This window comes from Miniopterus natalensis, chromosome 1 (assembly GCF_054644295.1).
Source record: "Miniopterus natalensis isolate mMinNat1 chromosome 1, mMinNat1.hap1, whole genome shotgun sequence".
NCBI lineage: Eukaryota > Metazoa > Chordata > Mammalia > Chiroptera > Miniopteridae > Miniopterus > Miniopterus natalensis.
In genome coordinates, this window is record NC_142081.1 from 36,410,742 (window position 1) to 36,545,796 (window position 135,055).

Consider the following 135,055-nt stretch of genomic DNA (forward strand, 5'->3'; position numbering starts at 1 on the left):
GACATTCCATTTTTAAGAGCCTTTTGTTTTAGCCTTTTGCTTTAATGCTTCCTCCTGTTTGTATTTGTAATGCTACCTAATCCATGCCATGATGAAATTTCCCATGATTAATATGACTTACAGGACTTCAGCTTGTTTTACGTGGCTATATATTAGCTTTATTTTTCTTGGCATCACTAAAGGAGGCACCCGAATTGCACCAGGAAGGAAGCCCTGCTTGAATCACAGTCCAGGCCGGGGCCCAGCTCATTTCCCCTAAGCTAGGTGGCTTCTTCTCCACTGGCAGGTCCTGGCTTTGTCACTTCATCCCTGACACCAAACTGGGGACCCATTTTCCTCCCAAGCCTATTACCCACCATCTACTTACTACAGTGACTATAAGCAGAAGTGATTTTTTTTCCAGTTTTTGAAAACTAGCCTGTTTCACAGCACAGCTAACAACTAGCTTGATTCAAGAATTCAAACCCTCCCTGTTGGGCTTCTCCTTCTCTTGAGAGGCAAGGGCTAGGGCGGAACAAGCGAGCCTTGTGCTCTGCCCCCGGGGTCGGCAGAGTGAATGTGGCCTTGTGTGCTGCGAATGCGCAGCACATGACATCACGCATATTCCGCGCTTTCCAACCGCCGGCCTCGCTAAGCACCCAAATGGCTCTTTTTAGGCAGGCGCTCCTCTCACTTCTGAGATGGTTTTACTGTCCTGGTGCTTTTACCTTTTTGGTCTGTCTCAGCCACGATTCTTCTTCCTGGCTTGCTCCTTCCTTCTTCTCTCCTCTCCTCTCCTCTCCTCTGCTGGCCTATTTTGTAATCCTTTCCCCTCCTTTCCTTCCCCCTGCTTGCCCTGCTCTCTCCTCCCTTCCCTTTTCCCACCCTCTCTCCCTCTCTCCCTCTCCATTCTCTGGGCGTAAAACTAATCCAAGAGGCCTGACCTCAACTATGAATTATAGGTGGATAAATGGAAACCTTCTCTGTCACTTTCAACAAGTTCCAATCCTGCCTCTCCAACAGACTACTAGACCCTTATATTTGGATACCCCATTATGAAATCTAAAATAAAACTAATAATCACCCAAAGAGATTCTCCCTCCCATTTTCTTTGCCTTTGTGAATGACGCTTCCAGTCTCCAAGCTGCCCAGACTCGGAGCCTCCCAGCCATCTCTTGTTCTTCCCTTACCACTCTATTAAGCCAGGCAATGAATTCTGTTCTTCGCATCGTAGCCCCTCCCTCCTCTCCACGTCCACCATCACCAGGTGGTCTGGGCCTTGCCATGCTGAGTTGTGATAATAGAACCCTTTATGCTGCTCTACCCTCTACTCATTTTTATCCTTGGATGCCTGGACCTGATGCCCACCCCCCCCAGACCATTGTCACTTGAACAGCGCTTGACTCGTGTCACACCTCAAACCCTGCATGAATATCTAACCAAACCTTCTCTGCAGGAACCCGTGTCATCGGCTGGCATTTGACCTTTCATAATCATTTCCACCTGATGTGTCCAACCTTCTCTCCATCCAGATTCTGCATTTACAACGTTCATTTCCTGACCAAACTTTCCTCGCACTTTCATTCTCGTTTAGGCTGCCACGCTGCGTCGTCTCCACCTGTCCGCGATCTGTCCATTCTCCAGGTCCGTACAGAACCCTCTGCCTTCAGGAGGGATTTATGGCTGAAGTGGCTGGATGTCTGGCTTTGCTTTAAAATAATCCCATGGCCAGTGGAGAAGTGTGTGGGAGGTACAAACGAGATGACCGGGCCATGGGTTGATGTGTTCGGTATACAGGGTTCATTTTCCTACTGTGTCTACTTTTGTATATGTTTGAAATCTTCATGAATAAAAAGTTTGACATGAAAAGTGAAATAGAAGCTAGAAGTATGGTTATGAAACATGGTATCCTCTACCAGCAGGGCTTAGCAGTTGGAAGATCCCAGCCGAATGGCAACTTGGTCTTCGGGAGGGTTGGTGGGAAAGAGGTGGCTGAGGGCCACATAATTTCCTATAAAATCAAATACTGCAAGGTTTGTGTTTATTCTGTTTATTGCTATGGTCAGTATATGAAATATTCCTAGCCCTCCATAGTACTTGTTGAATGAATTTATTTGATGAATAGATGATCTATAAATCAAGGTAGGTGTACCAACAGTTTGCAAATCTTTTCTGTAAAAGAAAACGGCCATGCTTCTCTTGGGCCCCAAATCTATTCACAGTGTTCCACAAAACCCCAGATAAAGGCATCAGGCAGCTCATCTATTCTAAAGGTTGTCATTGTATTCTTCTCTTTTGTCACATGCAGATAAAGCAAAGAACAGAGAAGTCTCTGCACTCTGGGGCTTATGTGGTAGAAGAGATAACAGATAAGAAAACACATGGTCCAGAGAGATGAATGCAGGGAGGCACGTAATGTCATGGGTGTGCCGAAGAGGCACTGATGACTCGAGCCTCTGGAAGGCTTCGCAGAGCTGAAACCTGAAAGATAAATAGGAGTTGGCCTTGTGAGAAGGGAAGAAAAAACTGTTTCTAACAGAAAAACGAAACAAAAACGAAAACAGCTTGGAGAAGAGAGGAAGGAATGAAAGAATTTTGCCATGGGTGGGTCAGAGAACAAGAGATGGGGTGGGGTGGGGTGGGGTGGTCCTGGCGTGTCAAGAGATAAACTGGACAGAAAAGGCAGGGACCGGATCTTGTTGTGTCTTGTAGGTCATTTTAGGAATGTGAACTCCATGCAAAGAGCTAAGAAAAGACATTGAAAAGTTTTGGAGCCATCAGGGTGATGAAATCAGATCTTGCATTTTAGACAGTCCCGTCTAACAGTGCAGAGAACAGACAGGAGGGTGGGAGGAGTAGAGCCTGGAGACAGGAAAGAGTCAGATGTTGTAACCATTTTGGAGATTATGTTGTCCTCACCTGTGGGTAGAGTGGGAATGAAGACATTTTAGGATGAATGGTGAAGCCCTTCTTTGAAATAGAAAGCGAGGAAATGACATAGGTATTTATTGGTTTGGAACTTCCTCACTCATGCAGGTTTTTTTCCAAGATAGATTTTATTTGGGAAAATAAGGAAATGTCTCTGTCCTGGCTGGATAGCTCAGCTGGTTAGAGCATCATCCCAATACACCAAGGTTGTGGGTTTGATCCCCAGTTGGGGCACATGCAAGAATCTGCCAATGAATGCATGGAGAAGTGGAACAACAAATTGATGTTTCTCTCTCTCTTCCTTCCTCTCTCTCTCTCTCTAAAATTAATCAATCAATAAAAAGTAAAGGAAGCAGAAATATCTCTAAAATGTCCCTACTCTATAGGGAGTGCCCATTTTAGGAATGGATTGTAACATGAAGAAGGGAAAAGACCGGTAGCCTGAGAATGAGGAAACTGGGCTCTAGTCTTTAAGTGGTGTTTAGATTGTTCCACTGTGTTTTAGCACATGTAAGTTCTTCCATTTCTTTTTTTTATTGTTTTTTAAAATCTTCACCCAAGAATATGTTTTTATTGATTTTAAAGAGAGAGTAAGGGAGAGAAAGAGTGAAATAGCGATAGTTTTTTCCCCATATGCGTCCCTACTGGGGACTGAACCTGCAACTTAGGTGTGTTTCCTGACTGGGAATCGAACCCACAACCTTCTGGTGTATGGGACCACGCTCCAACCAACTGGGCTACCCGGCCAGGGCTCCTCCATTTGTTTTGTTCGCTGTCTCCATTTGTGGAGGTTGATTTTCTTGACTACTTCATGTTTCTTTGTTGTGGGCTTGTCTTTGTGGTTGAGACTCCCTGTTAGATTCTCTGTCACATCTGCCTGCGTGGTCAGCCTGGGGAAGAGGCAAGAGGTGGTCTGGTGACTCACATTCTGGCTTGCTTTCAGTAAGAGGAAGGACAGGCTGTGTCACCTGGCAACACACCTTGCTGCTTGGTCTCACCACTCCCTCCTAAGGTCATGAGCCAGCTGCTGCCCAGGCTCTGACCTGGTGGAGCCTGGAGGTAAACACCATATCATTGCTGCCTGGCTGCTGTTGCTGTGGCGTCTACACCCTGTCTGTCGCCCTGGACCCCTTTCTGCTGCAGGTGTATAGAGCCTCCAGGCACATATTCCCATCGTCTCTCCCACCTTTCTAAGAAGTCTCAGATGAGTCTGGACTACAGATAGTTAATCCAACCTCCTCAACTTTTATTCTTTAAGTTATGTATGAGCAAACTCTTAATCTAGTTTTTAAGCGCAACGATTTCTAGGCATGTGGAGGAAACTGCAACTTGTGCTTGGTTCACCATTTTGAAATGAAAAGTCTTAGTTCTGGTGAAACCATCCAGGTGTCTCAGACCTGCAACGGTCATTGGGATTAGTGTTTATTCATTCATCTCTGCTGAAAGTGGGATAAGAAGGGGAACAACTGGTGGCCTGAGAATGAGGAAACTGGGCTCAGGATGTGATAGTCTAGTTGGGGAGCAGGGACAACTTATTTTCTTAAAGCTGGTTTCTTCTAATTACCTGAGTGGGAAGTTAGAAGTTTGCATCCAAAAGAATATTCTTTGGTTGTTGGGAAATGGGTCCCTCAATGTCAGAAAAAAGATCTCTGTTTGTTTTCTGGAGTTTGGAATTATATAATCCCCAAACGAGTGAATTTCAAGCCCCTGGTTCTGGAAGAGCTGCCTCCTCTGGGCTGAGAAGCACTTCAGTTCCAGGCAGCTGGAGAATTTATGGACCCCTGAGTCCAATCCAGGGAGCAGGAGGAGCCAGCAGGTACACGGCCTGATTCCAGCTGCAGCTGGGAAGAAGGGATTCCAGGAGGGGGAGGTCAGCCCCAGGGGCTGAGTCATCCCTGCAGAGTATTTGAAGGGCTCTGGAATTCTCCTTAGGCCTGGGTGGTGAAATGAAATTGGGCTTTGATCCTCTGCGTAGGGCAGACCTTGTTGAAAGAGATTCCAATCAGAGGCTTACTCTCTTTCATGGGAAAGAACTGCAAAGTCCAGAAAAATAAAAAAGAAACCTTTTAAAGTTCTCCCTCTTTTAGGGGAAGTTTATCAGTCTATTCAGATACAAGGTACATGGGATTTAATAACTGAGTTAAGAAATCATTGCTGTAGTTAAATATATTCGTGGTTATGTGAAAAACATTGATAATTATATTCAAGATGGGAAAGACAACTATAAGAAGCAAAAAGAAACTGAACTTAAGTAATAGCTCAACTAAGTGAAAGTGTGAAACACAAAGAAAAGATAAATAAGGAAATGGGAATCATGAGACAAGATATTGATACACAGAAGATACAAGAAAGATGGCTGCAGGATAACCTTACGTTAAGAAAAAGAAATGAAGAACTAAAAATGTTGAAGAAGAAAGAAAACGACATTTGAAGGAAATGGGTCAAATGCAGGTCTTACAACTGAAAAATGAACATCAGAATTTGGAAGAAAAAATAGAAAATATAAAAAGAAATCACAGTTTGGCAACAGGGCGACAGAAGGGTCATGAGGAAGAAATTATTCACTTTAAGAGAGAACTTCAAGAACCTCTGTTTCGAGATGCCGAGGAAAAGTATAGAGAAATGATGATTGTTATGAGAACAACAGAGCTTGTGAACAAGGATCTGGACATTTATTATAAGACCCTTGACCAAGCAATAATGAAATTTCACAGTATGAAAATGGAAGAAATCAATAAAATCATCCGTGACCTCTGGTGGAGCACCTATCGTGGACAAGATATTGAATATATAGAAATTCGGTCTGATGCTGATGAAAACATTTACCAGCTTCTGATAAACGGAGGAATTACAACTACCGAGTGGTGATGCTGAAGGGAGACACGGCCTTGGATATGCGAGGACAATGCAGTGCTGGACGGAAGGTGTTAGCCTCACTCATCATTCGCCTGGCCCTGGCTGAAACGTTCTGCTTGAACGGTGGCATCCTTGCCCTGGATGAGCCTACAATGAATCTTGACTGAGAAAACATTGAATCTCTTGCACATGCTCTGGTTGAGATAATAAAAAGTCGCTCACAGCAATGTAACTTCCAGCTTCTGATAATCACTTATGATGAAGATTTTGTGGAGCTCCTAGGGCGTTCTGAGTACATGGAGAAGTTCTACAGGATTAAGAAGAACATGGATCAGTGCTCAGAGATTGTGAAATGCAATGTTAGCTCCCTGGGATCTTATGTTCATTCAAAAGACTCAAGATGGCCCGGCCGGGCGTGGCTCAGCGGTTGAGCGTTGACCTGGGATCCAGGCGATCGGGGTTCGATTCCCGGTCAGGGCACTTGCCCTGTTGTGGGCTTGATCGATGACTCTCTCATCATTGATGTTTCTGTCACTCTCCCTCTCCTTTCCTTTCTCTGAAATCAATAAAAATATATTAAAAAAAAAAAGACTCAAGATGTAACTGCCTTAGAAATACAGATCCTCAGGCAACTGCTGATTTCTGGTATCAGCGGAGTCAGTAAGCAAATATATTCTTTAAAAGGAGCTTTGTGTCTAGAATTTTGAATGAGAAGTTCTAAAATGATTAAAATTGTTTCACATGTATTAAAAAAAAAATCATTGCTTTATTTCATTTCAAGAAGCTGTATTAAATATGTGTGGCCCACACAGAGGTGGAGGTGGGGGCTGGTGACTGAGCAGAGGGATTGTCTGAGGTGCTTGAGCTTCAGAGCCCTCCCTTACAGAGTCCCTTTCCAGGGCCCTGCAATGTAACTCCCCCCCCCCCCCCCCCCGTCAGAATAAACAAGAGGAAGCAGGGTTAAAACCAGTGTCTCTTCCATCACCATCACCATCCCTTCATATCATATAACACTCGAGGACATTTTGAGATCTGGCTAAAGGGGTGCTAAATTAAAGATCCATTGAGTCTGAGTTCAGTGTGATATGTTTATATTGTTTGCAGACACTTATGGTACAGTTATTCTAGATGTTGGAATATAGGAATGGCTTTCAAGAATGCTCTTTTTAAAAAATTGATATATAGCTCGTATACCATAAAGTTAACCCTTTAAATCATACAATTCAGTGATCTTAGTATATTCACGAGGTTGTTTGACTATCACAACTATCTAATTCTAGAATATTTTTATCAACCCCCAAAAGAAACCCCATGGGTAGTCACCCCATGCTTCCCTCCCCTGCACACACAAGCCAGCCAGCTCCTAATCTATTAATCCTCTCCTAGTCTGTTTTCTGTATCTATGAATTTGCTTATTCTGGATATTTTATATGAATGAAATCATGTAATATGTGTGCCTTTTGTGTTGGATTTTTTCACTTAGTGTGATGTTTTCAAGGTTCATTCATGTTGCAGCATGAACTGGTACTTGATTCCTTCTGATGGCTGAAATATTCCATTTAATTCTCTGTTCATCATTTGATGGACGTGTGGGTTGTTACCTGGGGTGATCTTCCCAGCCGACGTGCTAAGTCATCCAGCATGAAGGTGCAGGGCCAGTGGCGGTGTCATACTATGAACACTGTGCCGGGTGCCTGGGGAGGGCTGTGGGGAGAAACAGGTTTGAAGTACCCAGAGTCAGACGTTACCAGGCCCAAGGAGTGACTAGACCTGTCTCTTCTCTCTACGGATGATATTATGAACTGTTGTCAAATAAAGAGAATGCCAAAGTATTTGCCGCTGAAAATGTAGAAAAACATATTACTGAGGTGTGTCAGGTAGTTAGTTAATGAAAATATCTTATTTTTCTGGATTTGGGATATTTTTGGTAATTATCAGTTTTTTTCGAAATGTGTGATTTGTGGTTTATTTTCTCATTTAAAATAAACACTCTTTAATCTAATTTTATATTTGTAATTTTGCATTTCTTTTCTTAAAGGAAGCTCCCCAAATCATAAAGACTGTGTGTATGTGTGTGTATGTTTATGTGTGTATATGTGTATATATGTGTGTATGTGTGTGTGTATGTGTGTGTGTATATGCATGTGTGTATGTATGTGTGTGTATGTGTGTGTGTGCCAGAAACTCCTCAAATCCAGGAACCACCCTGCCCTAGGGCAATACTTTCAACCCGCTTTCTCTGTAATGTACTTAGAGCCTGTGTGAAGGATTTCCTCCAAGGAATTATATAGCAAGCTGCTGATTTCATTGTTTTCTGCCTGTTTCTTCTCAGCTCGGGAGCACTTTCAGGAGAAACTAGCTCATGCAACACCTTCATTCAATGTGCAATGCCTTGAAGAGCTGCTGTAGTTTAATATTGTTCAACAAATATCCCCCTCCTGGCTCCCCTCCCCTTTGAGGCAGAGTCTCCTTCCTCTTTTTCAGGCAGTGGACTTGGCAAGTGGACAAAGAAGTCCACCCAACAGTTCCAGAACCAGCTTCAGGAGCTTTGCAGGTTTACCCCCTTAGGTCACGCTCCAGGAGCCCGTGGTCCTTCATCGTGGGTCCCTGAAGAAGTGCAGGAGAGACCTGCGTCCTGAAACCCATACTCAGCCCGAAGAGGAGTCGCTGCTGCTTCCCGGCAGACCATGGGTGAGAAATCAACATTTCTGTTCCGAGCCACTGAGATGGGGAGGAACACAGTGGGACTGCAGCAGGAGTTAATGCAATTGCACATTGCCAGTCTGAACAAAAGAGCTAAGATCGTTTATCCCCCAGGAGGCAGCTGAGCTTAGTCTTGAAGCTCAAACTTCCAAGATCCCTGACACAGTCCAGTACATCACCTTCCCAGGCCCCCACTTCAGCGTGCCTCCACCTTCCAAGGAAATCCATTTCTGGGTTAAGGTCATGTCTCCTCTCCTCCTCCCTTCAGCTGTAATTTTAGGTACAAATTATTTCACCGTTTCCACTCTCTATAATAGTATCTTTGTCACTTCAGTTCAACTCCTTCCAGATGCAGCTCTTTACACTTCCCCAACCCTTCAATTTGGCAACCCAATCAAAAGTCCAAAAACATCTGGGAACTCTTTGATCAAGCAGTTACACTTTCAGAAATTTAGCCAAAAGAGTAATCAGACAAATAGATAAAAATGCATGTACAGGGATGCAAAATATAAGAAACAACTTAAAAACCAACCATAGGGGATTGGTTAAATAAGGTATATCAATATAACGGAATACTCACACTGCAGCTATTAAAAATGATTCAGTAAAAATGTGTTTATTGACATAGAAAGAAGAGGGTTACCAAACAGAATCAACAGTGTAAACTCATTTTGTGAACACAAAATATATATGTCTAAAAAGATGTATACCAAAAATCTTTCACTAGGCCTGGGCGTGGTTATCCACCAGAATGCACCCAGTTAGGAATTTATGATCAGATCCCCCATGAGGTTTACTTTTCACAGAACTTTTTTCACCCACACTATGTAGAACTCAGTGTAGCCAAGTAGTCAAACAATGAATGCCTAGGATAGCTATGCTGTTTCAATACATATCTGCAGATTTTATCTGAAGCCAAGTACTCAAAAAGACACAATTCAATTGCATTAAAATATGTATTTCCTAAAAAGATATATGCCAATCATTTATAATGGTTATGTGTGGTTGTTAGGATTATGGGTGATTTTTATTTCATTTTGCTGATTTTTTTTCTTCCTTTGCTAACTGTATTTCCTAATATTCTGCAAAGAACACGTTTTACTTTTGTAGTAAAAATTAAACAAATGTGTTGTTTTGACTCTCACAACTGTTTTAAATGAGTTGAGAGGACCTCTTTTATTTTTGTCTCTCTTTAGTTTTAAAATTTATTTTAAATAAATAAATACTCAGGGGCTGGGGTAAATGAAAGGGTTTAACACAAAGAAGATGACAAGGATGGCGACAGAAGTGGCTTTGTTCACCAAGGAGACAGCAAAGGTCCAGCCTGCGTGTATAGAGAAAAGGTGCACAATGCAAGGTTACCACGGGTGAAGGTGGACTCCCTCCTGCACCCTTCCTATCAAAGTTAAGCAGTTTCGGATGAGCTTGGGATTTGCATTTCCTGAGGGAGTACATGCAACTCAAGGTGGAAACAATGGCTGCTCCCCACCCTGGGAGGCCCGTAGCTTCTCTTACTATCGAGTCCAGGCTGGGGAGGAAGAAGCAGATCCAATTGAGAGGATTTTCAATGCGTTATATTGTGACCATGTGCGTCAGGAGTGAGCCACCTTTTGTTGCTTGAGAATCAATTTAGGAAAATTAAAGCTCCTGAGAGGTTTATGTGACATGTAGAAGGTCACACAGAAAGCTAGTGGGGAAGTCAGAGTTTGACTTTCAGCCCAATACATAGTCTACCCATGTCATTTTAGTAACTTCTGAGAAGACCTATGATGGTGGCAGCGGTGACAAAGTTAACTCGGAGCGAGAGAAAAAAGCCATCCTCAGCCTAAGCATCTGTGCGAGTCATCTGGAGCCCCCCATAGATAGGTGGTCCCAGGAACACTGTGGGCCGCTTCATGAATTTCCATGTCACCCTCTGACCGGCCCTAGTTCCAGGCCCTGCGCTGCCCGAGCGAGCACAGGCAGGCCGCTGACGGCTGACCATGCACGCGCTCTCTACCCCTTTAGGGAGGGGGTGATTCCAAATTCGGTGTTCCCATCGGAAATAAGCAATGTAAAGAAATAAAGTGAAAATGCTAAAATAAGAGATATAATTAAAATATTTTGAGATAAAATTGTTAAATAATCAGGTGAGCTAAAACAGATCACAGAGTAAGACTGCCTGGACAAGGGAGGCTGAAAGGCAACGGCGAGCACTCTGCACAGCGAGAACTTCTTACGGGCTGAGCAACCCCCTGGGAAGCCCCAGGCCCTTTGGCCTGACTGTCACGGAGCAGGGGAGGTGACCTAATGTTACTCTGGAGGAGCCGGCTGTGTGCATCTCTTCTTGACTGCATTCAGTGAGATCAGCTATGGTGCTAGTATTTACACCATAAAAATCAGCAACTGCTATAATTCAGGAGGGCCCCTGTCCTCACAGAACTGGCTGTTAAACGTTTACCAGCACATCACTGAGACAAACCATATAGTCTTTCAGGGAAAGATCGAGGGACTGTCAAGAAGTCCTGGCAGAAGTTCAAAAGTATACAAACCCTTTCCCAAACTGCTTCACCTCACTCACCCCTGCCCACCACAGTGCCCCAGGACTCTCAGAAAACCCACCTCCCAAACACTGGCTGGTTGTGCCCAGGCAGGAAGTCCCCCAGGGTCAATCAGGCCTGAAAACAGGGTACATTCTCAAGGAGAAGCGAGAGAATGAATGAAAATATGACTCCTGCCATGCACTGGGCATGCCACCTCTAAGCACAAAGTGAAACTTGAACTACCCCTTTGAACTTATAAGGAAAATATAAAGGAAATTAAAAAGATCTTTAATGGCACTTGAACTTGTAGAAGAACAAATCTAACGTCCTTTATGCTTTTTCTCTAACATCTGCAGCTCTGTCTTGAGTAGAATTGCAGATGGTCTTTTGTTACTTTTTTTTTTTTAAATGTCTGGAGAAACAGCTCAGCTTTCAAAGTAGAATTATTAAAATAATTCTGGGTAAGATGTAAAATCTTCCGCTTTTCCCAAGCCATCAATTCTTTCTGCATTATCATAAATTCTCAAGCTTAGCTATTTCCCCCACCCTTTGGCTGGCCTCTTACAATAATGTGGGTTCAAGGGATGAGATTCCTTCTGATTGGGTTTGTGTGGGACGAAAAGGCAAGGAGCTGGGGAAAGAGAGAGAGGGACTCAACAGCTCCATCGAAATGACATCCCATTTTACTTCTACTTTACATGGTTGGCATTTTTATGTTGGTGTCTTAAAGTCTTGTATCTATGTATGATCTGTTGGTGCTGTCTTAGCATCCTCTTAAGAACAATTAAAAGCCTAATTAAATGGCTATAATATATAGAGAGGAATAATAATAATAAAAAAAACCCCTCCAGATCCTGATAATTTTTTTTTAAAAAGGTAAACTGTATTTTCGTGAAAAATAATACTTTAATGTTTTCATTATGAAAGTACCCATGCATATTAAAGAAAATTTAATGGAAGCGTTGTAAATACTAGAAATCACCAGAGTCCCATCGTCCGGCTGCGATGGCTGCTTCCATTCTGGTCACCGTCTCTAATGTCTGTTTATGTGCGTCTGTGTTGATTCAGATACAGAGCAGAAGATGCAAATGGGCAGCCTTTGGGCCGAAAAAATTCTGGCATGTTTTCTTTGGCCTATGCAATATATTTATAATTTAAATTAGATTTTAACATGCAAAAATGAAATCCAGATTTAGGAATTTTCTTGAAAAATTAAAATGGCATTCCCAAATGGCAGCAGCTGAAGACAGGCTGTCACCCTCAGAAGGGCCCGTGCTCGCCAGTTTGAAAGCTGTTCCAATGCCATTTCTTTTATCTGTTTATGCTGCCTGTTTGGATCCTGGAGGTATTTTAAGTTTGATGCCCTTGGTGTAGAGTTTTGGGTCTTTTTTTTAAAATCATTGCACTCATTTTGTGTATGCAATTTTATGCTCAGCTCTTTTCTTTAAGCAACATATAAAGAGGAAAGTATTATTTGGAATATTTCCTTCTGATTTTTTAATGCAAATATCCTTTTTAATAGTGGGAATCATAGTGTACATACAATTTTCTCTCCAGCTTTTCCTCTTTTCCTTGTACTATAAATACCTTCACTACTTATCAGCTGTACGCAGCTTAGTTGACTTAGGGTTGGATATTTAGGTTTCCCTTTTTCTGTCATAACGAATATCTTTGTGCTGAAAGCTTTTTTCTGTATTGAAGATTCTTCTGCTAGGATAATATATTCCTAGAAATGGACTATGCAGTTAAAGGATACAAGCAATTTTAAGGCTCTTGTGTGTTGTCAAATTGTAGCCCAACAGGGCTATCCAGTGTTCTGATTTACACACACACACACACACACACACACACACACACGCACGCACACACACGTGCGCATTAGGTGAGAATATGTTTCCCGACACCTTTCACAGCATTAAATGCAACATCCATTACTGATCTGATACAGAAACATAGTACCTTCTGGTTTTCATTTGCATTCTTTTCCTCCTGGAGAACCCAAGTTTGTCTTTTGAAAGAGCAGAGCGCCAAAGAAAGAGACTCTCTAATTCAAAAGGACAGCCGTGGGGCAGCCACAGCCATGAGCTGGAGGCAAGGGTTAGAGGCAGAAGCCCAGGAATCCCCAGCGGAGGCTGCAGAAGCCAGGAGCGGAGGCAGGACAAGGCGGGATGAGGCAGGGGAGTGGAGGCCCGAGAGCCGGCCCTGGGAAGGCCAGGGGGGTCAGGCAACTGCCTGCCATGCAGCCCTCGGGGCTGACTCTGCAGGGTGCGCACTGTTCTTGTCTTCTAGAGTATAGTGTCCTCTCCTAATGAGGCCAGTAGTAGGGAGGGGGGGCACTTTAGGTTTTCCACCATGGGTAATTTCTCCATTTCTTTATCTTTCTTCCAAATCCATCCTATCCGTTTAAAATCCCTCTTGAAAAAGGATTGGCCCAGAACTTACTGCCCTGAATCCAAATCATTTATTTAACCCACGGAAGCATGTAAGCAAATTAAAGACCAAATACTACCACTGACCTGGACTGTGGAGCCTGAAGGAAAATCACCCAAGACAGAGAGGAGAGGTCAACATGGCCAATCAGACGTCAGAGCCAAGGGCAATGTAGGGAGTGGCTGGCGCTCCCTGCCTGGGGCTATTTATTATTAACACGGAATCAAAAATCTTTCCATATTTTTTCCTGTGAACATTTCATAAAGCCAAAGTTTAAAAGGAAAAGGGAAATATGCAAATCTGAAACCTCATATGAATAAATAAATATACTTCGCCACAGAAATCTGTAGTTGAACTTGAAGGGATCAGTTGTTTCCAGATTTAATTTGAAATTTATTTCATTAAAGGTGTTATTATTAGTTTCCACCTTGAAGCTTTAGGATTTGATTCTAGTGATCTTACTGCCTGGGAAACTGAGAGGGAGGAGCATGAATTATAGCTGTTCCTAGCTCACAGTATGTTAATGTAAGTATTGATTTCTATATGAAGGCTAGCAAACCTGAGTGAGATCATACACTATCTGACTTATCTCACTTAGCATAATTCCTTTACGGTTCATCAATGTTGTCACAAATGGAAGAATTCCCATCTTTTTATGGCTGAATAATATTCCATTTTGTGTGTGTGTGTGTGTGTGTGTGTGTGTATACACACCACACTTTATTTACCTATTCATTCACCGATGGACACTTAGGTTGTTTCCATGTCTTGGCTATTGTAAGTAATGCTGCAATGAACATAGGGGTTCAGTTATCTCTTTGAGACAGTGATTTCAATTCCTTAGGACAAATACTTAGAAGTGGAAGTGCTGGATCATATGGTAGTTCTATTTTTATTTTTATTTTGTTGAGGAACCTCCTTACTGCTTTCCGCAGTGGCTGCACCAATTTACATCCCCACCAACAGTGCAGAGGGTCCCATTTCCTCCATATCCTTGACGATACTTGTTATCTCTTGTATTTTTGATAGTAGCCATTCTGATAGATGTGAAATGGTATTTCATTGTGATTTAGGTTTGCATTTCCCTAACGATTAGTGATGTTGAGCACCTTTTCACATAACTGTTGGCTATTTGTATGTCTTCTTGGGAAAATGTCTATTCAGTTCCTGTGCCCACATTTCCCCCCCGCCCCAGCAACTTGAAAAGCATTTATTTGGGTGGGAGAGAAGAAAGTTTTTCACTTAGGAAAAATAACTGTTATCTTTTTCCTAATCTTCAACACACACCATACAAACCTATAGAGTTGCTATAACACTTCACACAATTCCTGGGCACAGGGACAATAATAAGACAATGATATCTGAACACTTTGTCAAGGCTTTACATTAAAATACCATCCTACTTTCCTCCCAAGTTTGTAAAATGCCAGAAATTGTTCTCCCACATCTGCATCCATTCAGGAATTTTAAGGAAACTTTTGTGCATGATCCTAATTCCTAATCCCTAATCCCTGGTTATCTGGACTCGGCGACAGAAGATCAAAATCTCTAAACATGGTCATTCACTTGAAATCAGACCAGAAATCCTGTCTTGGTCCATCTCCTAGGACGAAGGCTGCACTGTGTCCAGCAGCCATCTGCAGCAGGGAAACACGGAGGCTCTCATCAGCCACTCATCCATGCAGTCCATGCGGTACAGGTGCATCGTGGCAGAGATCAAACCATCCATGAACAAAGTCCGCCTAACAGATCACACACTCCTGCATCTTGTCTTCTGCTCTGTCTCTTCCACGGTCATCATAAACTCCTTTCAGCAGATGCTGTATGAGACTGGTTCTTTGGGCTATCCTGATTTGTTCCTCTTCAGGCAGCTGAATAAGTGGAATTTGCTCCTGATGTGGCAGTGACAGACCTATCCTCTCCCCAGGATGAGCCGGAGCCCAGTGGCTGCAGGACTGAGACTCAGGAACCAAGTGTCATCTGAGGTGGGGGGCTGGAGGCAGTTCCCCATCTTCCCCACCTGGGCATGTGGTCTGTGCACTGTTCTGCCAGTCTTCTCAATAGCACTTCAACTCCCTCTCTTCTACTGGAATCCAAATAGATGGAAGAGACAAGGCAACCAATTCTTTATTGCGGTTGCTGTCTTCATGCTTTGGAGCTCAGAGTTGCTTCTCTCTGCAGATGGCCTGTGCCCACTTTTTAATCAGATTTTTTTTTTTTTTTGCAGTTGAATTGTATGAGTTCTTCATATATTTTGAATATTAACCCATTATCAGATATATAGCTAGCTCATTATATGTTACTATAAGTATTGATATCTACATCAGGGCTAGCAAAACTTGCCAAATCTAGCCTGTTTTTGTATAGTTTATGAGCTAAGAATGGCTTTTAGAAGTTTAAATGATCAGAAAAAAAATTGAAAGGGAAATAATATTTTGCGACATGTAAAATGATATGAAATCAAATTAATCTGTTTTGGAACACGGTCATGCCTGTTTGCTTATGTATTGTCCATGGCTGTGGGGTTTTTTTCTTTTTGTTTTTTTTTTGCCATAACAGCAGAATTGAGTAGTTGCGACAGAGACCATAGGGCTTGCAAAACCTGAAATAATTACTGTCAAGCCCTTTACAGAAAAGTTTGCTGACTCCTGCTCTAATGCATTTACAGGCAGAGCCTTACCCAATGTTACATCAGCACTAAGGGCTTCTGTCAGTAGTAAAAGAGGAGAGAGATGTCCTACAGGACTTGAAATCAAGTATTGCACTTCCTTTGGCCAAATTTGTAGATGCTACTAAATCAGGCAGTATGAGGAGGGAGTTGTTAATTTAGTGTCAGAAAAGGAATTACAGATAATTAAGTTGAGGTGGGCATTCAGGATCCAAAATGAGGAAAGCCTGAGGGAAATATGGCATTAACATTCTGAATAATGTTGTCAAATTGCAGCATGAAATGACATCACTTCCTTAAGACAAGCGAACGGGGACAAGCTTTTGCATGGAAAATGGTCAGATCCGCTGTTGGGTTAAACTGGGGAACAAAGAAGGAGCAGCTCTGATGCTGTGGAGCCAGGATGGCATGTGAAGAAGCTTGGTCTCTACTGCCTGGCCTCTCCGCTTACTAGCAGACTACTATAACCTAGCTAAGGTTCTTTATCTAAGAAATAGAAGTAATATCTCCTTAAGTAATTCTTGAAGGAATTAAATAAGGTAATGTTAAAAGAGCTGTGTAAATTCTAAAACAGACAGATGTAGGGCACTGTTATTGCTAGAAGCCAGGCTGTACCAATGTCTGTTCTCGAGGACTGAAGAAATATCTCATACAGTTGTAGGGTTTGTGCAGGGCAAAGAGTTGCAGCCAAGTAGGCCAGCGGGGGCCTTGCCAAACTGCCCTGGCTCGGGCTGAACTCATCGGGAAGAGGAGCATCTTTTTCTCATATTAAGGCACCCTCTATTTGCCAGACTTGCACCCACCCAGAGGAGGTATCTTCCCACGTTCATTCTCACAAAGGTGCTGTTTTACATATTTACGTATAAATATAGGGTGTCCCCAAAAATGTATACACACACTTTGAATAATTATAAAGGCAATGTTTATTAACAATATATTTCATTTTCAAAACTGAGCTATCAGCTGTTAAAGTGTGTATACATTTGGAGGGACGCCCTGTACACAGCAGCGTTGCATGTTTCAACAGTAGTCAAGGGATGATGCTAGATGGTTGTTTCCCATCTTCCTCAGAGGTGATAGGATATTGGCTGAATTTGCAGCACAGAAGAGCTCAGCCAGGCGAAGAGAAGCTTCCTGTTGATCTAAGAGAGCTCCAGCATTAGACCGCTTGAGGCAAGAACAGAATATCGATCTTTGCAAAATCTAATAAGATAGAAAACCTAAGTGTCTGTCTTCAAAATGTCTCCCTGACACCTCTGGTTCTTTGATTTTCACTTTATTCTGATATTAAAAAGCACGGAGACTGCCAAGTGGCTTCCCTGCGCTTCACTCGCCAGAAAATAAAATGGCTTCTTTTTCTTAATTAGATTTGTATTTATCAAACACCAAACTGTGCTGCATGGCGATGATAACTTAAGAAGAGAAGCATACAGGGAATATTTGAAACTTTTTGGAGTCTTTGCAGATCCTTATATCCTGTGCATATATTTTACTTATATTTTATTGATTAATAAATTCAACTTTTTAACCTACTTTGTAAGAAACGCTTCCCATATGATGACGGTTCCTCTGCATTTGTAAGAAGCTGATCTGACCAGTGAGCAATGTGTGTCTACAGCAATATAGGCCTCAGCAGCAAACACTCTGCCTGCTCTGAGCCAGGAATTGAAAGGAAAGCAAACAGGTAAGCTGGTGGCCTGAGCCAGATGCAACTGTTAACGATCACAGCACGCTGATCTCCCCCTTCTGGAAAGTCTTCAGAAATTGTAGCTGAACAATGGCTTCCCTCTCAGAAATACTTTATTCGGAGGACTCTTTGCTTTGAACATATTTTCCGCAAAGCAATGACCTTGTCACCTGCACAACGGCACCATAGAGAACTATCTGACCTTTTCAGTGATGGCAAAGGTCCCACAACATAAATACTGCTTAAAATGCATTCAGTGACCGAAGGGTGCTTGAAAACTTTTAATACGGGGTTTTGCATTACATATGCCTTTCTATATTATTTAGTCTGTCAGAACAACTCTGCGAGACACAGACAAATGTGGCCCTTGTTTAACAGATGGGGAAATACAGTTGGAAAGATGTTAAATGTTGGAATCAGGATCACACAAGGAGTTAGTAGCTAAATTAGATTCAACCCGTTCCTCTTGGTCAGGTTCGCTCTGGGCTACTCGCGCAGAATAACAAGCGGAAAAAAGAAACATATTTTTGGCTCTTCGGGAAGACAAATAAGCAGAGAGCACCGCCAGCTCACGCGGGACGTTTAGCTATATTGATCCAGTCAATCTCCTTGCTGTTGCATTTTCTTTCTTTTTTTTTCCCAATTAAATTTACTGGGGTGACATTGGTTAATATAATGATACAGGTTTCAAGTATATAATTCTATAATACATGATCTGTATATTGTATCATGCATCTTCTAATATCACACGGTTTAAAAATTATTTTCAGGGGTCTTATGAGTGGAGCAGAGAATAAGATAGAAAGATCTCAACCTCATTTTAATTATACTTCATTTGCAGAGATTTAAACCCCTAAGGGCTATTTTCATTCTATCGCCAGCCAATAAAATCCCCATTCCTACTGAATGCTTGCCCTTGAGACATTTATAATTGAGACGGGGAGGCTGATTACATACATTTAAAATGGAAAATATAAGTGTAATCTCAGTGTTTAAAGCTCGTAAACACAACTGTGGTCCCATTAATACACAGACGCAAGTCTTAATGGCAGTTGACTATAAAAAGTCCAATCTCTTCCAAAGCCTTTTTCCTCAAAATAAATTTTGGAATTTCCAGAGATGCTTACTGTGTCCAAGACCCAGTTTTGGCTATTGAAGCAACAGTGGGTGACAAAGTCGAATTTCTGAGCTCCTGGTTCTGACAACCCCCCAGAGGTGTCTCTACTGATAGTGAAGTACTGCTCACCCTGCATGACCTGTGCCAGGGACGTGCATGTGGCCACCATCAAGAGACAAGCTGACTGTCCCTTCCAAGTGTTAAGACTATTTCTGTACTGTTCTCCATCTGTGCAGGGGAGGGAAGCCTATTTGTTCAACAAATTCTTACTGAACAACTACTACATACCAGACACTACTACCTCCAGGCACTGAGGCGACAGTGACAAACAAGACAAAGTCCCTTTTTCTCATGGAACTTATGTTTCTTGTAAGAGGAGAGAGAAGATAAGCAAGCACACAACTTTGTCAAAACAAACTCCTAAAGAAGCAGTTGATCAGGAGGCCTCGGCCCCTTCTGGAGGCTGTGGCAACAGTAAAGGGCAGATGAAGGCAGGCCCACGAGGATAATTACAAATACCAAAGGACAGTGGAAACTATCTTACGTTCAACTTTAGTCATCCTAAGCCTAATCAGGAGAATAAGTTTCAAAGGATGTTTTAATTAACCAAGTGATTTTTATCCCTTCATTAATTAATTTTTGTCTTTTTTAATGTGTTTACCCAAGTACAGTAAAATGCATTAAATAGTGTTATCAGACTCCACAGTGACTGGCCAGTAAATAGCCTAGGGCATTTTTATTATTTAGGACTATTTTAGTCGACAAATTTATACTAGCTTCTTGAGCAACTCAAGTTAGTGTTGATTTATTTGATATTGGGGCCATTGCCAGAGGTAAATTATAGATTATAATTATAGTTCAGGAATCTTTATGTAAACCAATGAAATTTGCTATGTTGGACAACTCTTTTTTTTTTTAAATATATCTTTATTGATTTCAGAGAGAGGAAAGGGGAGAGAGAGAGAGGGATAGAAACATCAACGACGAGAGAGTCAGTGATCGGCTGCAGCCCACAACCCAGGCATGTGCCCTGACCGGGAATTGAACCCTGATCTCCTGGATCCTAGGTTGACGCTCAACCGCTGAGCCATGCCCGGCCGGGCGGACAACTCTTGGTTGGTGACTTTACAAAGCTCTCAATAAAATGTGAGCAAGTGAGAGAATGACTTTGAATACTAGGAAAGACTAAATTACTATGTCCAAGATCAAATCACGTTTCGGTATGATAAGGACAAGAAGATTGTTTCATTTTTCAAGAAAAATAGACTCAAGGATGTCCATTGAGGTGCTGTCTAATGAGGTGCTTTTTTTTTTGGTCTTCTTTAATTTAATTTAATTTCTATATTTGTTTAAAATATTACAGATGCCCCCTTTTCTCCCCAATGCCTCATTCCACCCCGTCCCATCCCTCTCCCCAGTCCCTCTCCCCAACATTGTCCGTGTCCTTGGGTTGTGCATATATGCATATAAATTCTTTAGTTACTCTTTCCCCCTCCACCCACCTACCCTCCTCCCTCCCTCTGACATTCATCAGTCTCCTCTATGCTTCCATGTCATTGAATCAATTCTGTTCATCAGTTTATTAAGTTCTTTAGATTCCACATATAAGTGAGATCATGTGATGTTTGTCTTCCTCTGCCTGGCTTATTTCACTTAGCATAATATTCTCCAGGTCCATCCATACTGTCCCAAAGGGTACGAGATCCTTCCTCTTTACAGCTGCGTAGTATTCTATGGTGTAAATGTCCCACAGCTTTTTTATCCTCTCATCTACTGGTGGGCACTTGGGCTGTTTCCAGATCTTAACTATTGTAAATTGCACTGCTATGAACACCGGGGTGCATAAATTCTTTCTGATTAGTGTTTCAGGATTCTTAGGACACATTCCTAGGAGTGGAATCACTGGGTCAAAAGGCAGCTCCATTTTAAATTTTTTGAGGAACCTCCATACTGTTTTCCATAGTGGCTGCCCCAGTCTGCATTCCCACCACCAGTGTACTAGGGTCCCCTTTCTCCACACCCTCGCCAGCACATGTCACTTGTTGATTTGTTGATGGAGCCATTCTGACAGGTGTGAAGTGATACCTCATTGTGGTTTTAATTTGCATCTCTCTGATGATTAGCGATGTTGAGCATTTTCTCATATGTCTCTTGGCCATCTGTATGTCCAATGAGGTACTTTTTAATAGGCACTAAAAACAATCTGATCTTCATTGGTTTAATTGTGCAGGAGAAAATCCCAGGGAGAGTTAAAAAAAAAAATCATACAATGATTCCTGCATACCTTTATGAGAAAACAGTTGGACCAATTGGCATAATTAGTCACATGTCTCCTTATTTTCTGATGACCTTGAGTCCCTTTGAGGCTCTAAAAAATATTAGTTGGGGCTTAGAATCCCAAAAAGCATAAAGATGTGTCACAGTTAAAAAAAAAAGTGTGTTTTAGTGAGTGTTGAGGGTGTATATCAAATTTAATCTTTAGAAAGTTTGGTAGTTGCTGATATTCTTTGGGAAAGGCAAATTTAGGACAGAGAATTTTACAGGAAAGTAAACAATTCAGAAGAGAGTAGAAGAGATTAACACAAAAGGAGAGAAGTAAGAAAGAAGAAAGAGACAAACAATAAATCTTAAGTCCAATGACAAGTCCTTTGACCCTATCATAGGTGTCCATCCAAAGGTATTGAAAGGAAACTGTCTACATTTGATGTGACCTTTTCCATCCATACAGGGTGGGAAGAAAGCTGATGACTTCCAGAAGTTGTTGGCTTCTGGAGGCCTTTTGGTGAGCTTTGAGTCAGATATCCAGTGGTCTAGGTCTTGGGATCCAGACGGAGGATCCTAAGTGTGTTTCCTGGCAAGCAGTGTCTATGATGTATGTGTTGGAACTTAAGAACAGTATTTGTGGTTAAGAGTGCCGAAAAAGGCCCCTTGCTGTGTAGTTTTGAGCCTGACTTTCACTGGAGTCTGTTCGAATATATTGGTCTTCTAAATCTATGTCATGTGGTGGTGCATTCATCCATGTACCTTTGGGAATTTCAGCTCACATCTGTTGGACCTATGACTACATGTCCACCTGATCATATCTGACAAGAGCAGGATGTTCCAAGTAGCATCTGTCAGAGGATCAGTCAATTGGAGACACACAGGACTTTATGTAACAATTTTATACAGTGAGAATTTATGAGGGTTTTCACAGGGCCCATTAACATGGAAAATCAGGATAGTTTTGATTATAAAATACCATTAGCTCATTTTATATTCTTAGAGTTTCAGAAATAGTATGTCAGTGACAAATTTCTTTAAGTATTTCCTTAAAGAAAGTGAAACTTTCTTATTTTAACTGTAAAGTGAAATTTTAAAAAAATCATTTGTTTTGCCCGGCTGGGCGTGGCTCAACAGTTGAGCATTGACCTAGGATCCAGGAGATCGAGGTTCGATTCCTGGTCAGGGCACATGCCCAGGTTGCCAGCTCGATCCCCAGTCTGGGGACGTGCAGGAGGCAGCCGAACAATGACTCTCTCATCACTGATGTTTCTATCTCTCTCTCCCCCTCTCCCTTCCTCTCCCTGAAGTCAGTAAAGATATATTAAAAAAAAAAAAAAATCATTCTTTTTTTTCCCCTGGGTTATGATAACTATAAGGAAAGATTTGATCGCCTGTTGGGTCTCTCAGGAAATTTTTTCCCCACCCAAGTTTTGTAAAGTCTGAACCAATCTGGCCCTGCCACTACCACTTGGTTATTTTTTAGTGCATATGTATAGAAGCCTACAGGTGTGGTTTGGAAAGACATCCAAGGATGTGAAAAAACATTTGAAACAGAGCCTTTGTTTCTAGTGGAGTAAATTGCTATGTCTGAGTGAGTCCATTTTATTCAGAAATCAGGTTGAACAACTGTCTTTTAGTAATAACAGCTGTAAGGGTTATTTGTTTTGTATAATAGTTGACTGATATGTTTTCTTTTAGAATGGGCTTCAGTCTTAATTACTGAGATTTTCTTTAGATGTTGGGTTAGTCCAAGAAGCAGACATTAATCTCCTCTTTAAAAATTTGATTGGGATGTCCAAAGAAGTTTGAAAATCTTGTTTTAAAAATACGGTAATATGTCAAAATCATGAACAATATTATAACGTTAACAACATTCTTAGGCCTGTCTTACTAATTGAGGAGTACTCATGTCAGAACTATTTGAGGTGAATGAGCTATTGGTAACAGAAAATTTAGAATATATTATTCATGCAGCACAAAATATACATTGACTATTCTTAATATATGAGTAATTATCAGATAATTTCACATTGAGGTTGTCATCAGGGTTGAGCATCAGTCAAATCATAGCGGGCCATACTTACAGCAGCTCTTATATGTCATGACGTTTGCTTATATTAGGAAGGGAAAGAAGGATTACTGGGTCCAGATCAGAGGAGCACTTAACCAGTGTGGGAAGCAGATAGCACGAAAGGTTCGTAGGTGATTATCAACTGACCTAAAGTGTTAGTTATTGTTGGGCTGCCTCTGGCAGATAAGCAAGGTGAATAAACTTTAGACTAGGAGTTGAGAAAACCATAAGCAATGGGCTTATGGTAAACTCCTAGTGTTGAATAAGTAGCATTAAAATATAGCCTTGTCCTTAATGCCCAAATCGTGAGGAGGGGTTAGCTTAAGTCATAAGGTCCAAAGTAAGATTAATCTAGTTTTGCTTTAGAAAGAAAAAGGCTCAATTAACATCTGGATCCAAAAAGTGGGCATTGACACAAGCATTATTTTAGATTCACTCCTTTCATAAGGTGAGGGACTAAATCTTTTTTGGTTACCCGGGGACCGTCTGAAAAACCTCAAAGATACTTTAGATGTAAAAGAATCTTACATATGAGTTTGGGGTTTAAATTTAGGAAAGACCAGAAATATTTTTATGCATCAGGTGATGCTATAAGATGATTTAGAGTGGAGAAGTCTGCAGCCAAGGAAATTAGGAAAATATTCCAAGTGTACAGGCATGCGGTGAGGGCCTGTCCTTGAGAATGGAAAGGAAGAAACAGATCTGCAGTAGCAAATGAAGTGAGAACTGGCAGGGCTTACGGTTGCCTGAGAGAGAAGGCACGGGAGATGCCAAAGATGATGTCTACCTTTTGATCCTGAGTCATTGGGATTAAGAAGGAAACCCCAGACAGAAATGAGTTGCTAGTATGGTGGAGCTGAAGAAGAAAAAAAAAGGAAGGAAAAAAGGCAAGTGTAACCTTGAAAAAGAAGAGAAGGAAAGATATGTGTGTGTTTTTAATTTCATTCATTCATTCATTCATTCATTCATTCATTCATTCATTCATTCAATACATACTTCATTCCACAAGGATCTGAAATCATTTATAAAACCATATAGAATAAAAGTAGATGAGGGAATTGGTAGATGAGAAAAACAAGCACAGGAAATATCAAATCCAGATGTGATATTAGCACATAGGTTTTGCATACTTTAGACGCTACACTGCATGTTACTAGGGCGATGGTGTAAATCTGGCTGCAAACTCCTTACAGGCCTGTGCGGCGCAGGAGCCTCCCAGCAGAGCAGCGCCCGTATCCATGAAAACGAACCTGCTGTTCAGTGGGAGCACAGCTTGTCCTGATACTGACACCTGAATATTTTCCTGTTGTTCACAAAAAAAGGACACAAGGATGCAACAGGTGACCTGTTTCCCCCCCCCCGCTCCTTAAAGAGTAACTCGGCTTTGCTCGCTCAGGTTCTCCTCCCGCTTCCCCCTTCAAAGGCAGTTTTGCCTTTGCAGACATCACCCCACTCCACCCCACATTTTGTTGCTGACTAAACGAGAGGAAAGGGAGAGGAACGGGCAGCCAAGGCAGGTGTAAGCTTAGGTTGGGGAGGACCCTTGAAAAAATTTTTGGAGGAGAGGTTGGCTCGGAGGAGGCATGAAAGGAGCACAAAAGAGTTTTGAGAAGCATTACTGTGATTGTGTATCTCCTTCATAATGTTTGAAAAGCACTAAGCAGGGACTGTTTTATTTTGAAGCCTTGGCTGACGTTGGAGTTGTTTCCCATGGGTGCTGGTACCGTTCGGAGGCTGCTTCACTGTGGATGACGCGGGGGCTGCCAGGTAGGCTGCGGGCCTGCCCTGCTGCCCTCCGGCTGGGTGCTAGGCGAAACCGCTGCTCGCGCGTGAGCTGAGGGCACAGCTTCCTCTCTGATGGTTGGGCCCAGAGCACAGGGGATCCTGGAACAGTGGAATGGGGGCCACACCTAAGCCCTGATCACTTGGAGTTGCACACTAAGAGATAATGTAATAGAGTTGTTTCATTAGAAACAAAACAAAGCAAGACGTCCCATGAAATGGCCAACTCGAAGTTGGTTTCTATGTCAATATATATGAATACCTACTTTCTTAAGAAAACGCCAAGACGAGGTGTGAACCAGATCCGCGCTCTGCGTGGCTGAGACCGAGATTGTTCTAGTGGCACGTTTAATGGTTAGACATCCCCCTGTGAGGGCTGCAAAGGCAGAGCGCCCCGAGCCTCTGCTCCCCATGCCGCCAGCCTTCAAGGATGACTCTGGCTTTGGCTGATTAGTCTTTTATCTTCTCCCCGGTTTTAAAAGCGGGGTCCTGCTTTTTGGTAGGCCAGGTTTTCATCGTGAGGTTCATGATGAAGAACTGATAGGAAAGGGGGTGGGATGGTGAAGGGCAATGGGTAGGACAAGTCAGGAACTTTCCTAGGGATTTAGGAGTTGAGAAGCTCTGTAGAAACTGTAGGGTATGATGGTGGAACACAGGAGGCATTTAATAATTTAAAAAATATATATATCTTTATTGACTTCCGAGTGAGGACAGGAGAGGGAGAGAGAGAGAGAAACATCGATGATGAGAGAGTCATTGATCGAGCCCACAACCCGGGCATGTGCCCTGACCGGGAATCGAACCCCGATCGCCTGGATCCTAGGTCGACGCTCATCCGCTGAGCCACGCCCGGCCGGGCAGGAGGCATTTTTTCCTAGAAACTTTATTTGTTACTTTTCATAACTTTAGTCAGGTATAACATACCTCATACATACAATAAACTCCACATATTTAAAGTGTACTGTTTCATAAGTTTTGGGATATGTAGACACCCATGAAATTATCACCACAATCAAAATAATAGATGACATTTTAAGAAATATTTCTGTGAACTGTGTATTGGCTTGTTATGTTTAAAAAGTACAAGTTAAGAACTTGTATTATTTTGAAACTACTTTTTGGTTGCTGAACTATGTTTCTTTGCCTAGGATCCCACTCAGATTCTGGGCCAGTGTTTCAGTAGGGTTCCGTATAATACAGAATTTAGATGGTTGTTTCTTTAACATTCTTCAGTTGAAAATGTAACTACAAATGCAACATTATGGCTGATGGGGGACTTGGGAGAGGGAAGAAGGCATAACCGCTCAGCCATGGTTGCTGGACAGCCTCCTCGAGCCAAGGGAAAAGCTTGTCATCTCTAGTAGAATGATGAATTATGTGCCTTTTGGCAAGCTCCATCCTTATAACTGAGCTTTGGATAAATCTTGGACTACAAAGTTAAAAGTTGTAGTATTTAGCAAAAACTTGGAGTGGAGATTTCTGAGTTCCTAATTAAAACAAGATCCAAATGCTTTGGCAATCAATAGCACTGAGAATAAAATTATGATCCTCTTACTGAGATTAAGGAGCCTGGTCAGGACAGTAGTCTGGACAGATGGCTTCCCATTGCTGGATGGCAGAACCAAAATCATCCTCAGGAAACAATTCTCAGTCTATTTTAATTTATAGATGACTCCAGGACTCCGAAGTTCTGTGGCACAGAACAGATCATGTTAGATTGAAAAAATTTTTAAGACCATGTTATTTTCCCACAAAAGTCATTAAAAAATCTGAATAAAATTCCCATAGAACTTCTGATTTTAAACTGTACCTTTCTAGTTTGCTTTCCAGTATAAAAAATATTGTAAAATGTATCCCCAGGAAAACCACTTAATTTGACTTGCTGTAATTAGGAAACTTTCAACTGCAAGTAACAGAGACACTGACTCAAAACAATAAAGGATTTATCCCCTATAAAAAGTGCATAGGTTGGGCAGCTCCAGCGTTGGTTAGTTCAGTGACTAAAAGACATCATCAAGAATGCAGGGTCTTTCTAGCTTTCCACTGCGCCTAATTAGGGCATCAGCCTCATCTTCACGTTGGCTCTTCTGTCCCAGGATGGCTGCAGAAGTGCCCAGCATCCTATTCTAATTCAATAACATGCAGTGGCAATAAAGTCATTCCTCATCATTTATTTTTTTAAGATCAGGTATAATGTTTCCCAAAAACCCCTCAGCTGGATTCCTTTCCTATCGCACTGGCCAGAATGGTAGCATGTATCCACACCTAAATGGGTTACCAGCAAGCTCAATGGGACCATCTTGAGAGACTTAGAAAAATCAGGACCTGAAACTGAGCCACTGTGAGAGGTGGCTCCTGAAACAAAACCAGGATTCTGCTAACAGGGAAGAAGGGAGAGCAACCACATCTGTCCTGCAGAATTATGGATATAATCTGATTGAATATTGGAAACATATGCCAAAGTTACTTATTTTCATTAAGATTCATTTTTAAGCCATTGTTTCTGGCAAAACTTTATTAGCAAGACTAATAGACTATAAAGCTCAGTCTGAGTACATTGCAGTAAAACCATATCCTTTGAGTAGAGAATATGTGTTTCAAATCTTAATCGCAGCCACTTAGTCATTAAAATTCAAGTTCAAAAGAGGGAGGCATAGAACATCTCTCTTTGCAGTGCTGCAAATGGTTATCTGATCAATTAGAAGATCAGTCCTATCAACCCTGACCCTCAGGAGCTATTAAGTTATACGTTTTTTGTGAGCATTATTACCTGGAGGCTCAGTATTCAGGTTCATGACTATAGAACCACAGTCAAAGGAAGGTCAATAATTGTAAATGACTTTTGTCATTTCATGTCTTTATGAGGAAACCGAGAGCAGGTTACATGCCAACAGTAGTTGTATCAGACACCTGCATCAGGTCTCACCTGGTCTTGTTTAAGCCCCCCTGTGGGACCCAGCCAGCATTGGTGTGAGCTCAAACGTTGGACAACTGCGCTCTGACAGGGCCTCACCTTCTCTGCAAGCTATGGCCCTGTCTCCAGCCCATAGCTTCCCTGTCGATGCTGAGGTGTGGGACAGACCCCTATGTGGCACTCACACATGCACACACTTGAAAGTGCAGAAGGCAGCAATGCTCCAGGGGGCAAACTTCTGACAAACAGAAGAAGGGAACTGGCGGATAAATTCTCCCTCCTTTACCCCTGCCTCAGACACAGTTTATGTCATGGCTTTTTAAAAAGGACAACCATCCTATTCTAACTCAACATCAAGGCATCAGTTGAATTTAATGGCAGAAAACTCTATTGAGTATCCTTATACTGGCTCTCTTTCCTTCCCTGCCTCACTCTCTTCCTCTCTCGTGCCTGCTATCTGAGGCTGCACTCTAATAAAATAGCAACGTATAAAGCAGCTTCAGGCTCTGCTTGCTGGGGAGCTCAGGTTAAACCAGGAGAATCCACCTGCTCCTTGTGTAAAACATGGGGTTGAGAAGCCCGGGCTCATAATTAATAATGGAGAAAACTGACAGAGTTTAGAGGAGACAGTTACTTAATACATGTATTTAATACATCTAATAAATCAAAATATAATTTGGCAGGAAGAGAAAACTGCCTTATTTGAAATAGGATAGGCTAAACTCTGGAAGAGATGTAGATTCAGGAGGATGGGTGTGTTCTGTGCATCCTCTTAGCTGTTGCACCTCCCTTATGCTGACTGTATAGATGCTCACTTGACCCTTGTTGAGTGACAGGAGGAGAGGAAATGACAGATATTTGAAAGGGGTGAAGGGGATGTACGGCTACAGAGGCAGGGGTGAAGGGGGAGAGTGCAGTGCTCCAAACTGCCTGGCTGGCTCTGATGTTGAGCAAGTCACACTATGTGTCTGAATCTCTAGTGCCTCACCTCTAACAGGGAGGTGACATTTTAGCTACCTGAAGGAAAGCGTAGACCAGGTAGGTGCCTTGAAGTCCTCATTATTTATGAGCATCAGTGATCTTCTCTGTAGAATGAGAGTGTGGAATGACATAATCTTTAATGAATGTACTCATTCTTAATATGCTGTGATTCAGAAGGTTCTTCAGGCTTTCAGAGAAGTAAGGGGGTGGGGGCAGAGTGACATTCAACAGTCCCAGTGGTGAATGTCAGATGAGGGCACAAGCAGGGTTCTTAGTCACTATTAGGACCCAGCTGAGGTCACACAGCCCAGCCAAGCCTGGCGGCCTGAGGTTGCCAGTGGAAAAGTCAAGGGCTGGAGAGACCCAGACAAAGTCAATAACACCGGGAGACCTAAGAAGCCAAACCTTGGGGCTCCCAGCCTCTGCACGGTGAGAAGTGAATCCAGAGGGAGGTTGGTATTTGTAGAAAATGGAAGGGGAGGGGTATCGCTGTGTGGGAATTTGCTTCAAGCTTAGCCTGGAGAAATGGAATACAGAAAGTCAATTCAGAGGAGACTTGAAGTGCAAGGCCTTGGAGGTGAAAAGTTGCAGTCACTGTGTAGACTGGGAAAATTGCACTTGGAAGGAATTAAAAAAAAACAACAACTCTGAGTTCTAGACACACAGCCAGTCAACGAGCTGAGCAACCTCAGAAAAAGGGTTTCAGCTCTTGGAGTCCCGCGAGTGGAACAAGGTGCAGCTCAGCGGTCCTGCTTGTCTTTCAGATTCCGGGTAGTGGGGCAGTGGCGGGCAGCTCACGGTGCTGTTGCGCCAGGGAAATTCTGCATCAGAATCAAGAGGCAGCTGGCCCTGTAACTCCCGACACCCCGCTGTAGGGCGCAGAGGCGCAGCATGTGCTCCTGACAGTCCCTCCAGAAAAGCAGGAGGCAGAGGGCTGAGGGGGACAGAGAGGAAGTGACTGAACTTCCCCAGGCCATCGGACGACCTGCAAGGAGCCTTATAGTCCACATTCCTCCTGCACCAGCTTACGGGGTGTGGCTTCCAGGGCCCCACCAGTGCCTTTAGTCATGCCTGCACTCTCCTTTTCCAGCCCCACCCCTGCATCCCTGGCAACAGAGTGAAATATGACTGAATGGCCCTTCACCCAACTGCCCATTTGGACGGACTGCCTTGAGCCACCGCAGCGGGTTTCTGCCAAGGGCATCAATAGGAAGGTGACCAGCTACCCCCTTAATAATGAGGGAACTGAGGGCGAGGCTTGGGAGGGGACAGGGAATCCAGCCCTGTGGTTGTCTGGCCATGCCTGCAGCATGGTAAGGGAACCTCAGGGCCAAGCCCTTATCCACATGCCTCCAAACCACAGATTTTTATATTTTGAATATTTCTTTCTCTGGGCTCTGCGCATTTGGATATTTTTAAGTGTTTTACATGCCAAGTTTTGAGCTACTTTTTTTTTTTTAACAAAAACGATGAAACCCTAAGATAGTCTAGGAAGGAAGATCCTCTTGTTGGCATTGTATCAAATTCTTTTCTCTGGGGGAGGCCGGCTGTGGAAGCAGGGCGGGGTGGGTACAGAAAGGTTGTAGCATGTTCTGGTTTGGGGCCCAACATTGTTGAAAAATGCTCAGAGGAGACTCAGAGCACTTAGATTTTTGGCTTGAAAACTGTCTTTGTTTAGATGTTCATATTTGTTTAAGTATTTTCTCAAACAGAAACAATAAAAGAACTTAAATAGAAATTTTTTCCCATAAAACACATTTTTTCCTAACCCAGGCTGACAAGTTCATTCTAAAATCACATTCATGTTTAATATATGAGTATCATGCAAAATAAATGAAATATGTAGAATCCAGCTGAATTTTAAAATACTCCAGACTTTTTACAGTAATAGTAACAACCAATTTCAGCTACTATTTGACGTTAGGTCCCAGGTCCTCTTCTAAGTGTTTCATATACCTTATCTCACTTAATCTTTTCAACAGTCTTTTTGTTTTTAAACATATTTTTATTGATTTTAGAGAGAGAGGAAGGAAGTGAGATAGAGAGATAGAAACACTGATCTGCTGGGAATCAAACCTGACCTCTTGGTTCAAGGGTTGATGCTCAACCACTGACCCAAACCGACCACACTCAACAGTCTATAAATGATGTACTATTATCTCCACCTGAAAGGCAAGGAACCAGAGACTCATGGCTCAAGGAGCTTGCCTAGGGTACACTAGTCTAAGTGTCAGAGATTAAGTTTGTATCCAAACCTAGATTTGTTTGACTTTACAGCCTGTTCACAATCAGTGGTGTGTTGATGGTTCGACAACCAGCTCTCTGGTGGGGAGGGGAAGACGGCTTTATAGCGTTTGCCAGTTTCCTGTAGTGTACATATTCCCACGGTGGCTGGTTTCAAGCTACTGACTTGACTTCAGTGGACAGTGTTGAGAAGAAATACACAAAATACACTCTTGCTGGTATCAGCAGCCTCCAGCTCACCATAGCTTACCTTGCATATTATGTTGTCATTAAATACATTTTAGGACCTGGGGCAAACTTGTGTCACCCACCATTTAGTAGCAAGGTCCACGGCGGTCTTCATATTCTGTATTCACATACACTTATTCTCGCAGGGTTCCTTCTTGGAGCACTGCTCCTGAGCACTTGACCAGCCAGGCAGGCTCCGCATACATTTTCTCACTGGATCTTCCCTACAGCTGTTTTGAGAAGATGCTGGAAAGAAGTAATGTTAGCCAAGTAAGATTGGACATAGATGAAGTTTTATCTATATAATGCCCCCCCCCCCCAAAGGTATCAGTCGCTTGTATCTGAATGATTACGAACATCAGAATGATTAGCTGTGTTTTTAATTTTTAAAATGTGGATAATTAGGAAAATGCAATTGTGGTACAGTGGAAAGACTGTGGAGGAACTGAAGGGTCTGGATTGAGTCCACCCTCAGGCAACGGATAGCTGCATGGTCTTGAACGTGTCCCTTGACCCTTCCTGGCTTTGACTATCTCATCTCTAAAGTGGTTGAGTAGGCATCAGCTGAGACCATTTAAGTGAATGATGTTTAGGGCCTAAATGTTTATATATGACTTTTTGGGGTTGAACAGAATTAGCTCAGTGACTGTGTAATTTGGGGTTTGATGATAAAAAATGATACACAATTAAAAAAAATATGTTTTTATTGATTTCAGAGAGAGGAAGGGAGAGGGAGAGAGAGATAAAAACATCAATGATGAGAGAGTCATTGATCAGCTGCCTCCTGCACGCCCCCTGTTGGGGATGGAGCCTGAAACCCTGGCATGTGCTCTCACCAGGAATCGAACTGTGATCTCCTGGATCCTAGGTTGATGCTCAACCACACTGTCTGGGAGATAAACAATTTTTTAATCTTTAGTTTTATGGAACTAAAAAGTTGTGAATTTATGGATCAATTTTTGGAACCAATCTCCAGGAGGACTTGGTCCAGTTGTTGTATTTGGTTTCTCAGACTTTCTAGTTCTTGCTGATTTTAAGGTTAGGATAGAAAACCACCTGAATCCAGATGGACTGAACTGTTGCTCCCGGATCCTTCTTAGGGCTGTCTCCCTAAACTCAGTCTGTGTGGAAATGGGAGGTGTATCTAGCCCCAGGCTTATGAAAGTTTTCTCATCCATGCAAATCACCAGCAGTGTTAAGGATCGATGCTTAAGGAACTAAATCTTCTACATTCTCCTTTGGCCAGAAGGAATGCTGAGAAAGAAAAGTATGGCTGTTTCCCCACGGATGTGATAAAGTCTGAGACTTGCAAAAGAGCTTAAATAGTACAACTTGTGTAAGAAGAATTCTTTGGGTGCAGTTAGTATAAACAAAGGGTCCTTGGCACGAACAGAGAGCTAAGCAGCTGCAAGAGATTTGCTTAGAAAACCAAAAGATTAAATACTCTTAGGAGAGAGAGGAAATACCCACTAAGTTCTCTGATATTTCCCTTTTTCTTTCCTACTGCTGTACAGCCTTCTAGGATTAAATATGCCTATGTGTGGCTAAAAAGTCCAAGAGAATTTTTTACTTGAAAATGACCACATTGTCAACATTTTCTCTTTATCTCCTTAAATTTAAGCAAACATACGGGTTTAAAGTTAAGTCACAAGAAATAAATTATTTACATTCTCTTGCCAGAGTATCTATTCTCATTGAGATCATCAATAAAGGGACACTGATAATAATTGAATCCCCATGAGAATATTATGAGTTAGCAGGAGTCACTGATGCAGCAAAGAACTGCCTTAAAATGAAACAATTAAAAGTATATACCAGATTCAGTTTGTTTATTATGGAAAAACCCTGGGGAGCAATAGTACAGTGTAATAAATTTCTTTGTAGTCTTGCTATTCCTTGTGATACAGCAGCTACCCATAGGCCAAGTTTCTTAAAACATAAACATGAAATTAACTGGACCCTGTTTCATATTTCTACATCATTCATCTGGTCACATTTTTCTAAAACAGCCCTTATTGCTGCTGCAACATAGTGAGTTCAAAGCTGGGAAATGTGCAACGTATAATTTCATCAGAGAGTTTGTACAAGTTTAAAGTTTTACTCAAGTACTAGAAATACAATTGCTGTTATGTTGAAACATATGGCAATATCATAATGTGACTTTTTACCTAAAAAATGAAATTTCTGTTTTATTAAAAAATATAATAGAGTAGATAATTGAATATAGCATACAACTGAATACCATGATATGGAAGGCTATCCAAGATTACTGTTAAGTGATAAAAGCAAATTTTCAAACAGTATGTATAAAATGCCACCATTTTTGCACTTGTTTAAATGCTACATGTATTAGCATATACATGGGAAATATATGGAGGAATATATACTAAGCTATTAACAGTAGTTATAACTAGAAAGTAAAATTATTAAAGGTAAGTTTTGTATTCAATATAAGATATTTCTGTAACATTTTAATTTTTATAATGAGCATGTATCACATTTGAAATCAGATAAAGACTATTTTAAAATCTGTATATATAGATCACAAATAAAAATATGAAAAGATGCTTAACATCATTAATAATTAGAGAAATACAAATTATTATTATGACTTATTGTTATTATTATTAAACCTAGATCATTTCTATATTGCTGGTAGGAATGTAAAATGGTGCAGCCACTGGGGAAAACAGTTTGGCAGTTACTCAGAAAGTTAAACACACCCTTAGCGCATGACCCAGCAATTCCACTCCTCAGACAACAGAAAGAAAACTTATTTTCACACACACCTGTACGTGAATGTTTGTAGCTGCTTTATTTATAATCATCAACATCTGGAAACAGCTCAGCATCCTTCAACTGGTGAGTGGATAAATATACTGTGGTACACCCATAAAACGGACTACTACTCAGCAGTAAAAAGGAACAAAGCATGATACATACAACCTAGACGAATCTCAAATGCATTCTGCTAAGTCAGCAATTTTCAACCTTTTTCATCTCATGACACACATAAACTAATTACTAAAATGCCAAGGCAAACCAAAATATATATTACATTTTTTGCCAGTCTGACCAAAAAAAGGTATAATTTTGATTCATTCATACTGGACGGCAATTGCTGTGTTGGCTGTTGTCGTTTTTTTAAATTTGACAATCTAAGGGGAAAGAGGTTGGTGCCCCTGAATAAATAGTCAGGTATTGCATGCTTTAAAAATTCTTTTAACACACTGGTTGAAAATCTCTGTGCTAAGTGAAAGAAGTCTGACTCATAGCTGTATGATTCGGTTTATGTGACATTCTGGAAAAGGCACAACTCTAGGGCTGGAGAACAGATTAATGGTATCCAGGGATTCAGGACGGGTGAGGAAAGTGGAGGCAATGTTTTAGGGTGAAGGAACTGTTCTGTGTCTTGATTATGGTGGTTGTTATACACCTCTAAGCATTTATCGAAACTCATAGAACTATACACCAAAAAAGCGAATTTTACTGTATGTAAATTTGAAAGTAACTGTAAAAAATAGCATCGGAAAAAAAATCTAATTAACGTTTTATTAAAAGAAAATCTCTTCACAAGTCTTGATGCATCCTGTAATTTTCTGGGTAGAATTAAGAAAAAGAAACTGCTTTGAAATTGACAACGGTGGTTACCAAGTATAAATTAACCTTGATATTCTTTCTACTTGAGGGAAGATTGGGAGTTCAGGGCCAGAGCTCACAAACCCTCTAAATAAATGCCACTGTCTGAAGTGTGGGCCAACACGTGGTGACTTATGAGAGGACAAACAGACTGTGGGTGATGTCCATTAAGGCTTTCACACCACACAGCTCTCTCTTCACACCTCAGGGCTGCTTTTCCTTACTTATCAATTAATCAGATGCTTTGGATTATGGTTGTCTTAAATTCCTATGCTTCGCTTCCTTTGATTAAAACCATGAGTAAAGAAGGCCCTCGGGGGCCAGAGAAGCAAGGTTCTCCCCCAGCCCCCGGCAGCTTCGTGGACCTGAACGCCGTTTATCTGCTTGGGCTCCCAAATGCAAACGGTAGCACGTAGATGGGCAGCGTGAGACTCATCTCTTTAGCAGTTAGCATGGTATTTGGCAAATAAAAGCGGTTTTTCGATTATATTTTTTTCTCTAAGTTTGCTTGTCTTAGGGAGGGGCAAGTTTTATTTTTATTTATTTATTTTTTATTAAATATATCTTTATTGATTTCAGAGAGAGGAAGGGGAGAGGGAGAGAGAGGGATAGAAACATCAATACTGAGAGAGTCATTGATTGGCTGCGAGCCGGCAACCCGGGCATGTGCCCTGACCAGGAATCGAACCCTGATCTCTTGGATCCTAGGTCGATGCTCAACCGCTGGGCCACACGCAGCAGGGGCGGGAGGGGCAAGTTTTAAAAAGAGGAGAAAGGAGGCGGAAGACAAAACAACAACACAACAAAAACTGGAGCCCGAGGCCAGGAGCCTGGGCTTCTCTTGGTCGTGTCCCTGTTCCAGCGCAGCTTAGAATCGAGGCCTACCCTGTTCATGCGGGTTCCTGATGAGTCAGGCTCGACCAGTTGGGGTTTGTAAATAGAAGAGGCTGAAACATTGTTCTTTGTAAATAAGCCCGTAAAGTGGCACCCTAAGGAATGGTTATGATGGACCAGATGTCCTTAATGAACTCCCCACCTCTCCGTAACAGCATACCCAAGCCTAAACTGCAGGAAGCTCCCCCAGTGGCCTATCGTTTTCTTTCCTTTTTTGCACAGAATACCTTTCTTTCCTGTCAGAAAGTAACATCGAGGGGCTAGCTCGATGCTTATTTGATTCGGTCTGTTATTGTTTACTGTGCTGCCAGATGCTTCAAGTGGGGGCTAAAAGGTCTTCTCAAGACAAACGATCATGCTAATGCTGCCACATCTAAGTCAAGGCAATGAGGGTCTACTAAGCCCCTTCTATGTACTTTGTCTTTGAAGAGATAATACTGTAGCCGGCGAGCTCAGGAGAGAGGGCATCGCTGGTGCTTTGAACTGGTTTGAGAGAGGGGGCTTCCTCTCATCATTTCTGTTTATCCCTGGCAGGATGTGGGACAGAAAGGGCTGGAACTTTGGTCCAGTGATCCTAGCCTGGGAACTTGGAGCCTTCATTCTGGTGCTCTGACTCTTGAACGTGTGACTGAATCTTTCTGAGTTAGGGTTTGTCACACTAAAGCCAGGAGATTAGATTACAGGATTTCTCAGGCCCCTTCCAGTTCTGAAAGGCCATGAGTTTGTAAAGTAAAGGGGGAAAGTGTAGGAAACCCAACCAGATTAAATCAGTAGTGGAGCTCAAGTATACATAACGCTCAGGATTCTTCCTGGATCATCAAACTCACCTGTTTATCAGTACACTGGTCATGCAATATACAGAATAAAAATTTAAGATGTGGCAAGGGGACAAATGACACTATCGAAGGAGGACAATTTAGAAAGATGGGGATGTTTCTAAAGTTTTAGGGCATATAGCATAATGATGTTACATATTCAGGTTTTGTTTTTTTGTTTTTTTAAAATATATCTTTATTGATTTCAGAGAGAGGAAAGGAGAGGGAGACAGAGACAGAAACATCAATGAGGAGAGAGTCATTGATTGAGCCCACAACCGGGCATGTGCCCTGACCGGGAATCGAACCCTGATCGCCTGGATCCTAGGTTGATGCTTAACTGCTGAGCCACCCCTGGCCGGGCCATATTCAGGTTTTTGAGTCAGCCTGCCACATTCGAATTTCAGCCTCACTACTTGGTACCTGTGTATCCTTAGCTGAATTTCTTTCTCTGGGCCTCAGTTCATCAGATGTAAAAAGAGATAATAATATTATTCACCTCAAAGAGTTGCTATGAGGATTTAATGAAATAGTGCATGCCTGTCTGGATCACGAAACATTTGATATATGTTACCACTCCTGCTGCGGCGGCTGCTACTCCTACATGTAGTATAGGGTGAATGATGCAATCCAGAACCACGCAGAACAATGCCTGGTGCTGGGGAGAAGGCACAGCTGTGGTGGAGTGACTAAGGCACCAGGCTTGACATCCAAAGTCTGGGCTTTTAGCTCAAGATAACACCCAGGTGAAGAATGTGCCCACACACATATTCCACAGTGCAAATTATATTAGGCACATACTGCCTCTTAGTAGCTGGGTGACTTTGGGCATGCCACCCAACCTCTCTGAGCTTTGGTCTCCCCGTGAGGATACTAATGCTGCATGAGATAATGCATGTGAAGCCATGCATAGTAAACCACAAATCCTTCTGCAAATGTAAGGACCGTTATGAGCTGGATATTGATTCTTCCGACACCCTGGAACACTTGGCACTTTTCTTGATGACCCAGAGTTATCTTCATGAACATCTATTACTGACAAATAAAACATCCCTGTCTGTGGCGCTTTACCATTTTAACCTGCTTTCACGTACATAACCTCTTTCATTCCCACAACTTAAAAGGCACATAGGCTGTCTGTCCCCATCCTGATCCTGTCCTTAGTTCTAATCAGTGTCTCTCTTCACAGCTGCCAGGCCTGGATTCTTATCCCACTTCTCTTTACTCACAGAGTTATTATTGGAAGCAGACGTAAGAGCAATATCAAACATGCACCTTGAACGCTAGGTCAAGGGAGAATTTGAGCAAGAAAGGAGCATATTCAGCATTTTTAAAAACTTACTTAGCATCAGTTGAACTCTGATAGACTGCAACATGTGGACTGACATGACAGGTTAGAGTATTTAATAACAAGGAGGGTGGTAAGAGCCTGCACTTGAGCAATGGCAGGGAGGGTGGGAAGGAGCCAAAAGATTAAAAAGACTAGGAGGTAAGGAGGCAAATCTTTTGAACTTTTTCATTTGTTCAGTGAATATTCATTGAATATTTGCCATGTGTCAGGTATTGCACTAGGCGCTGGGAGCACTTATCAGTCAGACAAAATCTTAATCTCTGTGTATTTATGGTCCGTGGCATTTGTCCAGCAATTGAATGTCAATGAGATGAGAAAGTGGGACGTCAAATAGAGGTGACTGGGGTTTCCAGCTTGAGTGTCTGGGGAGACGGTGTAATTGAATAGCAATGCGAGGCAAGAGGAGGACTGGGTAGGTGTGAAAAGTGACACATTCAGTGTTCAGCACAGTGAACTTGGAGAATTGATATCTAATGAAAATGCTTTTCTAAAATGAAATGAGCTCTGGATTTAACTCTTGGGCTTTGGGGCTGGCACCAAGTGATCTATGTGGAGTTGCACAGTTTCTTGGTGTCTAATTAAAGATACACCCACATTGGGCTGGAGACATTTCTTCCTGGCCTCAAATTTTAGGAGCCATTTTTCTTGGAATCTTATATTAGAAAACACATTAAAATAGACAATGTCTTTGAATATAGTTTTATGAAAAGATATTGAAATGTATATCAAGTTGACCTATCTCATAAAGACCTATAAAAGTTGAAAGCATAAAATTAAATTTTAACTCAGTCAAGGTATTTTTTGGAGGCAGTAAGATGAAATAATCCAGGTACATTTATTTCTGAGTGTATAACTTAACATAGGTATGGAATATAGAGAATGTGTCCTGTAGGCTGTTTCAAACATAGGAGGTGTCTAGGAAACTATTGCCCAGGGCTGGATTTTGATTAATTCATGATTAAATTCTCTGCCTGATACCTCGCACAATAATATTCAGTGTAGCTCATCAAAGGAAGCTCTATAGGCCATAGATGTACTAACACAGTTGACATGTAGAAGCCTTATTTTTTTATTCTTTCCCAGGCCAGTGATCATTCTGCTTCCTCATAGAAGTGGGCCACAGAGAAGGTAAGATCATTTTTTGCCCTAAAAGTATATTGAATCTCTTCAGACTTTTAAAAAGCTTGTTTAAACCTTACTGTTCTGTACCATAAGCTCTAGAAGAGACCTTTTTATCTTGAACAAAATATTGAGATTAGGTTCAAAAAAATCAATCGCTTATAAACAGGTTTTTCTTAGGTCAATGTGACCAGCATAAGCTACTTAGACGATGTCTGTAGAACAGTGGCTTTTAACTGTGGCTATATTTCGAATCATCTTGAGAACTTTAATATATACTGATACCTGAGTTTGACCCCAGGGGTTGTTTTAATTGGTCTTCAAGAGTTTAAAATTTTCCAGGGTGATTCTGATGGGCAGCTCTTATTGAGAAGACCACAGCTGTAGAGCACCTGATTTGGCGTAAGACCACATCCCAGGGGCCCTTGCCAACATAAACCAGATGAAAGATTAAAGTCCAAAAAAGCTGACCTACTAGAGATACTCATTTGCTGTGATCACATGCTAACTTGGTCCTTTTGCTGGCTATGCTTGCTGTCACCTGTCTTAGGCTCATCCAGAGATGGAGCTGTTTCTGAGGTCTGCTCCAGCTTTTTGCCTATAAAACCATGCCATCATTGTGGAGGAGGGGCTCCTTTTCCTCTTTACTTTGGCGGTTGAAATGCACCCTGGCCAGTTCATGGAGTTTATCAGGTTACATGTCCCTGGTAAGATTGGGGGTGGGGGGGCAGGCATGGGACATAACCCCACAGCCTAATTTACATCATTTAGAATCTGAGAGCTTTTCTTACCCGTGCTAATCTCGGTAGCAGTATTACAATATGAAGAAACACGAGTAGGGTCTGATATGGACTTACTGCTGCTTAGTGATCTATCAATATATTCATGGAATCAAAGACAGAAGATTTTGTAGCCTTTACATTTCTGTCTTTTCTTCATTTATTTGTTGTTGCTTTTGTTGTTAATGCTGATGTTCATGTTTGGAGGATTTCTGGCTCACTTTGGTGCTCACAGTCATTCTGGATGGCTTATGGACCAGGTTCCTGTCAACAGATGGCGTGAAGCACAACTTTATTTATGCTTGATGTGGCCCTTGGGGCCATCAGATCCTATCACAGCTACTAATAGCTGTTGTAGCCTGAACATGTCAGTTAAATTCTCAAAATCTCATTTTCCTTATCTTGTAATGTTGTTGCAGGAATTATAAATAATAAATTACAGTGTCTACTGCATAACACATGTTCAATAAATTATAGCTATTATCTCGAAATCTAGATGGCAAGCTCCTTAAGGGTCGTGTTTTCTCTACCAAGTTTAGATATTTATAATTCTCAAGCATACATGAGATGGTGCTCAAAAAATATAACACAGTTCCAACTTTACAAATGACAGGGAATATTAGAACTAATTACCTTCATCAGGCTTGCAGAATTAGAGGTACAGTCTACAACCATGTTACTGAGCAATGTGGCTGGTCCACCAGAAAATCAGAGCCACAGGAGGTTAAAGCTTGGGTCCTGGAGTCAGATTGCCTGAATCCTTGATCAAGTTGCTTTATCTCTCTCAGCTCAGTTTCTTTATCTACAACCTGGACATGTTCAATGGAATAATGAAATAATACACATACAGTTCTTAACCAGAACCTGGTACATTATTAAGGTTCAATTAAGGCTTGCTATTATTATTGTTGGCTTTATTAGCATTGTCCTGATTCATGCACTAAATTCCAGAGGAAGTGACAGTGGCCAGCAGGTTACATGCAACAGAAACAAGGTGACTCAATGTGGTAAGAAGCACAGGATGTCTAGGAAAGACGTGCAGATGAAGCCAAGGACAACAGCCTTTGGAAACAGCCACAGCCACTGCCCAATGGAGACAGCCCACACTGAGGTCACTCTTGGGCAGTCATTCAATTCAATAGAAGTTGACCAGCCTTTATTTGTTCAGCATTGTGTTAGATAGCTGTGGGAGTCTTGAAGGAAGTGAAAAGTAGAACCTTTGAGGAACTTGGAGTCTGTGTAGGGAGAGAATGCTCTGTGGAGATGGAGATTGATGTTATATAATTAGGTGCTTCAGCCCGTGCTTGCCATGGTAGTTAGAAGAGGAGAGAGAGCAATACTGGCCTGTCTACACCATTCTTTCTAGGGGAAAATAATGCAATTAGTAATAACTCCTTAAAATATAATTAACAGTGAAGGTATCTTATCTACCAATATAAAGCCACACCTTTTAATGTCTCTCCCCACCCCACCCCCCGCCCGAAACAATCCAGAGTATAACAAAAATGTGAAGAATCAGGAAATGGATTATTCAGGAAAAAGTACAGGAGTTGTGAAAGATTTCTTTACAACACTTTCCCCAGTTCAGGTCAACAATGGTGTATTAAACAGCCCAGAAGGCTGTACCAGGTACTGTGCCAGGCCCATGAGACTTAGAATGAAAAGATACTGTCCTGCCCTCAAGGGCTGGTTCACATTCTTGTGGGACTTGTCAATGTCTGTCTCTTCCTGTGCTTGGGCTTGTAATAGAAACAGTCTGAAACAGAGATACTGAGTAGATAAGAATGCATAAGAAAAAAGGAGACAGAAATAATTAGACCGTTTCCATGTATTTGGTGAGGAGCTAAGACGGGGTGTGCCCAGGTGTCACAGCTGCTCGGAGGAGAGGTCCTCTGCCAGAACTCAGGGAGCTGCCGCTTTGATGTGCTGTCTGAAACGAGCACTGAGGGAATGAGAGATCATCAGGGGCTGGGCAGGGTGGTCCAGGCAAGGAGCAGCAGCAGCAGAGGAACACTGGAGTCGGGCTACTTGTGTAGATGGGGAACTACCAACAGTTCAGTACTGCTAAAGGTGTGAGTAGGAAAGGACAGGAAATGACAGACAGGGGCCAACCACCAAGGCCTTTATAGCCCTGCTGGGCAGCTTAAATTTCACCCTAAAGGCGAGGGAGGTCCACCAAAGGGTCTTAGGAACATGTGATGGCCAGGTTTGTGTTTTCGATTCATGTAGAGAAAGGATTTAGCAAAGTATCAGTTAGGATTGAGCACTGCTGCATGCAATAGTGGCTCAAGCCAATAGGGGTTTTTCTCACATATCAAGGAGTCTGGAGGTAGACAGTTACTCACTGGCTCAGACACTCATCTCCACTCATCTCCTTTCTGTCTTTTTGCTCTGCCATGCTCTTGCCTTCACAGTTGTCACCTTGTGGCCGGAAGGTGGCTGTCTGAATTTAGAACATCACATCCATATTCAAGGCAGCAAGGATGTAAAAAAATGTAGCTATTCCCTTTGATCACCACTGTAAAAGCCTCCCAGAAACCACCAGCCTTTCAGCAGGATGCTGGTGGTTAGGTTAGGACTATACTAGATGGCCTCCTCTAGCTGCAAGAGAAGCTGAGAAAGCAATCATTTTATTGCTAGAGTAGATTTCTGTAAGGGAGCAGGAGGTTGGGAATACGTGGTGCTAATAAAGAAGGAGTGGATATTGCTGCCATTAATTGAAACTAAATACAGTGATACCTTGGTTTTTGAACATTTCAGAACTCGAACGGTCTTTGGGAATGGATTACATTCAAAAACTGAGGTACCACTGTACTCAGAAATTCTGCGGAGTGCATGTAGTTCTTCTAGATGTGGGTCTGAGGTATCATCCCAAGGGGATATTCAGCAGGGAGTTGGATAGAAGCTAAAAACTCACCCTGGCCACTGTGGTTCCGTGGTTAGGGCATTGGCCTGCACACTGAAATGTCACAGGTTTGATTCTTGGTCAAAGGCATGTACCTGGGTTGCAGGTTAGATCCCCAGCCCTGGTCAGGGCACGTGTGGGAGACAACCAATCGATATGTCTCTTTTATATTGATATTTCTCTCTCTCTCTTTCTCATCTCCCCTCTCTCCCCATCCCTCTTCCCCTCACTTCCTGTCTTTCACTCTCCTAAAAAAAAAAATTTAATGGGAAAAATATCCTCAGGTGAGAATTAAGAAAAAAATAAAATTAAAAAATAATATAAATAAATAAAAAAACCTCAAGTGAAGGCTTAAGACTTGGGATATATTTGGAGGTCATTAGAATGTAGGTGGTAATGTAGTGGGGAGCCCTACATTCTAATGAGCTCCAAATATACCCCGAGCCCTACTCATAATTTCTGAGGAGTGCATCCTCCTGACAATTTCAGTTTAGCCTAAGTTTGCCAAGACGTGCTAATTTACACAACTATTTTTTCTACATGCTCACACACCCACCCTGGAATTTAAAGGATAGTAAAGTTATGCAAAGAATCATTGTGTGCAACAAGAACCAGAACTGTTTCTGCCAAGCCCACCTCCAACACAAACATGTACACACACCAGTCAGTGCTATACATAGAACTGGCTCTTAGATACCCACATCTATTTGCCACACTGTGGAGCAAATGTGTTTTCATTCTTTTGATTAAAATAACAGGAACTATCATCATACTGGAGGCTTGGCACTTGTAACAGAAATATAACCACACAAAAAATACAACTGTGGAGACTCTCGCCCGAGGTCTACTGGCAAGGTGTCTGGTACCATCCCTAGCTTGGGATAAAAATCCTGCAACTAAATAATCCTAGCTCTCAAGCAATGCTCAGATCTACTCCGAAGACACAGTCCAAGAGGACTATTGAAGAAGTCTTCTGTAACCTGCAGCCTGAAAGGGGCCTCTGCCTCTTTAGCCAGTTGGCCGGTGACAGAAATTCTACTCTGGAACTGTGAATACAAGAGAAGTGTTTCTTCAATATTTACTTTGACCAGTGAAATAGCTATGACAAATTTTTTCTTTTCCCCAAGACACAAGGTGACATTTTAAAGGAGAAACCACTCTTCTGGTGCCATAGAGTCTTTTAAAAATATTAAAGTGAGAGCTCAAAGGAATGTCTGCTCAAGCACAGCTGTCCAAAGACTCACATTTCACGGAGAATTCAGCCACTTTCTGCAGACGGGGATCCAGGACTGTTCATTTCAGTCTCTTCCCTGTGGAACCTACTTCGTACTCAGCATCACATTCAAAATTAGTAACATCTTCTTGGTTCAAGGGCCCCTTTTTCCGCCCCCTTCTGAAGGTTAGGGGTCACATCTTGTACTCAGTTATTTCTTGCAGAGTTCTGTCTGTCCTGGTAAACCTGTAGGCAATAGTTGTTAAATGAATGAATGAAAGAATGGAGAGCAGTGGTAGGTGAGTTGCTAGGAAACCTGGAAAAGAGGTTTAGAAATCTCTGGTCAGGTTAGCAGGAAAGGTGGTGTAGGGGAAAGAATGTTGTACTGAGCCAGCAGACAGAAATCCTAGCCCCGGGTTGGCTTGCTTGCCTTTACTCATTCAACAAACATTTCTTTAAGCTTCTTCCAATGAGCCAAGCAGGCATGTGGCAGACCATGAATAAGACAAAGTCCCTGCCCTCACAGTGCAGCGGTGGGTGGTGGTGAGGGGCACATTCGGTGATCAGGGATTATAGAGATATGTTTGATTGGAGATACGATAATGGTCAGCACAGGGCACATGAAACAGGGAGAAAGGATTTCTAGGTCAGACTGTAGTTTCCAGAAAAGCATCCTGAAGGAGATTTTGATTCAAGTCTTAGGATGAGTGAGTGTTGACTAGATGATATTGATTGGGGAAAACATCATAGGTAGAGGGATTAGCATGTGAGGATGTTCCAAACCATAAAATAGGAGGTTACAATTGAGAACTAAAATCTCAGCTGAAAGATTGGCTATGGCCAGAGCTGAAGTTAGAGAGGTAGGCTAGAGCTACCTTTCAAAGGGCCTTGTGGCGATGTCATCTAGTGCTTAAGAGCACAGGTTTTAGAAATTAGACAACTGAGTTCAAATCTCAGCTCTGGTACTTACCAGCCATGTAACAATAACTGATGTTTTTTGTTTGTTTTCTTACCCCTCTAAGTCTTAGTTACCTTAGCATAGTGTCCAGCTGTTTCATTTATCTTTTGTTGCATAACGAATGATACCAAACCATAACAGCTTGAAACAATATGCATTTATTAAATTCTCAGTTTCTGTGGGTCTGGAATCTGGGCCCTGCTTATCAAAGTCCTCTGCTTCAGGGTCTCATGAGGCTGCAATCAAAGTGTCAGCCAGAGCTAAGGTGCCATCTCAAGACATGACGGGGAAGGATTCACTTCCTACCTCACTTACAGGTCTGCTGGCGGAATACAGTGCCTTCTGGCTGTCGGCCAGAGGCTGCCTCAGTTCCTCGCCATGCTGGCCTTCCCATCATAACAGCTTCCTTCATCAAAGCCAGTGAGAAAGAATCTGTTATCAAGACAGATGTGGCCTAATCATTGAAGTGACTTGTCATCACCATTAGCGCATTGTATGGGTTAGAAGTCACTAGGCCAGCTCTAGTGACTTCCAGGGCAAAGGCTTATACAAGGAAATGACCACCAGGAAATGGGGATCATGTACGCCGTCTTAGGGTCTGCCTGACCCACTAGCCTATAGCTTCTTACCTCTAAATAAATGTTAGCTATTATTATTATGTTTACTTAAGAGCTGGAAAAGCTAGGGAGCCAGTGAAGAATTTCATATTAAGGAGTAACTTTAGGTGACCATGGGCAGGTAAAGTCACCTCATGTCTTTGAGCATTAATACAATGTAAAATACCTAACCCCAAAGAAATGATAACATACATATGCGAGTACAGGTATATTTTGTAACACCAAATATACAACTCTACACAGTCTGTGGAAGCAAACTGTTTCGGGCCAATTTTCCATTTTGTGTTGATTCTGTGACTCTCACAGCCTGATATCTTTAAAGTTTTTAGGGCTTGGCTCTGCGGGCCTAAGAGGATTTGTACAACGGGAATAAACATTCACGAGAAAAAAAATATCTATCTTTTGAGCGCCCCTTACTTAAGGCAATCGCAAAGGTTTGCTTTTTACCTTCTTTTTAAAAACGTTTGCTTCCAAGGACCCCATGGGGGACTGGAGAGAGAAAACAGACTATCTGGGAAATTCCAAGCTCTTGATAATAAAAATGGTAATAAAATCTTGTGCGGCTCCTGATGCTTCGCAGAGGGAATGTTTATGGTGGATGGGGTTCCCCCACACCCTCGCAGCTGGTTTGCGCGGGCTTCCCGTCCCGAGGAGCGGCTCGGGTTCCACCTCCGCGCCCCCGAGCAGCGGGTGAGAGAGCCCGGGTCCCCCTCCGCCGCAGCTCCTTCACCGCGTCTGCTCGGTGCCCAAACGGGATGTCTCAGCGCGCGTCCCGAAGGGCACCGACCACACGCCGGGGGTTTTCCAGCCCTTCCCGGGAGCGCTTTCCCCCGGGGAGGAAAACAGAGCTCTCGACCTGGACGGAACTCAGGAGTCGGCCAGCCCCGCCGGCTTCCTGCGAAGACGCGATTTTGATTTTCGACTGGGCGTCTCCGGGCGGAGAGACGCGCTCGCGGAGGGTGCGACGGCGGCGATTCCCTTGGCTTCTCTGCCCGAGGGGTTGGGCTCGAGGACCCCAGCACACACCCTCGCCCGGGCAGCTGGGTGCGGGGCGTACGCCACCGCGGGGTCCCCGGTCGCGCCGAGGTCACCTCCTGCTCCTGCAGCGCCGCTGCCCTGGGCCGTCGCGGGCCCTTGGGTCCCGGGGGCGGCGCTCGCGGGGGCCGCGGGGCGACCGGACGGGAGGGAGGGAGGGAGGCAGTGCCCCCGGGAGACCTCGGGGAGCGGAGGCGGACGGGGGGAGCAGCTCCGGGCGGCCCCGGCCGGGGGCGCGTACCTCGCCAGGGGTAAAAGCGGGGCCGCTTCCGCGACCCCTGCCTTAGAAAACTTTTAACGAGAAACAGATGTGGCGGCTGCTGTCGAACTTTCTCAGAGCCGGTGATTGGCCCCCGGCGCAGGGCCGCAGCCAGTCAGCGCGCTGGGGGCGGGGAGGCCCACCCCGCGGGCCCGGGAGCCGGCTCGCAGCTCGCCGCCGCCGCCAGTGGGCTAGCGGGGCGCGGGGCTGCCCAGGGGCCGAGCGAGCATGCGGGGCGACCGGGGGCACCGCGCGGCCGGGCTGCGGGCGCTGCTGGCGCCGCCGCGGCTGCTGCTGCTGCTGCTGCTGCTGTCCCAGGCCGCGGGGCTGCACCCCAGCGGGCTCTTCCCTTACGGGCAGTTTCGGGGGGACCAGCTTCTGAAGGAAGGCGACGACGAAAGCTCCGCCGCGGTGAAGCTGGCGAGTCCCCTGCGCTTCTACGACGCCCAGTTCAGCTACCTCTACGTAAGTCCGGCCCCCTCCGGGTGCGGGACCCGGCAGATTTCTCGCAGCTTCTTCCCAGGGGTCCGTGTAGTGTAGCTCTCACCAAGCCCCAGCCTTCGGAGGGGAGGAAATCGTGCGCAAGCTTTGGAGCGCCCCTGGGTGGGACCAGGCTTTGCAGCGATGCTGCTGCGGGACCCGCTGCGTTTCCCCACCTCGGCTGAGCGAGCGAGACTGTTCGCGGCCACAGACGTGACCCGGGCAGAGGAGAAGGTGGGGTTGCCAGGGCAGCCGGCGGGGGTGCAGTTAGGGCAGCCAGAAGGCTGTGCGCTCTGCAGAGCTGGGGGTGCGCCGTCCGCGGACTTGGAGGTTTTCTGCAGGGTTGTGCGGGAAGTGAGAAAATACGCAACGGAGTTTTAGGGCTCCTGGACCTATTGCGTGGAGCGGTAGGGAAGGGGTGCGGGGGCGCGGGCTGAAGTTGCGCTGGTCGCCCTGAACCCGGAGTCAGCCTCCAAGGCTTTGGGGAAAGGGGAGCTCCATGCTCGGGGCGGTTCCCTTCCCTCCGTGGGGGCAGGGTGGGCGCGCACGTCTGGACCTGTGGCGGCCGCCTTGGGGCTTCTTGCAGAGTAAGCGACCGTCACTTTCTGTACCCCTCCTCTGCCAGGTGGGCACCAACGGCATCATCTCCACCAAGGACTTCCCCAGGGAGACCCAGTATGTGGACGATGGTTTCCCTACGGACTTCCCGGCCATTGCTCCCTTTCTGGCCGACATCGACACGAGCCAGGGCAGGGGCAGGATCCTGTACCGCGAGGACACGAGTCCCCAGGTGCTGGGCCTGGCCGCCCGCTACGCGCGCGCAGGCTTCCCCAGCACCGCGGCCGGCTTCGCCCCCACGCACGCCTTCCTGGCCACCTGGGAGCAGGTGGGCGCCTACGAGGAGCCCAGGCTCGGGGCGCCGCCCTCGCGGGAGGTGAGTGACGGGGATGCTGGCTGCTGAGCCAGCTGAGGGATGGGCTTGAATTCTGGGCTGGAACCCAGGGCCTGGCTTGGAGTTTTTTCTGAATCTGCTCTTGAGCTGGACCTGATGTGTCCTTGGATGGCACCAGAACTGCACTGGCTTAGAAGTGAAGGCTTCAGGCTTCCATTGAGGATCTGGTCCCTTCTAGCAAGAAAGCTTGCTTAGGGGATGAGAGGGCCCCAGGGCAGACGGGAAGGCCTTCGAAGCACAAAGCAGTTTACTGTTTGGTTGTTTATTTTAAGAATCACCTCTAAGTATACAAGAATTATTTCTAATTATATGTTCATTGAAAGAAAAACATAAGCAAATACAGGCAGTTTAAAAAAGAACAACCTCTCATTTTCCTACCACTCAAAGATAACCACTGTTAACTGTTAAACATTTTTCCTGTGTATATTCCAGAGGGCTTTTTCCTATCAATATCTATATTTATCTGTCGTTTTCTATTAACAATGATGGGTTCACAGTGCACAGACTGTTTCGTAACCTACTTTCCCCCCACTAAATAGTATATTGTGAATATGTTTCAATGTCAGTAAATCTATTTCTACATTATTTATAAAGTCTGCATAACACTCCATCCACTGGATTTACCACTGTGCCCAGTGGTCATTAAGGTTATTTCTGATTTTTCATCATTATAAATAATTTTGTAAAGCACTTTTTTAAAGCTAAATCTTTGCATGTGTGCTTAGTTGACATTCCAGGATTTGGAATTGGCGGGCCAGAGGGGATGCACTTTTTATAAGGTTCTTGATAGCTTTTGCCAACTTGCCCTCTAGGTTTATATGCCCCCTAGTTTATAGGAAACTGTCCTCAATTTGTTTTATAGCCCCTACCTGAGGAACAACCCAAGCTCCCAGTCTTTAGGCTTGGCAGCAACATTTAAAGTACCCCAAATGGACATCAGGTGGGGCCAGGGTGGCTTGGCAAATGACAAACTGTCTCATTCCTGGAGTAGGTAAGGACTTCCTCCCATAAAATTAGACCTGAATCTAAAGCGTTATACTCCAAGGGCTGAAACTCTTACCATTTATCTTTATTTTAACTCACCAAAGTGTTTCTTAGCTACAGAAAGATGGTACATCTCTTCCCTGAGAGAGTAAGTAGCTTGCCCACTCTCACTGAGTATTTCAAGGTGGTGGCCACTCTTATGTGTTCTGTAAGAGAAATATTTCCTAAAGACTGTACTAAGCAAAGAAGATTTAGAAATAAAAATTATTTGAATTTATGACATTTTACCACTCATTTTTGGTCAGGCAACATCTAGTTTTGTTCATTGACTACTTTAAAAACAAACAAACATGGTTTGATGTTTTAATTATTCAATTGACAGAATACATTGAATTTAAACAGATATATTGAGCACTTCTTTTGTGCAGGGCATTGGACTAGGTGGAGAGTTGGAGAAAGTTTAATAAGGTGAGGCTCCCACCATTATGTTGCATCCATTCATTCATCACTCATTTTTGTTTATAAGTTTAAATATTTAAAATGAAGTAGAACATACCTACAATAGAATATTTAGAAAAGAAAATAGATGTTATTTATAATTTCACTAACCAGAGGTCACCACTGCTAACAGTTTATTTTCTTCCACTCTTTTTCTAAATATACATCTTATATGTGGCATATTCATGTGTGTGTGTAAGTAATTTACATTTAAACATAGTTGAGATTTATTCATCCAACAAACCTTTTTTGTACACGTATTATATGTCAGGACTGATACAGACACCGTGAAAGGACATGCTCTCAAGGATCTCATTGTTTAGTAGGGACATTGATTATATTCAATGTGATAAGTGTCGTAGCATTTTGACTTAAGTAGGCTAACTCTACCACGCCCTGGTTAGGGGGCTGAATCAGGGAAGGTTTCAGTGAAGAAGTGGCTTTGAATCTGAGTTGAGCAGAGTGGAACATTCCCAAAAGAAAGATAGCATATGACATATCAGCCGTGTGCTGTAGAGTGCAGCGTGTTTGGGGCCTATGTGTGGTACATTACTTCTGAAGAGAAAGGGGGTGGGACAGGAGGCTGGGAAGGCCGTGGGGCGGGGACAGACCATGCTGCGCTGAGAGTTTGGACTTGGTTCTTGGGCAACAGGCAGCCTTTGAAGGATTTAGAGCAGAAGATTGCTATTTTTTGTTACGAGAGCTCTTTTTGAGGATTGAGAGGGTGAGGGCAGAAAGGAAAGATGGACTACTTAGACACTTATGACTGAGGTGTTTATTTAAGCTATCTTGTTAATTCTGAAAACAATATTTTATCCTACTCCCTTCCCACACAATCCTCTAAGATAAGTAGCACATGACTTACTGTTTGCATTTCACAGATAATGGCAAATAGAAGTTAAAGGTATTGTCCAAAATTCTGCTCTTAAATAAAATTCAACTACAGAAAGAAAGGAGAAAGAACCTGAGGCAAAGATAGGTTTAGAATACAGATTTCTTGATTCTTAGGCTTTTGTTCCTTTTACCCAGAGATTTTTCACACAACCCATTTCCTTGGCACATAAGATGACGGCAGACACAACAATAGTGGTGCCTTTTCCTAAGACTTCCAATAAATAAGGCTGGAGTTTATTGTGTTGATGTGATCATATATACCAGAAGAGTCCTTGGAACCACATTGCATTCGAAGGAAGAATGAACTCGGAATGAAATCTGCTGCCAACGACACTATTGATACAAATTAGTATTCCAGCACTCTGGAGAGAATCAGCTGTATCTGTCTCACTTTTTCCACACAGAATAGAAAGATAGAGTTGAGTGAGATAAATAGGGGAGATGAGCAGTTGCTCAGAAGCTTTGGGGTGATGAAATCACTCTATAGTTTTAAGTTCCAGTTTTGTCAGGGCTTATTTGAAACTGAAAATGACAATAACAGATATGTGACTTTATTAATTATTTTTCTCAATGTCATCTGTAGCGTGGGAATTATGCGTCTCTTACCCAACTTTCAGGGTGGCTGTGAAGACAGTGACAATAAAGATAAAAGCATTTTGAAAGAAAAAGTGTTTATGAGAGGTTATCCAGTGACTTCAGAAACAATGACTCAGTTTCCTAAGCTGTAGAATGGGGTGGCAATGCCTAACTTCCAGGATTGTGGTGAGAATTAACTAAGGTGACATTGTTACGTAGCTACCGTAGTCCCTTAGACCCAGCTGGTGTGGATGCTCACCCGACCTGTGTTCCCCTTCGTTGCCTTGATAGGATCAGGTGCTGGCTCTTTTATTTCTCTCTCTTGCAAGGATGCTGTGAAGCAAGTCCTTTACGTACGGACTCTTTAAATATAAGTTTTCCAAACTGCAGTTTCCGTCTGGGCTCTTTTGGGTGGGGAGTGCAGGAAGATTTGCAGATTCCATCTCTCTCTCACTGTTCTAATTAAAATCAATCAGACATTGCCATGTGCTGAGTTGGCTTCAGAGTTTGTTTCATTTAGAAAGGAGATGAGGATTCTGTTTAGATAATGTTTTTTCAATTACCCATGTTGAAGGTTCTGAATACTTTAAAGAGCTCTGTGACTTGAGTTCTTGTTTCAATAGTTCTTTGGAGGTAGATTTCGGCAAGTAATGTACTTTGCTTGAAGGAGCTCTACATGGCTTTCTTAAACCTTGGCCTATTATGTTGCAAAGTCACCTGAAATTTGAAGATATCAGAGGAATGGCATCTTTACCATCTAACACAGTTTCAGTTGTTGCCTTTTCTCTCTGTGGATATTCATAGTGAGTGTGACAGGATATTGTAGCTGATATTGCAGGGATATCAAGATGTACCTGCATCTAAAACTATGAACAAGTAGTGTTTGTCAACTCAGTTAATCTGAGACTCCTTGAGCGTCATAGGTGCTTCACAGAGCGAAAAAGTCATGGTATTGACATTCAATGAACTTATTGACATAAAGAGGGCTAGTGTTTACTTTAGCTGCATTTTTTTGGGAGGGGAAGGGGAATATTGTTTTGTCATTGTTTGAGGGATGGAAATGATAGAGAACTGGTTATGGGGAATGTTTTGTTGGCCTGAATTTTCAGGTGGGCTGAAAGAATGGATCTTGAGAATGAGGCAGCAGGACAGATTATTCTGAGGTAGGATGTGGGAGAAGGCTGAAGAGCCACGGCTGGAGAAATAGATGAAGGAGCCATGGGGCAGTGACATAAGATGAGCAGAAAGTTGCCCATTGGAGGCCTCAGTGTAGGGACTGAAGTATGTTGACTTGTTTCAAAGAATGATGGTCATTGATGGGGAGTTTTGGATCCACAGAGAATGAGAGGTAAAAGCAGGACTTTGTTGCAGCTTTTTGAAGAGGGGAGGTCTGCAGGCTACCTGAAAGAATTTAATCTGAGACTGAGGCATAGCTATGAACACATACAGAATGAGACAGGTGAGGAAATTGGTTAAAGAAATGCTGAAGTTTTGCTAAAGACTAAAGGCCAGGAAGGATATGATAGCCCCGAGCATTTATCTTTGAATTTTGGGCAGGATCTGTAGGATTTAGGGCAGAAAATGAATGAGGGAAAATCATGCGTGTGACAGTTATCATATAGGTAATGGGGGATGGAGAATTATACCAGGAATGGGGGTTAGTGTTGACACCCAACACTGGAGGCCAGAAGTCAGTGATGCTGCAACTGTGGAAAGCATGTGCCCCTAAGGAAGAGAGAAAACTTCATGACCCCTTTAGGACTCACCCTACTGACTAATTTTCATTGTAATTTTTGTAAGCCACTCTAGGCAGATCCCTTTGGGACAGGGATGGCACTATTCTGTTAATTAAATGAATTGTAAAAATTAGACACTCACAGATGGGCATGTTTTATATCCATCAGCTTGGCTTTGCTGAGTGTCAAGGCAGTATTGACTGGCGATATCCTATACCTGCGAAGGAGGGTCAGATTCCTGCCTGCTTTCTGCTGAGGGCTCTGGCTTTTCTCTTTCTGATAACAGGATGGCGGAAACCTTGAAGCTCGGCTGCCACCAGCCCTAATCCTGTCTGTGCTCCCCTCTGCCCAGAGAGGCCCCTCTCTCCTCTCTGGCTGGGATCCTGGGGGAGTTGGGAACCTGTGACCCCTTTGTGGGGTTTGGCAGCCCATCTGAGGGTTTCCCTTCAGAGACAGAGTGTGTGGGGTTCTTGCAAAGGCTGGTCTCCAGGAATGTCAAGACCTTTCCAGTCTGGAAACCAGTCAAGGAGTGAGAGCCTTGGGAGGAGGAGAAGCCCTCAGGACTGGTGAAGGCCACTCTTTAGCAAGTAGATGTAGAATTTTATGGAACTGAGCAAGAGCTTTAAGAGTGATCATTTGGTGTGTGGATGGTTTTTAAGTAGCCAAACTTTTGGCATGTACTTTGGGATCCTAAATTCTATTTAAATTTCTTCTTTTATTTGCCTCAGTGGAGACAAGTAGATTAAAGCTTGCCACCTGTAATAAGTACTTGTCTCAGGGACGGCACGTAAAAGACATTGAGTAAATTTTCATTGGGATGAATTTGTTGACTGGCTGACTGAAAGAGTGAATAAAATAAAGTGCCAAATGCCCAGACCCCACAGTGAAAAGCCAGACCCTCCCTGTCCCAGCTCTGTTTACTTTTCCTGTCCCCTCCTCCCCCATCCCCTTCAGCTCCTTCTCAATCTACAGGCCCCCCTTATCTCAGAGAATGTCTCTAAACTTAGAACCAGGATCTCTTCCTATCTCACGTTTATTGTGGGCAATCAATGCCAGGAGCTTTGAAAGCTTAGCTTTTTGAGACAGGTTCTTTCTCCTTTCTTTCTGCAGTTGAATTTTATTTATCCTGATCAAAGTAAAACTTGGAAGTTACTGGAGCCACGTGAATTGATGGTGTAGTATGCTGCAGAACAGCCTTGATTTATATTTGGCGGAAGTTCTGGCTTCCCAGCTTTGAGAAATTCTAGAAAACATCTCTTGCCTTTTGCTTTTGAAAACTCAAGCTTTGCGGATGAAACAGTCGACAGCTACACTGTACGTTTGTGAACTTCGATCAAGGAAAGCAAAGAGCAAAGCCAGGCAAGGTGACCTTTTCAGTGTCAGAGAAGGGAAAGAAAGGTTGTGCATCGTTTTGTTTTTTTCTTAAAAGGAATTTAAAGACCTGTGTGTCTTTGTCCTATAAGCAGAACCTCAAAACTAAACTTTGAAACTGAACACTGAAAGGAAGAATTAACTTTGGGAGAGAGCTTGAGCACTACATGGGGAAGGAACCAGGATGGAACCAAACTCAGGGCGCATTCCTCTTGTTTGCTGTTTTCGTTAGTAAACTGTGATGTTCTCCTTAGTGCCTAATTTTGACAGTCTGGCAAGGTGGGGAAATAAATAACACTACCTACCAGTAAATAATGCTTCTAAGAGTCACATTATTTAGGAAGCAGTAGTATTTATAAATACCTCCCCAGTTCTCTGCTAAATTGTAGAAGGAGGAAGATTTAGTGAGAGAGGTGTTCTCAGAGTCCTAAACATAACATCTTTTTAAGACAATCAAGCACCATCAACAGTTCATTTTGGCGGGGCCGGGGGAGATAGCTGGATGTAGATAAAGGCAAAAAATGTCTTACTGAAAATTTGAGAGTAAATTGAAGTTTAAGGAGTGATTCTGTAAGGACTTGGGTGTTGAGTGTGTGGCCGATTCAGCTCCTGGTCTCCCTGGCCTGCCCTGGCTCCTGCTGTGCTCATGAAGGTTCCCAGGCGTCCTCTGCCGGGCCTCCCTACCCCGCCCCCCGACTCTACCCTGAGGCCTTGGGCACAGGCCCTCCCCTGTAGCCTCTACTCCCTCTTTCAGTGACTCCCCCAGGATTCCTGCTGTGGCTGTCTTCCTCTCCTAAGCTGTGTCCTCTGTCCTCTGCCCCTTTGCTTCCTCAGCACTAAGCACTATGTCTGGTGCCCAGTAGGCACTTGGTGTTTGAATTACTGTACAAATGAATGAATAGATGGAGTTTATAAACACATAAACAGCTAACCAGGCAAAATGAGATGAATGCAAACTAGAAACACTCACAAAGGTGTCATGGAGGGTCAGGGGACAGAAATCCATCTACGGGGTCACGGAATACCCAGAGGGCAGCACTGGAAGGTCAGGAGGGCTTTCAGGCCCAGGGGAACGTGAACAAAACACAGGAGCATCAGGGAACCTGGGACAAATGGGGAATGTTACATAAGCTGAAGGAGATGCAGCAGATCCGAACCGCGGAGGAGAGCTCAGGGCAGGTTGCGCCTCCCCTTGAATGGCGTGCCGCGGAGTAGTGAGGGGGGCCTGGTGTGCAGGACGTGGACCCTGAGCTGGCCGGCCTGCCACCGTGTGCTAACTACCCCACCCTAGGCAGATTCCTTAGCCCCTGTGTCTCTGTTTCCTTATCTGTAACCCTGGCGCTAGTGCAGTAAGATCGATGGCAGAGAAAAGAGAGTGAGGCTGTGAGAACAGTGAGGAGGCCTTGTGATCCCCCAGCGCCTAACGCCGTGCCCGCCCGCAGTGGGCGTTCAGTAAGTAGGTGAATGAATGAGTGATCCAGATGAGTGCCCAGGGCAGGAAACTAGGTCAGCGGCGGTGGGAATGGACAAGGTAAGTTTGCTACTTGCTCTCAGCTGGGCAAGAGGTTTGGATGAGAGAAGCTAGAAACCTTAAAAGGTTATTATGTTTTTAACTGGTGTTTTTTTACCCATGCATATTTCAATTATCAATCTGAGTTGATAAAAGATGATTATAACAACATAGCTTATAAAATTATATTGTAACTTGAAGAAGAAATTTAAAAGAATAGTCTGTATAAAAACAATTTGGAGAAATCCTAAGAAGAGGGAAAACCTTTTGTACTTGATGCTTTGCTTGCCTTGTCTTTTTGTTTGTTTGTTTTATTAAGAATATTTCCTTTTTTTTTTTCCCCCATAGCTGAATACTTTCCAGGCAGTTTTGGCATCTGATGAGTCTGATACCTACGCCTTCTTTCTTTATCCTGCCAATGGCCTTCAGTTCTTTGGAACTCGCCCCAAAGAGTCCTACAACGTCCAGCTTGAGCTTCCAGCCCGGGTGGGCTTCTGCCGAGGGGAGACTGATGACCCGAAGAGAGAGGGTCCATATTTTAGCTTGACCAGCACTGAACAATCTGTGAAAAATCTCTATCAGTAAGTACCATAGGGCTTAAGCTCTTTCCTGTTGGAATGTAAGGACCCTTAGGAGGTCCCCAAACCTGAGTGGCCATATGACCATTAAATGATATCTTGGTGGTTTCTAAGTAAGGCATCAGGTCAAAACCAGAACTAGACTAGACCCTGGGAGGAGCAAGTTCACCAGATATAAAAGGTCCTTTATTTTTCTTGCCCTATTGGCTAAAGATACCTGAAACAGAACTCTCTCTGTGTGTGTGTGTGTGTGTGTGTGTGTGTGTGTGTGTGTGTTTGCATTTTCAGAGCCACTGAGGTTTGCTATGGAAAACATTGCTCTTGGAACCACATAAAAATACTCAGTAATATAACTGCCCAGATTGAAGTTTTTCCAGGTTAATTATTTGACAGAAGGAGATGTTGTGATTTTCGTCTTTTAGGCTGGTAATGTGTTAAAAGTACAAGTAATGTAATTTGGGAAACAAGTAAACAAACAGACTGGTAGATTTTTAGCAGTCTCAGGATTTCGCTATGGCTTTATTACCTGAAATCATACTGATTGGTTTCCGTGGGGCAGCCAGGACTGGGCACATCCCTCAGTCCCATCAGCAGCTTACTCTGCTCCTGCAGTCCTAAACCCTTTCACTTTTGGTCAGTCGGCATCATGCCAGTATAGTAGTTAGCACCTATTGATATTTATTAATTCCAGGGCTTTAAAAAAGTACTCTTGCTTTTATTCCGTTCCTGAATACTGATCTAGAGGCCTCTGGGTTTCACTACACTATTCCTGGGTGTGGGAACCTTACAATTTGCATGCCATCCGCTCAGCTACCCGCGGGCGGGCCCTACAACCACATATGGTTACTGGAGCCAACATTAATGAGAGCTTACTGTTCACCAAACGTTGGGCTAAACACTTTCTAGAAGCTGTCTTAATTAAAACTCACAAGAATCCTAGCAGGTAAGGTATACTCTCGTCTCAGTAGGACAAATGAGCTTAGGGAAGTTAAGTTGCCTATAATCTCAGTTATTAAGCGGCAAAGCCAAAATTCAAGCCCAAGGCTGGAGCGCTGAACTACTTATTTTATGCTGAATCCTGGGCTTCTTTTCTGTTCTTATGGCCCCGTTGGGCATCTGTAGGTCTTCATCCAGGCTGCCTTTTAGTCTAGACTCTGGAAAAAACTTATCTCCGTATTTTTCCTCCCAGGGTTCCACCTGACCCTTTGACCCTGGAGGCCACAGAGTCTGCTCCTCAGATACTGTGGAGAGCTCACAGGGGGCCACACACTTGAAAGACAAAGGTGTCTGAGGGGTAGGCTTTGCCCTAGCAACCTGCCCTCTAGCAGGGTTGACAGACAAAAAGGTCAACAATTCCAGAGCCTTAGAATAAGTGCTAACATCTACACAGGGACAGAGGTGGTGGCAGCCAGTCTGTGGGAAAAACAGTTGTGCTTCCCCACCACAATCATAGAGGCCCCTAAGAATACACACACAGCCCTGGCTGGTGTGGCTCAGTTGGTTGAAGTATCATCCTGTACAACGAAAGGTTGTGGGTTCAATCCCTGAGCACGTGCAGGAGGCGACCGATATTTTTCTCTCACATTGATGTTTTTCTCTCTCTCTAAAATAAATTTTAAAAGTAGAAAAAAAAAATACGTGTGTGTGCATACACACACACACACACACACACACTTACTTCCATTTACCTCCTTTCATGCCTTCCCTCATTTTTATCTTTGATGCTTCCCAGAAACTCCTGTGATGCTTGATGAAAGCGGAATAGTTATGGGGTCAAAATGACTAACAGAGGAATTGCTCTTTAAGTGTAACCTATGCTTAATATTAAAAAAACAAAATAAATTATAATCAAGAATAATGTGAAATAAAAGTAAAAATTACCAGTATCACTACTTCAAGTGATAACCAGTGTTAATAGTCCTTCCAGAATTTTAGATACCTACGTAAAAAGTTTTAAAAGCCAAAATGGTATTTTCCCATTTATCATTGTCTTATAGGCCTCTTTCAGTACAATATCTGTTTATGTTATCATTCTAAGGCTATTAAAACGTGGCACTATATATATATATATATATATGTATATATATATATATATATGTTATATATATATTAATGAATGTTTAAATTGTTTCTGGTTTTTCTTTTGTAAATATCATTGCAGTAAACAGCATAATATACAGAGTGGAGCAAAAGTAGGTTTACAGTTGTGACCATACACAACACAGAGTTTATTCTTATATTATTATTTATTAATGATTGTATTATTTTCCATATGAACAACTGTAAATCTACTTTTACCCCACCCTGTACATTGCTCATATTCTCATCTCCCTTAAAGGTAGAATTGCTAAGAAAGAGTATATTAAGTTTAACATTTCAGTGTTTTTTAACAAATTGCCCTTCAGAAACATTGCACCAACTTACACCCTCACCAATAATGCAGGGCAGTGATTGATAGTGTCTGTTCCCCACAAGCTTCCCTCCTTTTCAATATTTGTGAATCTGATAGGTATAACATGTTCATATTTTTGCTCTAATTTCTTTGATTACTAATAAATCTGAACATCTTTCCATATGCTTACTAGCCGTTTATCTATCTTTTTTGTGACTTCTCTGTTCACATCCTTTGCTATTTTCTGTTGGGTGTATACAAAGAACTCTTAAAAATAAGAAAAAAATATGGTAAAGATCTCAGCTCTCTTGTATGCTGTGAATATTTTAATCCAGATGGTCATCTTTAAAGTTACTTATGATCCAGAAGGTAGAAGTTGAGGGTTGTCAAAGTTATTGGTCTTTTCCTTTATGATTTCAGGTCTTGGTGTAATTCTCAGAAGGTCTTTTCTACCTCCAAATTATAGAAACATTTCTCAATTAAATCTTCTTTTTTTACTTTTCATTATTTAAATTTTCAAAAACAGAGAAAAGTGGAGAGAGTAGCTAAACTAACAGCCATTTGCTCATGATTTAGAGTCCAGTTGTTGATGTTGCCACATGCATCAATATTTTTCTTTTCTGCTTAAGTATTATAAAGCAAGTCACACACATCATGCCATCCACTCCTAAATACTTCAGTATACATCTCTAAAGAATTAAGTTACTTTCCTACTCAGTGGGATCTTTGTCTTCCTCAAGCTTGTTTCATCGTTATAAGCTCAAAAGTCATAAATTATATAATTCATAGTGTGTTTGTCATAAGTCTTCTGAAAATTTGAATTTTTGAGATTATACTTTTCTATCCCCTGGAAGACAGTAGTTGCCAAGTACTTGTTATGTGCAGGGCTCTGTGTGGGCATTTTCTGTGATTTCCTAATTTAACCCTCCTAACAACCCAGGGAAGATGACAGTGTCATCCCATTTTGTAGCCTTGTTTTCCTTTCTAGGAAATAAATTCTTTCCATCACTAAGCTTTCCAAATGACCTTGGATTTTAGCATAAACTCAAATTGGTTCCTTTCCCATCATGCACAACGACAAAACCAAGATCGTGATTTATATTTAATTAGAACTTTATTTTATTTAGCTTTTATCTGCCATAATTTGTATTTTCCTACTCTTTGAAGCTTTTATAGTTTTCTGTTTCTAACATCAAGAAGAAATTTCACAGCTGCAACACCTCTGATGTGATAATAAAGTCAGTATCCTCAGATCTTCAGGGGTCTCTCTTCTTTCGTGTTCCTTATTTGCTTGCCAACAAACACCAACATGAATTCTCAGAACTTACCAACAATCCATAGCATGTTGCACAAAGGATCGCAGTTGTGCTTTCTCTATTCATTCCCCTAAGTTAATTAAAATAGCAGCAGCAGCAACAACCACAATAACAATAATTATAACACACACACACACACACACACACACACACATGGGGAGAGACAGAGATAGAGACAGAGAGATATGGAGAGATTCCTTGTCAGAATTGTATGAAAAATATTGTGGCTATAGAAACCCATATGACTATGAATGGTACCTACCCAGTGAGTGAAGTTCTCTTGTCATTATAGGATTCAATGAATTTCTTATTAACTTATTAGTTCGCTAACTCTTGTCCCTCATTGACTGACTTTTGAGGAAACCCCACAGCACGGGAGACTGAGCCTGGTGTTTTGTCATATACCAGAGGAATACATGAGCCAGTGTACTCAAGCTAGCCAGACCCTTGTTGGAGATTTTCCTTACTTTTAGGCATCTTATATGTGGTTGTTTTCTTCAGAATGTGTCATTGGCTCTAAAATAATGGATTATTGGGATATTTAGGAGAGTGAATAGTCCACGTTCTTTTCTAATGGAGAAAACAAATGAGCTCTTGGTTTCTAGATATTTCTGAACACTTCTCACCTATGACCCATGGCACTTGGATTAAACTGCTTTCTTATTTTCCCCTTAACTTTGTTCCGCATTTGCTCAACATTTTAGACTTGCACACTTTTATTTCTTTGAATTTTTTACATTGACTCATAATTCTCTGTGAATTAGTTAATTGATTAATCCATGTGACTTAGCAGTGAAATGTTCTTAACATTCTGTAGAGTTATGATAATTCACATGCTGATTGATTATAGGGTATCAGCTTTCTGACATAAAATGATAATTATTTTATAATAATATAAAGCCCAAGTGTAGAGCAGAGCATGGGTTCTGGTGGTAGTGCTGAATCCAAGCTCTGTGAATTATTAAGAAGATCAGTTAGCCTCTCGAAACCTATTTTCTCCTCTGTAAAATTGGGCATGGCCCCTGCCCCTGCCTTGCAGATTGTATTGAAGGTTAAGCACTTGGCACATAACTAACTCTTAAAAGCAGGTAGTAGTCATTATTATTTAAGTGTCTGGCAAAAGTTTTTCAGCATAGGTTTTCTTAAAAGTAGAAGAAAGATAAAATATTCCCGCATTCCCTTTTTGTTTTCAATCAGCCAGATTTTAGATAAAATGTGGACTGTTGAGCAGATTATAACTTGATAGTCTAGCAGTCTGTGAAACACAGCCTTTGAAAGTGAATTTTAAATAAGAGATTGTTTGTATCAAAATTCCAGTATCATCCTTTTACTTAACATGTAAGTCTCATTTTATTTGGTTTCTCTACACCAATGAAAACTCTGAATCTAATCTTAATGGTCTTTTAGTTTTAAAGTAAATTGCTCACCTTTGTAGGAAGGTGGGTGAATGGCTGATTTTATTACAATGCACTGTTCCTTTTTATTTAGACACAGCAACCTGGGGATCCCCGGAGTGTGGGCTTTTCATGTCGGCAGCACCTCCCCACTGGACAACGTCAAGCCAGCAACAGTTGGGGGATTCCTTCCCCAAGCCCACCCTTCAGCTTCTCAGGAACATGGCTTCAGCCGTGCTGTAGCCCTGGAAGGAAACTACAGCGAGGATGATTTGGATTATTACGATGAGGCGGAGGGCGAAGCTGAGCACCCACTGACTGAACCAGAAGACGTGTCAAGAGGCCACAGCGATATCAGTGTTTCCTTCCACTCAAAAGCTGACCCAAGGCCAGTAGGAGGGGGCCTCTCTCCTCCAGATTCCCACCCAACCTCCCCTTTGCATCCAACACCTAGAAATAGGCCATTCTACCCCGAAACAGAATCTGTCACCTTGGACCCTCAAACCAAAGAGGGGAGGCTTGTGAAGGAGATAGATACCCTAGATGTAAGAGGCCCGGCTGAGTCTTCTGAATGGACCAGAGGCCCTGCTCCATCAGAGATACAAGAAAATTCACCCGATCCTTCCCAGGGATCCCCAACTCCCTCCCTTGAAAACAGAAGCATCAGACCCGACCCAGATGGAGGGGCACTGCCTTCAGAAGGGGGTGCTTCTCGGGCCCATCACGAAGGAGATGTGGTTCTGCCCAGGTCCTCCCTGCCAGGTCACACAACGCCACAGGATCCCGGGAGGCACGTGCAAGGGGCGGAAGACGGCAACAGTCCCAATACGGGGGGTAAGTGGATTAGAAAACCGGGTGCTGAGATTCCATTTAAAAAATGCTGGTTTTGCAGGGAGTCCTGATTTTTCTCTCAGGCGAGTACGTGGAAAGTTTAGCCAAAAGAAGATTGGAACCGATTTTTAAACGCATGTTTCAGGAGATAGAGTATCTTTCCTTTGCCAAATACATCTTGGCAGGCAAATTCTGTTTGGACTCTCTTGACAATTAATAATGTTTTTAAAAAATGGGCCTCACGAAGCGAGTGGGAAGAACTGGCTTACGCGTGCCAGCTGTGCTCTCAAGTGTAATGAAGTATTTCGGTTTGAAAGTTCAGTGAAGGTAAAACATCCAGGGCTGCTTCATACACGGTCCAGGGATGGGGGCAGAAGACTCATTTTAAGTGGCTGCCATTGCAGATTCTTACCCTGTGGGGGGCCGGCCCTCGGTGAGTGCTGCGGGGCGGTGCGTGGGAGAGGAGGCCCGCGGGGAGGGTTGCCAACCACCTGTGTCCTGTCACTGCGGCTTCATGGCTGTGCAGCTGTGGTAGTCGCCTCCCTGGAGCCTTGTCCTCATTTCATGACTCACTGACCGGAGCGAGGGGCCAGGGGAGAGGGGCCGGGAGGCGGCAGCGGGTAATTCATGCAGCGCGGGGCCCGCGGCGCCTGCCCTTCTGGTGGAGACTTGTCATGCGGGTCCCTTCCTCCCAGCCCGGGGTGGAAACGGGATGGGAAACCCACCCTAGAGCCACCCCGCTTGGTCCCGGGGCTGCTCATCTGACCTCTGCTGGGAGGAAGGAAGTCAGGGGTGAAGCCTTCTTCAGACCTCCTATTTTTTTCTTCACTTTTTCTGTTTCCCATCCCTTCTGGGATAAAAACATGCTGACCTGGCAGACAGGGCCTTCTGGGTCCCCCTGCTGTGGTATTGCATTTGCCTGAAGGAGTGCGTCTTTCAGGAGGGAAGAAACTATTTTGCTACTAAAGCGACACAGTGTAGTAGTGACTAGAGGGAGAGTGTCGGTGTCAGACTCAGGTTTGAATCCCGGCTGCCACGTTCCTTGCCAGGTCACGTGAGGCAACTTATGTCACCCCCCCCAAGCCTCTGATTTCTCCTCAATCTGTTGCGAGGATTAAATGAGATAATGACGTTCTTAGATTGGCGTCTGCACCAGTTGGCTCTTCATAAATGGTGGCTGCTGTTACTAATTATAGAAAATTTATAGCAGTGGCGAGGAGATGGGGAATGAGTAGAGAATAAAGAATGAGCTTGTTAAGCGGTTGTGCCTTAATTTAGGCCCGAGGGCTGCGTTTCCGCCAGTTGGAGATGTGAGTTTTGGTGGAAGGCTTCAGGACCTTCTGACCTTCTTGACAATTTCCTGGCTTTTCAGCATAAGTTCCATATGTCTAAAGAAAATTGAAAGCTACGTATCAAAGATTTTCAGCAAAGGAATTCTGAGGTAAAGATGTCTTTCTAAATGGTGTTTTCACTTGTGATTTCCTGCCCTGGGAAGAGGTTGGAATATTAAAAGGCAGACGCATGGTGCCCAGCTGGGCGTACGTAGCTCAGCTGTTGAGCATCGACCTAGGATCCAGAAGGTTCGATTCCCAGTCAGGGTACATGCCCGGGTGGCGGGCTCGATCCCCGGTGCGGGGGGAGGTGGGGTGCAGGAGGCAGCCGATCAATGACTCTCTCATCATTGATGTTTCTGTCTCTCTCTCCCTCTTCCTCGCTCTGAGATCAATAAAGATATATTTTAAAAAATCTTAAAAATCAGCCCGCTGGGCTTGGCTCAGCGGTTGAGCATCGACCTAGGATCCAGGCGATCGGCGTTCGATTCCCGGTCAGGGCACCTGCCCGGGTTGCGGGCTGCAGCTGATCAATGACTCTCTCATCATTGATGTTTCTATCTTTCTCTCTCCCTCCTTTCCTCTCTCTGAAATCAATAAAGATATATTAAAAAAAAAAAAATCTTAAAAGTCAGATGCATGGAGTGATTTATTAGAGTGAAGGGGGGGCTGCACTCCCCTGCTTTGAGCTGTGAGAGGTTGAGATCGCTTGAGCAAGTGAAGGAGGTTGAGGGAGCTGGCCATGGAGAATGGAAGCAGCAGCCGTAACCCTTCTGGGGCATGAAGTATGGTATCTATCAGCTGCTGGCATCTACTACTGACATCTAAGAAATGGCAAGATGCATACGAAAAAGCTGGTTAATACACTGAGACATTTAGGGAAAAAATCTAAAGAGAAGGTTTTTAACTTTGCAGAAAAAAATCAGCAACCACTATGTTAGAGAGCAGAGAGGGAAAACTTTTAAAACTTGGAAGCAGAGAAGGAAAATAAGTGAGCCTCTGCACCTCAGGTTTTAGGAAGACTGTGAAATCTAGAACCATGCAGTTGTTAAATACTTTTTTTGGTCAGTGAACTTTTTTTTTCCAAATGAAACATTGGCACCCCAGAGGTCTAGCAGGCAAAAGAGGACTTCCCCTGGGAAAGCTGGTGGTAGAGGTGGCAGAGCCACAGAACATTGCCTACTGACTGCCCAGCCATGACCCATCCCGCTTGGCTTTTTCTACCGATGGAGTGAGAGTGTGGATTTTGGTGTTAAGTGGACTTGAGCTTGATTCCCAGCCTTACTGCCTTACTGTGTGGTTTGGGGTAAGACATATGCTCTGTTATTCTGCCATTTTCCTCAGTTCTAAAATGAAAACTTGTAGACCCCATTAAGTCATTGTGAGCATTAAAATTGGACATCAGAAATACCTTGCCCAATGAATTTTAGTTTCCCTTCAAGCTTCATAGTAGTCATCTTGCTAAAACAAGAAATTAAGATTTAGGTAAAGCCCCCCCCTCCAATATCTCTCCCTTCTCTCCTTTTTTACCCCCTCCTAAATATATCTTTATTGGTTCCAGAGAGAGGAATGGAGAGGGAGAGAAACATCAATGATGAGAGTCATTCATTGATCGGCTGCCTCCTGCACGCCCCCCACCAGGGATCGAGCCTGCAGCCCCAGGCATGCACCCTGACCCAGAATCAAACCTTGATCTCCTGGATCATAGGTTGTTGCTCAACTGCTGAGCCATGCCAGGCCGAGCTCCCTTCTCTTTTTATTTTAATTTTTTCTCCTTAGGGACTCTTTTTAGAGACCTTTATTTTTGCCAAGAAATCTAGATTCTTTTCAGACCATGTCTATACCAGGCAAGAACGTCCCAATCATAAGCTAGTTCTGGCCTCAAGTGTCTTACTCACTTTATTCTGTTAGCCTCAGAACCAATGATAAAGTGGGTGTGCAGGCGTCCTCTGTCTGAGGTGCCTTGTTTCTCCAGGGAGTGCTAGGAGCTTGCTGTCAAACCAGAAAGCTCCCTGACCGCCTGCCATGTGCCGTCTCTGACTGAGGCACTAGTGGGAGCTTTCGCTGGCATTTAGGGAGTGCCTACTGGGGTTCTAAGAGGGAACTTGGCTATAGATTGTGCTATCATGGTTAGTCCTCAGAATTGCCCTGTGAGGTAGGATAATTATCCTTCCCATTTTATGGAGGAGGAAACTGAGGCCTGGGAATACTGAGGGCTCATTTGAATGAGAGGCAGACCGAGACGACAAGGAAGTAGGCTGAGAGGCAACACAGTGAAGGGTGAGAGTCCAAGTGTATCAAGTCAGGGAAGATGCGAAGGACGAGGGGCTTGAGCCAGGCCTTTAGGTCAGAGAGGTGATGAGAATGGACATACAGAGGTGAACATGGAGAGAGAATGTGAGTTAGTGGAGGGTGTGGGCGTGAGAGAGAGAGAGAGGAGCTGCCAGTGAGGAGCTGACTAGGGCAGGGATTGCCTGTGTGTGGGTAGCAGGAATGACATTGACTTACAGGGGTCGTAGATAGTCTTAAGCCTGCTGAGGTGGTGCTATGAGGAACTTAACTAACCTTGGTCTGCATGAGGAATTGGAGAGGCACAGGGGCACCTGGCTTTTAGACCCCTCAGGCATTCATGCTTCATTGTGGGGATCCTCTTATTTCTCCTTAGATGGCAGTCATGCTGGGAAAGCCCAACAGCAAACCGGATTTCCCTGTGGCTTCTTGTCCAGCTCTACTTTTGGCCTTGGGAAAGGCTGCAGGAATGTGTTGCTCATGCAGCTTCTACCCTTGAATAAATAGGAGCAGGCTCTGCCGCCCATTCCAGCCTTCCAGGCAGGAAAGCCCCTCTCCAGGGGCACCTCCAGGTTGCTGAGGGTGTGTGAACAAGAGGCCCCATACCTGGGAAGACCTGCATGGGAGAGAGCCTGCTGGTGTCACAACAGTGGGTGTAAACGCCCACACCCCAACCAGGAGCCTAATAACAGTTGGCCCAACCAGCATCCCTGCGCACCACACACATACATCGAAAATAAACAAACATGTAAGCTGGAGGAAAAAGCATCCCACTGTGTTTTGTTATCAATTTGGATGTGTTTTTTCTTACTAGTCTATCATTCTGGGAGGCAGGGAAACTTAGCAAAGTCTGGACTGCATTGGAAAGGTGGGTCATTTTTCTGGAAGGAGCAGCAAAACTTGTTTAAAAAGTTACTCCAGCTGCCTAGGGCAGCCCCTTGCAGGAAGCCCTCCATCCCCCTATGTTCGCACAATGAACTCGGTCTGTGCCTTGGAGCCTGCCTGCCTCCCACGCGGCTGGGCCAGAGGCCGGAGTGAAGGAGGGCAGGCCCAGGGCTGAAGACAAGTGCTTAAGTGTTTCTGGAAAAAATGAAGATTGAAGGGTGGATGAGAGCAAGTGCAGAGGAGTTTTCCATTTTTGTGCAAAACTCCAATTAAGACAAGTGTCAAGTACTTTGGCAGCCCCTTTGCTTCTTTTTCTCTTATGGATCCTCACTCTATTTTTCTTTCTATTAAGATACGAAAAGAGTAAAAAAGCATTAAATGGAAAAAAGAAATGAGCTTTAAAAATCCTCTTGAGCAACTACTTATGGGCAGTTAACAAAGCTTTTGCAAACTGAGCTCATTCACACCTGGCCAGCCTCCGCCCTCCGGCCCTCCTGAGATGCCAAGAGACTGTCCCAGTCATTTTGTCTCCCTAGCAGAGAGTGGGTCCCCAGAGGGTCTGGAAGACAGCCTGCCCCTGTGGGCAAATTCAGGAGAGAGGAAGGAGGCCATGGACTAAAAACTATTTCTCAAAGTGCAGGCTCTAGCAACCCCTGCATCTGATTCAACTGGGGCCCATGTTTTGTTTTGTTCAAAATGCTGGTTTCCACAACCAGCCTCTAGCTTCTAAACTAGAATCTGCATTTTTTTAAATCCTCACCTTAGGATACTTTTTCCATTGCTTTTCAGAGAGAGTGAAAGGGAGAGAGAGAGATGGCGGTAAGGAGGGAGAAACATCGATGTGAAAGGGACACATAGATTGGTTTCCTCCAGACCAGGGCCGGGGATGGAGCCTGCAACCGAGATATGTGCCCTTGGTCAGAATCGAACCTAGGACCCTTCCATCTGGGGCAGACGCTCTAACCACTGAGCAAAACTGGCCAGGGCCAGAATCTGAATTTTTAAACCAGCTTCCCTAGTGATTCTGTAGCCCACCACACTTGAATACTATAGAAGGAGCATGGGACTTAGAGCCAGAAGATTGTGTAATCTCTGTGGATCTTAGTTTTCATATCTGTAAAATGGAGACAATAGCTCTTTATCAGAATAGGAAGAAGTGTGTGAAAATACATTGAAAATTATGATGTAAAGCGCATATAAATAACCACTGAAAAAGAAAAAAAAGCCACTTTTTTTGGATGCTCACTGCACATCTCATCCCGCTGGGATCCAGACACTGATTCCACACTTTCAAGTAGTTCAGCCTCTTTGAATCCACCTGCAATTCTCATAGCAATTTGAGAAGTCACATTGGGCAGAAGTTTGGCTTTTCTTGCCCTCGATAGAGAGCCACATGCAGGGTCACGTTTCTGGGTCCAGCTCTCCCCCTTTGTCAGGGAAGGCATCTGGCCTCTGGGCTTTGGGTTACCTCCACTAAAGGGTCTTGGCGCTGCTTGCTTGTGGCTCTGGCCTTAAGTGGGCCATAAGCACTGCGATCGGCTTCTCAGCTGGCCAGGAACGAATGGGAGAGTGGTCCCTGAAATCTCACCGGCCCCAGGAGCTGCTAATCGGTCAGATGAAATCCATTAACTACATCAATGAGCATTTTCTAGCTCAGAAATGGAAAGTTTGCATATACCCTCAACATTGTCATCAGTGGGGAAGCGGCTGAGGAGCAGGTTCCTGGGATCTACCCATAGAGAGCCTGAGTTGGTAGGTCTGAGGAGAGCTCTGGGAATTTGCATTTTTAACAAGTACCCAGATTATTTTAATGCAATGCTGAACCACAGGAGAAATGCAGCTCCCTCTGAATTGGTTGAATAGTGCCCTGCAGAGGGGATAAGACCCTGTCAGAGCTGGGTTGGAGCTTCCCTGCCTCTAAACCGTTGCTAGAACTGATCTTCCACAAACCTGCTCCTCACAGTCTCCCTGTTGCAGTAAGTGGAAGCTCCAACCTTCTAGTTTCCCAGGGCAAGACGTGAACATCCCTGTGGACTCCTCTCTTCTCTCTCTCTCCCCCGTCCTCTCTCTTCCTTCTCTTTTCCTCTCCCCTCTTTCCTCTTCTCTCTCTCTCTCCCCCTCTCCCCTCCTTCTCTCCTTTCTCCCCCCACTCTCCTTTCTCCTCACTCCCCTCTCTCTCCCTCTGCCTCATCCATCAGCAAACCCTGTCAACCTCACCTTCAGATATCCCAGGTCTGTTCCCTTCCCCTCCTGGCACCAGCACTTTCTGAGACCGAGGCTTGCGCCTGAGGGTCCTGAACTCAGATTCTGTCCCTCTTCTGCTGGAAACCCTCCGGCTCCCTCAGACTAAAGCCCCAAACTCCCTGTGACCTGGAAGTCCTGGGAGAACTGCAGGGTTACTCCCTGCCTTCTCTCCTCTGTCTTCCCAGGGGCCCCACCTGCCTGACAGGCTGTCCCCGCCTCCACTGCCCTCCCCTCCTCCAGGCCTCTGCCCAAAGGCCACCTTCCCCCAGGCCTGAAATTTACAGGAGCAAATTCACCTTCCTCCTCCTGCCCTCCCCTGAATTAAGTTTCTGCACAGCTCTTGCCACAGTCCTCCATACTAAATAATTTACCTGTCTCTCGACTCCTGCCTGGGAGACTGTAAGCTCAGAACAGGAATAACATTGTATTTTGTTCCCTGCTGTAGCCCTACTTCCTAGACCAGCACCAGGACCCTAGTGAGTGCTCAATAAGTATTTGTTGAATTATTGAATGAATCAAGGAAAGTTGCAAACAAGCATTTACTATTCACCTAACCAGCCAACACTGGAAGGGTTCAGTAAGCTCACCCATGTGTGAAGAAGGGGGTGGAAAAGGGGTCCCAAAAGGAAGCCTTATGTGCCCCCTGATTAGGAGCGAACCTATCCTCATGCCCTGGTGTGGCTGTCCTGGGGCTGGAAGGCTGAGCTTGTGTTCTTGGTTCAGTAAGTTCCATCCTGAGAATGCAGTATTACACCAGTTTTAAAAAGATTCCCCAGGTCGACTGACCAATAGCTAATTTAACCCAGCGCTTGTCTCAGAATAGCCTTGCAAGGGAGCCTACCCATTATTTTTTGTTGTAGGAAAATGTAGCCTGCGTGCCGGTCAGCTTAAACTTCTGCACAGTTGCATCCGTAGGTTGCTGGCCACGTGGCTGTGCCTCTCTTTTTAGCCATGCCTACACCTAGTTTTGTAGTCAAATTAACCTAATTCTCTGTATCTGTGTAGCCCTCCTCCATCCCATCTCTCCCTGCTTCTTAATCCACTCTTAGAATGGGAACTGGGTCGGAGAGCAAGTCTTCACAAAATATCAAACAGAGGGAATATAATACAAATCCACCATTTCCTTAACTTGGGGCAGAACAGTATTAGAGTTTGGTTTTATTTTTACATGAATTTCCTAAAAATGACTACCCTTTAGGCCTACATGAGATTGCTTTCTTGCCTTGGTATTCAGACATATGTTAAGAAAAAACATGATTTCTGCAATGAGGCGTGAGGTATCATCTGGATTTTAGAAATGAGGAAACTGAGACAGACTGCATTTCTGTAGTTTCCTCAGAGCCACCTGAGCCATGGTGGTGGTCAAGTTCTAGAGCTTGGGCCCCTCTTCCCCTCCCCTCCCCCACCCCATACCCTCCCCCTAGCCCCTTCCCCCTTCCCTTGTGTTCTAGAGGGAGAGTCCTGATGGCAACGGGGTTGTGAGCACACAAGTGTTCTAGTCCCTCCACGTGCCACTTCTTTGCACTTAGTTGTGACTTTGAGCTGGAGAAAACTGAGACTTTGATGCACCCAAGTTATATTCATTTCTTTTTATTTAAACTGGATTTTTCTCCCCTTTTTTAAACCGAAGGTAGACAGTGATACATAGCTTCCCTCACAGGAGCCTCTTATAGTAATTTTTATCATGATCCATTCTGTCTTGAGTTTTTGTCACTTTTCTCTTTAAAAAAACTGTTCAGGGTTATTATGCCTCATTTTTTATTTTTATCAAGCTGGAATTTCTCAGCTATGTCATCAAGGCCCTGTACCAAATCTTGAGTCACCAGCTTCATCCTCACTATATTACCAGTCAGATATTCCATTGAGTCAAGATGATCCCTTCTGCCACCCCCTCAGGTTGCTGCTTTCTCAAGAATCTGTAAGCAGCACTCGAGCATTAACAAAAGTTAATGCTACTATGGCCACTCTCGCTTCTTACCTGCGTTTTCCCCAGCGTGCTGTAATTTAATACCCATCTGGGTAATCTCTGCTGTCTTCTACTGTTAGGCCTGATGTATAAAATATGACTCAAACCTTCCCTGCTGAAGCCTCTGCTGACTAACCCCAGATACCTGATCAGATCCTTAACCCAGCTCTCAGGATGAATGGACCTGGGCTCCCCTGGAGGGGTAATAGAGGGCAGCTGTGAAGAACCTGAGCCAGACTCCCTGGGTTCAAACCCCAACTCCGCCACTTCCTGCCCATGTGACTTCAAGAAAGCCACTTTAATCTGTGCCTCAGCCCATTCATTTACGAAACAGGCATCAAAATCATCCCCTGCTCTGTGGAAATTAATAGTTCAAGTTCACAGGCTAGTATCTGGTAACACTGAGCACTAGGTCAGTGTTAACTTGCTTCTTCCTTGCTGATACAAGTCTTCATGGGGCTATATTGTGACTTCTGTGGTGCTCCATCTTCCCTCCATTGGTTTCTTTGTTTCTCTCCTCTGCTGGAATACTGGGTAAATATTGTTTTTTCATGATCTTCCTTCCCTTCTCATTTCCTTCTTTCCAGACCTAGACCTGGGACACAACTGTCAACTGGTTTTTCCTAAGATAGGGTGTCCATCTTTCTCGGGAACTGGCTCCTCACAGCAGCATCAGAGTCTAGCACTAGAGTTCTATGCCATCCCTGTTGGCGTGCTCTAGAGCCTGCACCCAGCTCCAGCTCCTGGGGATACAGGAGCAGAGGTGTGCACAGCCCCTTTGCCTCCTGGTGGCTATGCTTAGGACTGGCATTGTCCCAGTGTCTAGGAGAAAGCCCTCTCTTGTTCATCAGCACCCGCCCCCAGCCACATCCCACCCACTTGGCCATTTCCGTTATGATCGATGATGTCTGCTCCAATTCCTTTGTTTCATAAAAGTGGGCCTCTTTAACTTCAGAGCCACCTAAAAGAAGTGAAGAATGAATGGTTGGACAGAAATTGACATTTGTTTCTCTCTTTTATCTTCCTCTCAGGGGGTCATTGCTATCAGGTTGAACCAAAATTGCTGATCTTTGGCCATTTCTGACCCAGAAGATGGCCGTTTTGTCCAGATCAGCCTAACACGTTCTCACTGGTTGGCTGTCTGTCACTGCACTCAAGGCTCATCCTGGTTCACCAGCCTGGCCATGGGACCGGGTGGGAGCCGCCAGCAGCCGTTCTTGCCAGAAGACCAAGCAAGCTGATTCCCCTGGGTTGAATGTCACTCCCGTCTCTTAAACATCAAACACCCATGTGTTCATTACACTCTAAGCTGATGTTATGGAGCAGATGCGGTGCCCGCGATGAAGCCGGCAGCATTACGATGCTGGAATCGCCTAGTCCTTTAAAGCAAGTTTCTTCTGTTTTCCAGTCTTCACCTATAGGTCTTCCATCAAGGAGACCTGCGAACACAACCACGGACAGTGCTCCCGGAACGCCTTCTGCACCGACTACGCCGCCGGCTTCTGCTGCCACTGCCAGTCCAGGTTTAACGGGAATGGCAAGCACTGCCTGCCGGCAGGTGAGGCGCTGGCTCGACGGCTGGGGCTGCTCCGCGCCTGCTGCGGCGGCTCGCTTGTTTCTAGCTGCCCCGGAGCTCTGCCTGTAGACCTTGTGTCTCTGCCACTTGAATCGAAGCCCTAGCAACTTGCAGATGCTCAGTGAATGAGAAATGAACACGTTTGGGCTGATTTCCCAGCTTGAGGATTAACCAGAAATGTGTCCTCCTTTTTGCCAGCCCATTAGAGTCAAAATGGATGGGAGAGAAGGAGAATGGGAGAGAAGAGATCAAAGACAGGTGTATTTTGTACTTAGGTGGATAATCGGTTGGCTAGGGAATGATGAAAACAGCTAAAGATTGAGTTTTGGGGGTTGCAGTGGAATTGTTTTTTCTGGGGACCCATCTCCAGCCTGGACAATGGTCAAGGTTGGCTGAATTTGCTGTTTTTCAGGGGAACCTCATCGAGTTAATGGGAAAGTGAGCGGCCACCTCCTCGTGGACCACACGCCCGTGACCTTCAATGACGCGGACCTGCATGCGTACATCGTGAGCAATGATGGCAGAGCCTACACGGCCATCAGTCACATCCCACAGCCCGCGGCCCAGGCCCTTCTCCCCCTCACACCCATCGGAGGCCTGTTTGGCTGGCTCTTCGCTTTAGAGAAACCAGGCTGGGAAAACGGCTTCAGCCTCACAGGTGAGTGGGGCCTCTGAGGGGCCAGTGGCCACCACTGCTTTGGTGGCATTGCTCTTGGACTTTCATTCAGTGGGAGAGGATTAGCTCCTTCAGTATCACAGAGCCACAGGTCTGTAGTTTTCTGTCTGGAGGTAGTTGGGGATGATTTGGCCTCGCAGGACTGTTTCTGAAAGACAGGGATTTCTTCCGAATGGCATCTGCTCTGATTCCTTTGTTCTTTAGTGGCACAAATGGCCCTCTTGCATTAATGGGCAGAGTAAGTGGGCAATGGAAGAAACTGCTGGAGCATTGAGCTACCCTGGTCCACTATGGCTTCCTCCAGGTTATCCTGACAAATAGAATGATTCCATTTGGAGTATTTGTGTCTTCTCACCTCGATTTATTGAAAGCTTGTTTGTCAGACTTTGTTTAATTGAATTGTTATGCACAGATCTGTCCAGTGGGGATGCACAAATGGTAACAATAGGGCACCTGGAGATGATTGTACATCATGGGGAAGGGCGTGCCTTTCCTCTTCTCCCACCCCACCACTCTGACCTGTGAATATAGACCAGTGCTTCTCAGACTTTATCCGGCCCACAGATCACATGGGGTACTTGTGAAAATGCAGATTCTCATTCAGCAGGCCCAGGGTGGGGTCTGTGATTCTCTTTTCCTAAAAAGCTTCCGGGAGATGCTCATGCTGGTGTAAGGACCACCCTTCAACAGCAAGAGTGTAGGGGGAAGCGCAGCCGGTGTTGTTGGCCCAGTGATTGGGCATCAACCCATGGACCAGGCAATCATAGTTCGATTCCCGGTCAGGACACATGCCCGGGTTGTGGGCTCGATCCCCAGTAAGGGGTGTATGAGAGGCAGCCAATCAATGACTCTCTCATCATTGATGTTTCTCTCTCTCTCCCTCTTCCTTCCTCTCTCTGAAAAACATTAAAAAAAAAAAAAAAGAGTGTAGGGGATACTTTTTGGCTTGTTTTCTGGTAGATTTACCTTTCTTGCACATAAAGTGCTGGGAGAAAAGTTCTTCCCCCACCTCTAGCTGTAGAGCTCAACAGCTGTTAGAGGATCTTGCTCTTAATCAAGGTTTAAATAAAGTCTTGAGCCAAAGGTAGATAAATAAAATACAGTATACCCAGTTACATTTGAATTTCAGATAACAATGAATAATTCAAATAATTTAGTATAGACATGCCCCAAATACTGTATGGTACTTGCTTCTACTAAAAACACATTCATTGTTTATCTGAAATTGAAGTATAATAGGGTATCTTGGTTTTGCTAAGTCTGGCACCCTTGGAAAGAGAAAGGTCAGTGATATTCCCAGGAGTTCATTTCTCACTGAAAACAAGCTCCTACAAAGAGAAGTGGTGTGAGATGTGGCAGAAGAAAACTACACTCCTAGTGAGAAAATTTGAGAAACTGATGTAACCAATAGCTGGTAGCACTTAGTCTTGGGTACCACATGATCTCCTTAGGCACCGACTCCATCGCAGTAGAAACTGGGAGGTGGACATATGCGATGGTAATTATTACTAGATTATGCAAGACCTCTTTTCATCCCTGTACTGATTTTTTTCACCCCCTCCAGGTGCTACATTTATCCATGACATGGAAGTTACTTTCTATCCAGGAAAGGAGAGGGTTCGAATCACTCAAGCTGCTGAGGGGCTTGACCCAGAGGACTATCTGGTCACTAAGACCAACATTCAAGGCCAGGTGCCTTACATCCCAGCGGGTTTCACAGCCCACGTGGCTCCCTACAAGGAGCTTTACCACTACTCGGACTCAGGTATGTGTAACCAGTCTTCACATCTATAAAATGGGAATAGTACATATCTCCCAAGATAGTTATGAGGATTAAGTGTTACTGCATGGAATGTCCTTAGATAGTGTGTGACACATAAAGTAAGCTCAATATCGTTTTTATCATTTTTGTTGTTAATATCAAATTCATAGTATAAGTGACCAGAGTGTCAGCTGCTATACACAAGAATCTTAATGTTCCTACCCACTAGTTTCAAATAATAATAATAATAATAATAATGTTATCAATAACAACCTTGTCTTTGGGGGCGGGTAGGGATGCTATAATTATATATAGCTTTTAACCATTTTTTCTCCCTGGGCCATGTCAAAATAATGATTATTGGAATTTATTCTCATCTTATACCCTTATTTCAGCCAGCTTTAAAATCACAGAGAGAGATGCCACACAGTGTTGTAAAATTAACGCTAGGTTTGGAGTCAGAAGATAAAAAATCATATCCTGGATTTGCCACTTAAAATAGGTGGGGGAAGGGCCGCTCATCTGAGAGCCTGTTGTCTCACCTTTAGAATGAGAATAACAATCCTTTTCTATCTACCTCACGTGGCGGGGATGTGTAAAGCGAGGGTTTTTGTGGAACACCGCCCGAGTGCAGGGTGCTGTCAGTCGCAGCTGTCGTCCGGCCACGCAGCAGTCTGCTCGGGCTGTGCCTCCCCGTGGCCCTTGCTTCTCTTGCTGGATGAGGCCTGGAAGCCGGCAGGAGATGCAGGGAAGGGAATGGCAGCTGAGACCCCGACCGTACACGGAGTAGTGGGCGGCCAGAGACTGGCCTGCGCTCCTGGCTCCGGACTCAGGTGGAGAGAAAGGCGCCCTTCCTTTCCCTGGGGCCCTTCAGACTTGCTCGGGTGCAGGGTGTTGGAAGCCATCGCCTGTGCGATGTAGAGGACAGCCTGGCCGAAACCTCGGGGTGTGGAGCCAGGCCGACTTGCGTCCCATTTCCAGCTCTCCCACGTCCCAGCCTGGCGTCTCTGACCACGTCCCAGCCTCGGCCAGGCTCCGTGCGCACGGTCACGGGAGTTAACGAGGCGGCGCACGCAGAGCCTCGGGGTGGCTGGCACGTGGCTGTTCTTCACCTAATGACAAGCAATGACTGGACCTCCTCCCTCTCGGCTCTTTGGCTGTGTGTCAGCGCAGGTTCTTGGGATTGCCTTGCAGGTTTCCCACGTAAACCCAGGAACTGCCCAAGGGAACATGTTCCAGGAATTAGATAAAAAACTGTGTGCAGAAAAACACACTTTATGTGAAAATCTCTGTATTCAATATTTTTCAGATTTACCAGTTTGCATGTGTCTTTTGCAGCTGTGACCTCCACAAGTTCCAGAGACTACTCTCTCACCTTTGGTGCCACCAACCGGACATTGTCCTACCGCATCCACCAGAACATCACCTACCAGGCGTGCAGGCATGCCCCCAGGACCCTGGGCGCCCCCGCCACCCGGCAGCTGACCGTGGACCGGGTCTTTGCCTTGTACAGTGATGAAGAAAGAGTGCTTAGATTTGCTGTAAGCAATCAAATTGGCCCTGTGGAAGGTACAGTTTCCTTTTTTGTTGTTCTTGGGCAAAATTATATATAACCTTTGTGAATTCCTTTTTGAGTAGCCCTCAAAATGATTCACAGAGGTTACTAAAGGTCCCTGTGCCAGACTCTGTGTTACGTGCTGGGTTTAAGATGAATAAAGCAGGGTCCTGTCCTTGAGGTGGAGACAGAGGCAGAAATGGAACTTTTAGAACAGTATCCTTGCCAAGCTCAGGAATAGAGAGCCTCATATGTGAGGCAAGTTTATAGCAACAATTATGAGCACCGATCTGTGTTGGGCATACAACTGTGAACAAGGTGGGGCCACGTTAGGAGGGAGGCTGATGCTGACAGGTCGTTGTTCTAATTGTGATAAGCACAGGGTGCTATGAGCCTCGTTTGGAGGTGCAGGGAAGATGTCCCTAAGGAAGTGACATTTTAGCTAAAACGTAAAAGATGAGAAGCATTTCATTAAATCAAGGTGGGACAAAAATCCACTACCCCCCAAAACCAAAACAAAATAGAACTGACATGTATGAAAAACCCACAGTTAACATCATACTTAATGAGGAAAGACTGGATGATTTCCCTATAAGATCAGGAACAAGATAAGGATGTTTCCCCTTCTGTTCAACACTGTACTGTGAGTTTGAGCCAGGGCTATTAGTCAAGAAAATGAGATAAAAGGCATTGGAAAGGAAGAAATAAAATGATCTCTTTTCTTACCTGACATGCTCTTATATGTAGAAAAATCTAAGGGATTCACATTGAACAACCATTGGAACTAACAAACAAGTTCAGCAAGGTTGCAGGATACAGATCAATATACAAAAACTAATTGTATCTCTATATAGTAGCAATGAGCAAACTGAAAAGGAAATTAAGAAAAACAATTCCATTTCAAAAAGAAAAAATATTTAGGAATAAATTTATAATTTTTAAAAAATATATCTTTATTGATTTTAGAGAGAGGAAAGGAAAGGGAGAGAGAGAGATAGAAACATCAATGATGAGAGTGTCATTGATCAAGCCCACAACCCGGGCATGTGCCCTGACCAGGAATGGAACCCCAATCGCCTGGATCCTAGGTCAACGCTCAACCACAGAGCCACGCCAGGCCGGGCAATTTATAATTTTTTTAAAGTACAGTATATCTACATTGAAACTTCTAAAACACTTTTTTAAAAAATATATCTTTATTGACTTCAGAGAGAGGAAAGGAGAGGGAGAGAGACAGAAACATCAGTGATGAGAGAGTCATTGATCGAGCTCACAACTCGGGCATATGCCCTGACCAGGAATCGAACCCTGATCGTCTGGATCCTAGGTCGATGCTCAACCACTGAGCCATGCCCGGCTGGGCGAAACTTATAAAACATTTTTGAAAAAAAATTGAAGATCTGAATAACTGGGAAAATATTCCATGTTCACAAATAAAAAAACTTAATATTGTAAAGATTGCAGTGCTTCCTAAATTCTTCTATAGATTCAACACAATCCTTTCAATTGGGATTTTTTTTTTTTGAGAAACTGACAAATTGATCCTAAAATTCATATGGAAATTTAAGGAACCCACAAGAGCCAAAATCATCTTGAAAAAGAACAACAAAGTTGGAAAACTCATACTTCCTGATTTCAAAACTTAGAGTAGTCAAGACTGTGTGGTCTTGGCATAAGGACAGACATACAGATCAATGGAACAGAAGTGAGAATCCAGAAATGCACACTTACATTTGCTGTCAACTGATTTTGACAATGATCCCAAAACAGTTCAACGAAGAGAAAGACTAATCTTTTAAACAAATGGTTCTGGGACAACTACTGGATATCCATGTGTATGAAGTTGGACCTCTACTTCACACCATGCACAAAAATTAATTCAAAGTGGCTCAAATACCTTAATGTAAGAGCTCAAATTTTAGAAAAAGACATGGGGTGAATTTTTGTGACCTTGAATTTGGCAACGGCTTCTAAGGTAATGAGACTAAAAACGCACAAGCAACAGAAGAAAAAATAGATAATCTGGATGTCATCAAAATTAAAAACGTTTGTGCTTCAGAGGACATTATCAAAAAAGAGAAAATATTTTAAAATCATATATTTAGTAAGAGATTTAAATCTAGAATCTATGAAGAACAGCTTAATAATAAAAAATAATCTAAGTAAAAGATAGACAAAAATTATGGATAGATATGTCTCTGAAGAAGATGCACAAATGGCCGATGAGCACATAAGATGCTCAACATCATTAGTCATCAGGGAGATGAAGAATAAAATCTACTTTACATGAATGTGGATGGAAATAATAAAAAAACAGACAAGTGTTGTGAAGAATGTGGAGAAATTGAAACCCTTGTCCATTGCTGGTGTGAGTAAAATGATGTAGCTACTGTGGAAAACCATCTAGCAATTTCTCAAGAAGTTAAACACAAATTTACAATTCGAGCAATTCTACTCCTAGCTATATACTCAAGAGAAATGAAAACTTATGTCTCCACAGAAACTTGCACATGAATAGTCATAGCAGTATTATTCATAGTAGCCCAAAGGTGGAAACAACCCAAATGCCCATCAATTGATGAATGGATTTTTATACAGTGGAATATCATTAAACATAAAAAAGAATGAAGACTAATACATGTTATAATATAAATGAGCTTGGAAAACATGCTGAGTGAAGGAAACTAGTTGGAAAAGACAACATATTGCATGATTCCATTTGTATAAAATGTCCAGAACAGGCAAATCCAGAGACAGAAATAGAATAGTGGTTGCCTGGGGCTGAGGAAATAATAGGGGAATAAAGGATTGATAGCTAAAGGGTATAAGCTTTTTTTTTTTAAATTTTATTATTGTTTAAAATATTACAGACGTCCCTTTTTCTCCCCAATGACCTGTTCCACCCCATCCCTTCCTCCTCCCCAGTCCCCCTCCCCACCATTGTCTATGTCCTTGGGTTGTGCATATCTGCATATAAATTCTCTGGTTACTCTCTCCCCCTCCACCCACCCGCCCTCCTCCCTCCCTCTGACATTTGTCAGTCTCATCTATGCTTCCATGTCATTGAATCTATTCTGTTCATCAGTTTATTAAGTTCTTTAGATTCCACGTATAAGCGAGATCATGTGATATTTGTCTTTCGCTGCCTGGCTTATTTCACTTAGCATAATATTCTCCAGGTCCATCCATACTGTCCCAAAGGGTACGAGATTCTTCTTCTTTACAGCTGCGTAGTATTCCATGGTTAAAGGGTATAAGCTTTCTTTTGGGGAGAGGTGTTTAAAATGTTCTAAGATTGATTGTGGTGATGGATGGTTGTATACATAACTCTGTGAATATACTAAAAACCATTTAATTGTGCTTTTTTCATTTTTTAAAATTTCCATTTGCATGGAATGTGCACTTTAGATGGGTGAATTGTATGGTATGTGAATAATATCTTAATGTTAAAGAAACCATCACTCTAAAGCAATGGTTCTCACACTTCAGTCAGCATTAGCCTCACCTGTAATGCTTGATAAAAATGCAGATAAAAATGTTCTAGGCCTATCAAGGTGCCAAAGGACATGAGGAACCGCATCTGCATATTGCTAAGTGAAAGAAGCCGGTCTGAAAAGGCTACATACTGTGTGGTTCTAACCATATGACCTTCTAGAAATGGCAAAACTATAGACAGCAAAAAGATCCGTGGCTGCCAGCTGTTCAAGAGGGGCGGGGAGGAGGAGGGGATGAGTAGGTAGAGAGCCACGAGATTTTTAGGGCAGAGAAACTATTCTGTACGATTCTGTGATGGTGGATACATGTCCTTATACACTTGTCAAAACCTACAGAATGTACAACACAAAGACTGAGCCTAATGTATGGACTTTAGTTAACAATAATATTCCAATATTGGTTTATCAGTTACAGCAAATGTAATACACTAATATGAGATGTTAATAATAGAGAAAACTGCAGATTGGGGTGGGAGGGGGTATGGAATCTGTACTTTATGATCAATTGTTTTTTGTAAACCTAAAACTCTTCTAAAAAATAAAGTCTATTAATTAAAAATAAAAAAATGTTCTGGGCAAGCCAGAGGATGAGCCTGTGAAGCCAGGGAACTCTACAGATAATAGGAAATGATGCTGTCAGATCAAGGGGACATTTTCATTCTGAAAAGCAACAGGTAGTGCTTTACCCTAGAGCACCAGAGGCAGGTGAGGGGAAAGAGAATGTCGCCCTCATTCAGCTCCATACTGAGACTGCTGAGCCCAGAACTGGGGCCTGAGTGGTGATTCTGTAACTGATAGGCGAGTCTGTGAGTTCTCACTGGAGGGGAGGCTCTTTGAGCCTCCTTGGTCTCCATATGCAAGTGTTGCTTCAGCTACATAACAGGAGATTAAGGTCAAAGGACTGGACTCTTCTAGGACTCAAAGGTGACTGGAAATGAGAACCCTGAGTTTGCTGGCTTGGGTGGGAGGTCTGTTTGGTTTTAGGAAACTTGGAAGGGGGAAAAGGCGTTGGGTGTCCACAGATGGGATTATAAGGTAGTGAACTGAGAGCATGGATTTTAGAGAAACATGTACATCAGAAGGATGGAAATGATGGTTATGGTTATTGCTGATTTCTCACGGAGAGATTTAAACGAAAACAACTGGGGAATACATTCTTCACCTTTGAGCGTCAGTCCAGCCCTTCGCTGGGTGTAGGCGTTCGATCTGTGAGAACAGCGATTAGCAGGAACCTCCCAGGCCATTCCCATTCCAGGATCACTTAGGGAAAAGATAGGTCTCTGGGTGTGTTTTTCCTGGAGACAGACCAATGGTAGTAATGGAGGTTGGAGAAAGTCCGCACTCTGGCAGGTACCGCGTTGCTCCTTTGTCTTTAGAATTTTATATGACTTTCCCATCCGCACCAAGTCTAATAATAACAGTAATGATAGCAAAGGACGGTGTACTCGGTGCCAAACACTAAGTACCTTCATGAATGAACTCATTTAATCTCCACTACAGCTTCGACATAGCAGGGGCATTATTAACGCACTTTACAGAGACTGGGGTGTAGACGTGAAGTAATTTGCCTGGTCACAGCTAGAAGGGGGCGAGGCGAGCTGGACTCAAACCCAGGCACCAGCTCCAGAGCCCTGTCAGCTCCTCGTGGCACTGCTCCTCCACCTGGACTCCGTGGGCCTTGAGGCTGCCTCATAATGTAGACCGAATTTTACAAGAGGGAACGTGTATTTTTAACCCTTTGTATTTGCACTCTGCTTCATCCACCCCTACAGAACACAACAGCACTGTTCATTCTCCCTGGATAGGAGAAAACAGGGGGGTGAGGCTGGACAAAAGAAAAAGATAAAAGGCCAAAAATAAGCCTCTTCTTCTTTCCCCTCTCAGTGTGTAGCAGTATCTTCTTAAGAATTTCCCACTTTTTCCAGAGGGAGCGATGATGTGGTTGGAATGTCTGTGAAACAGCACAGCTGCCCTGATGTGGGAGCTCCTGGTGTCCCCCGGGGTCCGGGAGGAGTGCTGTGGCCTCCCCACTGAGCGCTCCCAGCCACCAGCCCACCCCCCAAGTATTTGCGCTGCAGTGTGGGTTGGCGGCCTCCTGCCCTGGCTCCTGCTCTGGGGCTCCTCCTGGCGAGTCTAGGACACTTTGGGCAGAGGGCCCCGCACTGAAGCTGAACGGGCTGCTCCTTTAAGGAAAACCGCTCTTCCCTTCTTGATTAAATGAGTAAATGAGTTCCAGATCCACTGTCAGAGAGTCAAGCTGTTTAAGAGGGTGAGGGTGAAATAGAAAATGTCTTAAGAAGGACACTGTTATTCTTTGCTGACTATAATAGGAGACAAGCTAACACGCCATAGAGAATGAATAGCCACGTGGTTTTAGAAATGCACTTTTAAAATAATGCGTTTGAAAACCAAATTTAGTAAACAGGGCCCTGTGCGCAGAGGGCTTAACACTCTGTTTCATGTGCTGTGGTTGTCTTCTTGAAGCACTTAATTATTTTTGAACAAGGGGCTCAACATTTTCACTGTGTGCTGGGTTTTGCAAATTATGTGGCCAGTCCTGCCAGTGAAACAGATTTTAAATCAGTATCGTGTAATTGTGGGCATTTCCCCCTCAATTTCAGGTGGGCCAGTGTATCCTGTCCAAGTTTGCAAGTCAATTTTGTGCTCTTTTTTTCCCTTTTCATGCCTAGCAGGGTGGTAAGCTCTCATATACTCACTAATCTTCGCTGGAATGTGCCAAGGTGAAAATGTGATGCTGGAAAGCACTGAACAAGAAGGCTAAGCATCAGTATTTATAAAGTAAAGCATTTCGAAGCTCACTCCCTCTTTTGGCTGGGTAGGCTGGGCATTTTGTACAGAATCTTCTCCTAAAATGGAGAAATAATGATGGGGGAGAGTCAGATTCTTGTCTTACATGGGGCCTCCAGTGGGGACATGACCCTGTCGTTAACTGTAACAGGCTGGGACTGACTTGGGAGCTGGGTCTATACTATTAAGTTAACCCAGTGACCACAACCCCAGTGCTGTGCTTCCATCCCGTCTGCCAGGAGATCCAGAGGGAGGGGTAAAGGGCATCCGAGGAAGTCTGCACAATGTGTGTGTGGGGGGCCTAGGCTTACGCTGACATGCTTAATAAGTTCATTAGGTTTGAAAAGTGCTAGAGCCAGTTGTTGGTCCCCTTCTCTTGGCAGAGATGCTGTTACTCCAGCCAATGTCATTGAGGTGAACCAAGGAGAAGTCCATGGCCTTCCTTTGTTTTTCAGGCCATAATATGGGAATCAATACCATGAGCATATTCCACTGCAGGAACACACTGTGTGTGGTATTTCTTATAAAGCAGATGGAAGGAGTTGACCAGAAAGCAAGGATGTATTGTCAGGCACTCAGCTACAGGAGCCCAGTTGACAGCAGGAAACTGGGAGAGTCCTAGTGTGGGCAGTGGGGCGAGGACTGGGGCAGTGGCCAGACATCCTGAAGGACTGGGAGGAAGTCCAGTCTATGGATCAGGAGGCAGCAGCAAGCACTTGGGTCCACACTGGGAGTTACTTTGGGCAGGGCCCACCCGCACAAGGTGAGGCAGGTAAGGAGACCTGGGCGAGGCGGAGAGAAATGAGGGAACCCAGAAGGAGGTGGTACTGCCACATTGTGTCTACAGATGCCAAGATGCTGGTTTCTGGGGAAGTGAGGAAGCTCTTAAGAGCAGGGCAGGACTTGGAGTGCACTACGCTGGCTGTCAAGACAGGGAATCGGACATAGAAATCCAAGGCAGAAGCCCAAGTTACCATGACTTAGATGGAGCCCCATTGGTAGCAGAGATGGCTTGATGGAGAGCCTGGGAGGTTTGGGTGGGGCTCCTGAAATCTTTCTATTCTATGACCAGAATTTCTGAGGAATGTCAGAAGGATGGAGGAGGGCGGGTGGGTGGAGGGGGAGAGAGTAACCAAAGAATTTATATGCATATATGCACAACTCAAAGACACGAACAATGGTGGGGAGAGGGACTGGGGAGAGGGAGGGGATGGGGTGGAATGGGTCATTGGGGAGAAAAAGGGACATATGTAATATTTTAAACAAAAATAAAATAAAAATAAAAATAAAATAAACAAACAAAAAAACAAAAAAATAATTCTAGATATTGAGACAAAGATAAAACTTCAAGTGAGGAGGAAGAAGAGACGCAGTCACTGAGAACTGGGTAGACCTGCCTGGGGGAGTGACTTTTCACATACATTGTGTAGGATTTTCTTAATTTTCTTCAGTGGTTCTAGCAGATATAAGCATTATTTGTATTCTCATTTTATACCTGAGGAATCAGAGATGGAAATGGAAGTGCTGATGGTTAATGGACTCATCCTGCCTGGGTGTTTGGGGCCCTTTCCAACACCATCATCTTTGTGTCCTTGGCTTAGACTAGATAACTTCATGAAGTTGCTTTGGTTGTGGTTGTAGCAGAGTGGTGGAGAGCATAGCCTCTAGAGCCAGACTACCTGGCTTTTTATCCCAGCTCCATCCATCTCTTCTGGCTGTATGTCAGTGAGTGAGTTACATGGCCTCTCTGTGCTGCAGTAGAAGTGAAGATGATGATAATACCTTTCTCACAATATAGTCATGAGGATTTGATGGGATGGTCTGTAAAGGATTTAGAACAGTGCCTGGCATATAGTGCTCAATAAGTGTTAATATTATGCTCTATCTAGAAATAAAATTATTTAGGGAAGCTTTCAGATGTTAACAGTCATCACTACCTACTGGATGGATGGGTCCATGGCAAGGTTAATCCTAAAAAGTAAATACTGCAGAAATCATTCCTCTTTATTTTGTAAAAGCAAGATTTTCTCATTAATTGAATTTTGACTTATAGTGAATTTTAGTGAGCGATTGCTCATTTTAGAAGCAGAAATTTTGGGTGTGAGTCCTTGCTGTACCACTTCCTGGCTTTGTGAGCTCAGGCAATTTTTCCAATATTTCTCACTTTCCTATAATGGGGATGACAGACCACCTCATAGAATTACCCTGAGAATCACATGAAATGATAGACCAAAAGCATCTTTATTTTATTGATTTTAGAGAGGAGAGGAAGGGAGAGGGAGGAAGAAATAGAAACATCAATATGAGAGATACATTGATCGCCTGCCTCCTGCACGCCCCCTAGTGGGGATCGAGCGCTCAACCCAGGCATGTGCCCTGACCAGGGATGAAACCGGCAACCTCTCCGTGCATGTGACCATGCTCAACCAACTGAGCCATACCGACCGGGTGCTAAAGCGTTTTTAAATAAAAGGATGCCATGTTTTGGATATTTTTATTCCCTGGATGCAAAGCTACTATAAGCAAGAAAAGGTCTGTAGCGTAGGCAGGATGAAGCCATTCTGGAATTTAAAACCGCAGTGCTGATAATCCATCCTAGCTTTGGATATTAATAAGTTAGTAAGGTTGCCGCATGGGTCCCAAACACAGACAAGTGTACAGTTAGTTTCAACAACTCTTGGATCTGCTTCCTTCTGTGCTGTTCTCTCAACAACAGCCAGATTGTGCTTTCGTTTATTTCCCCTCTCCCCACACAGAGCACTCAGACCCCACGCCAGTGAATCCTTGCTACGATGGGAGCCACACATGCGGCACAACAGCCCAGTGCCACCCGGGAACAGGTGTAGACTACACCTGCAAGTGCGCACCTGGGTACCAGGGAGATGGACGGAGTTGCGTGGGTAAGAGGCATGCTCTCTGTGTTCCTTCACGGAGCCCTCCAGCACTGTGTTTATAAAAGACAAGGGTCTGTCTTCTTAATGATCTCAGTTGATCCGTGAGGTTAGCAGTGATTAATCTAAAGACGATGATTTAAAAACTAACCTGTATTCTGGTTAGGCTTGAGAGGACAGTTTGGAGGTGGGTATTTGGGGATGGGACTGTGAAAAGAAGACCTCTATTACAATTCCTGGATACTTCGAGTTTTTAAGTTTTGTGATTTTAAACATGTATTAAGTATTTCTCCCATTTACTAAATGGTACATTTTCTGGTTTTCTTTAGATGTCAGACACTGTGTTTCTTTCATCTATTATATCCCCCAAAAGCAGCAGTAGAAATGTCTTTACATTTTAAAAGAAAAATTGTTGTAGCGTGGTTTTCTTTTAAATGTTCAAAAAATTTTCAGAATATTAGTTCAAAATACATCTCCCTGTGGCTTATGCTTGCACGACTTGCAGTGTTATTTATGATGCAACATACACCCATAGCTGGTGCTTAGAAATCCTGCATTTCAAATCCTGTTTTGTCCACCAACTGTGAGGCCCATTAAAAACTTACCGTGGTGAGAGAACATTGAGTTTTCAGACCTCCCGCCTGTGGTGCCCTTGATGAGCAGCACTTTTCTGTTCTTATTTCTCCCTAGATGTAAATGAATGTGCAACTGGCTTCCATCGCTGCGGCCCCAACTCTGTGTGTATCAACCTGCCAGGAAGCTATAGGTGTGAATGCCGGAGCGGTTACAGGCTTGCCGAGGACCAGCACACCTGCATCTGTGAGTGCCAAAGTCAGTCCTCTCTTTGGCCAAAATGATGCTGAACCCGGATCTTTGATTCATTAACATTTCCATTTCTGCTATACAGAAGCTCTGCTCTGTGGTTTTTCTAGAAAACATACAGTTTACATTGAAATAACCCAAAGTTTTGGCTCAGTTCAGCCCTGGGTTGTTTTGTTCTGTCGTTGTTTTTCTCTAAATAGATATTTTGGTGTTGAGATAGTGAAGGATGTTCACCTCAGTTGGGACTCCTGTGTGTCTTAGTATTTGGTCCAATCATGTAACAAGATTATGAACCTCTTTAATAAAAAACAACAGCTCTGGATAGAGGTCAAATATTTTTCAAATTATAATGAAACAGATTTGTAATCCAAAGATGCTTTTCCCACTGGACCAGCCAGAGAGTTCCATCTATAATAAACCCCCTTTTCCAGGGTCCCCCACCCCAAAGTGGATCCAAAAGAACTAGAATTCCAAACTCATCCCTTTGGTAGAGTTAGATGATATTAGAGAAAATACACTTTTAAATCCACTGTTTTGAATATCTTCATGTCTAGTGTTTTAACCACACACCCAGACCGGCACTTCTTGAATTTTAATATGCATACAAGCCATCTAGTGATCTTGTTAAAATTCGTTCTGACTCCCTGGCTCTGGCGTTGGGCCGGAAAACCTGCATTCCACATGTCCTGATGCCTCCACGTGTCCTGACGCTGTTGGTGTGCAGGTCACGCTGTGAAGAGCAAAGCTCACCCATTTGCAGGCCTGAACTCCTGGACACTTTTGCACTCTTCTGTTTTCAGTGATTGCCCCACCTCCCAACCCCTGTGGGGACGGCAGCCACACCTGCGCTCCCGCCGCCCGGGCCCGGTGCGTCCACCACGGAGGCAGCGCCTTCAGCTGCGTCTGCCTGCCTGGCTACTCCGGCAACGGGCACCAGTGTACCGGTGAGTGCCTGCGGGTCACCTTGATGAGCAGCCCCACACAGCCAGGACCTGGTCTGGAAAGGACTTCTCCCTTCCTTTGACTCACACAGCTTTGGAATTGCCAAAGGAGAAAGAGAAAAGGTGTCCTTTGAGTCAAAAACAGGGGCCAAGGGTCATCTCCCTTGGACTGGATTCTTGATATATGGTTGTCTGTGGTGGAGACATGGTTGTCTGTGTGCCTGGAGCTCTGGGGAGCCGCTGCCGACTTGTAACCTTCTGTTCCTTGGGGCCTGGTACAGGCTGGAGGGACTTTGGGACAATCATACATCTCCTGTTAGGATGCCATCTTCTTTCGGTCTCTTTGGTTAATGGCCTAATTCAGCACTTTCAGCGGTGCCTAATTTTTAGTTGCTATTCCCCTGCTTGAAGTAACATTTTAAGTAATATCTAAACATGCATATAATTCCTTTTCTCTGTTTTTTTCCTCTCTTCTCTCTCCATGGAGATAAATAGATAGGGGAACTCCACAGATATAAAAGAATATTAATGCATACCTCAGTCCTCGAGGCTTTTCTCCCAGAAATCTAACTACCTTTGAGACTTTATACACTATTTTATAAAATCACTACACCAGAATGCAGGTCTAACTGTTCAGATTCAACTTAGAAATAATGTGTGAGGTTGTTTCTGAAGAACTAGGCATAACACTGGGTATAAATGTTCAAGAAACTGAGATTAGTATTAGTTGACTCTACATAATCCGCTCAGGAGCATGTGATTGACTTGACACTCAACTTCATGCTGTCTGTCCATCACAATACACACAAATTATGGTGAAATCAGACACTGGAAATGACTGGATGGCAGGAAGAGGGTTTGGACTGGGAAAAGGTCTCTCTTGGCAACATGAACCCGACAGGCAGGCTTTCCCCTGTCCTCGAGTTGCTGCTCGCGCCTGCTACTGTGCTCCGGGCCCGCTGCGCTGGTGCGCCAAGAACAGCCGTGTGACTCCTGGGAGCGCCACAGCAGATCCTAATAACCCGGCCCCTTTCCCCTCACCAGGGGTTTGATTCTCACTCTTCTCCCATTCCTCTTGCTTTGGTTCCAGCAGGACAGGCTGACTGGACCAGCAGACCGGAGACGTGTTATTGACAGACCACATGTGTCAGGGCATCACAGCCCTCCTGCCCTCTCCAGATGGGGAGGGCTGCTTGGTCTCGTCTGAATTTTGCTGTTTAATCAATTAACATTGCCTTTTCTGCACAGGAGCTGGGCTTATGGTTTTCTTGAAAGCACAGTTTATATTGAAATGACCTAAAGCTGGGTCTCAGTTCAGGCCTGAGTCCCTCCATTCCCTACAAAAACAAAAACAATAACGAATATATATATATATATATATATATATATATATATATATATCTCCAGCTTTAGACAGAGCTCAAGTGTTTCTCAAATTAGAATGGGGTAGATTTGTAATTCACAGATGCGTGTCCCACCCACACCCAGCGAGCTCTGTCTATAGCAGATGGGCTCTTTACAGAAGGGGAGTGCCCTCTACAGGTAGGGGGGTCAGGATGAGGGGCACAGACTTCTTGTTTGTGTTGAGACCCACAGTGGGGATAATGCTGTTTCCACCCTTGTGGAACTTATCCTTCAGTTTGATTTAACACACTACTGGTTCTGACAAATGATAATGTGTAGAGAAAAAAATACTGTGTCAGTAGAATTTCATATTTAAATATCTGGCTGCTCAGGTCAGCAGAAATGGTGCTTGTAAAGTATTTAACTTCCTAGGTTTTTGGTTTAAAGCAAAGTAGTTGAAATTAATTGCAACCTAGATGTGATGAGTGTTAATCATCGGAGTGTTAATTGAGGTTAGATGCTTCTTTGCCCTAATCCCTCTACAGTCATTCTCTCGCCCTTCTTTTAATTTCTAGTCTGTCGGGCAATACTTTGGTTACCTCTCTTATTCTCTGTGTTTAGAATTCTCTCTGGAACCCACACACTTAAAAATATGTCAAACATATCAGTTGCTTCCTTGGTGTATTAATGATCTATTATTGCTGTATAACAGACCACCCCAAAATGGAGCAGCTTAGGACAATACATGTTTATTATTTACAGGCAGGGGCCTGGCTTAGGTGGGTCCTCTGCTTTAGGATTCTCACAAGGCTGCAGTCAAGGGGTCTGGCTGGCTTGGGGTCTGAAGGACCAATTGGGGAAAGAGCCGTACATGGTTATTGCAGGATTCAGTTCTTCGAGGGACTGTTGGATTGAGAACCTTAGGTCCTTGCTGGCTGTTGCCTGGAGGTGACCATCAGTATTTTGCCACACAGACCTTTCCAACAAGGAAGCTGACTTCGTCAAAGCCAGGGGCAGAAAGTCTGCTAGCAAGATGGAAGTTATAATCACAAAAAGGACATCCCCTCAATATTGCTCTTGTGTATTGGTTAGAAGCAAGTTACTCAAGGAAAGGGGATCACACGATACCAGGAGGGAGGAGGGATCTTTGGGGCCACCTGAGGGGCTGCCTCCCATAGTCAGTTACCGTGTGGCTGCCTTCCAAGCTTTTGGACTGTGGTATTAGAGAATGGATAGTCATTTTCCTAAAGACCTACGCCATTCGTAAATCAGGTGGGGCTAATCATGAAGGTGGCTTGCAGGATAAATGTGTGTGCTTGCATGCATATGTGTGTGTGCGTGTGCATATTTCAAGGCATGTGTCCCAGTGATCATAGAGATAGAGAAAATAGGGAAAAATACAGGTAAGAGCTCTATTTTGTGGAAAGTATAAACTCTTAAAGCATACTTTTTTAATTTATTCCATCAAACTAGCAATAAAAGCATGTATGGGATTTTCTCCAGGCAGTTTATTAAAAACTTGCTTCCCTGGAGAGGGTGCACTTGGCTTCAGGTTCTCAACCTAGTCTGAGTCACTAGCAGGAACTACTATATCCAAGTAGAGTTAAATCGTTTCTTGCTCACCTCAGTCTAGGTTAATCTCAGCCTTGTGTTGGTAGGAGCTGGGTGTTTCTCAGGCACGTTTGTCGTTATAGAGCCTTGGCGACTTTGCTGGATGCAGAAACAGATTGTCTTGAGCTGGGACCTTTCCAGGGAGGCACAAGTGTGAGTTGGGAAGCTGGGTTCCAGATGGCCCATTGCCCAGAGCCGTCTGCTCAGCAGTGCCAGGAGGGGAGGTGCTTACATGATTCTGTCACAGGTTTTCTGTTCTACAGATATGATAGCGAGTAAGGTGTGGTAGAGTTGGTGCAGCCACAAGAGGAAATGAGAACAAGACTTAAAAGGAGGAAATTTATTACCCTCATAGGACCCAGAGACGAGTTCACCTTGTGCCAGGCAGGGCCACAGCCAGCAGGATGCTGGTCCCAGTGGGTGGAGAGTGAGAACTTGTGGGCTGAAGCCTTTATTGGGGTCTGGAGCGGGATGGAGGTTAATTGGCACCAGGAAATTTCATTGTGGGTTTGAAAGCAAACCAGAACGGGGAGGGGGAAAGCTAGAGTCCCTCGGTTGGGTTTGTTTTGAAGGAATTTCAGCTGGTTTTGGGTGTGGGCTCAGAATTAGCAGTGAGAAGAATGTTGAAACACCAAAGCATGAACTATGGGAAGGATTTTTAACACATTTTCCAAACAGGTTTTTTTTGCCAGCTTAATAGATGATAGAGAGGAGAATTATGCTGAGGTTGTGCCATCTTTTGCTATCTGAGTGCTGAAGGGGCTCTACTGCATCTTGCACACTGTTGTCTTGACCTCAGTGTTCTAACAGCCCCTAAACACCCCAACAGTGATCATTAAGCATAAACGCACTCCCTCCCCTGGGGGTGCAAGGAAAGCTCCTCCCTTGGCAAGGGGCTGAAGGTCTTCCCATACTTTCTCTTCAAACATCCTGTGAAATAGGGAAGGGTTCTCCTCCACGTGGAAACTCCAGTCACCCCTGAACCCCGCAGCATTGGCTCTCCTCAGGGGCCATAGCCTGTTTTGAGCTTGGACCCTGGGGTAGCTGACTGCGTTTCAGTTTTCTATTGTGGTCAATCTCCTCCAAGAAGGTGTCCAAGAACTGCGCTCCAGGGAGCTTTAACCTTCTCTCTTGTGATGCTTTTAGTCTCTTCAGGGACTTTCTCCCTTTTGGTCATTTATAACAGTTACTGTCTCCCCATGACTTACTACATGTCTGTGGGAAGGATGGCTGCTCTTTTAGGTCCTGTCAGAATTCTAGGCCACAGGCTTGGAGAACATGGGTAACATGGTAGCTCTGGGGAGTCCCCTCTCAGTTCAAAAATAATCACCAGAAACTGATCCATGGGTCTAGAAATAGATCCTATGTCTCAGGAATTCCTGCTTCCTGTCATTGCCCGGCTTCCGGTGACCATGAGAAGTACTTTTAGCATACGTATTCTCAATAGCTTTCATTTCCTGCATTTGGCTGGATGTTAATTTTTATAGCTTTGGTTTTATAGCCCCTTCCAGGCCCAAGGAAATGGATGGTCACCAGCTTTGCCCAACTGGGAATTTCAATTGTGCTTTAGAAGAGACAGAATGCCAGCCTCAAGGATAACTGGACATGACAATATAGAACTCACATTCATTCAATTGGAGATAAGGTTTTTTGTTGTTATTGTTTTCATTTGGCTAATTTTGGGTTAACTGAGGAGCTAACCAGAAAACCTTGTTTGCTTCTAACATTGCAGATGAATTTATAACTACCTTTCTGGCTTTGTAGGTGAAAGGAGGGTGACCATGGAAGCCAGTTGCCCATCTGAGCAGAGCCTTTCCAGGTGGCATTAAACCTGGTTGTATGGAGTATTTAGGACTTTTTTGGACTTAAGGGAGCTAATTTATATTGACTAACCTCCCCTGAGACTGAGGATAAGCAGAATGTTAATTTGCTAATTACAATGTAAGAGATTCCTCTCCTGTGAACAGGAGGTCTGTGTTGTACGTCTGGTATGTCTGCTTACTGGTACCAGGGACAGCCCCTTGGTAAAGGGAGAGTGGCTCAGTGAGAGTATGGTCACAGCGAGGGAGACACTGATAACCCCAGAAAAGATTCCATCTGGGTCACAGGAGCCTGGCAAGGAGCCATGTCTGTCCTCAGCCGATTCGCGTCCAATCCAGGGCCGCAAGCCCCCTGCTTCCCGGGTCCCATGTGTCTCTGCCCTGGGCTGCACCAAGTCATTGCAGTTCACGTCTTCGGGGATTCCTGTTTTCTAGATGTCACACTGATCATCCCATCCCACATTTTTTCCTTTTTACACATTTTGAAAACAGTCTTTGGATGTCATTGCAGATGTGACTATTTTTAGTGGCTCCTTGATCAGACCTGCACCCTCCACCTCCTCTTAGCACAGCTTGTCTCACCCCCTGAGCATCAGTTTTAGCAGTTAGGCTCTCAGAGATGGTTTCCTTTTTGTTTGTTTTGTTTTTATTTCGGAGGGCTGTGCCTTGCTCTTGTCACCATGTGTTGATTTCAGTAAATATAATAGGAGGGATATAAGTTGCTGTGCAGCTTGCCTTTCGGTGCCATGATATTTTTGCTCATGCCCAACGGTCTTCTGAAGTTGACTCCTCACCATTGATCCTCGCGCACTAAAGACCCGGGAGCAGTGCCAACCGAGTACGGTGAAGTCACGCTGTCCTTCCCCCCTTCCCCCCCCCCGTCCGTGTTCTGGCATTGCAGATGTTGATGAATGTTTGGAGAACAGATGTCACCCCTCGGCTACCTGCTACAATACCGCTGGCTCCTTCTCCTGCCGCTGCCAACCTGGCTATCACGGGGACGGACTTCAGTGCACGCCTGGTAAGGCTCGGAGGCCAGACTAGGCACAGACAACTAGCTCCTTCAGTGCTATTTTTCTGCAGCGCTTCAGCCCACTCTCGATTTATCCAGGTCAGAGGCTGTGGTTAGTGGATCTTCAGGCTCTGGGTTTTTCCCTCCTGACTGCCAGCTGCTCTGTTTGCTGATAGCTCACCGGCTATTAGCATTCTGGGAGGCCCAGAGTGTGGCCCATCCATTGTCCTACCTAGGAGCAGTCCTGGGTAACTGCACTAGCGATCTGCTTTGCCTTGATAAGTGAGATTTAGAAGAAGTATTGAGACTAAGTTTGCTAAACAGGAGTTGTGTGCGCCAGTGAGCTGGGTGCAGGCTCCCATGCGACTGCTCTAGAACTGGGCCAGCATCGTGCAATCTAGTGATAGCCGTTCACCTGCAGCTTCTCAGACTTAACCTCTGGACCTCAGGGGATGAACAGAGCTTTGCTCCTGAGTCTCTCGGGATGTTTAGACAGAAGCCGTGGTTGCTCTGCATTTTACCCAGACAGCAATAAGAGCTGGAGGCCTGAGGGGAGGGGCCGTTTCACAGTCAAGTCAGCCGAGGGACTTAAAGGGTGAACTGCAAGAATTAGGGAGATATTAGGTAGTTAGCAGCAGAGCTAAAATTAGAATCCAAGGCTCCAAAATCCCAGTAACTTGCTATTTTCCCCACATTATGCTGTTTTCCAATTATGGAAGGGAAAAAAAACCCCTCAGACAAGAGACATTGAAGTTGGCTCACAAACGTGGATGGGTTGCGATGCTTTTGTTCCTCTCTCGTGTCTCCTCTGCTTCTGCCCTGGAAGATAACACCTCGGGACTGACAACCTGTGAGCGTCAACAGCTCGCCGCCCAGGCTCAGCACACCTACCCAGGCACCAGGATCCACATCCCCCAGTGTGACGAGCAGGGCCACTTCCTGCCACTGCAGTGCCACGGTGGCACCGGCTTCTGCTGGTGCGTGACCCCTGATGGGCATGAAGTCCCTGGTACCCGTACTCCACCCGGCTCTAACCCACCTCACTGCGGACCACCAGGTGAGCCAGTCTGGAAAGAAACCTGGCGCCTGGCTAGGCCTGGGGCTTGAGAAGCAGAGCGGTGCTGGGTTGCGGGTAGATTATAGCCCCTGCCCACACCATGCAGACTCAGGGCTGATGACCATCCTGCGATGACACCATCCTCCCTCTTCCTAGGGACACACGAGTGATGTGTACACACCTACATGCACATTCACATTACAGGGACATAGACACATGCACACGTGACATATGTGATCATCACACACTGTACTTCAGCCTCCTGGACGCCTGGCTAGTACAAGACTAGAAGTTGAGATCGAGTGTGTATGTCAGGCTGAGGCCACTGCCCTAGACCTGTTATGCAACTTAGAGACATTAGGGCTGGAGGATCCTTCCAGACCATTGTCTGTCCAAAAGGAAAATTGCCTTCCCTTGTAACTGAATTGCAGGAGACTGTCTGAAGGCTGGTTCCCTAAGGCATTAGGAAAAATAAGTATGTCACTCATGGGTGGGTCCAGATAGTTTTCTCTGAGCTAATAACCCAGGCCCTCTCTAGCCAGCCCAACATGTCCATGGGGAAATCACCCTTGTCCCAGCTGCCTTCAGAACAGAGGCAGGAACCCGTTTTGTTAGCCCATGCAGTTGGAGATGCTGACGACAAACACGTCCGCCATCATCTGACACGCCCCATCCGGATGGGGCATGGTTATCAAGGGCTCACAGTTTATGCCAACCATAGGTTGACAAGGCAGGTTTCTGCTCCTTGCTGAACTCTTCAGAGATGGGAAGAACTTTTTTTTAAATACAGAGAACTTTACTATGAAAAGTGTAGAATTGGTATGATACCTTTTTAGCCAAAATAATTCCTCTATCAATATGCTTACTATTCAAAGATCCATTTTTAGTATTGAAAAGGGCTCCATAAATACTAGTCTTGGCTTTTAATGTATATGAGAGTGAAGAACTGGAGAATTACCACCAGTTTTGATCCTTTTAATAATGTTAATTGTTACGGCCAGGACCTTAGTGATTCTAAGATTCACATAGATAAAAATTGGTAATGCTTAACCAAGCTGTATCCCTTGTTCCCACAGTGACATTCCTAGTTCCTCTTTTCTGTCTCTAAGACAGAATACAGAGAAATCCTGTGTCACTCATGCCTACTGTTTAAAAAACCTTGGTTCTAACTCCAGCTGGGATTTGAAGAAATCAGATGGTTGGGAGGGTCCTCAGGGGAATGGTTCCAAACTCTCCTAAGTTTATTAAGACAAGCCCCTGTTAAGGACAGCAATTCAAAAGGGAGCCAAGGGAATGAGAAGTTAATGACTAAAAGAGGGGCGTGTTCTTCTGGGCAGACTCTTTCCTGGGCCCAGACTTCCCTCTTGGCTGCCATTTCTGCCGGGTCTCATCTGCATAATGGGGTCAGCTTGAAGGGGGAAGGAACAGTTTTTGCCCATGATTTCAAAATATTTAAAACCCTGCCAACTAGAAACAGAGGAGAAATAAATCCATGGCTAGAGTGAGACGTCTCTTCAAATAGGAAGGAATGAGAGGGATGCCCACGGGTGAGTGAGGGGTGGTGCCACTTCCCACAGGCCGACTGCGCTGTGGGTCCGCATTCGTTCCAGACAGAGAGAGGTTCCTCACTGGGTGGTCCCCTGAACCAGGAATGGGTCCTCTGAGTTTGGAATGGGGACCTGCAGTGGTGTTGGGAACTTCTCCAGGGGTCCCCCCACCCCCCTTGCAAGAGACAACAAGGGTTTGAGAAAGCAGCATTTCCCCTCTGGGTTCACTGAGACACATCTGGGTGAGGGAGTCAGAGTCTTTTCCTCTCCTTCATGAGCTATGGGGACAACCTGAAGGGTACCCGCTTCCCCCAAACCTGGTGAGTCTTGTAGCTGACCTGGTTGGGTTTGCACCCTGAGGATTTCATTCACCGTCTTCCTGCTTTCCTAGAGGAATTGTAGGTGCTGCAGCCCAACTATAATGTCTCCAACTTTGTTCTTTGAAGCTGTTGGAGGTTTTGACCAAAGAAATGACATGAAATGACTTGGTTTTAAAAGGACTCTTTCTGGCTGCTGGTTGAGTTTATACTGAGGGGCAGGAAAGAGGGTAGAAGCAAGGAAACCAGAAAGAAGGCGATTGTAGTAATCCTGGCCCAAGATGATGGGGCTTGGACCAGGGTGATAGGGGTGGATGTGGTGAGATGTGAAGATATTCTGAAGGTATTTTGAAGGTACAGCTGACATTTCTTGACATACGGTGATCAAGAGAAAGACAGGAGTCAAGGATGATTGGACCCGAGCAATGGAAAGATGGGGTTGCAATTTACTCATAAGGAAAAGTGCAGGGGCCCAGTTTTCATTAGTTGTCCTCTGAGATTTCTGTTATACAGCCAAATGATGATATTAAGTAGGCACTTGACTGCTTCTACACACCGTAGGCTTTGAGATGCAGAAGGTAAAAGAGGAGAAGCACGTTCTACTCCCTTTGGGTAATCCTACCATAGATGCTATACTGTAGGCTGTTTCAGCAGCAGAACCTTCTTAGGGAACTGCCATGTTTGGGACAGAGCCTCGGGGGCCCTGCAGAAGCACTGCAGATAGAGAAACTGCTCTGCAAGCGAAGCTAGCAGGAGCTTGGGCATGGTGCTGAGCTGGGAGGGAGGGAAGAAAGGGGGAGGATGCTGGAGAAAGGAGACAGAGCGACATGATGGGAAGGTGGAGCCTATGGAAAAAGTTTCAGCTTTGAGATAAGCCCAGGAACAGCATGGCCAGGGGACTTCTAGGAACCAGAGTGTCACCACCTCTGCCATGCTCCCGTATACCAATCACAATGAGTTATACTTTCACCAGTATAGTGTTCCAGCAGACAGATACTGAGGGCCACATAGGTGGACACTCGGTAATACTTTCTAAGACAAGCACTAGCCAGCCAGGCTCAAGATCACCCCCTCAGATGCAAGTCCCAGTTTGAAACAACTGGGAAACAACTGAGGCCACTGAGCCCCACACGTGTTCTGTTAGCAGAGGCCCTGGGACTGAGCGGAATGGTCTGAGTGGGCCTCTCCTGCGGAGTGAGCGAGCCCTGCACCCCTCATCTTAACCTCCTCTTGTCCTTTCCTGTCATGGTGAGGCCTTGATGGCAGATCCTTCTGGCCTGGGAAGACAGGAGCATCAAGATGACCTCTTTTTGCCCTGGCCAGTTTGGCTCAGTGGTTAGAGCATCAGCCTGTGGAATGAAGGGTCCCAGGTTCAGTTCCAGCCAAGGGCATGTGCCTCGGTTGCAGGCTCGATTCCCGGCCCCTGTTGGGGTGCATGTGGGAGGCAACCGATGTGTCTCTCTCACATCGATGCTTCTCTCTCTCTCTCTCTCACTCTCTTCCACTCTTTCTGAAAAGCAATGGAAAAAATATCCTCAGGTGGGGATTAAAAAGAAGACCCCCTCTGATTCCTGTGGAGAGCTTAGAGCCCTTGACGCTGTGGCCTAGTGCTCGGGCTTGGCTGCGGCTGCACTAATGCACAGCAGGAGGAAGGCCAGGAGGCCAGGCGTGCCACTCTTGAGCTCCATGCTGCCTTCTGTCCTTGGCTAACAATCAAAGGCTTTTTTGTCCCATCTGCTCAGCGCCCACCCAGAGGCCCCCGACCATGTGTGAGCGCTGGAGGGAAAGCCTGCTGCAGCACTACGGAGGCACGCCCAGGGATGACCAGTACGTGCCGCAGTGCGATGACCTGGGCCACTTCGTCCCCATGCAGTGCCACGGGAAGAGCGAGTTCTGCTGGTGTGTGGACAGAGATGGCAGAGAGGTGCCGGGCACCCGCTCCCAGCCGGGCACCACCCCTGCATGTAAGCACCCAGGGCAGCCCTCACTCACCCCGGCGGCAGCTGAGTTTCTCTGCGGGGAGACTGTGTGTGAAGGTGGGCAAACAAGGGGCCAACAGACCCTGTGAGAGAAGCGACTGCTGTGCCATGTTGATTTATAATCTGATCCGCCCGAGATCCCAATTTGGACTTAATGTTTGTTTTTGTCATTAGCAGTTTCTGGAATTAGAACATCTGGAATTCAGTTCAGCATTCAGTTACTCCCCTTCCCTGGCCCAGGGTGAAAGGGGACGCGTGTCACCCTGGGGCCCCAAAGGGAAGCTGACACAACATTGGCTCTGTTTTTTTTCCCTTAAAAAGAAGAAGAAAACCTGCTTTGTTCTGAGGGAAAGGTGTTGTCTTCCTCCCTAGTAATTGGCAGTCATTTACATAATTGATCCTTGGGAAAAAAAACACTAGAAATTAGAATTTCTTTAAAGGAACATCTGGAGCACATCTGTCTAGGTTTAAGAACTTTTGATGTTTTTGAAGGCTCTGGTCTGTGGGAAAGTAACTGTTCTCTCTCTCCACCCACCCTTGTTTCCTTTCCCCTCTGCCCCTCACTCCGCCCTCTGTCCCACGGCAGGTATACCCACGGTTGCTCCACCCTCGGTCCGACCCACCCCTCGGCCTGACGTGATCCCTCCTTCCGTGGGCACCTTCCTGCTCTATGCCCAGGGCCAGCAGATTGGCTACTTGCCCCTCAGTGGCACCAGGCTTCAGAAGGATGCAGCAAGGACCCTGCTGTCACTGCAGGTAGAAGGGGCGGCGCGGGGTTTCAGACCTGGGGAAGGGCCTGTCTTCGCGGGCCTGACACCAGCGCCGCAGAAAGCGGGCTCTCTGGTGCTGGGTCGTGTCTGACCAAGGCTGCCGCCTCGTTGGTTCCTGGGGTTTCGGAGGTTTGGAAAGGGCATTTCGGGGTTGTCAGGATACTGAGGCAGTGTGGGGAGCCAAGGGAAAGCTGCCAGTCTCTTAACCCAAGCCCCCAGGGTTCTTTCAATGGCCCAGACACTTCCAGAGATCTAGAAATCAAAACGACAGGAATGGCTCCAGGGTGCGGTTTCGGCGGCCGGCTGAGCACCCCAGGTGGAAATCCATTACTGCCTGCCTGCCTCATGGCTGCAGCCCCCGCCCTCCCGCTGGGATTTCCTCATCTTCTCTGGCTCCTTCATACATGATTTGGGGAGTGTGATGCTGGAAAAGGAGTGGACGGAGCTTTCCCTAGGGGACGCCTGCCGCCTCCTGAGCCAGCAGCCTCCCTGTTGTGAAGGCCCTCCGTCTCAGAGGGACTCTTTTCTAAAACGGAGGAGAGAAGAGTTCACCAGAAAGGCAGTGACACTTGTAATGGAAAAGGTCTGATTCCATTCCTAAACTTCACGCTCCAGGTACCCGCTCACCTATAAGAATAGTAGTGTCCATGTTTCCGTTCACTTCTGTTGATGAACTAACTCCGTATCTGGTTCCAAAAATGGTTAGAAGCAGCCAGTGTTCAGAAAAAGATGTTTTTTTCTTCAAGATTTGAGTTTTTCTGTGTGTTTTCAGAGGCCTAAGTCACGCCAGCCCCAGGCATTAGGCAAGCAGGAGCTGGCGTGGCCTCAGGGACAGCCAGATGGCCCCGAGATGTTGGCTTTGCACATCTGCTGGGCTTCTCAAAGCAGGAATCTGGGTTGGAAATTGAATGAAAAAAGCACTGGGCAGAGCTTTGGAAGGGAACATCACAGACTCAGCATTTTAGAAAAGACTGCAATTTATTTAGCAATAAGGAAGGAGGGGAGACCTCCCTAGCCAGAAGTTGGGTGACCGCCATTCCCCAATTCCTGAACCCATCAAACTGTATACTTTCTTTTACCTAAGAGTACAACCGATGAATTGCTTTGCAGTGAGAGGCAGAGTCGGGGCTAAGGGTGACTGCACCTCATCTAAGGGAAAGATCTCCTATGGTGGGGGAGGAGAGAGTAGATTTTGCTGTTCTCTGTTGGCAAATTTTAGAAAGGTTTGTTCAAAAAGTGCTGATAACATTTGAAAGGAGTCAGTTTTTACCCAGTAAAATATTAAGACCTTACTTTGCTGAGACTAACACTTATCCTCTGAATGGGCTGATTTGTTTCATGCAGTCACTTTTGTTTTTATTGCCAACAGTAGTAGTGCTTATTGAGAGCTCACTGCATGTTAATTTCTGATTAGGGCACTTCACAAGAATTTATGGTATTAATTTTTTTAGCAGCCATTTGAAATGTAGGTACTATCTGTATTTTGGAAATGAGGAAGCCAAGACAGAAAGCGTAAGTACCAGAGTCACATGGCTGGTAAGTGGCCAAGCTCGGCTTTGACTCCAAGAAGTTGGCCTCCATGTCCTCCGCGTCTAACCACTCAGCTTGGCTGCCCAGAAGACAGTGCAGGGCCTGCATGAGCGAGGCAGCTGGGTATGAACTCAGGGAAATGTGGAGTCCTAATTCTTCCAATTCTGTGTTTTGGTCCACACAGGGCTCCATAGTTGTGGGGATTGACTACGACTGCCGGGAGAGGATGGTGTACTGGACAGACGTCGCTGGACGGACCATTAGCCGTGCCAGTCTGGAACCGGGAGCAGAGCCAGAGACAATCATTAACTCAGGTCAGCAGCTACACCCAGAAGACACTTCCCATTTCATTCGATTCTACGAAGTCTGTTATTTGCCTGCTTTATGTCGAAGTCTCCCGTCTATTTTCCCCAACAGGGGAGGTTAAGTTCTGTGCAAGTCAGTTTTTTTGAGCTGTACAGTAACAGCCTCTCTATAAACAAACATGTTCGTACGTAAGCAATGAGAAAGTGATTCTTACTGTGGGCCCTTTCTATTGAGAAATGGGGCTCTCAGTGGAAAGGCTCACAGTGAGGACTCAGGATGCGGCCGTAGCTGATGCTGCGTGGCCCCAGCACTGTGGATGCCTGGCGCATGCAGGCTGCGCTGCGAGGTCGGTTAGTCTAGACCTGCGATTTTCAACCGGTGTGCTGCAAGAATTTTTAAAAGGTGCAATACCTGACTATTCAGTCAGGGGCACTGACCTCTCTTCCCCTTAGGTGGTCAAATAAAAAAATGCCAACACAATAGTTGTCCCGTGTGAATGAATCAAAATTATACCTATTTTTCGTCAGATGGGCAAAAAAGATATTTTTAGTGTGCTGCAGAATTTTAGTAGTTTGTTTGTGCCATGAGACAAAAAAGGTTGAAAATTGCTGGTCTAGAGGAAATTAGACGTGGCCGGAAAAGTAAAAAAGGATCAGTTTCTCCATTAACCTGATTCTTCTGACTTAAAGAGACATAAATCCGTCTGCTTCAGGTTCACGTGCTCCAGTCCTGCCTGTTTTATTTCCAGGTCTGATAAGCCCTGAGGGCCTTGCCATTGATCACTTTCACAGAACGATGTACTGGACGGACAGCGGCCTGGACAAAATAGAGAGGGCCAGGCTGGACGGCTCTGAGCGCAGGGCTCTCTTCCACACGGACCTGGTGAACCCCCGAGCCATCGCTGTGGATCCGATCCGAGGGTCAGCTGGGCCTCTGATTCTCCATTACTGTAGATCCGCATTGGAAGCCCTTGGATTTAAATGCGGGGGGGGGGGGGGGGGGGGGGCGGGGCGGAACAAAAGCAGAAAACCTCAAATGCATTAACTTAACTGTATTTACTAAGGAGCTACTAGGTGTCAGGCACTGTTCCACTTTGTGTCAGATGACCAGGTAGGGCCTGTTGGAGATTAACACTTAAAGTGGAACGAATTGGGTCACATTAGGAAATCATAGTGTTAAAACCACAGTAGGGTTTACGCCCATTAAATGGTGAGAGTAACCAAAATACACACTTGGCATTTTATTTTTCAGGCCTCACTTTCACTGTAGCAAGTATCCAGAATAAAATGTTCCCTGTATGTAACTGCTTAGGTCATCACCTGGGACGTATAACTTGGTCAGTGTTTCAGTACTTATTAGAACCAGGGAGGATTTCTCTTCCTTGAGAAATTCTTGCCATATTTAATGAGGCTTCTACCAAATGAAATTCCAGTGAAAACCCTTCAATCAGTAAAGAAAACATTCAGCTTTAAATTTTAGCAGTGTTTTTGCCTCACAAATACTTAGTGAAAAGCCTCAAAGATGTTTCTGAAATTTGAGTTCTACACATTGAGGGAGGTGTTTCTCTATTCCATTTAATTTATCCACAGCAACCTGTACTGGACAGACTGGAATCGAGAAGCTCCTAAAATTGAAACGTCATCTTTAGATGGAGAAAACAGAAGAATTCTGGTGAATAAAGACATTGGACTACCCAATGGTTTAACCTTTAACCCCCTGTCGAAATTGCTCTGCTGGGCAGATGCAGGTAATGCTACTGGTGGAATGCAAATACAGAATGCTTCATTACAGTTGGGGCGGCACTCAAACAGATTTGACAACATAGCCAAATCCCGTCTTTTAGATCTCCTGGCTTAAATTTCTAACAGTACAGCACATGCAATCTATTCCTTTGGTGTATAAACTTTTAAAGAATACTTTGTAATGATGCTTATAATGAATTTCCTAGGGCTTTAGGGCCTGAATGTGCATTAGGCAGTTAAGTTCCAGGACTAGAGCAACGCCAACTCATTTTTGTATTGGGTGCTACTCCCCCACATGAGCACTTGGCATCCTTTTTAAGTTAAAAAGAAATATTACCCACTGTTGGAATTGATGGACTTACGTAAATGAACAAGAGGTTACTGGCAGTTTTTGCTTTGGCCAGTTATAAATTTGTAAGTTATCTGCTTAACAGTCAGCATGCTGTTATGCTGAGGACATTCTTTGAAAAGTGATGGGCAGCATGGCTTCCTTCAGTACTAAGTTTGGGTTGCTGATACCCAGGCTAACTTTTTCAGTTGTGTGATTTCATTATTGGCACAACTGAAAAGATGCTGTATGTCTAGTTATATACTACGGAATATGAAAAAAGCCGTTCTTAAAAAAGGGACTATGATACACATGGGGCCAGTTGTCCAAACAACTTGCATTTTTAAAAAGTATTTGAAATTTAAATCCAGTTCCATAAGAAATGTGAAACTGGGAGACTTTTAACTTGTTTAGCCATTGCAAAATTTTCATGATTGGCTTCCTTTACACTGAAAAGCATGAGCCATGTTGCCACTTTAGTTTTTTTTTATTCCTCCCTAGAAACCAATAGTCTTTAAAAAAAAAATCGAAAGGACTTTAGTTAAAAGGCAGCCTTGGCTATTATACATTACTTACTAAGGGCAAATATTTATCCAAATGTTATGTTTACAATTTATGAGCTAACACTTATAAAGATGTATTTTTTTTTTTAAAAAAAAAGCTTATCTCTAATGCCCTACTTTGGGAGAAACTTGGCCAGACTTCTGTAAATGCATGCAATCCTTTCTTCCAAAAAAGGATTAAGAGTTTAAACTCTATTAAAAACTAAGATGCTATTAAACAAACTAACGACTAGTAGTAGAACAGAAAATTTTAGTTTTTAATTTGTATCACTGCAGTGGGAATCTCTATTTCTTATTCTTCCTTTAAGACAGAATCTACCTGCCACTTTTATTTTTGGCAAGGGGCTTTTCCCCACCCATGGTATGAAAGTATCTCATTTTCCCTCTTTGATGTTTTCAAAGGAACGAAAAAACTGGAGTGTACACTACCTGATGGAACTGGACGGCATGTTATTCAAAACAACCTCAACTACCCCTTCAGCATTGTTAGCTACGCAAATCACTTCTACCACACAGACTGGAGGAGGTGAGCCTGACAGTCTGGCCAAGCCTGAAAAGGCAAACTGTTCTGGAGGACTCACTGCTTGTTTGACTAAATGTCAATTAGCGACTTTAGTAATTAAGCCCTCTACTGAAGTTTTCATTTTGTTATCTCTTCATTAGTAGGTAACATCATTCAAATATTACCCAGAAATTTAAAGGTATTGCTCCCATGTAGCTTAAAAGTAGCAGAGCTATTAGGTAATAAACTATCCAAAAAGGAAGCGCTTTAATCTAAATCTGATCTTCAGAGAGTAAGACTAGCTTAAGTGGCACCATGAGGTATATTAGTTACATGATTTAAATTGATTTTTTAAAAAGACATTGTGGACTTATTGTCTACCAGTTCTTCATGGAGAAACCGGGGAACATAAAAAAATATATAAGGGTTGGCAAAAGTAGGTTTACAGTTGTTGTGGAAAAAGACATGCAGGTTATGATGATCACAATAGCTTTAACTCAAAAGGATGTCATAATGGCACAGTAGACCTACTTTTGCCCACCCCTGTATAGAGTCTGAACCCTTCTACCCTATCTCCTATAATTTTGATTTAATTAATCTGGTAAGAGGCCAACTGTATTTTAACAGATCCTCGTGATTCCAGCATCCAGCTAGGATTGAGGACCACTGACTGAGAACCAGAGTCATCCTGAGGGCTTAAAACGTATTACTGTGTTCTATTTCCCAGAATTTCTGATTCAGTAGGTTGGAAGAGGGGCCCAAGAATTCACATTCCTACCAAGTTCCCAGATGGTGTTGGTCTGAAGACCTCTTTGGGAACCACTGATATAGACAAACCTTCTGAATCTAAATAAGTCAAAACTCATTTTGTTATATTAATTTTAAAAATGTATTCTAGAAGGCTGCAGAGATTTTTCTCTATTGAAATTGACTTTTTCTATCCAACCTTAAATCTCATGACTTCACTCTTCCTTCCTGTTAACAGGGATGGTGTAATATCAGTCAATAAAGACAGCGGCCAGTTTACTGATGAGTATCTCCCAGACCAGCGATCTCATCTCTACGGGATAACTGCAGTCTACCCGTACTGCCCAGCAGGTAAACCAACACGCTCAGGCTGCTCCTTCGGATCAGCAGGGGAGAGGACAGGTCTGGTATCTCATTACCCTTGGCCCAGACACTGGCTGTTGATAGTAACATTGCCACCAGTGAGAGCCACTTTGAGCTAGAAAAGTTAATGGCCAACATATGGGGGTAACCAGTTTACTACCTTAAGTCTACCTAGCTAAACTGTACACAAAAAAGGTAAGCCTATTAGGATATTTCCCCTTTAAAAGACTTGCTGTTGCAACTCAGTTATAAAATACTCACACACTGTCCCCTCCCACACTTCCCCTTACAGGAAGAAAGTAAATAATAGCATCGTAAAGGACTTGAGTTTACAATCAGAATCTGGACCCTAAAGAACATTTACTGCAAAGGCGAAGAAAGTGAAAAAGGAATTGGCCATTAGAAGTTTCTGAGCATACAAAATGGACATTTTCAGTGCAAAAAGACTAAGTATATTTTGTGAAAAGTTTATACCTCAATCTTTACTACTGTATTTTTTAAAACAAAAGTTATTGCAAGTTTAAAAGAGGTAATAGAATTTTAATTGTTGATTAAAGCAACTTTTTATAAACATTTATATCATATTTCAAAGGTCAAATTCATTCAACTAAGAACCAATTAGAAATATCTTAAGATCCTAAATCTGATTTCTACTATGAGTTCTTTTTGGTCAAGAAATTAAAGCACATATGACCAGTATAAAAATAAATCCTAAAGATCATAAACCCTGACATAGAGAAGGCTATGCAGAACTGATGGGAAACAGCCAACTTATTTATAGTTTCCGAAAAAAAGTTCTAAGTTTTTTTTACCTCTGCATTTCTATTTATATTAAAAGGTGCTAGAATGTTTCAGTTTGTATTTTCTGATCCTGTAAGTCCATCTATAGAATAACCCACAGAAATTACATTTATAAATACCAAAGATGTAACAGTTCTCAAATTTTCTAGATTACTCCAATAAAATATTTTAAGTTTTCCTATGACTTTTGAGGATTTGTATTATTTTTATAACAAAGTTGGGGATTGGCATGTACCTTAATCACAAAGGAAGCAGATTATACATAAACATAACACATAGTCAAAAAATCTACTTTCCCAAACTTTATTAAAGAAAAAGCAATGATGGTAAATCTCTAAAACATAGTCAATTTTCTGGGATTCTTCCCTTGAAAATGTGATGTTTGATTTCGAAACACATAGCAGGACGTGCATGGTTCCCAACTGTACTAAGTAGGTGAGAGGCCAAAATCCTAAAATGTTCATCTTCCAACTTTCCCCAGTCTGTGGTCTGTCTTTGGATCAGCAATAATTGCCTGAACAGCTACTATGGCTTCATTAATTTTTGTCTGTAGCTCTCTGAGCTCTTCTATATGCAGCAATCGCAGAATTTGAGCAGCTTCATTAAGAACTGCATCTATATGTAAGAAACACAGTATTAGTCAGTAACTTTTGTAGTTAAGACCATTTACTCACTCATTTCTCCCAAATGTTCACCAAGTCTCTAAAAGTAGTTTGAATTTATCAAAACAAAATCACTTACCTCCTGTGTCAAAACCAAGAATATGCTTGTCTAAAGCAACAGGTAATCCCTTTAAAAAACAAAACAAAATGAGACTATAGTTAAATATCACCTTTTCTCATATAAAGCTGAAAAGCAGCTAGCTATTTTGTTATTTTAATCCTTTTAGTCACAGTAGCAAAGGAAATGAGAATTCTCTAAATTTGCATTTTGATGATTTTTCCTACTATCCCCAGTTAGGAAAGAATGGCCTTTAAATGTAGTGGGAGGCTAGTTCCATAATCCATCCAATCCTTTAAAACCAGGCCTAGAAAATAGCTCCTTTTTGCTATAGTATGCTTCACTACTGCAGGGCTGCTATTGTTCCATTTTACCTGCAGTAAGCAGCAGTATACAAGGCAAATGGAACAGGACTACTTTTAATATTACTTTTCTCAAGCAGGTTTATTTATGAGCCATTAATTTGTCTTTGCAAAGCACAAAATTCTAAAGTATAGTTTTTCAGCCAACATTTTTATCAAATTATCTATATATATTTTAACTTTCAATAGTTAATTTTGAAGTTACTTTGAAATAGGGTAAAAAATGAATAAAATCTAAACCATTTAGCTAACTAGCCAGCACCTATATACCTAGACATACCACAGGTATATGATGATGCCAAACTATATGGAGTTCACAAAACTATCAAATAAAAACACGGACAGGCAGTCTAGACTTTTTGCTGATTATACTGAATAAAATCATTAACAGTAAAAAAAAAGTCACTATACTTTCAGTGCTACAAATGCTAAGCTGTCGCTACTCAATTCTTGCCTAATCTACTAATGAAAATCTACCAGGCCCCATCTGCTTCAAAACAGCTAATAATAAACACAGTATATAAGTGTAGAAAGAAATGGGCATGAAAATTCAGTGAGGAAAACTAAAGACTAGAATTGTACTGAGTGGCTTTCCTATGCTAAGCTGGTACCAGAGTCTCTGTTTTTCCTTTGTCTGCCAAAAGACCAAGGAACATCTATGGTTGAAGATGACTACATGCCAGTTATGAATGGTTACAAATGAGAACATAACTATAAAACTTCTCTACTGTATTATTACAGCATGGTATCTTTTGAGATGACATTAATACTAAGTTTTATTTGGAGTACTGAAAATAAAACTAAATTTTACTTTGCAAACAAATAGCAGTGATTTGGTTATGCCCTTATTTGCAATGCCTTCCAAACCATAGCTTTACTGAATTATACCAGAACAATTTACTGTCTGTTCTATAGTGTGGGAGAAATAAGCTGATCTTTAACCCAATTTCCAGTGGCTGGATTCACACATAAGCCTATATGAACCTTTAAGAGAAACTGAGTGTCTTTCAGAAGGGAGTATACTTACCTGGCATTAATAAGCTTTTAACACTACTGGGCTTTGCTACATATAGGGTCAAAAGACAAATGACCTTGGGGAATTGGGGGGGCAAAAAAAGGACTAGGGTCCAGGGTGGTGGCTGCACCAAAGGCATTCACAGCAACCTCTGTACAGTAGGAAGGGGTATTCTCAGACACCCACAGCTGGTGCTGCTAACCCGTGAGGACATTCTCGGTATGTCCCATAGTCAATGAGACTTTAGGGACACTTAGATTTCCGGTACAATTTATCTAAAAACATCCCAGAATTATTAGTTATGGTGTCGTTTTCTCCTTCTACAAAGATGAGTTTCAGTCATCTGTACCCTGAACCTTACACTCTAATAGCCCCTTTATCTGCCCTTCACCTAGGACGTTAGGATGTCAACTAGCTCATGTTAACTACCACCCACCATAAAGAGCACAGGCTGTTGAATCAGATGGCCTGAACTCAACCACGTATCAACTAGGTGACCTTATGCAAGTTACTTATGTTTTATACTAGGAAATACAATAGATAAAATAAGAAGAGATTTCTTTGAAGAAATGAGAGAGAGTAGGGTTTAGGTCAAAAGAAAATTATTAACAGAGAAAGTGTGTCCCATTTCCCAGCAATTCGTCAAAATAACCCAGTAAATCTTACAAGGGCACATTCTTTTAAATAAACTTCAACTAGGCACATTCAGTGGTTTATGCTGGTAGACAGGATGTGCCATTGGTAGCTTCTCTAGGTATGAAGGGAGATAAACATGAGTTCATTTTTCACTCAAAATGACTGGATACAATTTGCTTAGAAACCAAATTCAATCCCCTTGAAGTAAGCTACCCTTTCTCTGGGCAGTTCTAACATAGAATGGATATCTTACGCAGATACATGCAGAGTTTAAACCCATGACAATACCAGAAGTTGTTTTCATTAATGATTACTTTAGACTTTATTTTTAAAAAATACATACCTCTTTTGCTTGATTTGCTTTAGCAACTGCATCCTGTGTCAGGCGCTCCTGGACCAAAATGCGAATTGCCTAAGAAATCCCAAAATACTGTTTTTTAGTTTTAATTGGCTGTCATTTTTTCTTCTCTAAGTCTAGATAAGAAGGATGCTTAGTTTGATAAAGTTAGAATTACCTAGTTCATTAACAAACTTCCCATTAAAAAAGAAGAAAACTGCTACAGTAGTAAAAGTTCTCACATTTAATATTTAACAATGTGGAATGATGCTTAAAAGAATTTAAAACATTTTTTGAATAGGTAATTCATGTGTGTGCTAAAAAAATATTTTAAATTAAGAAGGATATATGGTAAAAAGGAGGTCTCCTCCCTTATCCAAGTCTCAGCCATCCCTCCAGAACACAATCATTGTTACCAGATCCTGTCTCTTTATCAGAACTCTTAGTAAACTACAAGCATACTCAGGCAAACATGTGCACACACATGCAATCTATGACACAAGGGTAGCACATCATACATACTGTCCTTGCTTTTTTCACTAATTTTTAATTATAGTAAAATGTTTTTAGGTCTTTCATAGAACACTGATTTTTTCCATCACCAAGGCATTTTATTATGGCAGACACAAGTGCATACATGCACCCGCACAAACTAAAAAAAAAAGATTTTTTAATGGAGTTTTAATTCAACAATTACAAAAAATAAGTGTGAAAACTGGATGATGTTTTAATAATTAAAACAAACTAAATACTACATAAGAATAATTAAACCAATCTTTAACAGTGATTGCAAATGTGAACAGTCTGGCTGTCAAATGGTTAATACACTGATTCTCACACTTGGCAAATCTATGGAGACGCTTTCCATGTTGTTATGTATTGTTTGAATGCTTCTTAAAATAACTCAAAGGACAATCATGCAGCTAGCATTAGAATTATATTAAGCTTATGATTATAGCTGAGTTTTACTTTTTCCCAGTGGGTGTTTAAAATTTAACAAAAAGCACCCCCAAAATGCTAAATAACATTGTCTGTTTTTCCTCCCAGTTTATGATTAAAGCTGATGTAAATACTGTAGAACTGTTCCAAAGCAATTTACATAATTGCCTGAGTAAGGAACAAGCCTTTGAAAGAGCTAAATTTCACTAAATACAAGTTTTGTCTTTTGGCATCCAATCTGAGTTGAGAAAATCCAAGCTGACATTGATTCAGCATACAGAATTATAATAATCTAGGAACAGAACAGTGTTTCCCTTGTTACAGCTGCCATTTAACATATACAATTCTAAAAAGTAGAATAAATTACGGCTTAATCTCTTGTGGGTAGAGTGAAATTTAATTATTTAATTCACTGCAAAGTAGTTTAAAAATTACATGCACAAGGTGATTTTTATGAAAAACTAAAACTTTAATTTCTCATAAAAATCAGTAATTTGTAAGATAATTTCCCAGTCTGGTATCTTAAGTACCACTGCCCTCCCCGACCCCACTATACCATCACAAGTACTTGGCACAAATCTTCTGAAGTATGAGCATATTTTTCCTCTCAGATAAAGGAGACCTTTTTCAGACCACTGGGATCCCTGAAGTGGACTGGCCTATCTAGAATGGGTGACTTGGAAAACAGAACCATTCTTTCCTCTCTCAAAGAGATTATGGGGTATGTATTTTTGACCAATTCACCGTTACTAACTTGGCATGTTCCACTATCTTAATGAATATAGACCATGAACATTTAAAAGGACTGATTAAACATAAATGGGATGATACAGGAAATATAGGAACCACAGGGTCAGAGTGCCTACATTAAAATCCTGATTCTATCATTTTTTTGTGTCATCTTGGACATTTATTTTCTTCACATCTGTTTCTTCATATGCATATTAAATAGACATTAGCATCTACTTCTAGGATTGTTGGGAAGACTGGATGAAATCATCTTTACGAAAGGATTTAAGCACAGCGGCAGGCACACAGTAAATACTTTTTGTTATTAGTTGTTATTAGATAATCTAAAACAGATGAAATCTGCTTTATGTCCCACATTTTAGTCACACAACCATAAATTCAAATATAAAAAATAGCTGGTTTTTTAAAATAAAGTTTAAAAAATATATAGAGAGAGTTTCTGCCAAGAATCAAGACTATGAAGCTGACCTTAAGCATCACCAGGTAATCATCATGACGCTGAATCTGAAGAAGGTTAGCCAAAGCCATTACACCAGCCTTAAAATCAGGATTATTAACTAGAAAAGAGTAAAATGGAAACTTAGAGCTCTGCAAACATACAGACACATATGTAAACATATAAACTTACAAAAAATATTCTGAATTTTCGAGTAACAACAAATCTCAATTTTTAAAACTGCTAACCGGAGCAGTGCAGAGGCATCAACAACTAGGTAAACTAATGAGATCAATAGTTTTCTTATGAAGCAGACAAACTGGACAATCCATTAAATGACTAAATTAACTCACATAACTTTTTCTGCAAGGCCCATTTATGCAGCACTTTTAATTAACATTTCTTCCCAAAGCTATTCATTTTAATACACAGAACCTTCAATGCAGTTTTCCAGAACCTCCTCTAAGCAGCAGCTCTTATGTCTCCAAGCAGCTTATTAATTCCTAAGGATAACTCAAATTATAGGTCACAATGAATCAGTGAAAGAATTACTTAATGTATTGTTACAATCTAAGTAATTAGACTCTTTAAATTTTTAAAAGGAGAATTACTAAAAGACATCTGGGACTTAATGAAAAATTTTACCACTTTCTCATAGCTTCACATTAGATTAGAAAAAATGTTATGTTCCCAGGAAGCAAACAATCATCACTATGATTAAATACAAATCAAAACCTTCACACCACTAAGGGAAGCTCAAAGAACAGCATTCTAACATTCAGATAGATATTCAACTACAAGAGGAGAAAGCACATTGTAACTGACAATAAAAAACCATCAAAGAGAATAAAATATCCTCGCAAATGCTGCCTGCATGAAGTATTCTTAATTTACTAAAAGCAAGTAAACCCAGACTTTATTCTAGGGAGTAAAAAACATTTAAGGAACCAAAAATGTTGATCATTTTTATGCATTTACATAATCATCTCCTCTTATCCAAAGCAGATCCATTCCAAGACCCCCAGTGGATGCCTAAAACCGGGATAGTACCAAATCCTATATATACCATGATTTTTTCCTATACATTCATATTTTTTCACTTAAAAGAAGCACTATATAGCTTCTCTTTGGCATATCCAAATTGTCAGTATCACGACTCTTATGCTTTGGGGCCACTAAAATAAGGGTTACCTGAACACAAGACTGGGATACCATGACAGTCGATCTGATAACCCAGCCAGCTACTAAGTAATTAGAGTGTAGATATGCTGAACAAAAGGCTTGATTCACAGACCAGGCAGGATGGTGCAAGACTTCATCCTGCTACTGAGAAAAGGTGTTCAATTTAAAGTGAATTGTTTATTGCCGAAATTTTCCATATAACACTTTCAGAAAGCAGTTGACCACAGGTAACTGAAAGCATGGAAAGTGAAACTGCAGATAAGGGGGTCTACTGTACTTACCATCCAAATTGATCAATGGCTCTGCATTTTTAGCTGCATTGTCAGCATTTTTTGTATTATCAGATACTGAGTCCTTGTATTTTTCAGCTGTAAAAATAGGCAAAAATGCAATTTGTAAAACTGCAACTTAAGGTAAAACAAACAGCGCTTATTTACTGACTCTGAGCCAAAATGGTTATTAGACAACTCATCCAAAATAACAAAAAAAATTATTTTTGTTATTAAAAAAACCTAACAGAAGACAATGTGATTATAGCTTTCCGATTAAGCTAAAATGATTACTGAATGCCTTACACAAATATTTCATTAACACCTTTAAAAGTAATACATTTCAAACATTATCTAAATGTTAGCAGAGAAAGTCACTTTTACAGCTTCCTCTGAAACTTGGTAGGGGTAAGGGTAAATGTAAGTTACATGAGATTAAATGCAAACTCACTAAAAAGTAAGTTTCTTCCCAAATCTTTTGAATGCTGTACACAGAACCCAAAAACTTTGCTTTCTAAAAAATCAGCACTTCAAATAATACACCATCATATACAAATCTAAACCTATTTCACTGAGACTTGAAAGCCAGAATTGCAGAGGTAGAGTTTGCAACTTTTACTTGAAAAATATTTAATAATACACTAAACTTAATGTCCAAAATGCCATCTTTGGCTATAATGCTTATGTGACTTGTTAATGAAACAAGAGAGAAAACAAAAGTATTAAAATTTAAGTGACAGAAGTTAGCTTAAAGGAGCTCCCACTGGCCAAATCTGGAACAGTGTAAACATCAAAATACACCATAACAAAAAAGATTATGGCCCATTGAGTAAAATAAGAATCCACATATCCACACTGATTTAAATAAACAAATCAGAAAGACAGGAAAGTTCCTCTTTAAGGTAGAAAGCCAAGAAATAAATGTAGAAAGAATGATCGAATTAGAAAAACATCATTTGGCAATCATCATCAACATAAAACTCTGATGAGATTCATCAAATGGAGGCTAAGCTAGGGGGGGAAGTTTCAGGAGCAAAAGCATACTGACATCACCTCAAAGTATCTCCCAACAACAGACGCCATTTATCACAAGGGGGAAATAGTAACTTCAGAATGGAGAAACCTTAACCAAGTGATCAGAGTAAATAGGACCAGTAATGGGACATATCACTAACACATGCCTCCTGATATGCATTTAAAGAACACAACATTACTTCTGTGTTACTCTTAACATGTCTGATCATGAGGAAACATCAGACAAGACAAACCCAAACTGAGGAACATTCTATAAATATATGTCAGTGTCATGAAGCACAAAGAAAGATGGAGGAACTTTTCCAGATTATAGGTCAAAGAGACCTAACAACTGAGTGCAACACACGATCAAGGATTGCATTTTTGTTTTGGTATAAAGAATATTGAGACAATTGGTAAAATTTGAGTAATAGCTATAGAGAAGAGTACTGAATCAAAGTTAATTTCCTGAATTTGATAATTGTCCTGTAGTTATGTACATTTAGGAAATGTGCATTAAAATATTTAAGGGTAAAAGAGAATCACCTACAACTTAGTATCAAATGATTTAGAAAAAATTATGTATGTATATTATACCTAGAAAGAAGAACCAGGCAAATAAATTAAATGTTAATATTTGCAGAATATGAGTATGAGAAAATTATTTGTACTATTGCAATTTTTCTGTAAATCTTAAATTATGTCAAAAGTTAAAAGAAAAAATTTAAGCCAGGTTTTAATCACTTTAATTGATACGCTAGCAAAATGCTTTAAAAATATTATAGCACAATGAAAATTCACAATGGTTTCATCAAATAAGAATAAAAATTTTAAATAATTTACAAGTCAAGAAGAATGGAATGAGTTAATGTTAAACCAGAAAAGAACAACAGTGCCTTCTACTGATAAGGGACAGTACTACTACTTGAGCCCTTTGTTCTTTCAATTCTGATTTTTAAGGTTACACAAAAATTTGTTTTCTAGACTTTTAATAGACTTTTGATATTACCTTTCAACTATAATTCAGCTAAAATTTCAAATAAAATTCAACTATAAATTTCAATATAAAAAAATTTATTTCAGACACAACCTCATTCTATTTTATTAATTAAAAAATACCATGCTATATTACTGAGAAATAACTGTAAGAGTTATAGTCAACTGTAGGGATACACAATCATATGGTACCTATAGTTTTTGGTACCTAAAGAGTCTAAGTTGAAGTATTATAAAAATGGGACAAATGGAATAAATAAAACAGAAATAAATTGAGATATGACTACAGTTCATTTGGGAATAGCTGAAAAACACTTTCAAAAAGCTGGAGAATACTATGTTGCAAATTAACTAACATAGAGTTTACCAATTCAAACCAGAACAAAGACTTTCCTAAAGGTCGTAAAAATCAACTAACGCCACTGAGGCTTATGATTACATTTATTTCTAAGTATTTTCTTTTTAAACTAAAATTCAAACTGGAAAAAAAAAAGCCTGGAGCTTTTCTTAACATTTCTGCCATAGGTTTCTGAGATTTAAGTCTAAATCTGGTCTATGCTCCATATTAGAATATGCGAACATTCATATACTGCATTTGCCAAACATTTATTAAAACTCATCCACTATATGCAAGAAACTATGTCAGGTACTGTGCAGACAGAATCATGACTCCCCTCCAAAGATGCCCATATTCCCAACCCCTGTAAACTATAAATGTTACCTTAGATGGCAAAAGGGACCTTGCAAATGTAATTAAATTAAGGATTATCCAGGTGGGCCCAATGTAATCATAGCACCCTTATAGGAGGGAGGCAGGATGACTAGAGCTGTGACAATGGAATTAAGAGTCACAGAAAGACTGAAGATACTATGCTATTAGATTTGAAGATAGTAGGGCAAAGTCAAGGAATGCAGGCAACCTCCAGAAGGTAGAAAAGACAAAGAAATGGATCTTCCCCTAGAACTTGTCAAAACCTGACCTTTAAGTCCAGTAAGACATGCTGAACTTTTGACCTCCAAGACTAAAATAATAAATTGTGTTTTAAGTCACCGAGTTTGTGGTAATTTGTTACAATAGCAACAGGAAACTAACAGAGGTACAGTACCATGTAGGAAACAAAACTGAGTATAAACTTACAATTTAGTGGGGCAAATAAGACATAGGAAAATGGAAAGTGAATGACTTAAAAGGTATAGAGTTAAAAGCTATGAAAATTCAGAAGGAAATGCTAATTGGCAATTGTGCTGGATCTTACAAGAATGAGCAGGATTTAGATGTGTAGAGAATAGAGTGAAATGGCATATTAGGCAAATGAAAATGTAAGCCAAGAAATTGAGGGGGGAAAAAGAGATGTAAACAGGACCAGCATTATTCTAGTTTGGCTAGGATATCAAGTATGTGAATACTGGCTGGACACCCGTTATCAAAGGCCTTGAATACCAGGCGAAGGGGCCCGGAGTCCTTTTGTAGAACATGGAAAAGAATGATGCTTCTGAGTATAATAGGAGGTGTTTTTTGGAAACCAAGCATAGCATTCTAAGCCAGATTTATGTTTCAAAAAGTTAGCCTGATGGGCCATGCAGATGAGAATAGAGGGTAATGCTAAGAGACCAGTATGAAAGATACTACAATATTCTCAGTAGAAAGTGTTAAGGGACTGAATTAGGGCGATAGTAGTGGGAAGAGAAAAAAGATACAACAGACATGGGAAAAGATAGATAGGGACAGGATGGGAAGAAAAGGGAATCAAAGATATCAAAAAATGCTTAAAAAGCAAATGATTAAGAGAACTGGAAGTGACAGCTCCATAAGAGAGAACAACACAGAACAAAGGGGATGGAGGTAAGATAAGATAATCGGACCTTGCATTTAGATGTTGGCAGGCCTTTCAAAATGAACCAGTCTAATGAGAGGAAACACTAGTTTATTGCAAAGCTTTTTTATACTATAGACATTAATATTCAAAAGCTTCCAATAATGTAAGTATCTGTAATACAATGACATTACACATAAATAATATATTTTAGCCTACAGTGTATATTGGGATTAGACATATATTTCAGTCTCTTGTGAAATTATCTGTGGCAATCAACATTCTGAAATCTATCAATTCTGGGACACTAACAACAATTTAACTGAAAGGTTAAGGTGCAGGCTGTGAAAGATGGCAAATTTACCAAAGTAACACAATTTTTTGAGAAGACATTCAATTAGCTTTCTCCAGAAGACAGCATTTCTAAATTCTAAAAAGCCCCCAAATCTAAGAAGTACTAATGAAAGACAGTGCTTTTAACTTCTTATAATAAAGGGACTCTAGTTTTAAAAAAGAAAACTCTTTCCCAGACAATTTGGGAGTTGGGGGTGGGGTTGTGAGTACTAGACACAAAAGAATGGTTAACAAAAAAGTAAGTTTTTAAATAGACGCTGAAATGGAATGTGAGGATATATAAAACTTAAAATGAACCAAAAGTAAAATAAGACAAAGAAACACGAATTGGTGTTCCCTACATTTTTACATTCCTTTCCCACCTCTCTGCTCCTCTCTTTAAAACACACATTCCCCACAAAACATACCATTATCTCCATATTCAAGTCTAACAGCTAAACCAAGAAGCCAGTCAATTGCTTCTTGCCGATCTTGAATCTTGAAAGGACAGCTGACATCTGTGAGATACTGTGAGAGAAAAAAATTCACTTATATTATTACTGTAAAGTCATAGAATCAAAAATGGTAAAGGTGAAAGATACTTTAGTTTGGATCTCAAAGAACTTCTTATAACATTTCCATCATGCTTTCTGAAATTTTTCTTTTGCAGATTCCAGGTAGAGCACCACTGATCTAGAACTTCCTCATTTTATAGAAAAGAAAACTGAGGCCTAGAGAGGTTAACACTTGCAAAAGTTACACAACTTAGATCTGGGACCTGAATGTAAACTTACTGATTCCAGGTCTCAGTACACATAGAGCAATTACGTAAAAAGGACTCTTAAAGGGAGAATATAAAAATAAAGCAATTATTATCTTAACTGTTAGATAGGCCAGGTACAGAAACCCAGGTATAGAAACTCACCAGGGCAGGAAGCCCCAGATGCCTAGCAAGGGGCAAAACTGGGAAAACAAGAACTTTGTCCCCAGGGTAATCTAGCCTCCTCTAGCATATCACTGGTCTTGCGGTTTAGATCCTCTGAGCATTCCTTCCTAAAGATAACATCTAGGCCTCCTGATTTTCAGCTCCTAGGCCCAGATAAGCAAGGATACCAGACAAGTGGCTGAGTAAGGACCATATACATTGACTAATGACCCCCTGCCCTGGCACCAACCAATCAGTGGAGACCAAGGCCCTGAAAGAGCACACCTAGAAAGCTGATCAATATTCTATTGAGATACTCCCCTGAGACCTCCCCTAATATTCCCCACCTGCAAGAACGAGATAAATATACTCAGGATAAAGGAAGCCAGCTGGAGCCAGCTCCATCTCCATCCTTCCCATAAGACTTACAACCACAGGACCAATGGGCAGTAGCAGCTCAACCCGGGCTTACCCCCTAAACCTGTCTCAAGGTTCTCTCTCTCTGACTCCTCAGTGAGCTGAAGCAGCCCAGCCTAGGCTCTCCTGCTGCTGCTTCTATGCTCTTCCTTGTTTCACTGTCCCAAGTATACTTTTGCTGCAATCATGGATCCAATACCCTTTGGCTCAGTGCTATGTAGTCCTTCCCTCTGGATATCCCCATTCCCATTTAATAAATTCAATTTTTCTTAATTCAATTTTTCTGAGATGGCTATTTAGCCTACCTGAGCACCGACCATTAACCTTAGCTTTCATATTATGGAAATACCACCGAAGAGAGTAAGTCATGCAACATACATGTACAATGTAAGCAAACACTTTAAATGAACGTTCAGAAGCTATATACTGAAATTAGTATTATCCTTCAAATGAGTCCTTAGGAACTTAAAAGCTATTTCCAGCAACAATGCTATTACTCAGAACTTCTGGAAGTCCCTTTTGGAAACCCTTTTGGGGATAATTAATCAGCACTTTTAAGCCGTAACTCATTTTCTAACCCAAAATTTTATCCCCTGGCTTTTAAAAAATACAACACCTCATTCACAAGATTTGTTCATGATCTATAAAGTAAATCCACCTTCAAAATTAAAAACTTGCCATTAAGGATATTCAAAAGGTGTCTTATGATGTAAAAGTAATTCCGAAAGAAGTTTCAAATATGCTTTAAGCAATGACATCATCATTCCGAAGAGACCAACGTGAAGAATAGTATCTGTTTGGATGTACAAGTTCCAATACATCTACCTTTAAGTTATCCTGCTTTGTTACTTTTGGATGTTTTTTTTTTTAATCCTCACCTGAGGATTTTTTTTTAAATTTTAGAGAGGGGGGAGAGGGTGGAAGAGGGGGAGAGAGGGAGAAACATCGATTGGTTGCCTCCTGCATGTAGCTTGAAGGGGATTGAACCTGCAACCTAGGTATATGCCCTGATTGGGAACCAAACCCACCACCTTTTTGGTGTATGGGAAAAAACCCCTACCAACTGAGCCACCTGGCCAGGGCTTGGGTGTTCTTCATTTGGAATTCATACAGTAGTCCCCCATTACCTGCAGGGAGTATGTTCCAAGACCTTCAGTGGATGCACTAGTATTTTACCTTTTCAAAGAACTTGGGCCAGTCACTGCTGTGGATGTTTCTTAAATTACCTCTGTCTTCAATCTTGTAGTGTCTGATTTTCTGGTCTTCAAGCCAAACAATAAAGTTTCTAAATTCTGTTTCATCTGCAACAAAAATACCATATAAATTACCAGAAGCACTTCCTTCACCACAAATAAATGGTCTTGTGGCATTTTTAACTCCATTTTTGCTCAATTAAGCTGCTCAAAGCAGGAGTTGAAAGTGCAGATTTTGGATCAACAAATTTAAAATGTTCTGCTCATATCCTGGCCAGAATTTGAATTTAGTGGTTGTGTAAACTTAGGCTAATCACCTAAATTTTCTGCGCCTCAGATTCTTGAGTTACAAAATGGGGCTAATAAAAGGGCTTACCTTATAGGGTTGTTATGAAAATTAAATGAAATAAGATTAAAAACAGTGTTTGGCAGATAGTTTTGGCTACTTAAGTGTTATCATCCCAGTTCCTTTGGGGAGTGGGATGAGGCAAGGTTAAATTTATAGCAAAGTAATAATAGAGTACAAAAATTATATAACAAAACAGAAAGAAGATACTATTGTCACTGTTATAGTACATTAAATGCCCGCATGAGAAAGTACATGTTGTTTCCTTTAATCCTTCCACACGCTTCTGAGGTAGGTAATATCCCTTTTTCACAGATGAGAAAAACTGAGGCTCAAAGATTCAAATCCTGGTCTAAGCTCTATTGCCACTAACCCTTTTTTGTCAAATAAAAGGCAAAGTAGAAAAACCAAGATTCTATAAATGGATATGCTTCTAAGGAGATCAACAGAACACTGTTAGAACAGAATCCTGCTTAGAAATTAACTTCTCTTTCAAGTGCAAGCTTCCGTCATGGAGTCTCGAGAATTATAAATGGTCTGAGTATCCCACGCTGCACCTGGATCACTTTCAAACTTACTAGTCTATACCCCAGGCTAAGAACTCTGGAAGGAAATACGCAGTGGTCGATAGTAGTTAAGTAATAGAGGGTACCAATGTCAGTGCTTCAAAAATTTTTAAAGCTGTTAAAATCCCAAACACCTTTGTATTTACAATTCAACCACCCGGTTTATCTGCTATCAACATTTTTGCACGGCCCACACAAGGTGATTAGCCCGTTACTATACCGCTTACTCCGGTGCCGGGCTTCCTTATGTACTGTCCTGATTTCAAACTGCTGGGTGGGATTCGAGTGCCTCCCACACCCACCCTCACCCATCAGTTCCTGGCGGGCAGTAAACGAGCTTTCGAATCACTCTGCATCTTCCTCAGTTTCCAGTTCCGCGCTAGCCCACCCCAGGCGCTCAAGGTATCGCCCAACTACCCGGTAAGCCACGGCCTGGAAGGGATAAGTTAGAAAGCGCACACTGTCTCTCTCGGGTGCTGGGGGCCGGGAGTGGGGGACACTGGGAGTTGAGCAAGTGCAGAAAGTGACGCGGCCGAGGGAGTGGGTGAGGGGCTCGGAAGCCCGGGCGTGGCCGGAGCGCGGGGGGGCGGCCGGCCGAGAGCAGAGGTGCTTGGAGGCCGGGTGGAGAGCGCGGCCCCGGGGCCCTGGCGGAGACAAGGCCGCGGAGGGTCCGGGTGGGGAGCCCGGGTGGGGGCGCTGACAGCGCGGCCAGCAGCGGGGTCCGTGCGCGCGGCCGGCCCGGGGCCAGCTCCTCACCTTTGCAGTTGAAGCCGGCAGGGTTGTGGTAGTCCAGGGCCGTCAGCTTGCGTCGGAACATGGTCCCGGCGTCTCGCTCCGGCCCCCAGAGCGTCGGCCGGGAGAGGAGCGGCGCGGCGCGGCGAGGAGCGGCGGGCAGCGACGGTACCGGCTACGCGGCGAGAGGGCGGGCAGGCGCCTGGACGCTCCGACTTGACGGCCGCCTTCGCCAATCGTGGCTCGGGAAAGGCGGCCGCCGGCCGAACGCCCGCCAATCGCGGCGTCGGCGGGGGAGGCGGAGCCACGTCGAGGCACGTCGACGCTCAAATAAACTTTATTGTCAGCCTCTTAGTTGTACAATAGGCAGAAAGCAGCCGAGAAGCCGCTTAGCTGTTGTTTTCCTCGCCTTCCTGATACAGCTTGCAGAGAATTGTGTATATAGACTTTCTATTATCGGCCATTCCGCTCATTGGATCGTAGAATTACTCCTTAGCATATTCAGTGTATTCATTCATTCATTCATTCATTGAATGCCTCCTACATAATAGGTGCTCTTCAAATGCTGCTAATACAAAGACTTCTAGCAAGGTCCCTTTCAGACTAGTTGGAAGTGATCCACAGGTAAACATACAACTATAATACTATGTTATAGTTACAAACATCGCCAGCTATATACGTTTCAACAGATTATAATTAAACATTTTAGCATTTGTGGGTCATACAAATGAGTAAGATATTTTCAGGAAGTTTAAATATAATAGCAAAAACAGACATGTAAATATATATTTATAATCTAGAGTTAGAAAGTGATAAATTGTGAGAAGTGCAAAGTGTGCTCTCAAATCAGAATACAGCTTTAAAGAGGCACTGTGAGACAATGTATTTTTCAAAGTAAGATGCTTACTGACTGAATCAAGAAAACCAGCTTCAAGAGTGTCTTGCCTCAAACTTTTATCAAAGCTGCAGCTATAAGCACATATTGTATAATTAATGAAATACTAGCCAAAAAGTAAGAACAAAATTAAACCTGTCAAGGAAGGGAAAATAATAAAGCAATAGCTTACATGCAATTGCAAATAATACATTTTTTAAGGGTAGAAAAGCAGCTCTTAAAATTTATTTTCTAGCCTGGCCAGGCGTGGCTTAGCAGTTGAGCATGGACCTAGGATCCAGGCAATCAGGGTTCAATTCCTGGTCAGGACACATGCCCGGGTTGTGGGCTTGATCCCCAGTCGGGGATGTGCAGGAGGCAGCTGATCAACAACTCTCTCATCATTAATGTTTCTATCTCTCTCTCTCCCCCTCTCCTTTCCTCTCTCTTAAATCAATAAAGATATATTTTTTAAAAAAATTTATTTTCTAGCCCTAGCCATTGTGGCTCAGTTGTTTGAGCATTGCCCCATGCACTGAAAGGTCACCAGTTCAATTCCTGGGCAGAGCACATACCCAGATTGTGGTTCATACCCAGTGGGGGTGCACGCTGATGGATGTTTCTCTCTCACATCAATGTTTCTCTTCCTTTCCCTTCCTCTCTCTCTCTCTCTAAGGAAAAAAATCAATAAAAACATTAAAATTTTTTTTAATGTATTTTCTGGAATCGATGATCCTTGAATGCAAAAAACAAAGCTGTTTGCTCCTGACCTTGTCTTTCTACTTCAGAATCCTAAGTTGTCAGCTAATTGAAACTGGTCATCCACCCTGGCCACCCCCAGGTGTGCAGGAAGAAGAGGGTTCAGACCCCCCGATTCCTCTCTCTGAAATCAATAAAAAGTCTCAGCATTTCACCTTCTCAATGAGACCTACCAGACCTGAGGCGATAAACCTAATTTTGGAAAAGAGTTATTACAGATTATAAACATTCAACCTCTTTTTTGTATTAAAAAACACACACACCCTTTGTCCTTTTTTCTCTGCATTTGAAGAAGTCCTTTGGCCTATCTTGATTGAAGTGTCCAAAAAGAATCGAATCTTGGACAATTCCCTCTGTGCACTTCAAGAAGGCGAAACCAACTTTTATTATCAAGTGTCCCGAGCTCCAATCTAATGGCTGATCAGAGGTTTTTCAGGTCATTAATGCATCTGTGTAATGATTTAACACAGTTAAATGTTGTTTGCATGCCAGACAGTTTTCTAGGTACTTTATATGACCTATAAAGTAAATCCTCCTTGAAAATTAAAAAATTGTCATTAAGGATATTCAAAAGGTGTCTAAGGATGTAAAAGTGAACTTATACACAAAACTCTGCCCTCAAAGAGCTTGCCACTTGGCATGGGAAGACAATATAATTATAAGCAAATTATTTAGTACTCTAGAAGGTGAAAATTCCCATGGGAAAATCATAACAAGATAAAAGGAATAAGGAGTGGGGGCACTGGGAAATGATGCAGATTGCAGTTTTAAATGGAATGATCAGGTTAGTTCTCACTGAGAAGGTGAAATGCTGAGACTTGAAGGATGTAAGGGAGTTAACCACGTGAATAAATGAGGGAAGACAGTTCTAGATGGAGCACCCAATGCAAATAAGAGGTAAGAATGGTTTATACACTTTTAAATAGTTGAAAAATGAAAAGGAGAATATTTCATGACACATGGAAATCGTATGAAATTCAAATTTTGGTGTCCATAAATAAAGTGGCATTGGAACACAGTCATGCCCACTTGCTTCCTGGCTGCTTTGGTGGTACAAGGGCAGAAATGAATAGTTGCAGCAGAGACCATCTGGTCCACAAAGACTAAATATATGGTTTCAGAGAAGCAGAAGTGGCAATTTCACCATTATTACCAGGCCAACACATTATCAAGCAAGACAACAAATAAGAGATACAGGTTGTTCTTTGAAGGTTATTTTCACAAATTGCAACATTTTAAAAAAGTCCTGGCAGTTTTACTACAATCCTTTGTTTAAATTATTCTTCCAAAGACAGTGAACAGAACAAGTTGATAACACTGAGGAATATACACGAAGTCTTTATATTGAACAGAAAAACAAGTTTGATGTTCTAATGAATGTTATCAATTTAACACTCTATTAAATCAGATATTTTTTAACAAGTGGTAAATGCAAAGAGCAAAGAGAAGCTTCATGCCTTCTTCCTTGGAGCATTCTAGAGAGAGTACATCTCCTTCATCTCTTTCTGTTAATTATGAAGACTTGCTTCTTTTTTTACTTTATTTTTATTTTTAGGTCAGGTTCTGGAATTTCATGATTTAACATTAAAAGTAAAAAGCAGGCCAGTAGAGCTCAATTTTAATGGTAGAAATAGAAACCAGAATATGTCATCCCCAAATATGCCTCTTTGACATAAAAATTATTTGGAGCTGAAGGCAATTAAGAAGCAGCAAACCCAGAAAAAGCTCCCCCTTTTTTTGCCTAAAGGCAGGATATAAATTCTCATTTTACTAGAGACAGCCTCTTATCAGCCCGGAGACTTGATAGAGGACTCTGCAAACAAACCTTACTTCACTAGTTTTCTCCTATATATTCACCTTCCCAGAATTTGTGGCCCCTGGAAGACTAAAACTGCTTTGTCCTATATGCTTCCACTTATATGAGGTACCTGGGGTAGTGAAACTCATAGAGACAGAAAGGAGAATGGCTGTGGCCAGGAGCTGGGGTGAGGGCAGGACCAGATGTTACTGTTTCGTGGGTGCAGAGTTTCTATTTCTCAAGATGAAAAGAGTTCTGGAGATGGATGGTCGTGATGTTTGCACAGCAGTGTGAATGTACTTAATACAACTGAGCTGTGTACTTAAAAAATGGTGAAGCCCTGGCCTGTGTGGCTCCGTGGGTTGGATAATTGTCCCATGCACCAAAAGGCTGCAGGTTCCATTCCCCGTCAGGGCACATGCCCAGGCTGTGGGTTCGGGCCCTGGTCGGGGCATGTGCGGGAGGCAGCCAATCAGTTTCTCTCTCACATCGGTGTTTCTCTGTCTCTGTCTCTCTCCCCCTTTTCCTCTCTCTGAAATCAATAAAAAAAAATTAAACCTTAGAGCCAACCCATAAATCAGAATATTTCATATATTTCAGATTTCTTCTCAGCCTTTCCTGTCTCCTTGCTTTCTCAGAGCCTATAAATAGGCTTATATCACCTTGAAAAAAAAAAGCCAGCCCCAACAATATGCTTCAACCTACCACTTCAAGTTGACTTTTTCCAGTTCTGCTTCACATCCTGCCCCGTAGGAAGCTCAAGACTTGACATTCCTTAAACCTCAGGGATCCTCAAACTATTTGCGATGAAGGATCAATTTAAAAATTTCTAATCTATCACACACCTATACTTTTGTAAAATACAATAAAAAAAATAACACCAGAAAAATGAAAGAAAAAAGATACACAAAAATATAAACTCAATTTTATTATTCTTAGTTTGAACAGAAATAAAATTATCAATTTTCTATATGTTTTTTAAAAATATATTTTTACTGATTTCAGAGAGAGAGGAAGGGAGACGGGGAGAGAGAGAGAAACTTCAATGATGAGAGAGTCATTGATCGGCTGCCTCCTGCACACCCCCAACTGGGGATTGAGCCCGCAACCCGGGCATGTGCCCTGACCGGGAATCAAACGGTGACCTCCTGGTTCATGGGTGGGTGATCAACCACTGAGCCACACCCGCTGGGCTCTCTATGATTATTATATGCTTACTCTCAGTTTCTGTACTTCACTCACTGTGAACCAATGACAACTATATGCAACCCAAAGTCAGCAGAAGAAAGGAAACAATGAAAATTAGAGCAGAACCGAATGAAACAGAGAACAAAATGACTATACAAAAAATTAATACAGCAAAGAGCTGGTTCTTTGAAAAGATATTAAAATTGACAAACCCTTGGCTACACTCACTAGGGGAAACGGAGAAAAGACTCATATAAACAAAATCAGAAATGAAAGAGAAGGTACTACAGACATCACAGATATACACAGGCTCACACTAGAATACTATGAAAGACTATATGCCAACAAATTCAATAACCTAGGAGAAATAATAAGTTCCTAGAAATATATAACCTTCCTAGACAGAACCATAAAGAACTGGAAAGTCTAAATAGACCAATAAACAGTGAGGAAATCAAAACAACCATCAAAAACCTCAGAAAACACAGAAGTCCAGGACCAGAGGGCTTCACTAGTGAATACTATCAAACTTTCAAAGATTTCATACTTGTCCTTCTCAAACTCCTCCAAAAAATTGAAGAAGAGGAAATACTTCCTAACATATTTTATGAGGCCAACATAACCCTCCAACCAAAACCGGGTAAGAGTAACACAAAAAGAGAAAACCACAGACCAATATCTCTGATGAACACAAACGCAAAAATCCTAAGCAAAATACTAGCAAATCAAATATAACAATACATTAAAAAATAATATATTACGAATAACAAATGTAAGCGGGGCACAAAACAATTCCCAGCTTTCTCTGCTCCGGTGACTCTGCTTATGCTGTTCCCTCCATCAGGAATGCTGTGCCCACTGCTGTCCACCCGCCTTTTCTTTCTTCCCCCTCATCATGATCATCTTCCAAAGACCTCCTGATCCTTCAAGGCCTTTGCAATGCCACCTTTGCCAGGAGGCCCAGACTGGCTGTCCTCCTCTTGGCACTGTGTTATGATCACTGACTGCGTGCTTGTGTTATCATGCCCCCACCAAAGACTAAACTTCCTGAGCTCAGGGATTTTCTTTCCCATGGTACTAACACAGAGCCTTGTATGTAGTAAGCTTTCAACACACACAGTACTTCAATTAAAAAAAAAAGCAAAGATGCCACTGGGTTAGTCACAGAATGTTAGTGGCAAAGGTAGAAACAAGACTCAGGGCTTTGGGCTCTTAGTTTCATTTTCATGAATTATTACAAATTTAGCCCTAAAAGTGAGATAAGTCAGACAGAGAAAGACAAATACTATATGATATCACTTATATGTGGAATCTGAAAAAGCCAAAGTTGTAAAACCAGAGAATAGGATGGTGGTTACCAGGGGCCTGGTGGTCACCAAGTAGGGGTCTTAGGGAGATGCTGTTTAAGGGCATAAACTTGCTACTAGTAGATATATTAAGTTCTAGAGTTCTAATGCAGAGTATAGTGATTATAGCCAATAATCCTGTATTATAAACTTCAAAGTTGCTAAGAGACTAGATCTTCATTGTTTTCACCACAAAAATGAAATAATAACTATGTGACATGATCATATTAGCTACTCATATTGCAATATATAAATGCATCGAACCAATCAATACATGTTGTACACCATCAACTTACACAGTGTTGTATGTCAAGTACATCTCAATGGAAAAAGCAACCCCCAAATTTGAAAAGCTTGAGCTCTAACAGAATAACAGAGAATAACAGAAAAATCTGATTAACAAAAGAAAACCACAGCTCTATTTATTGTCAAATAAAATTTGACAGTCTGTATATCTTATCTAAATTTGAATGAATGCTCAGGCATCTGGAAGAAGCACAAGGGGAAGCCCTGGAATTAGAATCCACATGTTCTGTCTGACTTTAGTACATGTTCACGCAAGACTTGGTAATTCCTGATTCTCATTCTGGCCTAAAAAAGGGGGTGGGAGAGGGACTCCAGATAATCAAGGGATCTAAAAGGGATCTTATGAAGGAGCTGCTGGAGGGAGCACATCCAGGGTCAGGGAACTGTTCTTGGAAGGCTGGAACCTCTGAAGGCTGGAACAATGAAGGAACAGCCAGCTTGAGAGGGACACTGAGGACACCTAAAATCTTAACTCCCTATTTAGGGCTTCTGGGAAGTTCAGGGAGGTCTGACCCTTTCCAGTTTTTGAGGTTTCAGGCTTATTTTTTAAATCAAGAAACACCAAGCCTTGAAAAAATTGTGGTATAAATGTAATGTTTACTATATACCAAACGAACACTTTTCACACACACACACACACACACACACACACACACACACACACACACACACACACAAGTGCATATGTAGCCTCACTTGGAAATTAATCTAAAAGTCTGTATGTGAGGCTGTTAGGGAATCAGCCAAGATATGGGGGTTTGGGCGGGAGGTAGGAAGTCCCACAACTGGTGGTTTATGGCTGATGTTTCCTCCTTTCTGCGCCAAAGATTTTGAACATTTGCCTCCTGGTCTGTCGTGGGAACCATTTGCAGCAGGTTCCCTTTACAGTCAGACATTCCTGGGCAATTTCACTTATTCCCGTGTCTTTAATTGTCATGTATTTGCTGATTCTCAGATCCATACCCTCAGGCTGGCCTCCGAATTGCACCATGACCTCTCTTCTCTGCCCCTTTGCACTTGCTCCTCTCAGTCTACAGCAGCCTCGTGTCCTCCCTCCGCTTGGCCGAGGCTTCCTGGCCTTCAGGACTCAGGGTAGGTCATCACCTTTGGGATGCCTTAAGCCACCCTCTCTGCAGTTGGTGGTATTAGGTGTCCCTCCACAGTGTCCCTCACCGGGTCACTACTTCACATAATTATTTTTTACCTGTCCCATGACTAGACCTTGAGCTCCTTGAGGGTCATTTGTGTCATACCGCTTTGTATCCTCAGTACCTAGAACAGTGTCCCAGCACAGCGTAGTGCTCAAGGAATATTTGTCAGCCCTGGCTGGTGTGGCTAAGCGGTTGGAGAGTCAGCCCGTGCACTGAAGGGTTGCAGGTTTGACCCCTGGCCCCAGTTGGGGCACATGCGGGAGGCAACCAATGTGCCTTTCTCGCACTGATATTTCCCTCTCTTTCTCTCTCCCCTCCCTCCCTGCCACTCTCTCTAAAAATCAATGAAAAAATATCCTCAGTAAGGATTAACAAAACAGAACAAAAAAAAGAGAAATATTTGTGAAACAAATGCAATAAAAAAATCTATAGGCAATAAAAAAATGTATAGGTATATACATATGTGTGGGGGCAGTGGCCCCTGAGGAGGCCTGGGCCGTCTCCAGGAGAGGAAGGAGGCCCATGCAGGGCCATGGTGCAGTGGGAGAGGCCCCCCAGTTCCCGGGCGGATGGTGGAAGGGGAGGTTTAGGAAGTCAGGGGAACGTGCCCAGCTCTCCATGTGAGTGTCCCGGGCACATCCTGCTGTCCTTGTCTCCGCGATGCGACAGGCTCTAGGCATAGCTCTGCTCTAAATTTTACTATGATCTTGATCTCTTAACTTCAGTTTCCTCATCTGTAAAGCAGGACCCAATTAATCGCCCTAACCAGGGTATTCGCTGTATTCGCCTCTACTGCAAAAACGAATGCTTGGCTTTCCCTCCTGGCTGGGCAGTGTCCGTGCCTTTCTGGTTGTCAATTCTCTTCCACTTGACTCCTAACGACACAGTAAGTATGAATGTGAGGTCGCTTCCTTTTTATGCTCATATTTATTATTAGTCATTTGCATACCACTTTCTGATTTTCCTACAATCACATTTTGCCTACATTACTTTCTTCTTAATATTTTTACTTAAAGCAACTCACTTTTTACTTATACCCATCCTAAACAAGAATATTCTTAAAATCATGAATATGATATGCAAGCGGTACTTTTGAATATACATGCAAATACATACATAATTGTTACAAAGAATAATATTCACCTGTGTGCTTTCTACAGTCATCTTGGGGATCTCACAGACCAGTTGTTCTCAAAGCGTGATCCCTGGACCAGCAGCTCCAGCATCACATGGGAATTTGTAGAAGTGAACGTTCTCCAGCTCCACCCCAGACTTATTGAATCTAAGACTCCGAGGGTGGGGCCAGCAATCTGTGTTTTAACAAGCCCTCCAGGTGATGTGCCCAAGACTGAGAATAGCTGCCAGAGAACTTTGGGGGCCCCCAGCAGCTGACCTCTTATACACAGAAGAGTTCCCAGCTCAGACCCTTTCCTGAGCCTTGGCTCAGCCCCGCCTCCCTTCAGGACCTTCTACTGTTCAACCAGGGAGACCCGAGCACCCGCAGAGGCACACACCTGCTTCTCCTGCGTCTCCACAGGGACAGCCTGCGCTTGGAACAGTTTCCTCCCCACTTCTATTGCTTCCCAACCTTTCAGGCATTGAGTTGATTAAATTCAGAGGAAGAAATAGGTCAAATCTTCTGTTCCATAAAAACTGATGTCCTCTGTCCTGCTGGCTCTGTCCTGTGAGGTGGGGGAGTTCTTTCCTCCTTCGTTCTGAGCACAGTCCTCTGTTGTCCATGTGGCAGGTGGCCCCCAGATGTCCATACATGCTCTCAGACGCTTTCTGGGCCTCTGACAAGAAGGACCAGAAAGGGAGAAGCGCAGGCACCTGCAAGGCATCTGGCTTCGCTCAGCCATTGACGCCGCCGCATCAGTGCTGCTTCTCCCTCGGGGCAGTGCCCCTTTGCTCTGCCCTCTCTCATTCGCTCGCTTCAGCTATAGACACGCCTCGCTTCATGCTCTTTGCTTCCATGCTCTTCACACATGTCACGTCTTTGCAAATCGAAGGCAAGACCCCCGCCAGCAAGTAGATTCCAATCGGCCTTCTTCCAGTGGTGGTCTGGAAATGAACCCACGGTGTCGGAGCATGCCGGTGCTTCATGGCTCAGCCGTCCACCCGCCAGGGAGGCCTAAACCTGACCGTTCAAGCCCCCCCTCTCTGAGAGGCTCTAATGCTGCCATCCCTGGGCTGGCCTCATCCTCTGCACCTCACAGCAATGAGTCCAAACTAAACACATCACCCTTGGGGAGAGGAACAAAACATTTTCCCTCTGCCTTCCTAAGTTCTTGCCTGGGGCCCCTGTTACAGATAAATAAGAGAAAAGCAAACCACTGTTTATTTACATGTATCGCTCATGTATACATGGGAGACACCCAGGGAAAAATCAGTGGCTCTCCAAGAGAAAGCTTAGAATTCAGGCTGAAATACCATCTTTAACTAAAAACAAAACAAAAAAAGGGTATAGGGAATACCAGTCTCCGGGAGATAACCAGGAAAAGTAAGGTCCACAAGAGTCAGGTTTGTTATGCAGACTTAATTCAGTGGCATAAATTAAGAGTCTCTAGTGATTTATTCATCCAGGTACAGAGAGAGGGGATTTCCTTTATAAATGTAAATTTCCCTTACTAAAGGGTAACTTCTATTCTATTTTCAGAGCTTCTCCTGTGTCTGCTGTTTCTCAAAATAAAGCTTATGCCAAAGGGGCATATTTTGGGGTGGCCTATTTCCACAATAAACCCATTTATTCTCTTGTATTTCCCATCTCAGCTAATCAAACCGACGTCTACTGTATCATTCAAGCCAGGAAACCTTCTCGCTTCCTCATCTGCAGCTTCAGTGAGTCACCAGGGCAGTGACTCTGCCTCTTCATCAAGAATCTCTCCCCTCTCCATCCTTCGAGCCACTCTCTTAGCGAAGGCCCTCCATCTATTATCTCCATCTATTATCGCAGCAATATCTTCCCGCTGCTTAGGCCGTTTTTGTACCCACCCACCCACCACTCTGCAGCTAGGGTGGAATTCTAGATACTAAGTCTAATCATTAGCACACTTAGCACTTTGCTGCTAAAACTTTTTCAGGAGCTATGACCTCCTGGGTAAAGTTCAACACCTTCGCAAACAAGGCCCTTGAGCACCTGGCCCCAAACTTCATTTCCTATGTGTTCCCAAAACACAGTGCACTCCAGCCACACAGAACCACTTGCCATTCCCAGAACATGCTGGGAGGTTTGGGACCTCCGGGCCTGGGAAGCACCCAGCTGCCCCTCCTTCCTTAGTTTCGTGAGTTCCCATCATGCCTCGAATGCCAGCTCTAATGTCAACTCTGCAAGTTTCCCTGACTTCTCCCCTCGGCACTGGCCTCTGTGTACCTTCAGTAGCCTCTGCAAGGGAGCAGATGGGGGTGGCCTCTCATTCCCCTTGGTCCCCTCAGGGCCCAAAGCAGATACTCAAGTCAAACCAGGACCTTAACAGTCTACAAAGATCAACCCTTTTCCTGTTAGGTGTAGGCGAGGAAAAAGTTTTTCTTGACCCTCTTGGGGTCCCTGGCTAGGTCTGAATATTAAACTGACAATGACAGACTAAGAGAAGAAAGGCATACAAATTTTATAGAGTTCTTACATGTACATGGCGTCTTCACAAGAGAAGGAAGACTCGAAGAAGTGACCAGAGCAGGAAGCTTTTGCAGGCATACTTCGGAGAAACTGCAGATTTGGTTCCAGACCACTGTTATAGAGAGGGTATTGCAATAAAGTGAGTCATAATCTTTTTGCTTGTGGTACGTCTTGCCTTCAATTTGTAAAAAATGCAACACTCTGAAGTGCAATAGAATTGACAAGACCAAAAGGTCTGGGCTAGGGGACTCATTATGGCTGGGCAGGCCTCATTGTCCTTAACTGGGAAGATAGGGTTAGTTTAACAAGGTTTGTTGGCAGAATCCTCTGGTGCCCTCTCTTGGCTGATAAGAGTCTGTCTCCAGTTAAAGGAGAATTTATTTCCTGCCTTTAAGCAGAAAAGGGGGAGCTTTTTCTGCATTTATTGCTTCTTAATTGCCTTCAGTTCAAGATAATTTTCATGTCAAAGAGGCATACAAATTTGGGGTGACATATTCTGGTTTCCTTCACAGGCTACCTTATAGCCACAGAGTCCCCATATCCAAACATGAAAGCTGTAAACACAGTTCCATTCACCCCTAAAATCTGGAAGCCCAGAGCAGGCTCAACATTTTGTCTCAAGTCACCAGGGCACTGGCTGTGCCTATATCCCATCCACACTGAGCCTCTTAGACCACAATGACCATTTTTAAAAAGCTGAGAACCAAAACTGTCTACCCCCTAAACTCTACAGTTTACCATCTACTTTAACATATCCATACTGTGCCATCACCCTTATTAGCATACCTTTACTAGTTCAGAGACTCTTTCCCAGGAAAAGCAAATTTGCAAATCTTTGTTTCATTGTAGAAATTTCTGGAAAGTCTCAGCAAATTATCAGATGACAGTTTACATTCCTAGACTCAGTTTACTTGTGTCCACCAACCCTAAAGGGCTATATTATAATCCTTACCCAATCCTAATCCCTCTCCCAACATGAAAAGATCTGGTTTAATCCAGACCTCAAAGTCTTGGTAAATAAGACCTTGCCCTTCCCCTAGGGACTCAGACTTCCTTATGGAGGTAGGCAATAAACTCAGCTTTACCTTATTAACAGGCTGTTCGGCCAGCCGGCCTTCAACAAGGCTTCGTGGTCCCCAGACCTGCCCCTCCTAACCAGGGGGATTATTAGTTTGCATTCAAAGAGAGTTTCATTTTCTCACCAAGTTAAACAACGAAGAAGTTCTGTATCTTCAGGTGCTGATACTCATGTACTGTGAACAACTTGACCAGGCATGGAAATACTTGTCTCTAGGTCAAAATCAGCCTTTTGCTTCTTGCTGGAGACAAAAGTCCACCCGCAGACGTAAACACGCTGACATGGTGCCTTCTGAGAACTGACCAGCAGAGGGTGCTCTTGAGAGAGAAAAATGATTTGAACGCTTCTTTCTGCCAGGGACTGGAAAATTCCCACACTGGGGGCACCACTTAATTTTAATTATTGTAATTAATGGTAAAGGCAAGCGGAGCTTCCGCAGGACATAAACCAGAACAGCCACGGAGTGACAGAGGTGCCAACGGTGGGAAACCCAGCGGAGAACTTCCCCAAAGTGGTGCTCAGATGAGAATTTAAAGCCTCTAGTGGGGTTTTGCTTTTTTACCGAGGCTTCTGCAGTAACAGAATTTCCCCCCCAAGTAATTCTGAGACCTGAGACATTTAAGTCATATCATGCTGAAGTCCTTCAGAACGACTTATTCTGGAGTTCCTGAGAAATTAATCCTAACATTCACACAGAAAATCGCTCTCAGCCAGGAGTTGGTGATTATTTTCTGTTAATAACAGATATTTTCATTTTTTACAGGCCATACAGTCTCTGTTACAACTTCTCACATCTGCCCTTAGAGCTTGAAATCAGGCTCAGAAAATACAAAACTAACAGGTGTGGCTATAGTCTAATGAAACTGCATTGATGGACCCTGAAATTTGAATTTCATATAATTTTCACAGGTCACAAAATTTTGTCTTTTGGTGTTTTCCAACCACTTTAAAATGTAAAAAATCATTTTTAGCTCATAGGCTATACAAAACCAGTTGGATTCAGGCCATGGCCTGTGATTTGCCATCTTCTGCTCAAGATGAAGGAACTAGAACATCCCTTTGAGGTCCTACTATGTCTATTATTGAGCAGACAACTGTTAAAATTTTTGGACTGAGTTTGGGGTTAATAAAAACTCATGATTCTCATAATTAATGCTCTTTCTTGTGTGGATATTGACTGCAAAATGCATATTTTGCCCAAAAAAACTCTACTGGATCAGCACTGAACCAGGGGAGAGAGTGGAAGTGAAACCAGGTACACCAGGGTGAGAACCCAAACAGAGCCTTACGGATTGAGGTCTTGGGCATGTATGTGACTTAACTTCTCCAGCTTCTCTTTCCTCATCTGTAAAATGAGGAGATAACATTATCTATATGATGGGGCTTTAGGGAGGATGTCAAGAACCTGAAAACATAGTAGACACTAAATTGATGGTAGCTATTATTACCCAGAAGATAGAGATGAACTCTGAGAAATATCTCTTCTATAGATGAGAAACGGTACACTCCAACTTTAGTAATGGGTTATATGGTATCTTAGTCTATTTGGACTGCTATCACAGAGTAGCATAGACTGAGTAAATTATAAACAGCAGAAATTTTTCACAGTTCTGGAGGCTGGAAAGTCCAAAATCAAGGTGCCAGCAGATTTGGTGTCTGGTGAGGGCCTGCTTCCTGGTCCATAAATGGTTGTCTTTTTGCTGTGTACTCACATGGTGGAAGGGATGAAGGATTTCTCTGGGGCCTCTTTTATAAGGGCACTAATCCCATTCATGAGGGCCCCATCCTCATAACCTAATCACTTCCCAAAGGCTCCACCTCTTCTATTTTTTTTTTTTTAAATATATCTTTATTGATTTCAGAGAGAGGAAAGGAGAGGGAGCGAGAGAGATAGAAACATCAATGATGAG

At 43.2% G+C, this 135,055-nt stretch overlaps 2 protein-coding genes across 2 annotated transcripts; one reads left to right on the forward strand and one right to left on the reverse strand.

The window, feature by feature from the left end:
• Positions 1–47,187: 47,187 nt before the first annotated feature.
• NID2 (nidogen 2) lies at positions 47,188–106,234 on the forward strand. The gene is made up of 21 exons (XM_016198241.2): positions 47,188–47,424; positions 48,065–48,373; positions 56,309–56,541; positions 61,735–62,474; positions 72,595–72,744; positions 73,175–73,420; positions 75,003–75,203; positions 76,539–76,769; positions 85,814–85,957; positions 86,639–86,767; positions 87,571–87,714; positions 93,388–93,507; positions 94,325–94,555; positions 98,162–98,383; positions 98,985–99,154; positions 100,883–101,012; positions 101,753–101,924; positions 102,594–102,751; positions 104,040–104,163; positions 105,125–105,237; positions 105,542–106,234. Exons 1-21 carry the CDS (start codon positions 47,188–47,190, stop codon positions 105,550–105,552), a joined length of 4,215 nt encoding a protein of 1,404 aa, XP_016053727.2. The 3' UTR covers positions 105,553–106,234.
• Positions 106,235–106,337: 103 nt separating this feature from the next.
• RTRAF (RNA transcription, translation and transport factor) lies at positions 106,338–121,181 on the reverse strand. The gene is made up of 8 exons (XM_087820494.1): positions 121,057–121,181; positions 119,372–119,496; positions 117,282–117,381; positions 112,709–112,795; positions 111,278–111,366; positions 109,127–109,195; positions 106,792–106,840; positions 106,338–106,665 (listed from the first exon to the last, which is right to left on the reverse strand). The coding sequence occupies exons 1-8, from the start codon at positions 121,115–121,117 to the stop codon at positions 106,511–106,513; spliced, it is 735 nt and encodes a 244-aa protein (XP_087676620.1). The 5' UTR covers positions 121,118–121,181; the 3' UTR covers positions 106,338–106,510.
• Between the last annotated feature and the right edge of the window lie 13,874 nt (positions 121,182–135,055).

Coding starts and splice junctions, on each gene's coding strand:
- RTRAF (XM_087820494.1), bottom strand. CDS start 121,117: ATGTTCCGACGCAAGCTGACGGCCCTGGACTACCACAACCCTGCCGGC. Junction 117,382..119,371: donor GGCCCAAGTTCTTTGAAAAG/GTAAAATACTAG, acceptor TTTCTCTCACAG/TATCTCACAGATGTCAGCTG. Junction 106,841..109,126: donor AAGCAAATCAAGCAAAAGAG/GTATGTATTTTT, acceptor TGTTTTTTAAAG/GGATTACCTGTTGCTTTAGA.
- NID2 (XM_016198241.2), top strand. CDS start 47,188: ATGCGGGGCGACCGGGGGCACCGCGCGGCCGGGCTGCGGGCGCTGCTG. Junction 87,715..93,387: donor CAACGGGCACCAGTGTACCG/GTGAGTGCCTGC, acceptor CTGGCATTGCAG/ATGTTGATGAATGTTTGGAG. Junction 94,556..98,161: donor ACCTCACTGCGGACCACCAG/GTGAGCCAGTCT, acceptor CCATCTGCTCAG/CGCCCACCCAGAGGCCCCCG.